This window comes from Podarcis tiliguerta (genome assembly GCF_965153285.1).
Source record: "Podarcis tiliguerta genome assembly, chromosome: 14".
NCBI lineage: Eukaryota > Metazoa > Chordata > Lepidosauria > Squamata > Lacertidae > Podarcis > Podarcis tiliguerta.
This window is the reverse complement of record NC_139547.1, coordinates 44,194,273-44,338,451: the sequence shown is the minus strand read 5'-3', so window position 1 is coordinate 44,338,451 and position 144,179 is coordinate 44,194,273. Positions and strand designations below refer to the sequence as shown.

At 46.2% G+C, this 144,179-nt stretch overlaps 2 protein-coding genes across 3 annotated transcripts in view; both read right to left on the bottom strand.

Annotated features, from left to right (window-relative positions):
• ATP5MF (ATP synthase membrane subunit f) overlaps positions 1 to 1,104 on the bottom strand; it is a 3,652-nt gene extending 2,548 nt beyond the window's left edge. The window contains exon 1 of the mRNA XM_083413822.1: positions 950 to 1,104. Within this exon, the coding sequence (XP_083269948.1) occupies positions 950 to 965 (16 nt within the window). The 5' untranslated portion in view covers positions 966 to 1,104. The remainder of the gene's footprint in view (positions 1 to 949) is intronic.
• A 53,627-nt stretch (positions 1,105 to 54,731) lies between these two features.
• KCNJ12 (potassium inwardly rectifying channel subfamily J member 12) lies at positions 54,732 to 113,919 on the bottom strand. 2 transcript variants are annotated; one of them, XM_083413645.1, is made up of 2 exons: positions 113,214 to 113,919; positions 54,732 to 63,593 (listed from the first exon to the last, which is right to left on the bottom strand). In XM_083413645.1, the coding sequence occupies exon 2, from the start codon at positions 63,441 to 63,443 to the stop codon at positions 62,139 to 62,141; it is 1,305 nt and encodes a 434-aa protein (XP_083269771.1). In that variant the 5' UTR covers positions 63,444 to 63,593; positions 113,214 to 113,919; the 3' UTR covers positions 54,732 to 62,138. The 2 variants fall into 2 exon arrangements, with proteins under 2 accessions (XP_083269771.1, XP_083269770.1); XM_083413644.1 differs by having other exon boundaries at positions 54,732 to 63,526; positions 113,214 to 113,906.
• Positions 113,920 to 144,179: the final 30,260 nt, after the last annotated feature.

Sequence of the window (144,179 nt, the reverse complement as noted above, 5' to 3'; positions counted from 1 at the left end):
GGAGGCGACCACCGACTTCCGACATCTTCAAAAGATGAATAGGCAAATTCATGGAGAAAAAAACTATTGGTGGCTTTTAGCCATCACAGCTATGGCACAGCCTCTTCGGTTGGAGGCTATAAATACTTCTCAATACCAGTTACTGGAAACTGCAGGAAGGGAGAGTTGTTCCTGTGCCCAATAGAGGCATCTGGTTGGCCACTGTGAGAACAGGATGCTGGCATAGGTGGGCCATGATCCGTTAAATCAGATATGTCCAACCGGTCGACCGTGATCTACAGGACCTATTTCTGTTGACATTTATTTTCTCCCCGCCGGTGGGGTGGGGGAAGAAGGTGGGCGGCCGATAGGTGGCTTTATTGCTGTGTGTGATTGTCAACGATTTCTTGTAACCCTCCTTTAAAAAAAAGCTCAACTCCACCCCCACCCCCCAAATCGACATCTCTGGGCAACCCTCCCCCTAAAAAGCTCAGCAACTCTTTCCACCCACCCCACGCATGCTCCCCCTCCCTCCAATGGGTTGTATACTCCCAGTATTAAAAAAACTGCCCTTTTTTTAATACTGGGAGTAGATCGCAGTCTCTTGGGAGTTGAACGTGCCTGCACTAGGTTATTCTTATGGGGTGGGGGGCAGGGGCGTTCGAAGCTTTGTCTGCCGAACGTCTGCCTGACACTGACACACAAATGCAAAGGAGAGCTGTTGGGGGGGCAACAAAGAGAAACGGTGGTCTCAAGGGCGAACCCCGGCAATGAAGAGCAGCGGCCTGGCGCTTGTACCCAGGGCTACATTGAGAAGGGCGTCTCTTTCTCAGAAGGCGCTTCTTTCTCCTTCCACAGAACAGCGGGGCGCTTCTTCTCCGGGAAATGGGAGTAAGTTAATCCCAGCACCGCCCTAGCTCTGACAGGAGCCGGGTCACCTTGGCGTCTCCCTCCCTCAAAACGCGCTTACCGGGTCGGTCCGCCATCTTGAAGCTGCCGCAACGCCTACGGGCTCCTCCCCTCGCAAGGGATGCCGGGAGAAGGTTGCGCGCGCGCAGAGGCTCGTGGGAAAAGGAGGTCGCCCTCTCCTTGGGCGGGCCTGGCGAGATGAAGGGAGGTGAGGGGCTGGGCGGAGCTAGTTTGGGCGGGAAAGAGAAGCCAAGGGATTGGATAAGAGCGGGACGTTCTCCTCGCAGGTGACTTTGGCTACCATCCTTGGTGAGATCCACTGAGGGCGAGATCCACTGAAGGCAGTGGGATTTGCTTCCTGAGTAAACAGGCATAGGGCTTTATATTCCGCTTTTTCCTTTCCTGAAGGGGAGCCGGAACGGCTTTTCAGCTGAAAAATACCCCGGTCAAAGAAAACACACACAAAAGCAAAACAAGCCCAGAAACAATAAGCTCTCGCATAGAAAATACTCTCTTAATAAATGACTTAGACGAAATGTTTGTCCAAGCCACAATGAATTAATGAGATTTGCTTTTGAAACTGACACCACACACAAATCCTTTTTTTTAAAAAAAGGTTTTAACAACTATTTTTCGATACTGGTTGCTTAATTTCTACTGGCTTTTGTTGTGTTTTAACCTTTCAGAAGCCACCCTTATTGCTGCAAATTACAGCAAAGGATGGAGGAATATATTAAAATAATATTGCTGTTCTATAGTTCTTTTAATATAAATTGCTCAAGTTGTGTAGCATAAAACTGCAAACATCGTATCATGATGCATTCTGAAACAATCACTAATCCAAAATATAAAAGCTGTAAAAAGGCACCTCACCTCCAAAAAAAGAGTAAGAGAATACAAAGGCATACCTTTTAAAGAGAAATGATTTTGAAACATAATCTTCTAATGATTAGACAATTCCGTTATTTTATTGCTGATTGATTTGTTCTGTATAAACGCTGGCTTCTGCATTTATTTTTATTGCTTTTATTAGTCTTGGATGTTGGGGTTTGTTTGTTCAACCCTGATGAACAGATTGAAAGGCAGGATGTTAACATTTAAAAATCGATCTTACTAGGAAAGGTTACAATATTCAGGGCTTTTCGGTTTAGAGAAAAGGTGAGTAAGAGGATAATAGAATATGCAAAAATATGCATGGCATAGAGAAAGAGGCTACAGCATGTTTTTCTCCTCTCATAGCACTAGAACTCGTGGGCATCCTGAATGTTGGATTTGAGACTGATAAAGCACTACTTCATACAGCACACAGTTAAACTATGGAACTCACTGCCACAGGAGGCATTGAGGAGGTGGCCACCAACTTGAATGGCTTTCAAAGAGGACTAGACAAATTCAAGGAGGTGATAAGAAAATAAATGCTCCTTCAATTACATAAAGGTATATTGAAATAATAGGGATGTGGGTGGTGCTGTGGGTTAAACCACAGAGCCTAGGACTTGCTGATCAGAAGGTTGGTGGTTTGAATCCCCGCGGCTTAGTCCTGCTGGCCACATGACCTGGAAGCTGTACGCCGGCTCCCTTGGCCAATAAAGCGAGATGAGCACCGCAATCCCAGAGTCGACCATGACTGGACCTAATGGTCAGGCGTCTTTTTACCTTTACCTATATTGAACTAATAAAGGGAACAGCCATGTTTCTTTCCTCTCGACTGTGAGGCCTTGAAATAAAATGCATCTTGATATAAAACGTATCCCCATGAGTCAGACCCCTTGCGACTATAAAGACATGTAACAATTTGTTTTGCAACATTTTTAAATTAAGTGCTTTGTAACAACTGATCGTCTTGAAGCTTGCAAAACAGTTTGCAGTTTACACTTGAAATCTATGCAACCATCTTTTGTTTGTTATTATTTTTATATATAATTTTTATTTATGATTTCCAATTGTATACCTTTCAATAATTTTACAATCATTTTAACATTTTGAAACTCAACTTCCTTCCCCCTCTTTCTGCGGTTCCTTAAATTTGTTTTTTTTAATATCTGCACATTCCAAATTAACTTAATCATTTATTCATCTACTTTAAATGCGTACTATTATAAAACTGCAGGTTATTACAACAATCCTGCCAATGTTCTTATCCATTTACAGTTTGTTTGTAAATATTCAACAAACCGTTTCCATCTTTTGTTTGTTAAATCCTTTCGCTCTTGCTAATGTCTTTATGAATCCTGTAAAAATTAGTCTGTGAGTTTGTGATTGTATTTTGTAAATCACCCCATCAGGCATTGTCTCCAGCTATCAGTTTCCAGTCTCATCCTCTCACGACACCTAGGGGGATGTAAAAGCCAAAGATGAGCAAAAGATCTTGTTGCCTCATGTCATCACTGAATCAGGTATGACTCACCTGTCTCACATGTACCTAATCTATGTTTGGCATGAGGGAGTGGGGAGCGTGAAAGGTAGGGCAGTTCATAAAAAACTTTTTTTTGAAAATGCCTGCTCCAAAGGTCTTATCTTACTACACTAGGGATTATATAGCTATACGTACCTGAAATTTCATGCGTATCAGTTAATATCTTGACCCTGCTCCACTGAATTGAAATTTCAGCCTTCACGACATAGGAAAACGGCCAAGTAAACATCTATTTTCGTGGAGGAGGGTCAAGATATTAACTGATATGCATGAAATTTCAGATACAGTAGTACCTCGGGTTACATACGCTTCAGGTTACAGACGCTTCAGGTTACAGACTCCGCTAACCCAGAAATAGTACCTCGGGTTAAGAACTTTGCTACAGGTTGAGAACAGAAATCGTACTTCAGCGGCACGGCAGCAGCAGGAGGCCTCATTAGCTAAAGCGGTGCTTCAGGTTAAGAATAGTTTCAGGTCAAGAACGGACCTCCAGAACGAATTAAGTACTTAACCCAAGGTACCAATGTATAGCTATATAATCCCTAGTGTAGTAAGATAAGACCTTTGGAGCAGGCATTTTTTTAAAAAAAGTTTTTAATGAACTGCCCTGCTGAAAGGGGATTTGAGCTCAGGACTTATTCAGGGTTTTCTCTCTTTTGCCTGCCTGTGGATACAGAGAGGACCCTGTTGCAACAGTGTCCGTACAGTGGGTTCCCCAGCTGCTGATGCCTTTCCAGAAGCAGGAACGAGTCACATGCTCCCTGGCTCTTTTGGCCAAGTGTCACAAAAACCTTGATGACTTCTTCGCCAGACTAGTTACTCAGGAAGAGACATGGGTCCATCTAAACAATGGACGCATTCTGCCTTACCACCTCCAAAGTAGGCACGTGTCCAACCATCAGTGGGCAAGGTCCTGCTCACGGTCTTCTGGGACCAGCACGGATTAGTGATGATGGATTTCCTGGCAATGGGTACCGCAGTTTCCGGGACATACTACACTCCACTGCTGCGGAAGGCCATCAGAATCGAGAGGTGTGGTGTGCTGAACAAAGGTGTCTGCCTCCTGCAGGATAATGCCCCGGTTCACAACTCACATGTTGCACAGACGGAAGCATGGTCCTGTGGCTATGAAATCCTTCCTCACCACCCTTATTGTCCCAACCTCGCACCATCGAACTTCCACCTCTTTCCAACCATAAAGTTCTTTCTGAAGGGCAAGCTTTTTCCAGACGATGAAATGCTGATTTCTGGGGTCAAGCCGTGGCTTCTGATGCAACCTACAGACAGGTCTCCGCATCTGCATAAAGCAATGGGAGAAGTCTCAGTCCACAGGAAGTACGTCAGGGGAAATCTTTAATGAGCGCACCTCGTAACTTGGCCTCGCTGGAGGTCTATGCGGGATTGTGGGGAGGGTTCTATTGACTGCAGCTTTCCTGAGTTTCCTTTCCTCCAGGGCTATTGATGACTACTTGTTGTGGTTGTTGTTTAGTCGTTTAGTCGTGTCCGACTCTTTGTGACCCCCCTGGACCAGAGCACGCCAGGCACTCCTGTCTTCTACTGCCTCCCGTAGTTTGGTCCATCTCATGCTGGTAGCTTCGAGAACACTGTCCAACCATCTCGTCCTCTGTCGTCCCCTTCTCCTTGTGCCCTCCATCTTTCCCAACATCAGCTTCAGGATCTGTCCTTCCAGTGAGCACTCAGGGCTGATTTCCTTCAGAATGGATCTCTTTGCAGTCCATGGGACTCTCAAGAGTCTCCTCCAACACCATAATTCAAAGCATCAATTCTTCTGCAATCAGCCTTCTTTATGGCTACTAGCCATGGTGATTATGGTCTGCCTCCACAGTTGGTGGCAGCAATGCTCTTAAACACCAGTTGCTGGAAACCACAGGTGAGGAGAGCGCTCATATGCTCAGATCCCATTGTGGCTTCTCATTGAGGCATCTAGTTGGCCCTTGTGAGAAACGGATGCTGGACTAAATGGACCATTGGCTTAATCCAGAAGGCTCCCTTTACGTTCTGATGCAACCATCCTGAATGCATGATCTTGTTCTCTTGGCACACGTATATCCTCCTCAGGGCCAAGATCTGGCCATTCTGAGCGCAGAGCCATGCTTGATAATTCACACATAGAGAAATTTAGGGTCATACAGGGACCTAATAGTGAGTGAATCTGCACTATTTGACAAATAGCCATTTCAGAGCAGCCCAGCAGGTGTCAGCCTTGCTTAGAAAAAAACAGCCTGTTCAGAAAAAGCTGTTCAGTTTCTCCAGCTGCTAAGAGGCTCTGGAAAGGCTTGCGAAATATGGATCTTTTTACTATTTACTTATTTCTTAAAATTGAGCTAGAGGTTGCTGCAAAGGGATAGGCCACTAAATAAATTTACATCCGAAGGAGGCTGTGCTACGTGGCGGAGGAAGGCTAGTATTTCAATATTTCCTGCAATTAGAAACAATAAACCAACCAGTTAAAGATTCTGGGTCTTGCTGATAGTTTAGGTGTTATAACTAACTGGTTCTTTAATTATAATGGCTGTATCACAATTTTCATGTTGTGTACTACCCTGTAATCTGTTTAAGAAAGGGTGGTGTGTTAATAAGACAATAATAGGAGTAGTAGGAACAACAACATAAACAACAAGAACTAGCACTGTTACAGGTGCCATATAATGCTTGTTCCACATTTGTAAGAAATCAGTCATTTAGTGTGGTCGCACTTTGGAACTCCCTGCCTATTGACACCAGGCAGGTACCTTTACTGCACTGTTTTGAGTGCCTGCTAAAAACATTTTTGTTTAGAGAAGCCTATCCAAATATGTAGAGTGCGGATGTGTGTTCTCATCTGTGTTTAGTTTATCACTAATTTTATTTTATTTTTGAAATGTTTTCAATAGTTGTCTTTAACTGTTTTACATGTAATGTTATTTTTTATTCTTTTGAGGGGTTCCCCCCATAAACAAACAAACAAACAAACAAACAGACAGACAGACAGACAACACCACCTCTCAGTTGGCTTAATGTACATTCACATCACACAATTGTTTCCAAACAAGCAATAGTGGTCAAAATTCCATGAAGGAAAAATTTCCTGCTATTTTAAAATTTCCCCCCTGCAGTATGAAACTTCCAGAAAACACTGGGGGCACTCTAAGCCTAAGCTTCCATTCAAGCAGGCCAATGGTGAAATCCAAAGGGCTGGACCCCACGGGAGATCTTGTGCTCCCTAGAATAGGGATTTCTTCATTAAGAAGGCCTGTGGCATGTCTGTGAAAAGACAATTAAAAATCATACAGTGCCTAACACAGTGAATTACAGTTGCTGCAAGAGGCAGGAAAAAAATGTGGTTTGCCAAGAACCTCAGCAATTTTCTAGTAGCCCATGGCAGGTCAGATTTTGGGAACCACTGCCTTAGAACATCATATCCCCCAGTAAAGACCTGCAGATGGAGGTTTCTTAGTAGACAAGTTGATACTCAGTAGAACAGGGTTTCTCTGAAGGCAGAAAAGCTTGAAATCTACTGGCTTAGCCATCACCAATTTGTTGTGGGCTGTCAGACGTCACAGGGTATGCGTGAGAATTCTGGTCCTCTGTTGCTTAAGATGCAGGAAATGCTTCCTGATGAAACTAGGATTTATTTAATGGCTACCATGAACAAGTCATCTCTAGAGAGGTTACTGGACAGCTTGACAACTGAGAGGTGTCGATATTTGAACATGGCTTTTCGTGGAATTTAGTGTACACAGCAAGTTTACCCCCCACCTCTGTTTTTTTCTTCAGAAGATGGCCTGAGGGACAGTTCTACATTAATAGCAACTCCTTTCAGAAGAAGCAATCTCTGCTCCCTGAGAAAACAGCTATTTTCAGGCAGGCCTGTTCTCGAGGAGCTGCTATTTTTAGCAAATTCTGTTTGGTGAAAGGGGGGGGGGGGCGTCTTTGTTTCTAAAAACCCACAGCCTTCCCCTCACTCCAGCACTGGTAGCTGCTCCTTGTCTGACAATGAGCTATCCCTTGTGGCGCATATTAGTAGCCTGAGGGAAGTGTACAAAAAGCAGCAAGCCAAGCAAAGGCTAATGATGGAGGCGGAAGCCTTACGGAGCGCTCCTTTCTCAGCAGGTTCCATTAGTAAATGAAGTTTTCCTGAAGGGACCCATATTTGCTTTCAGTGTATTCCAAAACACGGCACTTAATCCTGCCATTCAACTTTCTTTAAAATATTCCCCTCCTAGCCATACGACTCAGATGTCACGAGCCACAGTGGCATACCCTCCAACATTTCTCCAATGAAAAGAAGGATGTCCTGTTCCATAATACAGTTTTACCTTGGATCCCGAAAGCCTTGCGAGTCAAAAGGCTTTGTCTCCCGAATGCCGCAAACCCGGAAGCGAGTGTTCCGGTTTGCAAACGTTCTTTGGAACCAGAATGTCTTATGGGGCTTCCACGGCTTCCGACTGGCTGCAGGAGCTTTCTACTGCCAATGGGAAGCCGCGCCTTGGTTGCCAAACGTTTTGAAAGTCGAACGAACTTCCGGAACGGATTCCGTTCGACTTCCAAGGTCCGACTGTAATAATAATTTTGTTATTTATATCCCGTCCATCTGACTGGGTTGCCCTAGCGGCTTCCAACATATTAAAAAATCTTATAAAACATTAAACATTAAAAAACTTCCCTATACAGGACTCCCTTCAGATGTGTTCTAAAGGCTGTATGGTTACTTATCTCCTTGGCTCAGGGGTCAAATAACTCCATACCCTCCAACATTTCTCTGATAAAAATAGGGGCGTCCTAAGGAAAAGCGGGACATTCCAGGATCAAATTAGAGACTAGGATGGCTTCTGTAAATATGGGACTGTCCCTGGAAAATAGGGGCACTTAGATGGTTTGTTAACCCACCATAAAACTTCTTGAATTATCTCAGCAGGCATGTGGGTTGTGAGGAAGGGGTGTGGCTCAGTAATGAAGCATCTATTACTACTATTACTACTGCAAAGGTGGGAGAGAGGTACCCGAATGGTTTTTCTGGCTCAGGTTCCAGAATAGCTTGACTGGCCTTGAGTTCTATTCTCCTTGACCTGGAAGGAGGAAGATACATTTGCTGCTGCGCCTTAGGGAAGAAAATGTTGTGGGCTGTCTGTTCATACATAAGAACCACTGCATGCGTTGATTAGAAACTGCTAGGATTGCAGCGAAATTTGTACGGCAGCGAGGGTGGTCAGCCTTTGGAAGCCAGGACAGAGCTAGCCTTGTCTCTGCCAAATCTGCTTCTCGCTCCTGGGTTGCCCTTTCCCATCTAGCATCTTGGACACGCCCCATCCAGGCTAGCCTTTCCCCAGCGGACAGCCTCTCTAGGGATGCAATCCGAAACCCTGTTTCATATCAGGCCTCTTGGATGGAGCATCGCATCCAGATGTTTTGCTGGGAAGCTACCTTTGAGAAAGCCCAAGCTCAGCGCCACCGCCAAGGAAACGTTTCCATTAGTCAAGAGGTTGCTAAAGAAAAAAAGAGAGAAATCTTTTCTAAACTAGGCTGTGCTACATCTGACCACATCTGTGACACTTTGGTATCTTGCAAACACAGAGTTGTATCCAGTGCTAGTCCTTCTCATTGAAATGGGTGGATCATAACTCAAGTACATTAATTTTAGTGGGTGTACTATGAGTAGGATTTAGTTGGATACAATCCACAATTTCCACTCGTCTCGCGGGGCAGGGTATAACTAGTTCTTCTGATCTTTATTTCAGTTATTAGCTTAGGGCCACAGCAGACATGGGAGCTCCAGAATGAGATCTCCCAGTTTTCAGTTTTTAAACTTGGTCATTCTGGCTGTTAGTCCTATAAAATATGGCCCACTTCCCCTAGCATAGGAAAGACCACACATTTGGTAAGTTTAAAAAGGTTTACTTACAAACTTTCCAAAGGTCAGGTTCATGTGCTTTTCCATACATCAGTCAGAAATCACAAGCAGTAAAACTTGATTTAGTTACAGTGGTGAAAGTTCCTAAATAATTGGTATAGGAATGCAAGAATGGCTTGTAAGAAACGATAAGGTCTGAGCTGCAGCAACCAGTTCAGAACCTCTTCACACGCAGAGCTTCTCTGGTAGACTGAGAGGGGAACAAAGGCCTGACTACCTTCCTCCCAAGGTAAGGGGGAGTGGCCTAGCTATGCCTGGCATGGTGTTAACCCCTTCATGCATTAATTAGACTTAAACATGTTGGTTATATGAGGCAGATTATAACACAGGGAAGAGGAATGGACTATCCTGAAAGAAAGAATGGGACCCTGAATGTGAGAATTCTGCTCTGTAAAACCTTCCTGCAAGACCCTCTTGCCACATTTTGAAACGAGTCCAAACGATGCTGCAGAAAAATGCACTTTTCAATTCAGTTTATTATGAAGTTAAGCAGGTGCTGAAATCTCATCTCCTGCTGCAATCAGCAGGGCTTAAAATTGCTTCACTTTGGCTGGGTCGTGCACCCGTCATGAGTAATATATACATATTCTTAACGTTTTTCATGGATGCCTCACTCTCGAGCATCTGAAAGGGCTTCACAGCGTGAGCTGTTCCCAGTCATCTACCCCTTGAAGTTAATTCTCATCCTCCGATAAACACTTTCTTCCCGTTTTCTTAGGAGAGAGGGCAGGGCAATCATTGCTGGGGATCAGCAGCATGCTCTGGCCCACTTCAACTGTTACGAATGACCCACACAAAAAGAGAGCAGCATGAACAAGATAATCCCTGTGCATTATCACATCTGAAGCCCTTACCAACAGGCTTTTCAGATTCTGTTTTCAGTTTCATGTACATGCCTCCAATTTCCACAATGGCTGATGTTTCTACACACAGGGGTGTTTTTTTAATAAAAAAAGTTTATAAATGTAATAGTGACAATCTACATCTGGGATGGGGAAGCTCAGGTCTGGGGGGCCAGATGTAGCCTTGCCCATGTGTCCTTGACTCGGGAATATGGGCTTGCTACTGAGGCTGTACTGCTTTTGGCCTGAATAAAGATCTCTTCCTTACTCTGAAATAAGTGTTGCCATTGTTGTTTTCTGGAATGGGAGCCTGACAGTTAAGAAGGCAGTGATTTCCTTTCCAATATCATCCAATTCATCAATATCAGCGCTGCTTGCATTCCCTTGCAGTTTGGTTTCTGCCAAATACTATGCTATTTGTTTGGCCGCTGTGCAAGTTATGCAACTATTTACACACTTTGCCTTCCTCTCAATGTAAAGGAAATCCCATAGTAACGATTAAAAAGTCATCAACTGCATATTATTCCCAAGCTTAAAACGCACACGCACACCAATGGGAATGTATATGGATTGTGCTGGGTGGCTGATTTCAATTCCTGACCACAGAGAAGCACACAGATTGCAGCAATTTCCAATGCCTTCCCTGTTTTCATCACCGTTCTCCAACATCCTGACCCCGCGAGCTTTGCTCTCCTCAACTTGGGGCGTTCGCAAGTGCCGTCCTCATCGCTCCGTGAGCCGGGCAAAAGGAACAGTCTGATTAGAGAGGAGGGAAGACTTTGATAACACTGTGTTCCACCCTCCATGCAGACTGTGACATTTCAATCTGTTTTAAACATCTGCTGTAGCATTCCAGGAGCTTCATATTCAATGGCAGCCAAGGCGAGAGCTATTTTAATCCCTAATCATTCATCATTGGGCCCTTTCCCATCCTCCCATTGCACTCACTTTCTCTCTTCCCTCCCCTCTGTTTTGCCCCCTTCCCATCTGCTGCCCTGCAGGCACATGTCGGCAAGAAATTCCCAACTTCAGAAGCCACTGGGAAGCAAAACGGAGAGACTTCACCAACAGCAGGTCCCCAGTTAACATTATTTCAACGGCGATGAACATCGGGGAAGAAGGAAATGCTTGACCAGCCCCAAAATATTTTGCTGCCTGAGATGAAAAGGACAAGATGGTGACCCCCACTTTCCTTGTACAGAAGATGACTGGCCTGGCCAGTTTGCAAGCTTATGACAACCCCAGTATTTCCCCTCACTGCGAGAAGTGAAGTTGCAGGGTTATTAAAGGTAAAGGGAGCCCTGACCATTAGGTCCAGTCATGGCCGACTCTGGGGTTGTGGCGCTCATCTCGCTTTATTGGCCGAGGAAGCCAGCGTACAGCTTCCGAGTCATGTGGCCAGCATGACTAAGCCGCTTCTGGCGAACCAGAGCAGCGCAAGGAAACACCGTTTACCTTCCCGCCAGAGCAGTACCTATTTATTTACTTGCACTTTGACGTGCTTTCGAACTGCTAGGTTGGCAGGAGCAGGGACTGAGCAACGGGAGCTCACCCCGTCATGGGGATTCAGCAAGCCCTAGGCTCTGTGGTTTAACCCACAGTGCCACCTGCGTCCTGCAGGGTAATTAGAAGGTTATTGATGGATGTTCTTCAGGAGGAAATTGAGAATAGAGGACAAGCTTTTGTGAAAGGCAGCTAATCCCCACACTGTTCCCCTTCTGCGGCAGTGTGGCACCACATTGAGCATGATGGGTGCAGCTGAGGTCGCACCCTCCGTTCAGACAGGGCAATGGCGGAGCGCAACCAGTGGGCTTTGAATTATCCGTTGGTGCAATGAGGAAAGCATTCGCCGCTTTGAGATTCCAAAATGCCCAGAGTATATTTAGAGGAGCGCTACAGCAGAATTCCTGTAAATTGTCACTTGGGGGCCTAGAGAGAAGCGAAAGATATTGTCCACAATGTGTTGTTTCCTATATAATTCCCCTGGCAGACAGGTTTTTGGAGGAGGGCCTTCAGACAGTTTCCTTTTCGTACAGGAGGGAGAGAATCTGTTACGTGCTGGGATAGGGATAAATTTGTTACATATACGGTTTCTATGTTTGCTCTACCAGCCGGATGGATCAGGTTTTTAAAAATCATTGAGCATAATGAGGTCCAATATGCTCAGGACCAGCAATGTAACCCTAAACTTGATGGTTTGTGGTTGACCAACAGCCTTTAGCAAATCCATCTGACTGACTGACAATGGTCTTCATAAACAACGGACGAGAGTGGTGGTTCTCAAAGGGTGTGGCATGCCACAGTGGTGCATACTTTCCAAGATGTCCCAGAAAAAATGGGACATCCTGTTTTTTCTCGCGAGAACTTGGCGGCCATTTTGGGTGCTGCGATCTTATGTGTTCTTCAGCTGCGCTCTAGCCCTGAAAAAGTGCTTTTCTCAGGGCTGCATGACTTCTCTCCCTGCCTAAGTGCTTTTTTTGGGGATGAGAGCGAGGGGTGTGTCACGTGACTAACCAAGGAGTGTGTCGTGGGAAGATGCGCACCTCAATTTTGCATTGGAAATGTTGGAAAGTATGCTGGCAGATGAGGATGGCAAGTGTGCCAGGAAGGTTCAAGGACAATAAAAGAAACATTTAAACATTTCAGTGTAGTATAGTACAGTATCAGAATATTTTTTATTGCAGAATATGGATAAATATCTTTTCAAAATGCTAGCAAGAGCATCAAGTGGTACGGAGGACAATCCTATTTGAACAGAGTGCGGCGCTGAATTTGTTCGATTCAACACCAGTAGCAAGTTTCTTTGTGTTGATGAGGAGTTGAGAGCTTGTTTGTCTCAAAATAGGTCTAATATAAATGAGATTACCTGCCAAAAGCAAGCTCACATCTTTCATTGAGTTTGTATAGCCACTTAAGGTACATGTGTCAGAGGCTCGTTTGGAATTATGGGATATTTGGGGATGATTCACATTCTTATGTAGCTGCATTGTTTTAGACTTTGTCCCACAATCATATTATAAAGTAGTTGTGTTCTATGTTATAAATCAAGCACTGTTAGGAGTTGTTCCTTTTTGTTTTCGAATGTATTTTTTAAAAAATTGGAGTGAGCAAATTTTCATTTTGAGTGTAGTCCAGAGAAAGAAGTTTGAAGACCACTGGATCAGAACTAACATAATACAGACTACAGGTAAAGTGTGTATAGTATTGTAATAGAGCAATCCTCCCCTAGGGCACTCTCCTTTCTGTCCACCTAACAAGGGGACAGAGGTATCCCAAAATGGGACATTCCAGGGGAAAGGAGGGGCTGGCCCGGCCCTGCAACACTACTGCTGTCATGTGACAGCCTTGGGCACAATCCATCCATGTCATGGAATGTAAATAAGCATTCTAACTTCTCTGGGTTAAGTGCTATGAGCCCAGTTTCTGTGAGGATTTCAGATGTGTGTGTGTGTGTTGTGTCCTTGTTTCTCAATTTGATCCTTATACATGTTTTTTGTATGTTCTGCAATATTTTACACATTGTGGCTTGACGTTACTTTTTTTGATTGTACAGTCATACCTTGGGTTACAGCCACTTCAAGTTGCGTTTTTTTGGGTTACGGACCACCGAAACCCAGAAGTTCCGGAATGTGGTACTTCTGGGTTTTGGCGGTTGCGCATGCACAGAAGCACTAAATCGTGCTTTGCGCATGTGCAGAAGCGCCGAAACACAACCTGCACGTGCACAGACACGGGTTGCGAACACTGTGGGTTGCGAACATGCATCCCGCACGGATCACATTCACGACCCGAGCGTCCACTGTAGTTTAGTAATTCTTTATAAGTGTAACCTGTTTAATTACTATTTCTTGATATTTAATTTTACTGTTTACTATTAGATTCTAATGCATGATTGAATATTGCTTTATTTGATGTAAGTTGTTTATTTTAAAGTTATTGTGACTTTTCTTTGCATTGGTTCAGACTGTTATTATTAATGTTCAACATTTTATTGTGTGTGTTTTTTTTACATTCTGTTGGAAACCGCCCAGAGTGGCTGGGGCAACCAAGCTGGATGGGCAGAATATAATCATCATCGTCATCATCATCATCATCATCATTATCATCATCATCATCATATTAAGAAATTTAGTGCTTGGTACACTTATCTGCCCCCCTCCCACTTTGATTTTCGGGCACCTTATTTGTCTACCTTAACCATTCCAAAACTCAGACGGGCCTTTACACTGGCCAGACTAAATATGTTACCCTCAGCTGTTCTCGAAGGTAGATATCAAAAAATTCCATTCGAGAACCGGCTCTGCCCCTGTGGAGCTGGCTATGTAGAGACGGTGTCACACGTTCTCTTGTCTTGCTCCCTATATAAAGATCTCAGGGACGAGACCATTACGCCGCTCCTATCTGCCATCCCGGGCCGCTCTTGTGAAGCCAAATTGTTCTCACTCCTAGCCAACCAGAACAGCTCGACAACAGAGAAGGTTGCCAAATTTATCGAGAGAGCAATGAGACTGAGAGCTGTTATCTGAATGATACCAGTGTCGTCACCCGGATTCCTCGCCTAGGATCTTATGATTATTATCATGATGTTTTATTATTATTATTTTATTACCTCTGTCAAGTTTTAAGAACTGAGATTATTAATTTACCTAGGGTTTTAATAGGTCACAAGATTTTATGGTAACCATATTTGTAATGTAGTTTTGTTGGTGTTTGTCCTTTGATGCTATGGCCTATCGGCTACGCAAATAAAGTCTACCACTACTACTCATCATCATCATCATCATCATCATCACCATTACCATCACCATCCAGAGGCTGACAGGCTCCCCACCCTGCCCTAGAGAGTCTGCTGTCTGTTTCCATAAAGGAAGGAGACATTGGCGATAATGTTCCCTCTCACTACTCTCACCCTGCACTGAATATTTATTTTCTATTTTGTGCATTTATTAAATTTGCATACTGCCCTTCATCACAAGATCTCAGGGAGGTTTATAGACTAAAGCACAAGGTAAAATAACAAGTAAATAGTTAACACAAAAACAACAAAACAATAACACCCCCAAGCAGGATGCCTGCCGCGTTTTTCACCCAAATGTCACACACCGCAATCCAGGCATTGTGGCATTATCTGAAAGCGATACCACACAGGCATGGCATCCACAAAGCTGACAACGAGAGCTGCAGCTTGTATTTTTATCTCGTAACAGTGGAAACAATCCTAAGGTTTCTCCCTTCAGGATATAGGAGGGATGGATGAGAGTTTTAACTCACTGCTGTGACTCACCTATGAGAAGTGGGCTAAGAGAGAGTCGTGTTCTTGCAAGAGGGAAGGTAGAGTTGTGTGCCCTAAAGGAATTGGGCTGAGTATAGAATCACAGAATCGTACAGTTGGAAGGTACCCCAAGAGTCATCTAGTCCAACCCCCTTGCAGTGCAGGAACCTCAACTGAAGCATCCTTGATAGATGGCCATCCAGCCTCCGAACAAAAACCTACAAGGAAGGGGAGTCCGCCATGTATATTTTGCCCTAGGAGGCTTAGTTTGGTCAGAATCGAGTAGGCACTTCCAGAGTTATTGCTAAATACATGACTTCTGGTAAATGAGCTACCACAGCTGCCAGAGGGTCATGAAAATTGGTATCCCAGGCTTTTTAGATGGGTCTACCTACGCATGTACTAAAGGGACGCAGGTGGCACTGTGGGTTAAACCACAGAGCCTAGGACTTGCTGATCAGAAGGTCGGCAGTTCGAATCCCCACGACGGGGTGAGCTCCCGTTGCTCAGTCCCTGCTCCTGCCAACCTAGCAGTTTGAAAGCACCTCAAAGTGCAAGTAGATAAATAGGTACCGCTCCGTCGGGAAGGTAAATGGCATTTCCGTGCGCTGCTCAGTGTGGTGTCACACTGCCACAGAAGGGGAACAGTGTGGGGATTAGCTGCCTTTCACAAAAGCTTGTCCTCTATTCTCAATTTCCTCCTGAAGAACATCCATTAATAACCTTCTAATTACCCTGCAGGATGCGGGTGGCGCTGTGGGTTAAACCACAGAGCCTAGGACTTGCTGAATCCCCACGATGGGGTGAGCTCCCGTCACTCAGTCCCTGCTCCTGCCAACCTAGCAGTTCGAAAGCACGTCAAAGTGCAAGTAGATAAATAGGTACCGCTCTGGCGGGAAGGTAAACGGTCTTTCTGTGCGCTGCTCTGGTTCGCCAGAAGCGACTTAGTCATGCTGGCCACATGACCCGGAAGCTGTAGGCCGGCTCCCTCGGCCAGTAAAGCAAGATGAACGCCACAACCCCAGAGTCGGCCACGACTGGACCTAATGGTCAGGGGTCCCTTTACCTTTACCTATGTACTATCTGAAACCAAAGGGGGTGCATTGGTTGCCAGATGTGAAATATATTGGCATTTTTTCCAGCTCTCCTATTCCACTACTAAACCAGGATGGGGGTATAACTGGGTTGTGAGTCCCAGACGACATGCTTCCCTTCCTTGCAGGTCTCTCCCCCCCCCCCTTCCCGGCCTCGGAGTCAGTGCCCTGACTAACTCCAGCCCCAAAAGCTGAGGCTGCCAAGGAGGCCAGAGACCGTTTTTGCTGTTATTTACCGCAGACCCAGGTCATCAAGCCTGAGATTCCACAGCCTCTTCCTGCCCCGAATTGGCAGGAATGGCGGCAACAGCAGCATATATGTTCCATGTTTATGGTAATATTTTATTCTCTTGTTAATTATGCTGTTTCAATGCATTTTATATTCGGCTTCCTTTAGGAATGTTTTCTTTGAGGAAGTTTCAGTTTATTTTCTTGGTTCACTTTGCTGCGTTAAATCATGTGCATTCTATTGTAGTTGAGCTCTTTTATTAATGTTTCATTTTGAAAACTCTGAGGTAATATTTCAGCTTCCTGTTAATGATGCTGCTTTGGATGTATCCTTTATACTTTCTTCAGTAATGCTTTATTCTGGAATTTATTTATTCATTTTTGGATGTTTTAAGGCAGGCATCCCCAACCTTCGGCCCTCCAGATGTTTTGAGACTACAATTCCCATCATCCCTGACCACTGGTCCTGTTAGCTAGGGATCATGGGAGTTGTAGGCCAAAACATCTGGAGGGCCGAAGGTTGGGGATGCTTGTTTTAAGGCGTTGCAAACCACTCTGAGATTTTTTCCCTTAAAAAATATAAAGCGATATAGAAATGAAATTAACAACAACAACAACACCACAGCAGAAGTACGTCCTTCTCTCTGAACACACTGAAGCAGTAACAGCGCATGGTGAATGCTTTGTACTGTATAAGATTGAGAGTGGGAGTTTAATAACAGGCTGCAGCCCTTCATTTCCCTATAATACTTGGCTACAGCCTCACGCACCCGAGGGCAGAGGAGCAACCGCTCTGAAGGCCACAGCACATAATTACCCACTCCAAGAGTTCAATTGCACCCTGTACAGTAGAGTAAGCAGTACAACATTAATAACACTCTTTCAAAGAAAGACCCGGTCGCCTCCTTTGCTCTTTGAACGGTAGACAACCTCTGGCAGGTGTGAGAGACCATTTTCAGCCCAGGGGCCACATTCTCCTGTGGGCAAACTTCCAGGGGCTGCAGGCCAGGGGAGGGGGGGTGTGCAAATGCAAAAGTGTGTGGGGCAATTGGTGTGGTTTGTACAATTGGGCACACTCCAGCTACACAGAAACCAAGCCTCTCTCTTTCTTTACACACCCCCACCCCCACCCACCCTTTCCATCAAGCAAAAGTCATTATGGTGTTCAGGGTCGCATTATAACTAGGCAAAACCATCTGAAAATGGCACAGAGCAGTGCTGGTGGGGATTGCAGCGAGGGGAGAGGGTGCACCCTGAGGAGAACCATGAAGCCCAGATAAAGAGGTCTCGAGGGCCACGTTTGGCCCCTGGGATTGAGGTTTCCAGCCCCTGGTGATTAGAAAATATAAACCGAATTTGCTGTTGGGATCTATCAGTCTATTTCTTGATTAATACATAGGGCTCATCCATACTTACCTTTTCCCCTGCTCTTTCCAGGCAGTGGTCCATTTTAACGCTCTGTTTTAAAGCTTTTTTCTTTTCTTTTTCCTCTGAGCTTTCCCCACGAAAACGATAATGATGATGATGATGATGATGATGTTATTATTTATCCCCTGCCCATCTGGCTGGGTTGCCCCAGCCACCCGCTCTTCAAATCTGAATTGGAGCAAACGTCAATTTGGGTTTCCTGCAGGTTGATGTTTCCTCCGATTGAGCTGTAAAGAATGGGGTTTTTGGCGGGAAGCTCAGGGCGAAAGAACGGGTGCCCAGACACAGAGCTTTAAACCATGGACCATGCTTTGAAAGAGCGGAAGAAAGGTAAGTGAGGATAAGCCCATAGAGCATGATGTTATGGCGGCTGGATGATTGTCCTCAGGTGACATTGCATCAATAGGCGTTTCCATGGAGGCTACTAGCCAAAATGGCTACTAGCCAAAATACGTTCTCCCTCCACTATCAGAGGCAGTAGGATGCTGAAGCCTCCAGCCTGACCCAGCCAGTTGTTCTTCTTATGTTGCTTTTAAATGGCTTGTGTGGTTATTCTGACTGTTCTAAATAATTTTCGCAGCTAGCCACTCTGGGTTCTGTTGCAGAAAAAGCAGGGCAGACCTTTAAATAAGCTAATAAGGATGCCAGGAAACCAGGAATTATATTCACATGTGGTGGGGGTGTAAATTTGTACACTTTTTTTTCTGGCAAAGCATGTTTAAAGAGATAACAGAAATCACTGAGTTAAAGCTGACCCAAAGTCCAGAGGTAGCATTATTATCAATTTACGACGGGGTGGAAAGTTCACAGACTATGAAGGACTGGCTCACAAATTTATTGACAGCTGCACGAATTATGATAGCTAGGAAGTGGATGGGGAAAGCAGAATACAGAATGGAAGAATGGTATAAAGGGGTGTGTGGGATATAGCTATTAACGATAAATTAACATGTGCCATCAAGGTAAGATGGAGAATATGCAGGAGAAATGATTTTGAGGAGATATGGAGGGCATTTGTAGAATTTGTACTGTTAAAATGGAAAGGGGTCTAACCATCGCAAGAGGTATTGAAATTTTGGGAGGTTGGATAGTTACAATGGAATGGTCTCAATGGTGGGGTGCACGTTTTTATTCTTATTTATGTATGATTATTACTTTGTCAAAATAAAATAATTTGAAAAAAGAAAAAGAAATAAGCTAATAAATAGCCTGAAAATTGCAATGATTTGAGGGCCCAGCGTGGCAAATTCATGGCTCGCCAAATGGTGTAAAAGTATATCACCATGCCAGCTGGGGCTGTTGGGATTTGGAGTCCAAACCACATCTGGAGGGCTACAGATCCCCCCCACCCTTACTGAACTCATTCCGGCACGCTTCTCTCATTCTGCTTCCAGCTCCTATCGTTCTCATTATGCAACTCCTCAGGTTGTAGGAGGTGAAGCTCTGAGATTGACTTAATTATCATTAGCTGTTGCTGGTAACGATAGCAATGCGAGAAGCACTCCGAAGCCTTGCGGGCTCCTGTTCTTTGTTCTACGATCCTGAGCGATTTGTCTGTAGGCAGCTCCGAGTCATTTGCAACAATGGAGATCAGTAACGTCGGGTGACTCAGAGTCACACATGTGGGACCTGCCAATCCTTCTCTGCCCTGCCAGGAGAGCTGAGAGAAGCTTGGCACATTCGCCAGGAGGCAAAGCAAAGGGAACAACAGAAGTCAGCAGCACTGGCATGCAAACGTCTCCAACTAGCCTAAAGGGCTTCGAAAATGGCAGGAACCCCCTCTGGGACATCTATGTCAGAGGTGGGGAACCTGCGGCCCTCCAGATGTTGTTAGACACATCCAGTCACCATGGCCAGCAGTGAGGGATGATGGCAGTTGTAGTTGGGCAACATCTGGCTTGAACCTGAAAGGTTCCAGTTCAATGGCAGATCATAGACCTTGCATGTAATAGTGCCACTGTATTCTGCTCTGGTCAGACCTCACCTGGAGTACTGTGTCCAGTTCTGGGCACCACAGTTCAAGAAGGACACTGACAAACTGGAACGTGTCCAGAGGAGGGCAACCAAAATGGTCAAAGGCCTGGAAACAATGCCTTATGAGGAACGGCTAAGGGAGCTGGGCATGTTTAGCCTGGAGAAGAGGAGGTTAAGGGGTGATATGATATGATATGATATGATAGCCATGTTCAAATATATAAAAGGATGTCACATAGAGGAGGGAGAAAGGTTGTTTTCTGCTGCTCCAGAGAAGCGGACACGGAGCAATGGATCCAAACTACAAGAAAGAAGATTCCACCTAAACATTAGGAAGAACTTCCTGACAGTAAGAGCTGTTTGACAGTGGAATTTGCTGCCAAGGAGTGTGGTGGAGTCTCCTTCTTTGGAGGTCTTTAAGCAGAGGCTTGACAACCATATGTCAGGAGTGCTCTGATGGTGTTTCCTGCTTGGCAGGGGGTTGGACTCGATGGCCCTTGTGGTCTCTTCCAACTCTATGATTCTATGAAGAATATCCCAAGTCCAGCTCCTGGTATCCCTTGAGAGTTACTGCAGGTCAGCACAGAGCAGTGTTTCCCAAAGTGGGTGATACTGGCTTCACCCAGGTCCAAGAAGTGCCTCACAGCTTGCCTGCCTATTTGGCCAATGGCAGGCGGACTGTGGCACCTGCCCTGCCCTTTCACTTAAAGAAGGGAGATTTCCAGAAGGCACTGAGTCATTTTTTTCCCCTGAAAAGGGGGCAGTAGGCCCAATAAGTTTGGGAACCTATGGCATAGACAATACAGAACTAGGGTGGACCTATGACCCACATGTACCGGTAATTCCATTCGTGTATACAGTGGTACCTCGGGTTACAGATGCTTCAGGTTACAGATGCTTCAGGTTACAGACTCCGCTAACCCAGAAATAGTACCTCGGGGTAAGAACTTTGCTTCAGGGTGAGAACAGAAATTGCACAGCGGCAGCTGTGGGAGGCCGCATTAGCTAAAGTGGTGCTTCAGGTTAAGAACAGTTTCAGGTTAAGAACGGACCTCCAGAATGAATTAAGTTCTTAACCCGAGGTTCCACTGTATATCCTTGTTTCTTCTCTCCCCCATTTCTGCTCCCCACTGTCGATTTAATTGTAAGTTCCTCATTTTTCCAAGCTCATGTTCAGCTCTTTCTATTTTTGCTTCAGTTGTTTGCGATTTTTTTTAAAGTCCTCCTGAAAATTCACCATCATTTTAGTGCAAATTTCTCTTCTACACATTTTTGTGTGCCATTTTGCCTCATATGCATGGTGCCCCCAAAAGGATGTCAACGAAGGGCCGTGTGTCTCTATGCATTGATGGAGGCACCTGATGAGTGGCACTGCATTCACTGAGTTGATGCCACAGTGAAGGCTGTTGTTATGTACTGAGTTGAATAGGATCCAAAATGCAGCAGTCTGATTGGTCCTAGAACAATAGGATCCAAAATGCAGCAGTCTGATTGGTCCTAGAACAATAAGATTCAGAATGCAGCAGTCTGCTTGGTCCTAGAACAATGCAGCAGTATGATTGGTCCGCAGGAGCCACCCAATTCAGCTCCAGGTGGAAGTGAATCCACAACCTGATTGGCCTACAGGAGAATCTCGGAATTAGCCAATCACGTACAGCCCATTGTGTAAATAAGGTATATAAAGCAGATATTGTGGGGAAACTTCCATTCCTCCTCACCACTATGAGCTGAATAAAGAGCATGAAATCCACTCTCGACTCCGAGTATATTTCAGCTGTAGACACCCTTGTCAATTCCTTTACACCGACAAGACGCTCAGCGATCATTGTTTTTGCGGCATTTCCGTGCTCTTCTGGAGTGGCTGTCGTGTGCTGAGTTGCCTCGGTTCTTTGGAACCCACTTTCTGCCAGCTTCATGATTGATGCTTTTGACTCGGAGTGTCAATAAAAACAGCAGCTGAGCTTGTCAGGGCCTCATCTGCATGTGTGTACCTCTGGGGAAAGGGCGGTGGGTTCTGAGTGACTCATCCTGACTTGACACCTCTGGAGAAAGGCACTAGGCAGAACAGTTTGCCTTTCACTGCTCAGGAGCTCTGAAAGAAAAAAAATAAGATCGCTCTGAAGAAGTGCTCCAAGCTGCAGCTGTGCAGAACTCTGAGGCGGAATGAGGCAGCCAGTTGCCTTGGGAGGAAGATGCTTGAGGGGTAAGGAGCAGAGGTATTATGTTGGAGGCATGTGTCACGAAGCTGTACTGCAGCCCATTGGGCTCCCGTGAGCAGTAGCACATCAAAACGCCCCACAGCCGCTGGCTCTTCTCTTCCTTTGCACCAGTAGCAGCAACCACTGGATCGTTCAATTCACAGCTGCTTTTTAGGGACAAAGCTGTTACATCTTAGGGTGTCAGAGAAATCAGACGAAAGCAGAAATGGATATTGCTGATCTGTCCCGAGTCTGGAAGGGATGCAAGACATGGGATTCGCCCCAAGTCTTGATGCAAAGGAAACACAGTGCAGATTGGGGTGGAGAGGGGGAGACGATGTGCGAAATTAGGGTAGTTTGTCGCCACCCTCGCTCTGCCCCAATTTGCTCTGTTTCCTTTGCATCAAAATGAATAGGGTGGAGTAATGTAATAGCAACGCAACTTATGTAGTTTACACAGTCAATTAAGTAGCTTACGTAATTTTGCCATAGTAGATGGTGCAACAAATAATGTAGGTTTTGGCAGGAGATGAACTGCAGCAGAACAGAAGCAGGGCTGCACACGATACGTACAGCTCGATTAGTCATAAGCAGTGTACCAGTTAGGATAATTTGTTTTCATTCTGTTTCATGTTTGCTGAAGCTTCTTGTTCAATCAGATACAAGCTGTATTACGGTTGGAGATGCAATATGCATAATGACAAATATAAAATAAATTAAACAGAATACAATTTGAAAGAAGAATAAGAAGTAAGCACTGGAAAACTGGTCTAGGATTAGCATTGTCCAGGTAGTACACAAACATTTGGCAAATTGTTTTAGCTGAAAAGTTAACAGAAAGGTCGAAGGCTATGAAAGGTTAAAAAGATGGCTATGGCATGGTTAACAGATCCAGTTGCACTTTAAGTTCTCTGTCAACCCATGGAGATCTGTGAAGAGACTCTAGGTTAATCTACTGAATATCAAAGTGAACATTATTACAACAGATATACTGTGATTCTTTTTGAGGTTGATGCTCAGGAAACCATTAAATAAATACTCTCTCTCTCTCTCTCTGTATGTGTGTGTGTGTTTTGCTTTAATACTTTGAACTTTCTGGACTGTGCTGAAATGGAATGTGCTGAAATGGTGAAATTGAAAGGGAAAATCAGAAACCAGGAAGAGAAGAACTTTAAGAAGGAATGGGGGGAAATTACAATGTATTGAAGAGAACCCCATAAACAACTAAAAACTTTGGCAGGATTTGAGTCATGCTTGTAATGTACTAAAAATTATGGTAAAAATGGATTATTTAAGAAAAATAGAGAAAATACTGTAAGAGAAGCAGTTGAAAAAAGATTGATAGTGGTAACCATGGAAGGGCAGAGAGGAGTTGAAGGATTCAGGGAATTCTAAATGATGATGTTGATGTTTAATGTTTGAATGTAAATTGGCAGTGTAAAACGTAATAAAAAAAGATTTGACAGAAAAAAGAAAAATGATTTTAAAAAAAGAAACACAAAAGTTTGTGTGGGGAGGTGTGTTTCTCCTTCCAAGAACCCCAACGGCACTTGCTGTTGTTCCATCAGGAAACCCAGAAAGCATCACCGGAATGTTGCAGCTGTTTGCTACCTCACACATGTTGTTTACGCTTTTTCATTAAGGGAGCCCTGCCAGCTGATACCAGCTGGGACTGACCTGGCCCTCGTAATGGAAAGAAAGGTCATATTTGCCCTCCATCTTCACCTGCCCACCCCCACTTGCACAAGAAAAACCCTTTCTGACAAAGAGACTCCGCTCGCTACCAGCCTGGCTTTTCAGTTTGAGGAATGAGGGCATGCATGGTCTACCAGCTGCCAGGTACATGACGGAGTCAAGTTCCCCTACTCTGAAATGTAATCAGGTTTGCAAATATCACCGTCTCAGCTGCCTCCGCTAAGTGGGATGAGTGAGGAAGGAGAATCTGGCACGTGTCAAAAGAAATTTTTGACATCTGCTAAAAACATGTTTGTTTAGGCCAGCCTCCCCAGATATGTAGAATGATGACATATGTTTTAGCCTGTTTTAGCTTGTTTTTGATTTTAATTATTCTTTGAGTGTTTTAAATAGCTCTGTTTAACTCCTTTTACTGACAGTGTTATTGTGTTGTTCTTTTTCTAAACTGCTTTGAAGGTTGGTTTGTTTTTTTACAATCAAACAGCATGCAAATGTAATGAAATAATAACACAATAAATAAATTGTGCCTTTTTGCACGGGATAAATGTTTTCTGTCTTGCCAATGCCACACACACAACAACTTAACTTTTGCATCGTGCTGTGCGTAGTGATGCATTGCTAAATTCTGCACATCTCCTGACCATTAGATCCTAATGTGGACACAACAGTTCCCCATCTAAAGCCATTGGCCTGCAATTTCCCCAACAAAGGATATGGCTGGCACAGCTTGGCAGGCGCTCTGGACAATACCTTACCCACAGAGAAGGTTACACAAGCACTTTATATTGTGTGGATCTCCATTAGCAACCAGATGCAAATGCATCTTTCCTTGTAGAATGCAGCTGTGGGTGCTTCCAGACTATTTTGCAGGAGGGATTCAAGCGCATGCATTAGGTGTCTGCAATTAAAGTGGACAAAAGGGGTCTGTCGCCCCATTGCAACAATTCCATTTTTAAAAATGGACTTCTTGTGGTTTTGAAAGTGTTGCAGAAATACATTGCAATGTGTGGGACAGGGATACCAGAAGGCATAGTTTTCCCCTGTAAGTGTCACACTCAGCAGTGTTTCTCTTCTGCTGCAGTTCGCCTTCCACTGAAAATGACATCATCTCCCCCACTGTCCATGGTGCTGAACTTACGCAATTCATAATGTAAATGACGTTGTCATTATGTTATTCCACCCTGCTCATTGCAGAGCAAAGGAAACACAATGCAAAGGCAGAGGGAGTAATAACTATGCATTGTTTGCCAACTGAAAGTAACAACAGCAACTCATGGATCCTCTTCCTCTGACAGATCTGCCTGCCAGCCCCAGCTGGTCCCATGGGACCTATGGAAGCCACAGTAGGAAGGTATGTGACCAGGTGAGCCGTTTGCCTGCTCAGTCTACTGTCCAGGTGTTGATGGGTGGCTTCAAGTCCTCTGCTGCACACCCAGGTTAAGGTCCTTTATTTTTACCCTGTACTCAGCTTCACGATCTGTCCTTCCAGTGAGCACTTAAGGACAGATCATGAAGCTGAGGCTCTAATACTTTGGCCACCTCATGAGAAGAGAAGACTCCCTGGAAAAGACCCTGATGTTGGGAAAGATGGAGGGCACAAGGAGAAGGGGACGAGGTGGTTGGACAGTGTTCTCGAAGCTACCAACATGAGTTTGACCAAACTGCGGGAGGCAGTGGAAGACAGGAGTGCCTGGCATGCTCTGGTCCATGGGGTCACAGAGAGCTGGACACGACTAAACGACTAAACAACAACAACAACCTGTACCAGGGAGCTCTTTGAATAGAGTACACCTTCAAATACAAGTCTGTCCTCTGTAAAGTAGGACACACACCACCGTGCAAAGACGGGATATATTCATTGTCTGCCACTGCCAAGGAAAAGAGATGTTTTGTCAGAGTTCCTATTGGCTGTGACAGGCTGAAACCATCCAGAGGATGTGACATGCCTTCGGAAATTGAAGCAGACTCTCGACTCGAAAGGCACCCTTTCTTCCGCTTCTGCCTCCAGGCGTTGCTGGTCTCAGCAAAGCCTTCGGAAACCTGCCAGAGGCCAGGAGGAATCCAAAGTGAGCATTTGATGGCAAAGTGGCCAGGGGGCTCGTCTCAACGTGGGGGATAACTGTCAGAAGCACAAAGGCAGGAAACATTCACGGAAGGTTTCACAGGCAAGAGAGGATGGAGCACATATTATGACGTCACCAATTTCTCTTCCGCCCTTTCCATGCCTCTTCTGGTACAGTGGTACCTCTGGTTAAGAACTTAATTCGTTCTGGAGGTCAGTTCTTAACCTGAAACTGTTCTTAACCTGAAGCACCACTTTAGCTAATGGGGCCTCTCACCGCCACCGCACAATTTCTGTTCTCATCCTGAAGCAAAGTTCTTAACCTGAGGTACTATTTCTGGGTTAGCGGAGTCTGTAACCTGAAGTGTCTGTAACCTGAAGTGTCTGTAACCTGAAGTGTCTGTAAACCAAGGTACCACTGTACTGGGAAACCGGAGGGAAGGGAAACTTGCTGCAGCAGGAGGGGTGAGGCACTGATGCCTCTTCCCCTGCTAGACTCATCTCGGCCTCTTGGCCTCCCTCACCTCACTCTCCTGCTTCAGCTTCTGCCTCTGATTCTGGACTGCTCTCTGCCACAGACTCCTCCATCTCACTAAGCCCTGCTACCTCTTCAGCTTCTGACACACACACCCCAGTCTTCTCCCTCTGACCACTCATCATTGTCCCATCACTCCTTGGCCTCTGAGCCTTCTTCCCTTGGCGGTTCCCCAGCTGCTTCCTCTCCCTGTTCCTTTGCATCCAACCAGTCGATGAGTGTTTTAGGAAGTGTGAATTAGTTTTTAACATAAGGATGTAAGAGGAGCCTGCTGAATCAGACCAATGGCCCATCTAGCCCAGTTCTCACAGCTGCCTACCAGATGCCTGAGAGAAGCCTGCAAGCTGGACATGAGCTCAACAGCTCCTCTGCCCACCTGGGTATGCCAGCCACCAGTATTCAGAGGCATGACGCCTCTGTCGGTGCAGTTCCGAGGATTCTTTAGGAAGTGTCGTGTGCTTTAAACATACAGTCGTACCTTGGAACCCAAACGGCTTGCGAGTTGAGTGTATTACTTATGGTCTGTGTGTGTGGTTTGGGAGCTGCACAGTCTGGGAAAAAACAATGCTGTCCAGGGTTGTAAAGACTACGGAGAGAATAATTGGGTGCACTCGTCCCACCTTGGATCAAATCTATGCTTCCAGGTGCCATAAGAAAGATGCAGAGATAGTGCAGGATAGTGCGCACCCCGGCAATGATCTCTTTCAGCTTTTGCCTTCTGGAAGAAGGTACAGGGTTATAAAGACTAGGACTAGCCGCCTGAGAAACAGTTTCTATTCAAATGTGATTTTGGTTTTAAACGCAATGTAAGGTAGTCTCTATGGAAGTATAGTATATTTAATTATGGGGTATCAGAGTTTTTAGGGGGCTAACCAGGCTGGGATAGATGGGATAGCAGGCCTGTTGGTTTTTGAATGTCTGATGTAGATTTTCAATTTCATTGTTCTGTATGGGACAATGACAATAAAGATTATCGTATTGTATCGTATCGTATCATATCGTATCATTTTGGCTCCCGAATGCCGTAAACCCGGAAGTGAGTGTTCCAGACGTTCTTTGGAACCCGAATGTCCAACGTGGCTTCTGCAGCTTCCGATTGGCTGCAGGAGCTTCCTGCAGCCAATCGGAAGCCATGCCTTTGTTTCCGAACATTTTGGAATTTCAACGGACTGCTGGAACGGATTCCATTCGACTTCTGAGGTACAACTATATGGAGTATATGCAATCTATACCTTGGAGCCCTGACAACAGCCCTGAACTGAACCTTCCTCAATCGAAAGCCAAGCGGACAGCAGTTGAGTGTCCGTGCCCCCACTTTATTAATTGACATGGCTGAATAACGGACATTTTTCTGCTCATTAACTTGTGATCTGTAATTGAATTTCGGAGCTACATTTCCCCCACCTCTCCTCTCAGAGCCTTCATCAATTACAGGCAGATATTTTTAAAGGCATTGGAGTTTCCATTTGATCTTATTATTTCTTAATAGATCCTGCCAAGAGAATGAATAATTAAAAGTCCATTTCCTTCATGTAATTTGGACTTCAAGTGATGGGGGAAGAAAAGTATTTTTGAGGCCTGAGAAACTTGTATATTTCTTTCCACCCCCTGAATCCTCAAGATGAGCTATCAAAACATTTAAATAAAAAAACTTGTGGAATATCTAAGTCTTTAACCAGGTGCTCTCCAGATATTCTGAACGGCAGCTCCAATAAGCCTTCATTTTTAACTATTTCTGACTGTTTCTGGATTTTGTGGTACTATTATTACTTTTTAAAGTCACAATTTGTGTGCATAAATACTGTGGTTTCCCCCCTCCCTGCTGTGTTTGTCTTGATAACCCTATACGGTAGACCAAACAAACTTAACTGACGAACCCCATTGTGTGTCTGTCTCCCACAAAGTGGGAAGCAGAGAGTAGAGGAAAAATAATGGGTGTGTTCAGCCCTTTCAGTTGAAGCCTGACTTCTAGGACAGCAGGGCTGTTTATGCTCTTTGTACTCTCCTTCATAGCTATGGCTACATTTGGGTTTGGTCCATCAGCAGGGCCTCTCTCCAAGAGAAAACTGGATTCCAGCTACTTGGCCTCTGTGACCCCACATTCAGGCCCACGCATACTACAAAACAATGATCGCTTCCTAACTTTTCTTGCAACCAGTTTGGCAGGGAATGAAGCCCACCCAGAATGACTGCTCTCTCACACACCGAGGCTGTGTCCCAGATGCCGCTGTTACCGGTGGAAAAGGTTGAGGGGGCTGTAATAATAATAATAATAATAATAATAATAATAATAATAATAATATATTATTTATACCCTGCCCATCTGTCTGTGCTTCCCCAGCAACTCTGGGCGGCTTCCAACAAAATACAGTGGTACCTCAGGTTAAGTATTTAATTCGTTCTGGAGGTCTGTTCTTAACCTGAAACTGTTCTTAACCTGAAGCACCACTTTAGCTAATGGGACCTCTTGCTGCTGCCGTGCCGCCAGAGCACGCTTTCTGTTCTTATCCTGAAGCAAAGTTCTTAACCTGAAGCACTATTTCTGGGTTAGTGGAGTCTGTAACCTGAAGCGTAGGTAACCTGAAGCATATGTAACCTGAGGTACCACTGCATTAAAATACAGTAATGCATCAAACATTAAAAACTTCCCTAAGGGCTGCCCTCAGATGTCTTCTAAAAGTTAGATAGTTGTTTATTTCCTTGACATCTGATGGGAGGGCACCACCACTGAGAAGGCCCTCTGCCTGGTTCCCTGTAACCTCACTTCTCGCAGTGAGGGAACCGCCAGAAGGCCCTCTGGGCTGGATCTCAGTGTCCGGGTAGAACGATGGGGGTTGAGACTCTCCTTCAGATACAAGGTCCCTCCCGTAAAGTATGAACAGCAGCGGCTGGAGTGCTTCATTATGAGCTGGCTTGAGAGAAAGAGGAAATTTTGTACGGGAGTGTAATGGAAAAGTGCTGGTTGCAATGGAGATTGCTCTCTAGTTCACTCCAGAATTTGTGGCTGCCTTGGAAGCAGGTATGATGAGATCCAGTATCTGTCTTCTTTCCATGCCAGTCTCTCAGTACCGTTGCTGTCCTGTTTATAACTTGCTTGTGTTTATTTTGTGGTTTATTATGATGTCTTTTAAAAAGTTGCATCCTGCCTTGAATCCCAATTTAGAAGCAAATTTTAGAGTTGGAAGGGACCCTGAGGGTCATCTAGTCCAACCCCCTGCAATGCAGGAATCCATTGCCCAACATGGGGCTTGAACCCATGACCCTAAGATCAAGAGTCTCGTTCTCTACTGACTGAGCTATCCTTTGGGAGAAAGGTGGGAGATAAATTCTTTAAATAATTTAAAATAAACAAATATTCGATGAAAACCAAAATAACAGCAAACACCTTCATACATTTGAACAGCTTAAAGCAAGGTTGACTTCCTGTGCAACGATGAAGAAAGGAAGGCTGGAAGAAAAATGAATGAGTGAGTGAATGATTTGGGGAGCCCTAAACCCTAGAAATTAATAAATGGTAGGATTTTGATTATTTGGAGTATTGAAGGGAAGATTGGGGGCCAGTGGAAAAGCACAGGTTAAGCGTCCTTTCCAAGCTAGTGCCTCACCTGGAATAGAGATGTTAACATGACAAAAGCGTTTGATAGCCCATCTAAGAGAAATCTTTGGCCTGGGCAGACAGAGGTTGCCATAGTGAGAGGGGTGGGTTCAAAGTGACAGGAAAAGAGAGTCCTTAGAGCAGGGTGTGCTGGGAAGAAGAAGAAGGGGGAGGGAAAAAATGGCTAGGATCCATCTTGGGCAGGTTGGCTGCAGGCTGGCTGGCTGGGAGAGATGCCTTGGACTCCAGTGTGGAGGACGAGCCCCTCTTGAAATGACCATGCTGTAAGATATGCACTCAGGTGTAGCTATGTGACTAAATCCTATTTCTTAAAGCTGTGGCTGTCTCCATGGTGTCTCAGTTCTCCAAAGGAACACGGACCTGGAGTAAGTGCCTGAAACACCTTAAATCTTGCTACCCATTGACAGAGAGAGGGGGGAAGCACCCAGAATTTTGTAACAGAATCATGTATTTTCCAGTGCTTGACTGGCCTTTATACGACAACACGAGCTTTCCCTGCAGACTTGGGAGTTAATGGTCACAGGCATTCTGTAAGTAAAGCAAGGTTTTCTCACCACATTGAAATGTTCATCAGATACATACTTATTTGGCAAGATGAGCAGGCAGCAGTTAAATTGAGGGCTCTTTCTCTGTTCAGACAGGTGACACCCCTGCTCTCTCCATATGGGCTCTGGAAGTCAGGTTGTTGTCCATGTGATGCAAAGCCCCTCCCTCATCACACCTCCTTCCAGACCTTATTGGAACCAGCTTCAAGGCAGGGTAATGTAGCATGAAAGGCGCTTTGGAAAGAGGCTCTGAGAGTGAGGCCTTCCGTAGACTCAGCATTTTTCGATAGTCCCTAAAGCAAAGACATGGCTAGAAACAGATGCTCTGAGAACGCGCCAGTTTCCTGTGGGTGTGGAAGGGAATCGGAAAGAGGCCAAGGAGCGATGGAGCATTCTGAGTTCACTGAAAGCTGCCTTGCATTACATCAGGCTTTCTGCCCATCCCGTCCTGCTTAGCCTATTCTCCCGACTGCCCTCTGTACCTTTAAGGTAAAGGGACCCCTGACCATTAGGTCCAGTTGTGGCCGTCTCTGGGGTTGCGGCACTCATCTTGCTCTATAGGCCAAGGGAGCCAGCGTACAGCTTCCGGGTCATGTGGCCAGCATGACTAAGCCGCTTCTGGCGAACCAGAGCAGCGCACGGAAATGCCGTTTACCTTCCCACTGGAGTGGCACCTATTTATCTACTTGCACCTTGACATGCTTTCAAACTGCTAGGTTGGCAGGAGCAGGGACCGAGCAATGGGAGCTGACCCCATCGCGGGGATTCAAACCGCCGACCTTCTGATCAGCAAGTCCTAGGCTCTGTGGTTTAACCCACAGCACCACCCGTGTCTGTGCCTTTAGCAGCCCCCAGTGCCAAAATCTCCATGCCAGGAAATGTTCACCTGCTCCAGTTTTGCATATCCAAGGGTCGTTGGATACTTCAACAGGTACCTGGCAAAGCTGACATTTCCTCCTGACGCTGCTCTCCCCCTCCCCCCACTCTGCTAGAGATTGAGGATGCATTGGGTTGGTTCAGCTTTCAATGAGAATCTACCTTGCCTGCACTTTCTCAAATGATATGCACACCAAAATGCAGCCACCTTTCAAAATTTGCAGTTGTGCAAATTTTGTGATGGGGACATACAAAGCTTGCTTTATGCTGAATCAGACCATCAGTGCATGGATAGCTCAGTTGGTTACGGCATGGTGCGGATAATGCCAAGGTTGCATATTCCTGCATTTTAGGGGGTTGGACTAGATGATCTTCATGGTCCCTTCCAACTATGATTCTACGATTAGCTCACTGTTTCTCCAGGGTTTTGCACATGAATCTCTCCCACTCCTACCTGGAGATGCGAGGGAATGAACCTGGGAGACAGATGTTCTACCACTGAGCTATGGACCATTTGAAAAATATTTAGCACACACGGATGCAGAAATGTGGAGGCCTGAGGTTAAGCCTGGAAAAATGAGAAATGGGGAGAGAATGAAAATAAAATAATAACAACAGCAACAACAACAACAACAACAAAAACAACAACAACAACAAAAACAACAACAACAACAACAATAATAATAATAATAATTTATACCCCGCCCATCTGGCTGGGTTTCCCCAGCCACACTGGGTGGCTTCCAACACAATATTAAAAACAATACACCATCAGACATTAAAAACTTCCCTAAACAGGGCCACTTTCAGTTGCCTTTTAAAAGAAAAATAGTTGTTTATTGTCTTGACATCTGCTGGGAGGGCGTTCCACAGGGCAGGCGCCACTGTCAAGAAGGTCCTCTGCCTGGTTCCCTGTAATCTCACTTCTCGCAGCGAGGGAACCACCAGAAGGCCCTTGGTGCTGGACCTCAGTGTCTGGGCTGGATGAATTGCACATCGTGGTATGAAACCCCTGGAAAGCAATCAGTGAAGACTATGCTGAGCTAAACAGAGCAACAGTTTGATTTAGATAAGGCATCTTCCTATGCAATCCTGCACACCAGCCATTGCTAACTTGCTGTCCTCTAGAAGTTTTGGACAACAACTCCCTTCAGCCAGGGGCTGATGGGAATTGTAGTCCAAAACATCTGAAAGGCAGTAGGTTGGTGAAAGCTTCTTATGCACACACTTATGGAATCTGATGCTCTTACATTGCTGCTGGCGTTGTGATCGAAGTGCAAACCTGCATCTAAAGAAGCACCGTTTAAATGCCTAAAGAACTGCCCACTCTTTGTTAGAAGGCCTGGGCTTGCTGTCTGGACTCTGGCGCCCTGCCAAGGGCACAGGAAGGGCTTGGGATTCCTGGCAGGGACAAGCCTTGTTGATACGCCTGTAGATTCTTAGGACTTTATCGGCTCCAAAATTATCTCTCATCACCGCAATCCTACTGGGAAATTAAAACCGGATTGCTTCCTGCTGATAGACAAGAGGAATCTCTGATGGGTGGAGGGAAAACTAGAGGTTGCCATCCAGCCCAGAAATCAACGGGCTTCATCAAAACTACCCCTGCACTGCAGTCAATAAAGCTGGTGACCAATGACAGCCAGTGTGGCGTAGTTATTCTAATTCTGGGCTGGGAGTGGAGAGATTTGGGGATCCCTGCTTGGCCGCTGAGCTCACTGGTTGACCTTGAACACATTGCCATCTCTTCCCCCAGGGGTTCCCAACATGGTGCCCACAGGTGCCAAAAGACCACCAGCGCTTCCTTTGGCAGCCACGAAAAGTCTCAGTACATAACTGCTCAGAAAATAATTTTATTATTTATACCCCGCCCATCTGGCTGGGATGCCTCTCCTACACATAGAACATGCCCCTTGAATGTGTTAGCAAACCCGGTTTAAATAATTCAGGCAGAGTCCAATGAGAAAAATCCTGATGGAGTTTTGGATGAGGAGTTTGGATTTGATATCTTGCTTTATCACTACTCGAAGGAGTCTCAAAGCGGCTAACATTCTCCTTTCCCTTCCTCCCCTTCCTCCCCCACAACAAACACTCTGTGAGGTGAGTGGGGCTGAGAGACTTCAAAGAAGTGTGACTGGCCCAAGGTCACCCAGCAGCTGCATGTGGAGGAGCGGAGACGCGAACCCAGTTCACCAGATTACGAGTCTACCGCTCTTAACCACTACACCACACTGGCTTATAACACATTACTGAGCAAAACCGAACAAAAACTATATAATTTGAGGAGAAAGGCTTTGTCTTTCTTCCTTTTGGCCTTGTACATAGCAGAGAGACATTTAACGCATCATAGAGCTACAAAACACCCTCAGAACTACACAGCCCATGCTACCTCAGCAAATATCATGCCACTTTGGCAGGTTGCTAAGCAACACCTCGACACACAAGGCTTGGGTAATAGACTAACACTGAGAACAGATTTAACCCCTTAGGTTACAAACTGAATGATCCCTGCTGTTGCACTTCCAACAAGAGGCAGGTGAAGACAACACTAGGCACCTGCAGGCCTGTCTCCTGCACAGAGTCTCTAACACCCACTGCCCTGAGGGCTGGCTGGATTTTGTGTTAAGCATGTGCTTCTGGGAGCATCTTCATGTGTTTATATGCTACACCCACCCATCGTTTGAAACTGCATAGCTTCCCCCAAAGAATTCTGGGAACTGTAATTTACCTGTCATGGAGCTACGATTTCCAGCACCCTTAACAAACTACAATTCCCAGGATTCTTGGAGTGTGTGTGTGTGTTTGTGTGTGTGCTTTCAATGTGGTTTAAAAGTATAGGATGGGCTGTGCCGTTGTCTAAAAGGTCCTTTGAGCAGCTGGTCAATTCAATGATTATTCTGTATCATTTTGGAGGGGTTTTTTTGTATGTTGCTGCACAGTGCCCTAATATTTTGTGGGCACTCATAAATGTTATTATAATAAAATAAATAATGGTGGCATTGAACTGACCTAATTCGCGCAAGTCATTCTTTGCTGTCCAGTATTGTAAAAGCCGATCTGTTCTGATCCGAAAAACACAACACTTCATGTCCGCCCACTGCCCCTGAAAACGCACATACGCAAAATATAAAATGGCTTATTTCATAATTCAGCAGTTTCGGCTCTGTATAATGCGTAAATCAACATCTAGCCAGCCGGAACAGGATATGCAGGCCTCCTACATCAAAATTTCCCAGCCTAAAGGTTTCGTCTTGTTAAAAAAAGCTGCTTACCAGCTTATGGGAACAATGAAAGTGGCATTATCTGTCTGGACCAAACAGATGGTTTGCATGATTGGTTTGTCTCTGAGCTGGATTTCCGGTGCAGATATTCTGATTTTTAAAAATAAATAAAAAAATTGGAGGCTGGTCAGTCTGGAGTACTATAATCCCCAGAGTCAAATTGACTATCGTTCCCTCTATGTCTGATGCTCGGAAGTGAGCATGGTCGGGGCCAGCCCAAGACATTTTGCGGCCTGAGGCAAAGGACGAGATGTTGCTCTCACCATAACTGAATCTAACTTTAGTCCCCATCTGCACTGTACATTTGAAGCGGTATCATACCACTTTAAAACACCTTTCTCCCGGGAACTGTTGTTTGCAAAGGGTGTTGAGAGTCGTGTGTGATTTCTTTTCTTTTTTTAATATTTATACTTTTCTAACAATACAGTTGTTCACATATTAATAATAAACAGTATGTTAACCATTGACTTCCCTTCCACCCTTCCATGGTTTCCTCTAAATATCAATTGCTGCTGCGTATTATACGCAATCCAAGGGTGTTGAGAGTTGTTATTCCCCTCACAGAACTGCAATTCCCAGAGTTCCCTGGGAAGAGGGATTTATTGTTAAACGACTCTGAGAATTGTAGCCCGGGGAAGGGAAATGGGGCCTCCTAACAGCTCTCAGTTCCCTTCACAAACTACAATTCTCAGGATTCTTTGTGGAAAGCCATGACTGTTTAAAGTGGTATGATAGTGCTTTAAATGTGTCGTGCAGACGGGGTCTCTACAAACCTCAGACACAGCCCAACGGAGACAGAGCATGCTCACTGATCATGGAAAGCTGAATGACTCTTGGATTGGGGAAAACAAGAAGGAGGGTGAAATATACTCAGACTCAAGAGTGGATTTCATGCTCTTTATTCAGCTCATAGTGGTGAGGAGAAATGAAAGTTCCCCAAGAATGTCTGCTTTATATACATTACTTACACAATGGGCCCCACATGATTGGCTAATTCCTGGATTCACCTGTAGGCAAATCAGGTTGCAGATTCATTTCCACCTGGAGCTAGATTGGGTGGCTCCTGTGGACCAATCAGACTGCTGCATTCTGGACCCTAATGTTCTAAGACCAATCAGACTGCTGCATTCTGAATCCTATTATTCTAGGACCAATCAGACTGCTGCCCTTTGGATCCTATTCAACTCAGTACATAACACCAAATGGAATGGAGTGTCCTAAGAGAGGGCATGTGCAGATCCCACTTGCAAATATTGTGGTCCCCCCCCCCCCGTGACTTTGAATATTTATTAGGGGTTCCCTAATAAATATGATTTAAATATATTTATAGTTACAAAACGGAATGTTATATGTCAAAAGCACAATAGACTTAGAAACAAGAGCTGTTCAGAAAATAAAGATTCGAAATATATCTATCTATCAAGGAAAAATATGAGACCCAGGGAACTACTGACTGGTCAGTTTGACGTCGATACCAGGAAAGGTCCTAGAAAAGATGATTAGACAGTCACTCTGTGAGCACTTAGAAAAGGATGTTGTGATTACTAAGAGGCAGCCTGGGTTTCTCAAAAACAAGTCATGCCAGACAAATCTCTCTCTCTTTCTCTCTCTGATAGAGTTACAAGCTTGCTGTATCAGGGGAATGCTATGGACATAGTGTATATCGATTTCAGTAAGGCTTTTGACAAAGTCCCCCATCATATTCTTGCAGAGAAGTTGATAAAATGTGGGCTGGATGAGGAAACCGCTAGGTGGATTTGTAGCTGGCTGGCTGACCGAAACCAAAGAATGCTCACTAATGGTTTCTTGTTATCTTGGAAAAAAGGAACAAACCACAGGGTTCTGTCCTGGGCCTGTTGTTATTCAACATCTTTATGAGTGACTTGGACAAAGAAATTGAGGGGATGCTCATCAAATTTACTCACTAAACTGGGAAGGGCAGCCAATTCCACTGAAGACAGAATCGGGATTCAATATGACCTTTTCAGGTTGAAGAACAGGGGCCAAACTAACAGAATGAATTTCAATAGGGGCACATGTAAGATTCTACCCTCAGGCAGGAAGAACCAGCTGCACAAATATAAGATGGGAGACACCTGGCTTGCCAGTGGTACATGTGAATAGGATCTAGAGCAGCACAACCAGGCCACTGAATTCTGCACCAGCTGAAATTTCTGAACCTTCTTCAGAGGCAGCCCCGCATATAACATGTTGCAGTAATCTAACCTAAATGCTACCAGAGCATAGACAACAGAAGTTGGGCTATACTTGTCCAAATAGGGGTGTAACTGGGCCACCAGCCAAAGCTGACGGAAGGCACTCTGTGCCACCGAAGTCACCTGAGCCTCAAGCGTCCAGAAGGACACCCAAGTGATTAAAGTGCTCTATCATCATGGTGCAACACATCCATTTTTTTAAATTAAAAAAGCAGGTTATTTGCAATTATGAAAGCAACAGGGATATATGCTGAAAAGCATGGGGTGAACGAATGATTAATGGGAAAACATGTAAACAAATCAGAATGAGTGATTATTGCCATGTAACCTCCCTGCAAACAAATCAGAACAAATGCCCAGTGAAGAACAGAGAATGTTCATCCTCCACATAACCTTTGTGACCGGAAATCAGGATGACTCCTCACTAAGCAAGTCATCTGGAGAAGCCCCCTGTGCTTCTCCCGTTGCATATTTGCTTGAGTGATATTTCCATCATCAGCTGGCTCTGAAGCCAGGACCATGGACAGAGAACTCTGCTTCTTGGAACAACCAGATGCCCTCCATAGCCAGCTGCTGAAATCAGTCCAGTTCCTTTCGGCTTCCTGGCTTGGTACATGCTGGGCCGAGAGTTGTCCGCAGAGAACTTTCAGCCTCATTGGGGGGAAAGTTTGGGGGCGGGCAGGCAGGGGAGTGGGTCTGGCTGGACACTGAGGAGCTGTGACTGCAGACTGATGATGATATAATTTATTACTTGTACCCCGCCCATCTGACTAGGTTTCCCCAGCCACTCTGGGCAGCATCCAACAGAATATAAAGAGACATAAGACATAAAAAACTTCCCTATACAGGGCTGCCTTCAGATGTCTTCTGAAAGTCATATAGTTGTTTATTTCTTTGACATCTGATGGCAGGGCATTCCACAGGGTGGGCGCCACCACCGAGAAGGCCCTCTGCCTGGTTCCCTGTAACCTCACTTCTCGCAGTGAGAGAACTGCCAGAAGGCCCTCAGAGCTGGACTTCAGTGTCCAGGCTGAACGATGGGGGTGGAGACGCTGTATTGTGTTTCTAATATTCGGTTGGGAGCCGCCCAGAGTGGCTGGGGAATTATTATTATTATTATTATTATTATTATTATTATTATTATTACTACTACTACTACTACTACAATGAACTCTTAACCATGTCTACTCAAAAGGAAGCCCCACTCAATCCCATGTAGCTCATTACCAGGGAAGTGGGTTTAGGATGGCAGCCTAAATTGCGAATATGTCCTTGCTGTGGTGGAACAGGTACATAAATGGAAAAATAAAGAAGGACCTCAAGTTTCTGGAGATCAGAGCTTGGGTATCAGTTAGGGATGGGAAGAGGAATTTGATTCAGTTCACCTTTAAAGGTGATCCTACTTAATTCACACATCCAGAAAAGATACAAAGACCAACATACAGCCATCCTTCAGAATTTGCATTGCTATGAATTTTGCAATGCATTTCTCCAGATAATATGTGCCACATAATGCATATACTGGAATAAAAGGTGCCTTAAAATGCACGCTTTAATGGGGGAAATGGGAAAAATGTATAAAAAACACAATCTATGAAGGAGACATTGCTTTGCAAAAATGTATAGTATATGTTAGGCAAAATTAGATACGAACATGTGTATATTAGAAGAAATACAGTGGTACCTCAGGTTACGAACTATCCTACTTATGAACGCTTCGGGTTACAAACTCCGCAAACCTGGAAGTAGGTGCTCCGGGTTGCGAACTTTGCCTTGGGATACGAACAGAATCCGCTTCCGGGGCCGCGGGAGGACTATGTAGGGAATGTGCGCCTCGGGTTAAGAATGCTTCAGGTTAAGAATGGACTTCCGGAACGAATTAAGTTCATAACCTGAGGTACCACTTTATGTTGATAAACTTTTATGCTGCCTTTTTTTTTAAAAAAATGCAAACTGATGTAGAAATGTGGCGAACTGACTATAAGAATGGAAAAATGAGAAACTGCGATTGACAGACCCACCCACCCCTAGTCTTTGTAAGTGGCCAACTGGATCAGTCCCCGAGCTATTTAAAAACAACAGTGACAAAGTGGATTCCTGGTCACCCAGAACAGCCCAGAAGTCGTTTCCACTTGCTCACAAGCCATGTAAAAGAAGTTAATGGAGCTTTCGGTATAATTTCTGAAAACGCCCCGATCTGCCTCAGCTTGCTCCGTGCAGCCTTCTTATCGATTACTTAGTTAACCGCTGAAAAATGCATTGGCAAAGGATGTGGTTCCATACAGAAGTGCTCAACAGGCATTTGCAAATACAAATGCACCCATTAATAAAAGATTTGGGCCAAAGAGCCAGGCAGTTCGTGTGCCGACATGCATTTGCCAACATAAATAACTCCTCCATTGACATTCTGGTCTTTCCCCGATAGGAAATGGAATAACTTAAAGGGTCTGCTACATGACCTAAGAGATGGAGACATGTTCTCTCCAGAGTCGCTGCAGCAAAGTCCCGGCACGTCACGTACGGAAAGCAAGAGAAGGAAACAGTTCCATTTATCTTCCTGCAGGGAAACTGTCTCAAGCTGGATTCTTTTAGTACTAACATTTCTAATGGGGAGATGCTATACATTTATTGCCAGAGGGTCCAAGTCCCCAAATTGCCATGACCCTGAGATTGGATCTCCCTTCTTCAGGGGATGAGATTGAGGACACTGAACTGGAAGGCCATGCAGAAACACTTCCATGAATTGATACTGTAATTCTGAAAGCCCTACCAACTCAAGGTTGCCACATTTCCATTCTCTGACTCAGAGGACTCTATCACAGAAGCCCAAATACAGTTGTACCAAATACAGTTGGAAGCCGAATGCTTAGGCACTCGTATGTTTTGGCTCCCAAATGCCGCAAACCTGGAAGTGAGTGTTCCGGTTTGCGAATGTCCTTTGGAAGCTGAACGCTGGCGGAGCTAATAATAATAATAATAATAATAATAATAATAATAATTTATTTATACCCCTCCTGTCTGGCTGGGCGGCTTCCAACACAATATTAAAATACAGTAATGCATCAAACATTAAAAGCTTCCCTAAACAGGGCTGCCTTCAGATGTCATCTAAAAGTCTGGTAGTTGTTGTCCTCTTTGACATCTGCTGGGTGGGTGTTCCACAGGGCGGGTGCCACTACTGAGAAGGCCCTCTGCCTGCTTCCCTGTAGCTTCACTTCTTACAGTGAGGGAACCACCAGAAGGCTCTCGGCGCTGGACCTCAGTGTCCAGGTAGAACGATGGGGGTGGAAACGCTCCTTCAGGTATACTGGATTGAGGCTGTTTAGGGCTTTAAAGGTCAGTACCAACACTTTGAATTGTGCTCGGAAACGTACTGGGAGGCTCCTGCAGCCAATTGGAAGCCACGCCTCAGTTGTCAAATGTTTTGGAAGTCAAATGGACTTCCAGAACGGCTTCCAAGGTACGACTGTACAACCAGAGTCTCTACTAGGCTGCAGGTAGCTATAGGTAAGCAGGTAGCCCCTCGTTTTTCCAGCGTGAGGATAGTAATGTTTGGCCTACCTAACAGATTGCTGAGAGAAATGTACGAAAAGCTCTGCGCACTCTGTTGTTGGTTGGCATCTGTCTGTCTCAGGAGACAGCAGTGGAGAAGTGTGCCTTTGGGGGTGAAGTCAAACCATTGCAGAGTTACAGCGCCTGCTGTGGCTGTAAAGACCGAAACAGGAGAGAGATGTTTTGTTGCAGCTGGGGCAGATGAAGGCGGCCAGTTGTGCTGCTGCAGATGCAAAATGGCATTTTTTCTTTGTGGTCATTCCTCCTCTGGCCCCTGCTAGGGATACACAACCTGACTATCTGTCTCCAGGCACTGCGGTTGCTTGCAAGGGATTCCCACACAGCGGGGTTGATGATGTCAGCCTTCATGTCATGTTGCAGACATCTTTGTAATGTAGTCTTGGTCTGCTAATGGGTCTGGTGCCAGAAGCCTGTTCCCCATAGAGGACGTCCTTGGGGATTCTGCGTTCTTCCATTCTGTGGGCATAACCATGCCAGCGTTGACGTTGCTGAGACAGGAGTGCTAACCTGCTGAGAATGTGGGCTTGGGAGAACACATCTCTGTTTGAGACTGTCCTGCCATGTGATGCCCCAAATCTTCCTGACACAGTGCAGGTGGAAGGTGTTGAGGCATCGCTCCTGACGGTTGTAAGTTGCCCATGACTCACTTCCATAAACCAGCGTGCTCCACATGGAAGCCTCAGTAAGACATAAAATGTCAAGAACGGTTAATACAAAAAAAGATGAGCCATTGTGCAAGAGTAGAGGATCTCCCTTGCATGCAGAAGATCCCAGGTTCATTTTTGGCATCTCCAGGTATGGCTGGAAGAGACCCTTTCCTAAAATTTGGAAGAGCCACTGCCAGTCAGTGTCGGCAGTATTGAGCTAATGTCAATAATCCTGAGCTCGGTGGACTAATGACCTGATCTGATGCAGTATAAGGCAACTTCCTGTAGGGACACGGGTGGCGCTGTGGTTGAAACCACTGAGCCTCTTGGGCTTGCTGATCAGAAGGTCAGTGGTTCAAATCCCCCATGACTCTTTGCTCTGTCCCAGTTCCTGCCAACCTATCAGTTCGAAAGCATGCCAGTGCAAGTAGATAAATAGGTACCGCTGCAGCGGGAAGGTAAATGGTGTTTCCGTGCACTCTGGTTTCCGTCATGGTGTTCTGTTGCAGCAGAAGTGGTTTAGTCCTGCTGGCCACATGACCCAGAAAGCTGTCTGCGAACAAACAGGCCTGAAAGCAAGATGAGCACCGCAACCCCATAGTCACCTTTGACTGGACTTAACCGTCCAGGGGTCCTTTACCTTTACCTTTCCTCAGTGCTTTTTTCTAAAAAAATAAATAAACATGTTTAGGGGTACTCTCATTTTGACTTTTATTTTCAAATCGGGGAAAATAAAAACAGTAAATGGACAAAAGTGCAAAGATTCACAAAACATTTAGGGGTACCCCTGCGTGCCCCCCCCTCTGAAAAAAGCACTGCCTTTACCTAAGGCAACTTCCTGTGTCTCTGTGCTTTTAAGAGGTTTTAAACAGAAAATGTCATTTGGGGTTTTTAACCTCACAGAATCTCTTTACTACCAAACCTAAAGGAAATTCTGAGTTTCATTCCTCTGCCACAAATTAAGGCGGAACAAGAGAATTAAAACTGACATTCCCTCGGTTTAAGATGCCAACAGTTGGTCTCTTGTTAAGTACCCCAGCGTATTAGCAAAATAATTTTTACCTCAGAGGAGATTAAGAGGAAGAAAGCAAGACTACTTCGCAGACCCATAAAAATATGCCTGTATTCAATGCTGTTGAAGGGGGGGGCAGGGGGAAGTGTAGAAAAGGAAAGAAAGATGTTCTCCCTTAATGCTGGCAGAAAAACAAAATTGGCATTAGAAATCTTTGGAGAAGCTGATGATGTGTTACTATGGTTACCTCGCGTGAGCAACCCATTCACTTCCCAGTGGTATCGCACCCTAGGGTAGAAGCAGACAACCTCAAAGAGCGAGGCCTTCCCAGAAGGCATTGCAAACAGAGCAGCGAAAAGCAGGTCTAGGAAAGGAAGGGAGGGAGGAGCGTAAGAAGTAGAGAATGGCTGCAAGAAAGAAGGAAGGTGGGAGACAGGGGTGGATGCACCTGCCAGTTTCTCCCAGTTTCTTGTTTCTTCCAGCCATGCATTCAGTTCTTCATGTTTCCACATCAGTATGCAAGTCCTGATGAAAACTCATCAGCATCCGAGTGCTATTTTCTTCTAATTTTGTGGGTAATTTTGCCTAATATACACACCTCTACAAGCAACGTTCCCTTATATATTACACCCTTTTGTATTGTTAAAAGAATTCTAAGGTCCCAAATATACAATAAACGTTCATAAATGTACAAGGCAAACACACACATAAGTATATAAACCACATGACCGAAATAATACGGGAGAGCAATCCTGAAACCGTTATGACCCCCCAAATTGACCTCAATATATTTCTCTGTAAGGAGGGATGAAATGGGGAAAGGCTACCCTTTGTCTTTTTGCTTACAAATCCTGTCTTAAGGGCATTTTTTTGTGTATGAATAGGGTGAGCCTGTGACCTGTATTCAGGAATTAAAAGTTTTAACCATCACAAAAGAATGGCCAGGCTGCCCAGGTAAAGCAATCAGTGACTATTAACAGATATTCTAGCAATCAGGATTTCTGCTGGAGAGCGCCTCCTTGTGTGATGTATGTATGATGTTTTTTGGGGGTGGTCTTGGGCTACAGGGTGGGCAATTTCAAAAGTCTATATAAGGGCTTGCACACCATTGTTCTGGGTTCCTCCTCTTTCCTGCTTGTGGTGAGTGAGGACCCTGTTGCAACAGTTTAATAAAGATCAGGCTTACTAGCTGCTTTGCTTCTCGGTATTCTCTGGTTGGCCTCTGTTATTTCTCCTACCAATAGGGAACCCACTTAAGGACTCTATACAGGCTCTTGGATACTCTATAAGGGAAAGGGAGCAATTTGTTATTTACCACACACACACACACACACAACATTTTTATGTGTACTTTGTCCTGCTACAGTGGTACCTCAGATTACATATGCTTCAGGTTATATACACTTCAGGTTACATACTTCGCTAACCCAGAAATAGTGCTTCAGGTTAAGAACTTTGCTTCAGGATGAGAACAGAAATCGGGCTCCGGCGGCGTGGTGGCAGCGGAGGCCCCATTAGCTAAAGTGGTGCTTCAGGTTAAGAACAGTTTCAGGTTAAGTACAGACCTCCAGAACGAATTAAGTACTTAACCTGAGGTACCACTGTACTTTGTCCTGCTACATGCATTTCTGTACACATGACTGGCAAACTGCACTGCAAAATTGGGGAAAGTGTGAATTTCAAAGGGCAGCTGTGTTTCATACCATTTGGGGAACTACAAATTAGGTAGGTTTGCCTTTAAACGCAAACTGCACTGAATTTCTCCTTCAGCCTGTCCCTTGCCCTTGCTGAACCGACCCTTCATCCTACTATGGGCCAAATCTCAGGAGGGCCATTTTACACTGGTTATTTAATGCGATGATTGCACAACTGGTTCTGAAAAAATGCACGAGCCTTTCCAACAACCGCTTTCCCAACCTGGCTCAGATTGTCTCTTCCTGAAGTCCTAGGAAAATAAGGGGGGAAATAAATCTTGTTTGGTCTTTCAGCTTGGGGAGAGAACTGGGGTGGGGGGTTAATCTTGTTACAGATTTGGAGCCTCCCCCCCCCCCCCAAAAAGACCCTAGAAATTAATAAATGATAGAATTTTGATTATTTGGGATATGAAGGGGGAAAACAAGCTGCCGAGGAATTCCTGGGCTAGCCTATGCAAAACATAGCTAGGGCCAATAAGAAACAATTGAGGGCCACTGAGGGCCATTGGCAATGCAAGAGAACTGTCTTTCCTCCTGTCTTGAGGTGTGAACAGAGACAGGAGTTTGGAAGGATGTCAGGGTAACTGGACATGAGGAGACTGGAAAATAGAGTCTTGAGCAAGGGTTGCTGGGAAGAAAGGAGAGAAAAGAGTGGGATCCATCTTGGGCAGGCTGGCCGAAGGCTGGCTGCACTGCTGTGAGGGACAGGCTCCTCTTGAAATGACCATGCTGTAAGATCTGGACTCCTTCCATGCAGATTGAAGGTGTAAATAGGTGAATAAACCATATTTCTTAAAGCCACGACGGTGTCCGCCGTGTCTTAATTCTCCAAAGGAACACAGACCCTGGAGTGAGTGCCTGGAACCCTCTGGGCTCCTGCCACCGCTCGGCAGAGAGAGGGGGAGGCACCCGACTTTTGTAACAATATGTACAAAGGAGTTTTTTCTGCCTTATTAAAGAGCAAGAAGGCGGCTTTGAATTAAATGCCTACGAAAGGCTTGAAGGTCAAGGCAGGCAGGGACTCTGGAAAGGTTAAGGGGGCATGAAGAGGTTCTGAAAGCAAACATTCTGTAATAAGGGGGGGAGGAGGCAGTTTGTCTCTACAGCAGGGCCGTCTTTAGCAGATGCGGCGCCGGGGTGCAAACATTCCCTTGATCTGGACTTTATGCTTCTGAAACACTGGTCCTGAAAGATCTACATTGGCTCTCAGTACGTTTCTGAGCACAATTCAATTTAAAAGTGCTAACCTTTAAAGCCCTAAATGGCCTCAGCCCAGTATACCTGGATGGAGCGTCTCCACCCCTATCATTCAGCCCGGACACTGAGGTCCAACACCGAGAGCCTTCTGGCAGTTCCCTCCCTGCGAGAAGTGAAGCTACAGGGAACCAGGCAGAGGGCCTTCTTGGTAGTGGCACCCGCCCTGTGGAACACCCTCCCATCAGATGTCAAGGAAATAAACAACTATCTGACTTTTAGAAGACATCTGAAAGCAGCCCTGTTTAGGGAAGAGTGGGGCTGAGAGACTTCAAAGAAGTGTGACTGGCCCAAGGTCACCCAGCAGCCGCATGTGAAGGAGCGGAGATGCGAACCCGGTTCCCCAGATTACGAATCTACTGCTCTTAACCACTACACCACACTGGCCCAGGATTCTCCTCCTTAGTTTTAACATTTCCCTTGTAGAAGTCAGCTGGGAGGAGGGTGGGGACAAAGTACAAAAGACAATTGCTGTCATTGGCTCTGACTTAGGGACGCTGGAAAATTTCGAAGAAAAAGGAAACGGAACAGAAATCGCCAGTGTTGGCTTATTTGTCCCATGTCTGGAAAAGAACTCAATCCAGTGAGCACTATTGGCATTTGCTGTTGTTGTTGTTGCTTTCCATCCAATGAGCCATATGCAATTTATTTCTCCTCCCTGCCGTTTGCATTGTATTACCTTTGTGCTGAAATGAATGGGGTGGAATGATGTAACGGCCAAACGTACAAAACATCAGTTACCTGGTTTCGCCGCAGCAGATTGCAATAGGAATTATGTTGTTTTTGGCAGAAGACGGACTGCAGTAGAACAGAAACGCTGTGCAACGTGGCAAATACAGGGCGGAATAGAAGACGTTGCCTTCTCACAACCTTGTTGTGACTACGTGTTCTTGGCTGTGACTCCACCTCCCGTTGTCTTCTCGTCTTTTGGCCCACCAGTCCCAACGGGCACAAGCCACCACTGCCCCTGACCATTGGGCTAATGGAAACTGTTATGGGCCCCTCAGTTGTCAGGCTCTGGCATGGGCTGGGTGTTCCCAGAAAGGAGGAAAGAGGAGGAGCTGGTACCCAGTCAGATGGAGGGCCTGAACAGGAGGAGCTGGCATTGGAGCTGGAGGCAGAGGGGAAAGATGGTCTTGTCACCAGGTACCAGGTAGGGCCTTCATCAGTGGGACACACCTGCTCAAATGGAGTGCCTGCGTGGCAGACCTATAGGGCAAGAAAATCCCATGAATGAGCTTGCCCCCTTTAAAAGTGTGGCAGTCGTCCGGATTTTAGTGCGCCTTTCTCCTAAAATACATGTTTTATGATGTAATTTTGGCTTACCTGTTTTGACAAGCAATTTCTCCTTAAGCAATATATATTATTACAGTGGTAACTTGGTTCTCAAACTTAATCCGTTCCGGAATTCCGTTCCAAAACCAAAGCGTTCCAAAACCAAGGCGCGCTTTCTCATAGAATGTAATGCAAAACGGATTAATCCGTTCCAGACTTTTAAAGACAACCCCTAAAGCAGCAATTTAACATGAATTTTACTATCTAAAGAGACCATTGATCCATAAAATGAAAGTGATAAACAATGTACTGCAGTCACACAATCAGTCAGTCAATCAATCAATCAATCAGCAGCTGAAATGGGTTCCACACAGTCACAAAAACAAAACAAAAAAGCCGCAAAAACAAAAAAAACTGCAAAAACAGATGCGTAACACTCAAAACAAAAGTGTGGCACTCAAATCAGAAGCGTAACACTCAAAACGGAGCACGTTCGGCTTCTGAAAAAAGTTCGCAAACGGGAACACTTACTTCCAGGTTTGCAGTGTTTGGGTTCCAAGCTGTTTGAGTACCAAGGCGTTTGAGAACCAGGTTAGCACTGTAGTTAAATTTTCACAAATAGATCAGTTCTTATCATAGCTGTCAACTTTTCCCTTTTCTTGCAAGGAATCCTGTCAGGGAACTGCCATCGGCAGGACAGGAGGTGCAAAGGCTCTCTGAGGTAGAGAGAGACGTAACAGCTGAAGAGGGAACCAGTAGGGGGCGAACAGGAACGTCAAGGGAAGGAGAGTCGGAGGAATGGCTCAGAGACGCTTCCAGCGAAAACAGTGGGGAGGTCTCAGGACCTCCTATAGGGACACCCGTTCCTCGCCGGAAACTGTCACGCAGAGAGTCCAGAAGACGTGTTTCCGTTAAGGAGCTTTTATGTTGGAAACGTTTCCGAAAGCAACCACTTTCGGATTCTGCTAGCGATTGACGCAGCCATGCTGGAGGGGCTCCGTCACAGGCAGAGGTTTGAGAACTTGTTCAAACTCTGAGGGACTTGCAGTTTACGCACAAGCAGCTCTTCATCCCATCACAGCAATCCGAAAGTCACCGAAAGCTAGCTTGTGCCAGGGAGAGGCATCATGAGCGAACCAGCCGGAACCGGAGGAGCAGGAGCAGCTGGAGGAGGTCCAAGCCTGGAGGAAAGGTACAGGACGTTGGAGATCCAGCTTGCCTTGCAGACGGCGAGGCTGGAGGAGAGGAGGGCTCAGGATGCAGAAAGGGGGAAGGAGAAAGCCACCCCGCTCACCAGAAAGATGCCAGGATTGGTGCAGAAATTTGGGGGGGACCCCAGAAACTATCATGCTTTTAGGACAGAGATGCAATACGCTCTCAATCTGCAATTTGATGACTTCCCTGATGAGGAATCGCGAGTGGCTTTTGTAATTAGCCATCTCGAATCAGGGGCGAAGGACTGGGTTAGACCCTTGATGGCAGCAAATAATGAGATCCTAAAGGACACGATGAAGTTTTTTCGTGCCATGGACCTGATGTTTTCCAGCGACATTGAGCAGGGAGGGGTGCGAAGGCAGTTAATGGCTTGCAAACAGGGGAACCGGACTGTCCGTGAGTACTGGACTGAGTTCACTATGTTGATTCATAGATTGGGGTGGGACCTGTCTGCGGAGCCCATTCAGATGCTTTTCGAAGAAGGGCTCTCTTCGTCCTTAAAAGATGAACTTTCCCGGGCCCCCAGAGCGGAGTCTATGGACCAGCTGACTAAATCCGCGCTGGCCATAGGAGCGCGCCAGGAAGTGAGGGCTTTGGAGAAGAGGGAGGGGAAAGGAGAACGTTGGAGGGAGCTCCGCATTCCAGACATTCCAGAGCAGCCTTTCCCGCCGGCAGAGCCGATGGAAGTTGGAACAGCGCGGGCGCGCGCAGTTTCAAACCTCGGTGAAGGGAGGAAGAAGGAGGGAAAGAGCGCCAAGAAATGTTATCTCTGCCAACAGCCAGGACACTTTGCCAGAGTCTGTCCACGAAGAAAGGAATGGCAAGGCATGGCAGGAGCTGTTGGGGGAGAGGAGGAGGAAAGCAAGGAGCAAGTAAAAGCCAACGCCTGGCTGCCACCGTCGGGGCACAGCAGCCAGGCCCAAAAGCAGTGAAAGTGCCCTCACCAGAACCTCCCAGACCTGCTCTAGTGATAGAGGTGTTGCTAGAGCTGCCAAACGGACACCCCCTACAGATCAAGGCCCTTCTGGATTCAGGCAGCTCCTGTAATTTCATGAGTAAGGAGTTCGCAGCTGAGCACCAGATACAAACCCTCCCCTTAAGTAAACCCCTGCAGGTGACCACGATTGACGGCAGAGAGCTGTTGGGAGGAGAAGTGAACCAACAGACAGTCCCCATGATAATGAGGGTGGCAAGGCACACCGAGAGGATAGCGTTTAATGTGGCCACCTTGGGAGGAGCTCCCATCATTTTGGGGATGAGCTGGCTGGCACTACACGATCCTCTAGTGGGCTGGCATCAGAGGGTGGTCTCCTTTGGGTCAGTGCATTGCCTAGAACACTGCAAGCAGGGGAAGGATCCAGGGGGAGCCAGGCTCACCCTAGCTGGGATGGAGGTAATGAATAAAGGGGAGGTGCCTCCGCAATATGCAGATCTGAGCAACGTATTTAGCGAGAGGGAAGCGGACAAACTGCCGCCGCATAGACCCTTTGACTGTCAAATCAACCTACTCCCTGGGGCTCAACTCCCAGTGGGCAAGCTGTACGCCATGTCAGACAGGGAGATGCAGGAGCTGAGGGAGTTCATTGACAAAAACCTGAAGCGAGGTTTCATCAGAGAATCCCGAGCGGTGGGGGGCAGCCCAGTGTTTTTTGTGGACAAAAAAAAACACAGATAAGCCGAGACTTGTAGTGGACTTCAGGGCCCTAAATGCCGTGTCGGAACCCCTGGCTTTTCCTATGCCCCGAATTGATGACATTCTGACCAGGGTGAGGAAGGGGAAGATTTTTACAAAACTGGACCTGCGGGGGGCGTACAATCTGATACGCATAAGGAAGGGGGATGAATGGAAGACCACCATGTTCACCCCTTTGGGAGCATTTGAATACCTCGTAATGCCCTTCGGTCTCCAAGCCGGCTCCGCATGTTTTCAAAGTTTTATCAACCACGTCTTGGGACCTTTGCTCTACAAGAATTGTGTGGCCTTTTTAGATGACGTGTTGGTGTATTCGGAAGATGAAGAGCAGCATGTGAGGGACGTGAGAGAAGTGTTGGGCCGGCTGCAAGCCAATCAGCTGTGGGTGAAACTGGAGAAGTGCCAGTTTCATGCCAAGGAGGTGGAATTCCTGGGGTACCGCTTGTCAGACAAAGGATTGGCCATGGATCCAGGCAAGGTCCAGGCGGTGCTGGAATGGAAGACACCGAAGACCAAGAAGGATGTGCAAAGATTCCTGGGGTTTGGGAACTTTTATCGGAAGTTCATCAAGAACTTTGCACACTTGACGGCGCCCATCACCGACTGCCTCAGTAGCAAGAAGAAATTTGTTTGGACGGCGGAGGCGGAGCGAGCTTTTGAAGAACTGAAAAGGGCTTTCACCTCGGAAGAACAACTTCTGCATGTGGACCTACAGAAGCCCATGAGAGTGGAGACAGACGCGTCAGACAGAGCGGTGGGGGCTGTGCTTCTTCAGCCGGGAAGAAATACGTCGGAGTGGAGACCGTGTGCCTTCTTCTCGAGGAAGCTGAATAAGTCCGAGCGGAACTACACGGTGTATGACAGGGAACTACTCGCCATTCACGAAGCGTTCCGGAGGTGGAGACATTTATTGATTGGGGCACAACACAAGGTGCAAGTGTGCACCGACCACAAGAATTTGGAGTATTGGAGAACAGCTCGAGTACTCAACCAACGACAAGTGAGATGGGCACAGGAATTTTCCAAATTCCACTTCGAGATTTGTTATGTACCAGGCCCAGAGAACGTCAGGGCGGACGCTCTCTCACGCAAACCAGAGTATTTGGAGGGGGAGGGGGCAATCGAAGAAAGACATGTCATTCCTGAGGACCGCTGGGTGTGTGGGGCGGCGCTGGTGGGGAGACGAGAACTGGTAGAGGAAACGGAAAATGACGAATATGCCCAAAATAAGCTCAGAGGTCTCAGGGGAGAGGGTGAGAGCCCGGAGGGTTTTGAGGAAAGAAACGGGGCATTGTATTACAAAGGGGCACTGTATATACCAGAAGGTGAATTGAGAGGGAGGGTACTCAAACAGTTGCATGATAGTCCCACGGCGGGACATTTTGGACAACACAAGACCATGTGGATGGTCACCAGGGAATTTTGGTGGCCCAAGGTGAGGGAAGATGTAAAGGAGTATGTAAGAGGGTGTGACCAATGTCAGAGGGCCAAGGGGGAAAGAAGGGCGCCGGCAGGGTTATTAGAACCATTACCCACGCCAGAACGGCCTTGGGAGGCGGTATCAATAGATTTTATGACGGATCTGCCCAAATCCAAGGGGAAAACGGCCATTATGGTAGTAGTGGACCTGTTAACTAAGATGTGCCACTTTGTAGCATGTTCACATGCAGTCACAGCGGAAGAAACAGCGAAGTTGTTTGTAGAACACATCTTCGGGCTGCACGGCGCCCCCTTGAGGGTGATCTCAGACCGCGGCAAACAATTTACTTCCAGGTTCTGGAGGAAGCTCATGAGCTTGCTGCACGTGGAAGTCAATTTTTCGACTGCCCGGCACCCTGAAACCAATGGGCAGGCGGAAAGAGCAAATGGCATCCTCCAACAATATCTGAGGTGTTATGTCAATGACAGAGAGAATGATTGGGTCGAAAAGCTGGCGCTGGCAGAATTTGCCTACAACAATGCAGAGAATGTGTCCACAGGGATGAGCCCCTTTTTGGCCAATTACGGGTGTCACCCCAGGGCATTCCCAGGGGAGGGAGGCGAGAGATGGAGCGTCCCAGCGGCCGAACATTTTGTAGAAGAGATGGAAGCGATCCATCGTCAGCTTCAGCTCAACTTAGAAAGGGCCAAGGCACAATATAAGAAGCAGGCAGACAAGAACAGAAGGGAAGGTGAAACAATAAGGGTGGGGGATCAGGTGTGGCTGTCCACCCAAGGGTTGCCGTTCAAAGGGGGTTGTAAAAAATTAAGACCCAAGAGATTGGGACCCTTTGAGGTCATTCAGCAGGTCAACCCAGTGGCTTTCAAACTCCGGTTACCCAGCCACATGAAATTGCACCCAGTGTTCCACAGGTCGTTACTGTCACCGTACAAGGGGGGAGGTGAAGGGGAGTACACCAGGGGACCAGTCTTGGAAGAGAGGGAAAGCAGTAACCATGTAGCGGAAATCCTCGATTCCAGGTGGAAGGGCAATCAGGTGGAGTATTTGGTGGCGTAGGAAGGGGAACCGGAGTCAGAAAACACCTGGGTGACTGCAGAGGAGGTCAATGACGAGGTTTTAACAGAAACGTTCCACCAAAGATTCCCGAGGAAACCACAGCCGGTAGCAAGGTTTAGGAGGGAGTATTTCGGCACCACAGACGAGGAAGAGGAACTGGAAGGATTCGCGGAGTCGGAGTTGGAAGAAGGAACGGACTCAGATGACGAGGAGTACCGAGAGACTAGGAACAACAACAAGTGGAGAAAGGTGTTCGAAACTTCGGACGATGAGGAAGGTTCTTTCCGGGGTTTTACCTCCTCCCAACCCGTAGGGGAGGAGACGGGAGGGGGTGAAGGGGACCCTGGAGGGGAGGTGGATGTCAGGGAACTGCCATCGGCAGGACAGGAGGTGCAAAGGCTCTCTGAGGTAGAGAGAGACGTAACAGCTGAAGAGGGAACCAGTAGGGGGCGAACAGGAACGTCAAGGGAAGGAGAGTCGGAGGAATGGCTCAGAGACGCTTCCAGCGAAAACAGTGGGGAGGTCTCAGGACCTCCTATAGGGACACCCGTTCCTCGCCGGAAACTGTCACGCAGAGAGTCCAGAAGACGTGTTTCCGTTAAGGAGCTTTTATGTTGGAAACGTTTCCGAAAGCAACCACTTTCGGATTCTGCTAGTGATTGACGCAGCCATGCTGGAGGGGCTCCGTCACAGGCAGAGGTTTGAGAACTTGTTCAAACTCTGAGGGACTTGCAGTTTACGCACAAGCAGCTCTTCATCCCATCACAAATCCTATTGAGAATAAGGGAATTTCCCTTAAAAAAAGGAAAATGTTGACAGCTATGGTAGCTCAGTTGGTTAGAGCTTGGTGCTGATAATGGCAAGGTTGCAGGTTTGATCCCCGTATGGGACAACTGCATATTCCTGCATTGCAGGGGGTTGGACTAGATGATCCTCAGGGTCCCTTCCAACTCTACAGTTCTATGATTCTATGATTCTATGGTTCTTATGCATATGTTCTCCAAGGACGTGCATTTTTTGTGCCTATCAGATTCTATCCAGCGAGGGTCCACTCAAAAGGAGAAGTATTAATCAACCTAAGTTGTTGATAGAATCATAGAACTGTAGAGTTGGAAGGGACCCCGTGGGTCAATGAGTCAACCCTCTCAATGCAGGAATCCTGACCCAAACTTTCCCTGGGTGAACTCAAACCACCAGCCTTCTGGTTAACAGCCAGATGCACTGACCCGTTGCACCACCTGGAGAGTAAGCAGACCATTAACTTCAGCAGGTCTACTCCAAGTAGACCACACCATGATCAACTCCCACCTGGAAACCAATGTCCCCACTGTAGAAGAAGAAGAGTCGATTTGATATCCCGCTTTATCACTACCCTAAGGAGCCTCAAAGCGGCTAACAATCTCCTCTCCCTTCCACCCCCACAACAAACACTCTGTGAAGTGAGTAAGGCTGGGAGACTTCTGAGAAGTATGACTGGCCCAAGGTCACCCAGCAGCTGCATGTGGAAGAGCGGGGAATCGAACCCGGTTCACCAGATTACGAGTCCACCGCTCTTAACCACTACACCACACTGGCTCTAGAAGGACATGTGGATCCAGAATTGGCCTCCACAGGTCACTTACGGACTCATTGTTAAAACCATGTTCATGGTTACGAGGGATCGCCAAAAAAGACTCTGAGTAGGATCAGCATTGGATAAATTTGTTAGAGAAGTGTGGGTTTCAAGGATAGCTGTGCTTCAATTCCCATATTCTTTCAGAAAGTGCAAATTAGGTGAAAGCTGAACCACACCGAATTTTTCCCTGATTGTGAAGTTTGGCAGCTCCCTGGCAGTGCCAGTCTCCACTCCTGGTCTTGCTCTTCTCCTGCCTTCAACAACACTTCAGTAATGCAGAAATTGAACAGGTAAACATTTCCTGGTGTGGAGAATTTAAAACATGGGCAGGCAAACTAAGGCCCGAGGGAATCAGTCTGGGAATCAGCGTGTTTTTACTTGAGTAGAATGTGTGCTTTTATTTAAAATGCATCTCTGGGTTATTTGTGGGGCACAGGAATTCGTTCTTTCCCCCCCTTCAAAATATAGCCTGCCCCCCCCCCCCCAGGTCTGAGGGACAGTGGACTGTCTCCCTGCTGAAAAAAGTTTGCTGACCCCTGATTTAAAATGTTATGCTCATAAAGGCACAGGAGCAGAGTGGGCAGCGGAAAGGTGGCAACTGTAACTTACTCAAAGGCTTTTTCTCAACTTCTTAAACAGAAACTGTTGGGTTAATTCTTAGCTTGCATCCTGGCGGCATCCAGAAAATGATCCACTGTCACACTCGGAAGTAGGCAAAAAATATATATTATTATTGTTATTATTGTACATTATATAACAGCACATTCAGTTTCTAGAGCTATACATTTTATATAACATTATTCTCCAGAGCTAGGTATTTACCAAGGGAGGAGAATATGGAGCAGGACTGAGAGAGAACGGAAAAATAATCTTGCTATTTGCTAGCTCTGCATGGCTTTAACTACAAATCATTTCAGGTTGATCTATGCAGCAGTGTCGTTTTTTAAAAAATACATATGTATATATTATTCTAGTCTCTGAGACCGGACTGTACAATTATATAACATATAGTTTAAAAAGCAATAATTTACTTAAAGATTCTTTTCTTCTTCTTTACAAATATTTACTGTGATATACATTTAGAAATTAATTCCCAGAGGAACAACCCCTTCCCTTCCGCCTGGCACCCACCCAAGCAGCAGCTAACATTTCACCCTTTCTTATTTTCTTTTTTTAAAAAAAAAACACAACAACAACCAAAAACACAACCAATCATACAAGCTGTTTTTTTTAAAAAATAAATAATACACTCAATAAATAGGTTTTGATTCTATCTCCTTTTCACCCTGTCCTCACCTGCCTATTTTTTTGTTCAACAAGCAGTGTTTCAGAGTGGTCTGCTGGGTCAAGGGGAGGGCAGTGAAACAAATCTCAATTTCGAAAGGAATCAGAGGAGACACAAAATGGCGCCTTATACTGAGCCAGGCCATTGGTCCATATAGCTCAGTATTGTCTAGACCGACTGATAGCACCTTTCTGGGATTTCAGGTCTCTCCCAGACCTACCTGGACATGTCAGGGAACAGATTCTCTGTCACTGAGCTATTGCCCTTTCTAGCATATACAAACGGAGGCTGGTTAGACATGGGACTCAGCTACACAGCTGCGAATAAAACGTTTTAAGTGCGTTGTAAAGTGCATTATACAAATGGGACACTAGATGGCGATGGTGAGCTATGGTAAATTCAATATATTTTTAAAAACGTTTTTCAAAAAAAGCATTTTTCATAAATGTTTTTTATATGTGTCTAGATTCCACCATGGACTCACCACTTCCTACTGCATGAACACTTAACAGCACTAAGGCCTGCACTAATTGGGAATACAGCCATTTCTATTGATTTCAAAGTAAGTTCCAGTTCTTCAGCTAGTTAGTGCGGTTGTCACTAGTGAACATACATAGGCGCCTTAAATGGCTTTAATGGTCGTGCCCTCAAGGAATTCTGGGAACTGTAGTCCTATGTGTGCAGACATGGCTGTAATCTTAACCCTTTCAGACTCAGGGCCAGCCTGTAGCCTAGATGTGGGGAACCGTTGGCCCTGAACTATTACTCCCATCATCCCTGGCCACTGGCCATGCTTGCTCGGGCTGATGGGAGTTGTAGTTCAGCAGCATATAGACAACCAAAGGTTTTTCACACCTGCTTCAGCTGAAAAATGCATTTCCCAATCATGATTATTTTTTTTTTACTGCATGGCAGTCAGGCTGTTGTGACTCACCTTTGATCATTAATTCAAGGATGGCCAACGTGGTGCCCTCCTGGTGTTATGGGGCTACAATTCCCACCGTCCCTCTCCATTGACTACGCTGGCTGGGGCAGAGGGGAGCTGGAGACCAATAGCCTAAGCAGGGCATCCCATCAGTTTCCCCTCCAGTAGCCCATCCTCGCTGACTAGTTCAGGACCAACGCGTCAAAGATTTTTTAAATGGAGAATGCATTATCTCCCCACAAAACGATGATTCCAGGAAGTGGGAGACCAGGGAGCTTTGACTAGGGATGGGCCAATCTACTGATTTTGGTTTCTCTCGGTTTCTCATTTCTTCCAAATCTTAAATTAAGCTCTTCACATTTCCACACCAGTTTGCGATTTGTTGGGAGTGGGGCATGTTTTCTAATACAAACATTTTTGGGTACACATTTTTGCTTAATTTACACATTTTTGCAATGCAGTCCCCCCCCCAAAATTGTGTGTTATTTTCACCAATATATGCATTTTTAGGTATAGTTTACTCCCAGGTTTGTTTGTTTGTTTGTTTGTTTGTTGGATGTACACATTACTTAGCTGAAAAACTGCATTGCAAAATTCCTAGAAGCGCAAATTTCAAGGGACAACCATGTTTTGGTTTGTCTGTTGTTTTGGGAAGTGAAAATTTGGTTGGTTTGCCTTTAAATGCAAACTGAATTGAGTTTCTCCCCCCCCCCCAAAAAAGAAAACAGCTATTGCAATCAAACTGGTGCAAAACTGGTGAAAGTTTACATTGTATGTATCCCTGGTGCATAAATTTAAGCCTCAGGGGAGACACCGCACCATTTCTCTGCCAATTCGTTTGAACTTTTAATACGTTTTGCTGTTCAATTGTTCTTTTTGAATGTTGTATTGTAAGTCTCCTAGAAAATTTATTTATCTATTTATTTAGTTTCAGTTCCGGAAGACCGCTTTCCACCATAAACAGAGAAGACAGAGTATCCCAGGATGGCTGCATTTCCATTTGTGTATTGTTTCAGATAGTGCAAATTAGCTTGATTTGCTTTTAGACGTGAACAGAGTCGAATTTTGCACCCCACACCATCCATAGCTATGACAAGCAAACTGGTGCAAAATTGGTATAAGTTAGGTATAAGAATAGTTATGCTGAGAATGTATATCTACACATTAGTCAGTTCACATTCTGTGTGGTTGGTGCCTTTCCCTAGCCTCGATTAGGCATGCCACCTTGAACTCAAACTTTTGAGGTGTCTTCACTCATTCCTCCTCCACACGTAACATGAATCTGCCAATGTTCAGGGAGTCGATGTGCTCTGGGCTCCCCATGGTTGCTAATCACATGGAAAACTTATGCCTGTGTGAATGCAACCTGCCTTTTCAGATGCTCTTCTGAACACAAGGGATGGTGACTGGGAGCGGCCGCTGAGACCACATAACACCGGTCTTGAAAGACCTACATTGGCTCACAGTACCTTTCCGAGCACAAGTCAAAGTGTTGGTGCTGGCCTTGAAAGCCCTAAATGGCCTCGGCCCAGTATACCTGAAGGAGCGTCTCCACCCCCGTCGTTCAGCCTGGACACTGAGGTCCAGCTCTGAGGGCCTTCTGGCAGTTCCCTCACTGTGAGAAGTGAGGTTACAGGGAACCAGGCAGAGGGCCTTCTCAGTAGTGGCACCCTCCTATCAGATGTCAAGGAAATACACAACTATCTGACTTTTAGAAGACATCTGAAGGCAGCCCTGTTTTGGGAAGTTTTTAATGACTGATGTTTTAAGGTATTTTTAATCCTTTGTTGAAAGCTGTCCAGAGTGGCTGGGGAAACCCATCCAGATGGGCGGGGTATAAGTAATAAATTATTATTATTATTATTATTAGGCCAGTGGTGATGGGTGAAGGTGGTCCTTCTTACCTTTGTGTGTTTGCTACACATGTGGAGGGGGAATGAGTGAGGAAATATTTTATTATATGAACAGGGTTTCTAAGGCTACAATCCGACAACATACCTACGTAGAAGATCCATTGAACTCACTGGCATTTACTTCTGCGTAGGCACGCATATCATCACACTCTTAAATGAGTTGTGATTATGCGTATTTTTATGTTAGGAACAAACCTTAAAAAGTGTAAGCTGAGCTAGGCATGGGGCACCTGTGTGTCTCTTCTTGGACCCTAACTCCCATCATCTGCAGCCAGCATGGCTGATGGTTATGGATAATGGGAGTTGGAGTCCAGCAACATCTGGAAGGTCCCAACATGACCCCAAGTCCCATCAATGAATGTGCCAGCTGTTGAACCAAGTGAAAGGAAATTCTGGATTAGTGACTCTGGAACGCTAATGCTTACTGATGGTTTTTAGGGATTGCCAGGGAGTGGGTTGCATTATACCAGCACTCTGAAGGAACCCACATGTTTCTGGAACAGCCAAGCACAGGCAACGGCGGACTTGGGGGTCTCAAATTTCAGCGGCACCCTGTGCGACGCCAGAATGTGGTCCACCTCTCTCGCTCCTAGCTAAATCATAGTTGCAGTCCCCTGAGGTTCTTGGGCAGGAGCCTAAGGCTTTCGGGAGCCATTGCAACAACATGATACAGTGCATGCAACGTTTAGGCTTGCCAATTTTTATTTTTACTTTCACCAGTCCTTCCTCCTTCTGCGCTTCCAAATGTTGTTTGGTGTGCGGGCTTTCGCAGGCAATGAAGCTACTCTCATCTCTGAGAAAAACCTTTCCACCTGCTGATCTCTGCAGATTGAGCTGTTGTAGCCCAGGGTCCAAGGAGCAGGCCCAGGCTGGCTTGTTCTCTCTGATCAGTTGGCAGCCTAAACTCACCCAGGGCCTTAGTGACCAAATTCTAATTTTAGACAGGTTTCCCTGCCCTACCCCCAACTCTGCCAACCTCCTCCTCCTCTCTGCAAGCTGTCAGGGAACATATTATGTCCTTCAACTCCTGCCAGCCTTTGCTCCCAGGCAAATTCAGCCAGGGTGAGACTCTCTCTCTCTCTCTCTCTCTCTCTCTCTCTCTCTCTCTCTCTCATGCTTTGCAATAACAGATAACGTTGGGGATTTGGGAGATCGATATTCGCTTGGAATGTGTGCCGTGCGAATTGCATTTATTGCTTATGATCCGCTCTGTGGGTCGGTCACACGCCTTCCTCCAGATGGCTGGACAAGGGACACCCACCGCGACTGGGCGAGAAGAACAGAGTGTTACTCGGAAGTAGCAAGAAGATACGGCAGAGGGGGAGAAGAAAGGAAGAGATTTACGCAGTATGGCTTTTGGTGCAAGGCCCAAGAAGCATGCTTTGGGAACAGAAAACAATCGCATCTCTTTCTCTCTTTTAAGGCACAGCCCCTTTGGAGCCCAGGAAGTTGGGGGAGTCAGGAGAATTAATCTGGTTCCATTTCGTCATCCTCTGCTGTGGTTAAAAAACAAATAAATCAGAGCATCTTTCTGTGGCAGAGGATGTTCTAATGGAGGGCATTGCAGGGGGGGTCCAGCAGGACATTGTGTGGTACCTGAAAGCAGAAAACCCAAATTGCACCATATGCACTCACACTCCCATGTCCCAAGATAAATGTAAGGAGAAACAAAAAATTGCTGAATTTGCTAAATGAGTGTTCATTTCCTTCACTTTTATGCAGAGGCAGGGAATCTATGGGATTCCAAATTTTGTTGGACTACAGCTCCTATCAGCCTCAAGAAAATGGACAATGGTCAAGGACAAAGGATGGGCAAGTCATTAGTTTTGGTTCTTCTTGGTTTCTCCTTTTTCCATTCTTAAGTTCAGTTCTCCACATTTCCACATTATTTTCCTTTTTAAAATAAATAAATAAATAAATAAAGGTCCTCATGAAGGTTCACCAGCATTTTATGGTGACTTTCTCCTAATATATCAGTATATATAATATACCGTATATTTTCCTAATACATATTCCCCTAATATATATGTATAGACACTTTTACAAAGCAATTTCCCCAAATGTAATGTATTTTTTTCATAATGGCTTAATATTTTAAAAAACTGTTTCCCCTTCCCTTCATGCTCACTGTGAGCTTGAGAAGAAGATTTCTTTTTCTGTGAGCTTGAGAAGATTTGATATCCCGCTTTATCACTACCCGAAGGAGTCTCAAAGCGGCTAACATTCTCCTTTTCCCTTCCTCCCCCGCAACAAACACTCTGTGAGGTGAGTGGGGCTGAGAGACTTCAGAGAAGTGTGACTAGCCAAAGGTCACCCAGCAGCTGCATGTGGAGGAGCGGAGACGCGAACCAGGTTCACCAGAATACGAGTCCACCACTCTTAACTCCTTGATCTGGAAGGCAGCATAACACCCCCAAATAAATACAGACATAAACTACATCTGCACACAATTCAAGCACTCTTATGCCGCCTTAACCCAGCCATGGTTCCCCCCAAAGAATCCAGGGAGCAGTGGGTTGCTAAGGGTGCTTAGAGTTGTCCGGAGGCCCCTTGCTGAGCTACAATTCCCAGCAGCCATAACAAACTACAGTTCCCAGGTTTCTTTGGGGGGAAGCCGGAATTGTTCAAAGTGGCCTAAGAGTGCTTGAGATGTATGTTGTGGATGTGACCTTAGTCTGTGTGGCACCACGTTTTAACTCTGCACATCCACATTTCCTATGATAATGTGAATGGGGGAGTTGGACTGCAGCCCCCCTCAGCCCCAGCCAGTATGGCCAATGGTCAAGGGATGTTGTGAGTGCTGTTGATGCTTTATTGTGTTTTTAATATTCTATTGGGAGCTGCCCAGAGTGGCTGGGGAGGCCCAGCCTGATGGGCGAGGTATAAAGAATACATTATTATTATTATTCCGGCAACATCTCTGGAGGGCCACAGTTTCCCAATGCCTTCCATAGGAGGAAACTGGTATGTGAGGGGACAGTATCTAATCTTTCCTGTGCCCCTGTGATCTTTCCAAAGGACCCTCTGAGAGTGGTTGTCCTACGCCTGGCCCTACTTTCAGTTTCAGGGCCTGTCTGAGGAGGGGGGACGGGACGGAGAGGGTTGGGTCATTTGAGATGAGCGGCTGGAGGAAGGGTTAAGTGCTTCTCCTCTTGATTCCTCCCTGCACCTATCTCCTCTTGCCCTGCATTACCAACACAGGATAAATAAACCACAGGGTTGAGGCTCCCATGTCGAATCTGTAACGTCTAGTACTTCTCTACAATTTTTTGAGCGTGGATTTTCTCCCTCCACTTTTGAGGACACCAGGCAAGAAAACTGAAAGCTTTTCCTAAATGAAAATTTGTTTTGTTTTTAAGAGAGAGAGAGAGACAAAAGAGCTTTGTTGCTTTTGTCGACTTTGGACTTCATTCCCTTCTAAAAAGCAATCGCTTTTATTGTTTGAAAAATAATGTTTCTTGGTAAATAGTTTTGCATGTGGGAAGTCAAACAAAAAGATTAAAAATAACCTCCCTTGCTTTCCCCTCAACAATAAAAGTGTACTATGAGCTGTAGGACTTCAAGTGCTGATCTAGTGCAGCAGAATTACATCTCCAGACAGTACATGTATATATTACATATATTAAATATAATATAATCTGTTCATTCATATTTTGAAAAACAACATGATTTTGCTACCTGATATTTTCTCCTTTTGAAATTGTATAGTGCTTAGCTTTTTAAAACAAAACAAAACAAATACCCTCATTTTCAACAGGGAACATAGAGACAAGGGGCTTGCCCAGCAGGGAACATAGAGACAAGGAGCGTGCCCACATTTCCACTTGTCCTGTGCTTAGAAAGCACGGGGCCAAGCAGTTTTCTGCTTGACCCACGCTTCCCAGGCATGGGTCTGTGCAGTTTCACCCTTGCCCCAAACCTTTCCCAGGGAAAGTGCACTCTTTAACTTTAAACCACAGCAAACAGCAATTGTGAGAAAACCTGAATTGCCGTCTGCTCCAACTGATTGCTAAAGAGCTGTTGTCCCTGGGATAGCGTTGTAGGACAAGAGGGATGAGCCTTAGATCATATCACTCTGGATGCAATGATACTCCTCCCGCACAGAGCCTCAAACTCACAATGGTTGGGTTTCTAAGCTTGTGGTGCCGCCATATTGAATCTGCCCTTCAATATGTTCTCTTAACAGCTTTGTTAACACTGGATGTTCACAACACTTGGAGGCTGGCTAGGGTTTCTCAGACCATGCCATTCAGTGGTTATTGCGATTAAACCTTGGGATTTTTTTTTGGTTTTTTTTAAAAAAAACGCACAACAAAAACAACACCCTAAAAACCATTCTAGCTCTCAGGCATTCCTATGGCACTTGCATTGTTCTGCATAATTTGAATTGGGTTTCGTTGAGGAGGGAAAGAGACCGGGGCAGGGGGAGAGACACCATCGAAAGCAGTTACAGGGGCCCTGGGTCATATTTCCGACTCCCTTCTGTAGGATCTTTGATCCAGAGCTACGGTGGCCTGCAGCGTCTCAAATTCAGGCTGGTTGTCTGAGCCTGGGTCGTCCAAACCTCTGCTGTCGTCATCCTCCTCCTCCTCCTCCTCTTCCTCCTCATCGCGGCTCATGAAGGCAAGCTCGTTCTCGTAGCAGAAAGAGTTGGTGCTGGGGAGGAGGAATTTGTTTTCCATCAGGTCCTTGGCACTGCAGCATGGGGTCGACGGGACCTCATACGTCTTGTGGAAGTGAGAGTAGTCAACTTTGTACTGACATTTCTCCTCAAACAAGACGGGCTCAAAGCGGTGGCCCCACAATATCTCGCTGGACAGGTAGGAGCTCCGGGCTTGTGTCGTCATGGCGGTAGCTTCCACCATGCCCTCAAGGATAACCACGATTTCAAAGTCGTCCGTTTCCAGGTCCTGCCGGCTAATCCCAAACAGAGGGCTCTCTTCGTTGATCTCGTGGAGGATGGTAAGCGGAGACACTAAGAAAATACGGTCCAAGCCTTTGTCGAACCCAACGTCGATATCTATTTGGTCAAGTGGGATGTATTCCCCCTCTTCGGTGATCCTGGACTTTATTAGCTGAGCTCTGACATGAGCCTCAACAATGTGACTTTTCCGCAGGTTCCCCACTCTCCACATCAGGCAAAGCTTGCCGTCCCTCATGGCTATGACCGCGTGATGGCTGAAGAGTAAGGTTTCGGCCCTCTTCTTGGGCCTAGCCATTTTTGCCATGATGGCGCCAATCATGAAAGAGTCTATGATACACCCCACGATGGACTGGAGGACCACCATGAAAACAGCAAGCGGGCACTCCTCCGTGACGCACCGGAACCCGTAGCCTATCGTGGTCTGTGTCTCAATGGAGAACAGAAAAGCGGCCACGAAGCCATTCACTTGGAGGAGGCAAGGGGTGAAGGTTTCGTCCTTGACTGGCTTCTCAATATCTCCGTGGACAAGCGCTATGAGCCAAAAAATAAGACCAAACAACAACCAGGACACCAGAAAGGCAAGGGAGAAGAGCAGCAGCATATATCTCCAGCGGATGTCCACACACGTAGTGAACATGTCCGCAATGTACCTCTGAGGTTTGTCATCCATGTTGGTAAACTCAACATTGCATTGTCCGTTCTTCTTAACAAACCGGTTCCGGCATTTCCTCCTTGTGTGGATCTTACCGTTGCCAAAGCCATTCACTCCCGGCATGGTGGTTAAAGTCAACCCGTCTTCCTCAGAAGATACGATGCTGTAAGGGTTAACTCTACCTGCACTCATCCCTGAGTCGAGCAGCAGTGGGGCAGAAGGGTCTCTGGACTCTTTTGGGGGGTGTTGCCCTCGGCTCCCTCCCAGTCTTGACCCTATGGAAGAGAGGAAGGAGCCCTTAGATTTTGAAGTGCTGCAGACAGATAGATCTAAGTGGAGGTTCTGCAATGAGAAAACAAAGACACATGGGTTATCTCTCAGAAACGAGAAGTTGTGATAGCCGCTCCAGGAATTTGCTTAAAAGGTAAGGTAGATAAAATAAAATCATATTTCAAACTTAACAAGGTTCAAGTTTCTCTCTGGTTTTGTCCATGGGCAGGAAAAGCAGGTAGGGTTGTCTCCAGCTAAGGTCTACATCATGGGTAGGCAAACTAAGGCCTGGGGGCCGGATCTGGCCCAATCGCCTTCTAAATCCTGCCTGTGGATGCCCCAGGAATCAGCGTGTTTTTACATGAATAGAATGTGTCCTTTTATTTAAAATTCATCCCTGGGTTATTTGCAGGGCATAGGAATTCATTCATATTTTTTTTCAAAATATAGTCCAGCTCCCCACAAGTGGGGACAGTGGACCGGCCCCCTGCTGAAAACGTTTGCTGACCCCTGGTCTACCTAGACATGAATTGACCTAAGGTAGCCACGCCTGTTATCTTCAGGAGGCCTACTCTGAGTAGGACTAGCACTGTTTACAGCTCAACATTTTGAAACCGAGCGCAGAATTATGCATCCCCAGAATCTCAGCTTGCATCAATTAGAAAAGATATAATTATTATTAATAATAATAATTTTATTATTTATACACTGCCCATGTGGCTGGGTTTCCTCAGCCACTCTGGGCTGCGGAATCAAGATACTAGCCCTCATGGGGATTCCTTCAAATAACAATTGTTGGTACTTAGCTTCAACAGTGCTACAGCATCAGACACTCTCAAAGCATTCAGATAGATGAAATGGATGGTGAAACATTAGAAGTAGTATACACTGTGTAAAGTGACTACTATTTCAGGAAGACTGACCACTTTTTAAAAACTTTAGAAGCACTGAGTGTGCATTTGTTCCATTGAAGGTGCATTTCATCCCCTTTAATAATAATAAAAAAATAAGGATTGTTTCTGAAGTGTTGAAGAATCTGTGGCCTTTTAAATGTGTTTGTGGGAGGTGGGGTTATTGGTTTCTTTGCTTTTTTTCATTATGAAATTTGTGTTCTCATTTTGCATCTAGCTGGGAGTGTCAAGGAAGCATAATGGAGAGTGGAGGGGCGATATACATGGAATTTGCAAGAGCACAACAGAGCAGAGAACAGAATAAGTGGTCCTTTTCGTGACAAGGCGAGGCCCATCGAGCAACCGCATTTGCAAAATGCACCTTGGAGCCACGATGTTGACGACATGCCTCCGAGCTTCCTGATCTGGGTGTGTTGTTGCTTTGAATCTCACAGCTAGACTGGTCAATAGAGTCGATTGCTGTAATCACTGCCATGGCCAGGGGGGAGAGATGTAACGAAAACACTCTTGTGGTCACGTTGAGGGGCTCTATGTCAGCTGGCGAGACCGGCCTCATACCACTCGCTGAGCAGTGCAGAAACCGGAAGGCCAAATCAGTTCACAGAGCAAACAAAGGATCTCGGGAACAGAAGGACGTGTCAGATATCGAGTCTGAGCATGAGTCCATCTAGCCGAGTATTGTCTGCTTAAGAGGGTAGCCAATGTGATATCCTCCAGACATTGTTAGACTACAGCTCCCATCAGCCCCAGCCAGCATGGCTGATGGTCAGGGATGATGGGAAGTGCAGCCTCCAGGGTCATCTGGAGGTTGCCATGTTGGTTAACCCTAGTCTTCAGGGGCATCTTGCCCATAGAGGCAAGTGGCGCTGGGTGCCAGGGCGCCAAGTTCTGGAGGGCGCCAGGGAAGAGGCGGAGGGTGGACGCGGCGCCTCCTAGCACCAGCTTGCTGCCCTCGCCCACCTCTGCCATGCCACGCTGAAGCAGCGTCATGCCCAGAGCCTCCGCCTGCCATGGCCATCGTGGCACAGGTGCCAGGGAACAGGCAGACACTGGGCGCAGCACCTCCCGGCATCAGCTCGCCGCCCTCGCTGAAGCAGCACCATGCCCGGAGCCTCTGCCTCTTCCCCACTGGAGGAGCTGCCCTCCAGCTGCTACCCCCCTCCTCCAGCCCCGCGAAGCTGACACGAGTGCCGTAAAAAGGGCGGCAACTCTGCAAAACGGGGGGGGGGGGTGGCGCCGGAGGGATCATTGCACCATGGCCCTGCTGGCAGTGACTCTTCCGGGTTTTGAACAGCCCTACCTGGGAATATCAGGGGCTGAACCTGGGCTCTTGGGCATGCAAAACACATGCTTTACCAGTGATCTGCATGATCTCCTTGCCCGATCCCATGCTCTCCACCCCCAGCTCATCCGATGAAGCACCAAACGTCTTCGCAGCTAAACTGCCAACTCTTCAATCCCCGACATTTCCAGAATGAGATAGCAAAGTCCGCTATGTGACAACAAGCTGAGGCCCTTCTGGCGGTTCCCTCATTGCAAGAAGCAAAGCTACAGCGCACCAGGCAGAGGGCCTTCTCAGTAGTGGCGCCCACCCTGTGGGACACCCTCCCAGCAGATGTCAAAGAGATAAACAACTACCTGACTTTCAGAAGACATCTGAAGGCAGTCCTGCTCAGGGAAGTTTTTAATGTGTGACAATTTAGTGTATTTCTTGTCTTTGTTGGAAGCTGCCCAGAGTGGCTGGGGAAACCCAGCCAGATGGGCGGGGTACAAATAATAAATTATAATAATAATAATAATAACCTGAAGCACTGCTGTTAATCAGTGTAGACAGTACTGACCTAGATGGACTGAAGTGCTAGCTGCTTCCTTTGCTCCCATATTTGTATGTTGTTGCAATCACTTTTTCTCCAAACAGCTCAGAGCAGCTTCTGTCTGGTTCCCATTCAGCCTCCAATCAAGGCAGCTAACTAAGCTAGAACCTGCTTAACTTCAGCTGAAGAGCAGTGTTCTGTACCTGCAGACCGCCCTCTGAACCATTAACACACCTGGAAACTTCCTGAATTATCTCAGCAGGCATGTGGGACCTGAGGAAGGGGTGTGGCTCAGTGATTAAAAGTTTGCTTTGCATGCAGAAGGTCCTGTCCTCAATCCTCAGCAGGCAGGGCTGGGAATGTCCCCCAAATGAAACCTTGGAGGGGCTCTGGTAGTCAGTGCCAACATGACTGTGCTAGATAGAGGAATGTTCTGACTCGGTTTCAGTCAGCTTCCTGTGTTCCTCCCAACCCAGAACGAAACACATAATCTTGCACTCCTGTCGGATTTGCTACGAACTACGTAGGCATTAGAAGACAGGCCCCTGTTGTGTTAGAACAATCCTGCGTGGCTTACATGAATTTCCTACAGAATTTGCCGATCGGCACTTTAAGAATGGGACCAGAACGCACCTGGAAGATGCTTAAAGGTCTCCTTGATTCTTGGATTTGGTTCCCTGCAGCTGGTTTGGCCAGGAAAAAGAGAGAGCGCAAGAGGAGCTTTAATTGAATTTCTAGCTTATCCCTAGAAGACCCCGTAATCTCTTTAAATACAGCCTCTTGTCAATTTCCTTTCATCTGCTGTCGGTGGTTCTGTCGGTGTTATGAAATTCATAACAAGGGAAGGGTCTGGATAGAGACTTAGAAGGCTGTGTTAAGGCCATTGGCCTATTTAGCTCCGTATTGTCCCACACTGACAAACAGCAGTCCCCCCTCCCTGGGGTTTCAGACAGGTAACATTACCAGCTATACCTGGAGGTGCCAAGAATAGAACTTGAGGTCATCAGCATGCAAAGAAGATGATCTCCCACTGAGCTGACAGGCCTTTCCCATAAAGCCTTTCATTGGGTGGACAACTCAAAACTGGGCAAGGAATTTATCCTCCCTTCTCTCACCTGTTACCAGAACAAGCATAAATAACCAATTACCTGCCCAGTGTTGATTTCAATTAGTTCCCAGCATGGGTCCAAGGGCTTTAGAATACCTGTTTTGTGGTTTTGGCTGACCCGTTTAATTTTTAAAAAATTGTTTCTGCAAATCAAAGCACATATATCTGGGGTCACCAAACTTTTTGGGCCAGTGAGTTCCTTTGGGATTTTGAGGGAAATGCAATGGGAGCTAATCAGGAGTGCCCTTTAGCAGCCTTGCCTGAGAAACCAGCAACAGCTGTATTTAGATCAGATTAAACCAGCCACTGCATTGATAACCTTGAGACTGGACTACCGCAATGAACTCTATGTGGGGCTGGCCTAGAAACTCCATCTAGAGCAGAATGTGTCAAAAAAAGAACTGCAGGTGTGGACCCTCAAAGTGTCCCTATTTTCCAGGGATGTCCTTGATTTACAGAAGCTGTCCCGGTTTCTGATTTGATCCCAGAACACCCCACTTTTCCTTAGGACGTCCCTATTTTCACTGGAGAAATGTTGGAGGGTACGGAGTTATCCGACCCCCGAGCCGTCTGAAGACAATCCTGTATAGGGAAGTGGGTTTTTTTATTGTTTATTGTTTTATTATGTTTTTTAAATATGTTGGAAGCTGCCAAGTGGCTGGGGCAACTTAGTAAGATGTGTGGGGTATCAATAGTAAAATTATCATTATGGAATGGGACGTCCCTAGTTTCACCAGAGAAATGTTGGGGGGCATGTTATGTGATATCTCTGGCAAAACAGCTGCACTGCTGCCCGTATGCTACAGGGCCTAGTCGGAGGTTCTTGTACTAATATACAAAGCCCTAAAGAACTTGGGTCCAGTGGCGTAGTGTGGGTTGTCAGCACCCGGGCCAAGGCAAGTAATTTGCGCCCCCTAACCCGTGGATTTGCGCCCCCTAACCCATGGATTTGCGCCCCCTAACCCTAACCCTTGCTCCCCACCATCTCGCACCCCAACAGTGGAGAAAAACAGCATCTACAACAGGCTCCTGTGAGCTGTTATTAAAAATAACAAGAGAGTATATATTTGTACTTTTCCTCTGTTCAGAATGGAAGAGTGAATGTGGGGTCCAATGCTAGAATCAATTCAATGTGGGCATGTCTGAATGTGTTGGAGGTAGGAGAGGCCGAGGAAGTACAAGGAACTAAGCAGGGACAGCAAACAGCCTCTCGTTCAGTGACGATTTTTGAGGTGGTGTTTATCTTTATTTATTTCACATCATTTGCATACCACTCGACTGTAATGAAACCACTTAGGTGGTTAAAATGTCGCTGGATGAGCTTTTGATGTCTTTTGTAATGTTCATTGTTCCGTTCCCCGCCCCCCGCCCCGCAATTTTTAATTACATTTGTGTTTTGTGTTTTACCCTGTCAAGTCACTTTGAGGCTTTTTATATTGCATAAAGCGACTGATTAACGATGGATAATGATAATGATTAGGGCTTTTCCCCCCCCAGGTGGGTGCCGTTGTTGCCATTATAAGAGAACAAGGGAGACCTTCGTGGTCAGTTCCGACGCCTCTTTTTCTAGAAAAATAACACTGAGGATGATGATGGTGATGATTTACCTATTTGTAGAGAATCCAGCTTGAGGCTGGATTTGATACTTTGAATTCTGATGTGAACCAACCTAATCACATTTCCCTCCCTGCGCTATTGTGCTGATTGGAAAATATCCACCGGCTTTCTCACCTCCCAAATATCCTGAGGTGTTTTTTGGTGCAAATAACAAAAGTGCCAAGATCCCTTTATAAAAACCCACCTATCTCGAGGAAGAAATACATTTAGGAAGGGGCTACGGTCTGCTTCCCTTTGATGTGCATCAAGGCAACACTCTTCCCAAAGAGTTTGGGCAAAGCACCAGTTGCAAAGGGAAAGGGAGGGAGGAATTAGTGACCTCCAACAAACTAGAGCTGCTTTATCTGATGAGTTTATTACTTAAAGCAGGGAGGTGGGGAGGGGGAGAGATTACGTAACTATGTGGCTGTTCTTCCCTCCTGGAGGGATCATCAGCCTACCCGTTCAATTAATCCTTCCTAATTCACTGCCCTTGGGGACCTTCGGCAGAAAACAACAGAAATCGCTTTCTGCTTTAGGCCAGTGCTTGCTTGGGAGCTGGGCAAGCTGCAGGTTCAGTGGCCTCCTGGCAAAGACCCCCCAGCTCTTTTGGGCAAACAGTGTCCAGCGGCTCTGGGAGCTTTCTGAGGGGCCGGGGCAGCAGGAGGCTGAAATCACATGCGCAAAAGGCGTAATGATTGCAGCGGAAACTTGCAATTGCAGATGCCACAAAGGGATACAGAGGGGGAAATTACTGAACACTCAACACAGGGACAGGAAACCCTTTTCGGCCTGAAGTCCGTGATCCTTTCTGGATTACCCTCTAAGGGCCATGTCCCAGTTGTGGGCGTGGTCAGGTGTGAAGATGGGCGGAGCGACGAGTTCGAATTTTACCATTGTGCAGAAGGCTGGTTTCTGCACATGCTCACTAACCCCTCTCTTAGACCCTCCAACATGTCAAAGGGAAAAACTGGGAGGCCATCTTCTGGGACACCATCGTCCCTTTTTTCCTCATAAGAGGAAAGCGGCCATTTTGGGTGATGCAATCTCGCACGATTTTGTGACAGAAACTTGCTTTTCTTAGGCACAAAAAGTGAGATCGCGGGCCCAGAAAAAAAGCTCTTTCTCTGGGGGGAAATTGCATCGCAAAATCAACCTGCAAACACATTTTAGAAACCACAAATCATCAATTTTGACAAAAAAGAAAAGAAAAGCAGAGCATCCTTATGCTAAACGTTTTAATTCTGAGAACTGCAGCCTGTCAGGTATTGATAAATGCCGACAGATCCAACAATGTTAGAAGAAAGGAAGAACTTCTGGATGTAAACTCTGAGCATATCAACACCTTATGGCTTCAAGCTAGAGTACCAGCATCTCTTAGCTTCAGTGGCTTCAAAGGCCTTTTGAGCAGTCCATTCTCAAAGCTCTGTAACAGCCTCCTTGGAAACGGCATAATTTTTATCAGAGCAACTGATGAAAGCAGAAGCCAAAATATTTTGCTTTAAGAATTTAACATTTCTGTTTTGTTAGTCACTGCAAAATGCATAACTACACACGTACACCACCACCAAAGAGCAGGTACATATTTCAACACACAGTATACTAGGGTTTTAATAAGCCGAGGCATAGTTTACTGGACGTAAGCTCCTTTGAACTCTGTGGGGTTTACTCCTAGTCACACAGAGGCGACTTGGAGAACACACTTGGCTTTAACAAAAGCTCTTCAGCCAGCTGGAATATAACTTTTAGCTTCCACTTAGACGTGCAAATCATCTTGCACTGAAGTGTCACCATTTAAACCGCTAGTGTGAAGAAAGGACCCCATCAAAGAAAAGGGAAGGAGTACCCAGCTTCTGCTTATTTTTGTTTCCTTTCCCAACCCGCTCTATGCTAAACCATCACTAACAAAGCCTTCTTGTTGCCTCATTCACCTTTGTGACCCCGCCCACTTTTGCCTCTTGCCCCACCCACCGCCAGCATGCGGCCTCTTTAAGGTTGCTAAGATGGAAATGTAGCCCACGATCCAAGAAAGCTTCCCCCGGTTTAAGAGAGTAACTTTACACCAGGGATAATGAACATTGTGCCCTCCAGATATGATGGACTAAAACTTCTAGCCAGCATGGGTAATGGTCAGGCATGATGGGACTTGTAATCCAAAACAAAAGGAGATAAAATTACATACTATTTTGCACATAGCTCGGGGTGGAAGACCTGTGGCTATCCAAATAAATAAATAATAATAATAATAATAATAATAATAATAATAATAATAATAATTTATTATTTGTACTCCACCCATCTGGCTAAACTTCCCCAGCCACTCTGAGCGGCTTCCAACTAAATATTAAAATACAGTAATGCACTAGACATTAAAAGCTTGCAAAACTACAGCTCCATATATTCTTGACCCTTGGCTATGCTGGCCGGGGCTGTTCAGAATTGGGAGTCCATCAACATCTGGAAGGCCATTGACATGGTAGTGAACAACCCTATCATAATAAACTTGCCCCCAGATAAAGAACAAAACCCTTTTTTTGTTCAGCAAAACAGCTCATATAAGGTTCTTATTTTGATTTAGCATATTTTTTGCTCTATAAGACGCACCAGACCACAAGACTCACCTAGTTTTTGGAGGAGGAAAACAAGAAAAAAAATATTCTGAATCTCAGAAGCCAGAACAGCAAGAGGGATCGCTGCACAGTGAAAGCAGCAATCCCTCTTGCTGTTCTGGCTTCTGGGATAGCTGCGCAGCCTGCATTCGCTCCACAAGACGCACACACATTTCCCCTTACTTTTTAGGAGGGAAAAAGTGAGTCTTATAGATCAAAAAATACGGTAACTCTTTCCCTCAGTACCTTACATTATGAGTAGTAATAATTACGGCAGCATATTCAGTGTTGGAAACACTTCGTTGTTTGAGTTCCCCTTAAAAACAGCTGAAGGTAAGGATTGCAGCTGAGAGAATACGACTCTGCCTAGGGCCCCCCTTTTTGATGTTATCGTTCCTCTTGCAATAACCAGGAGTATTTCTTCCCTACTCCTCCACAGTGGTATCACATGACATCGAAAACCTGCGTCGGATCCCTAAAGATCTCTCTTGCTGTGCACATAGCCAGGAGCTAAATCCAGCCTTATTAGGAACAGAGAGGAAGCGGTCTTTTACTGAGTCAGGCCACGGGTCCAGCTAGCTCAGTATTTTCTGCACAGATTGACAGCAGCTCTCTAGAACAGCCTTTCTCAACCTTGGGCCCCAAATGTTGTTGAACTACAACTCCCATCATCCCTGGTCCCTGCTCCTGCCAGCTAGGGATGATGGGAGTTGTAGTCCAGCAGCTGGCAACCCAAGGTTGAGAAAGGCTGCTTTAGGATTTTGCACAGGGGTCTCCCCTGGTTCTACCTGGAGGTGTCAGGTATTGAATCTGGGGCCACCTGCATAAAAAGAAGAGGTCACTGCACTATCTCTTTCCCCCTTGGTGAGTGGATGTGGCTTTTGTAAAACAGGATCCACCCAATTCCTCTTTAGGATTGGGCAGGATGGGCAAAGCACTGTGGGGTGGGCAACTTGTGGTCCCTGGGATGCTTTGGCCAATAGTCAGGGATTATGGGACTTGTAGTCCAACAACTTCTGGAGGGCCACAGGCTTCCCATCCCCATGTATACACAAAGGAGCGCCTCCACCCCCATCGTTCTGCCCAGACACTGAGGTCCAGTTCCGAGGGCCTTCTGGTGGTTCCCTCACTGAGCGAAGTGAAGCTACAGGGAACCAGGCAGAGGGCCTCCTCGGTAGTGGCACCTTCCCTGTGGAATGCCCTTCCGTCAGATGTCAAGGAAATAAACAACTATCTGACTTTTAGAAGACATCTGAACAATGGTACCTTGGGTTACATATACTTCAGGTTACATACGCTTCAGGTTACAGACTCCGCTAACTCAGAAATAGTACCTTGGGTTAAGAACTTTGCTTCAGGATGAGAACAGAAATTGGGCTCTGGCGGTGTGGCGGCAGCAGGAGGCCCCATTAGCTAAAGTGGTGCTTCAGGTTAAGAACAGTTTCAGGTTAAGAATGGACCTTCGGAACAAATTAAGTACTTAACCCGAGGTACCACTGTACACAACTTTCCAAATACATCTGAAGGCAGGCAAGTTTTTAATGTTTAGCGTTTGCTGTGTTTTCATTCTGAGCTGTCCAGAGTGGCTAGGGTAACACAGTCAGGTGGACAGGGTATAAGTAATAAAACTGTTGTTGCTGTTAAGGAACCTCAACTCCCTCTCATTGGGAAGCCTCCTTTGATTTTGTAGGGCAAAGCTACCTCTCTATCTGCCTTATCCCTTGTACACCCTGTAGATCGCTGCGGTCTGTGCAAGAGTTTCCCCTGCCACTTCCAAAGATCTTGGAAGTCTCTTTCTGCAGTAACTCAGAGCAGGGCTTGTAGCGTGGCTGCCCCTGTTCTGTGGAACAGCATTCCTGTTGAAATGCGAGAGAAAACCTTTGCACCCAGCCGGAACACCCAGAACACAAGAACACAGGTGCCTTCCTTCTATCTGCAGGATTTAACTTCCTTCCGCAGGGCCTGTAAGACAGAGCTATTCCGCCTGGTGTTCAACTTGAACTTAGCCTGATCTTTTATTTCCCTTCCTTCCCTCCCCTTCCCTTTTCTATGAAGATTACCCGCTCTGGGATCCCACAGCTAATTCTCCCCTGGTCTCCACACTGGCCCAAATAGGACTAATTTAGCCAGCTAGCCCTAGTGACCATCTAATGTTTATTGGATGGGTTTCTCCCCTGAATTGATTTTTGAATTCTGAATTTATTGTTATTCACGTCTTAAACTGTATTTTATGCTGTTTTTTGTTGCATTAATTGTTTTAAATTTGTTGTTAGCCGCCCTGAGCCCGGTTTTTGAACCGGGAAGGGCGGGGTATAAATAAAAATTTATTATTATTGTTATCAGATCAGACCATCAGTCCAGGGGTTCAGGCAGGGAGATGTTGAGGAATGAAAACAAGACCTTCTAGACACAAAGCAGATGTTCTGACACTGAGCTACGGCGCTTTCCCTGTGGAGCAGGGTAGGGAGATGGAAACGAGAATCCCATCATATCCATCTCTCTGCTCTCTAGCTGCTTTCGATTCCTTGCTATAATGCCAAATGTTCCCAACCGCTGCCGTTGCATAATTCTTTTGCAAACATCATGTGTAGCTCTGCATGGAGGCATGTGACCCCACTGCTATCAATGCAGCCCTCCCCGGCCCATGTCCCCAGAGGCTAATAACTTTGAAAGAGGGGCAAGTGTGAGGGTATTCAGTGAGGTCCCTTATTTATTTACCGAGGCCGCTGACTGCTTCACCTGAAACACATTTGAAAGGGGGAAATGGTGAAGAAATTCTGATTGTTCCAAATTGCTTGGGAAACAAGCAATCAAATGTACTAGTCTCCTCCTCGCTCAATTCCCTTTCAACGCTCCCCGTTCTGGATGTTTTGGAGGGAGAGAAAGGTGATGAGCAAAAGCAATTAGTCATCAAGTATGAGCCTTTAAGAGGAAAATTTCACCAGCAAACTTGGAATATGTTAGAAATGAACAAGTTAGAATGTGAAGGGTGCAATTTGTCTAGTTTATATCAATCCCATCATATCAACTCCCTCTTCCTAACCTCTGTCAGACTCAGCTGAAGGTAAGATCATAGATTCATTCTGCACTATACATTTAAAGTCACATCGTTCCACTATAAGCAGCCATGGCTTCCTGCAAAAAATATTCTGGGAACTGTAGTTTGTTCAGGGAGTTGAGAGTTCTTAGGAAACCCCTATTCCCCTCCCTGGGAGAAGGAATTGATTGCTGAATCACTCTGGGATGAACCTCAGACCAAAAAAGGTCCCTCACCCCGGGCTTAAAGAGTCAAGCACAAAGATTGCCTCTTCAAAGGATCCAGCTGTTCAAAGTGCAATGACAGGGATATTTCCATTTGTAACTTAGGTGTTGTTTCTGTTCTTGTTCAGGTTAACTAGGCAAAAGGGAGATGGGAACCAGGTAGCGTTGCAGAATCCTCACTGAACCAGCACCTTCTCTGATTGAGCGCGTAGCTTTGAATGAGTTTTCCTCTGTATGTTTGGTTGAATGTCTCCCTGCTACGTACAAGGCCCGACCAGAGAGTGACAAAAACCTCTCTGTTCCTTTCTCCTCAAGTTTCTTCAGTTAAGTGGTATCAGGAGTTTTCTTTCTGGACACCATCTGTGTTATTTAAGTGACTTTGCTAGCACCCACTTAGACTGCGGGGGGGGGGGGACATTAAGTTGGAAATGCAACCAGCTTAGGTACAGTGGTACCTCGGGTTAAGTACTTAATTCGTTCTTAACCTGAAACTGTACTTAACCTGAAGCACCGCTTTAGCTAATGGGGCCTCCTGCTGCGCCGTCAGAGCACGATTTCTGTTCTCATCCTGAAGCAAAGTTCTTAACCTGAAGCACTATTTCTGGGTTAGCGGAGTCTGTAACCTGAAGTGTATGTAACCTGAGGTGCCGCTGTAACAAAAAAGCTATATGGGGACATTAATCCCTACCTCCCACTACTTCACATATATATATGCCATTCTCTCTGCAACAGCACCATCAAGCAAGAGCTTCTCCATGTGAAACGGCTATCGGAGACTAAAAATGAACTGATTGGTTGAGTTTGCCCATGAGGAATAGTTCAGTTGGTAGAGCATGAGACTCTTAATCTCAGGGTTGTGGGTTCGAGCCCCATATTGGGCAAAAAAACAACAACCCTGCATTGCAGAGGGTTGGGGCATGGCCAAACTTGGCCCTCCAGCTGTTTTGGGACTACAATTCCCATCATCCCTGACCACTGGTCCTGTTAGCTAGGGATGATGGGAGTTGTAGTCCCAAAACAGCTGTAGGGCCAAGTTTGGCCATGCCTGGACTAGAAGAAGAGAAGAAGAAGAGTTTGGATTTGATATCCCGCCTTTCACTCCCTTTAAGGAGTCTCAAAGTGGCTAACATTCTCCTTTTCCCTTCCTCCCCCACAACAAACACTCTGTGAGGGGAGTGGGGCTGAGAGACTTCAGAGAAGTGTGACTGGCCCAAGGTCACCCAGCAGCTGCATGTGGAGGAGCGGAGACGCGAACCCGGTTCCCCAGATTACGAATCCACCGCTCTTAACCACTACACCACACTGGCTAGATGATCCTCGTGGTCCCCTCTAACTCTACAATTGAATGATTCATTCTTCCCTTCTTAATTCCAGATTGCACCATTTCTGCATCAGTTTGTGAATGGCTTTTTAAGAGCTTGCATGAAAATTTGTACTTGCTCTTGTGCCCATTTCTCTTAACATCAACGTTGCTGGACACAATTTTGCTCGAGAGACATTTTTGCAAGCAGCATCCCCTAATACAATGCATTTCTGTGTACTTTTCACTAATTAATTCCACTCATTTTGTAAACCACTGTGAGGTTTTATTTTTTATTTTTACATTCGAGTGGTTATACAAACTGTATGTAATAAATAATAAAAAATAAATAAATACACATTGTGTGCGTTTTCCTTGTATATTTGCACTTTCATGCACATTTTATGGTTGGAGAACCCTGCCTTCATATGCATCCTGGGAGCTGTAGTTTACCCTTCACAGAACTATAGTTCCCAGGACCCTTAACAAACTGCAGTTCATGGGGTTTTATGGGGAAAGTGATGTGCTTTAAATATATGATGTGTAAAGAGCCTGCATTGCAAAATTCAGAAAAGTGTGAAGGATAGTTGCATTTTGGTTCATATTTTGTTGTTGTTATCATCAACAACATTTCCATACCACCCTTTATCTGAGGAACACAGGGCAGTTTTACAATATAAAAATGCAAAAATACATAAATTTAAAAGGTCATAGATTGCCAAAGGCCTGGGAGATGAGGAATGTTTTCACCTGGTGCATATAAATGGTTTGGGAAGTGCAGATGACATGAGATTGTATTGAAATGGGAATCAAAGGGATACAAAATCTCTTTCCCTATCGTAGAGGAAAAGCAATAAGCACAACTTCCATAGCACCCCCAAATCAGCTCCAACATCTATTTTCAACTGAAAGAAGTGTCTCATTTGCTTGCAGCATCAAGTGATGACCGCAACATTAAATGGTGTCTCACATCATTGAGTTGACTGTAGGATAGACTCAGATGCTTCCATCTCCAAAGGTGAGACGGGTGTCTTCAGAGGTCAGGGCCTTCTCGGCACCGGCCCCCAGACTATCAACAGAACAGGCTCCCCAGTCCCAACCATCATGCTTCTACATTGCAATCTTTTCCATGACGGTTAAAAACATCTCATTGGATATGCCCAAGCTTTTGACAACATCTATTTAGCAGTTCATCTGTGAAATCCATCCTTTATTTGCTCTTTAATTGGCTCCGGTTTCTATTTTGTTGTTGTTTTTATTGCAACGCAATGTGTTCTTAAACTATTTACTGCCATCTGCCCCCGGGGTGCCGGGTGGAAAACTCACAGAAAAGTGGGAGATAACTGCTTTAAAACTAAGTAAATAAATGTGTGGATCAGCTCTCGCATACATCACAAAAGCCTCTGGGGAAAAAAGGGTGTTGGTGCACTGCAAATTGCAGGCGTACACACACACATACACCACACACAGAGAGTTAAATGTAATCCAGCCTCTGGAAATGGCTTACTGCTTCCACAAACTGACAGAGCCCCTCCATATGCATAAGCAAAGGAGGCACAGGAACCTGGCAGAGCCTCAGATCAGCTGCCTTTTGTCAAGATGGTTGCTGTCAGCAGGTAGCAGCGAACCTGCCGATTCCAATTTGAAATCACTCGCTGCTCAATTGCAAATGTAATTTGCAGTTTCCACATTGGCCAGAGGCCCGTCCTCACCGCAGGAGCTTGGAGGAAGCTGAGCTTGGAGGAAACAGTCTGCAAAAGCGCATGGAACGGAACGCATTGCCAGGATGCAGCCCAGCAGGACGGACCCTGAACATCAGAGGCGTAGCACGGAGGGCCGTGGTCCCAGGTGCAAATTTATGAGGGGGCGTAACCAGGCGCCCCACTACAGGCTCCCTCATCGAGGCTGGAGCCGCAGGAAGGCAAGCCAGGCCTTCAGGGCTGGGCTGGCTGTTAAGTTGTGGGTGAACATATCAGACGACACAGCGATTCTTCAAACAGCTCTTGTTTATTCACAGGTCAGAACAGAACTGAACTGAAGGGTTCAGCCAGCCTGCTTATATAGAGCTCCAGTACAACGTAACTGTAACAACTTTCTGTAACTATCCAATCACTGAACGTCACTTTCGATCCCTTATTTGCATATGTGGACCTGAACTATCTACAGTATCCCCCTGCTGGTCCAGGGTGAGAACTTCAGTACATAACACTGGCAATGGCACCTCCTTCTCCTTGTGGCTGGAGAAGGGATGCCCACCACGTGTGCCCCATCCCTGGGCTGGCCTAGAGAGAGGGAGAAGAAGGGGAGGGCATCACCACCCTGCCTGCCAAACCCACCATAGGGGGTGCAACACTTGCCTCACCCCGGCCTGCCAAGGAAATTGAAAAACATCTTTATGTATGCGACAACAGCGGCAAGAGTCTTAATAGCACAAGGATGGAAGAACGAAGAAATCCAAAGCAAAGAATTGTGGCAAGAGAAACTGATGGACTATGCGGAATTGGCGAAGTTGACACATAAACTACGTGATAAGGACAACTGTGACTTTAAAAAAAATATGGGAACCTTTTACAAAGAAACAACAAAATGAATTGGACTCCTTGGCAGGTTTTGAATAAACACTCACAAACTTTTTATTGGTAACATATAGATAGATAAATTAAGGATCTTTACAATTTTATAATATGCAGAGAATAACATGTGTTGAAAAACCACAGAGAGGAGCTGAGGGAAGTCCGGGGGGTGGTGGGAGGGTGGGGCTTTATTTCTTGGGGAGGGGAAAACGGGGAGGAAAAATGAGGATGACGTGTTTTAGATGAATTGTTATGTTGAAATTCCTAATAAAAAATATTTTAAAAACACACACACAAAACCACTTGCCTCACCCCTTGGTCCGGCAGCCTACCCAGGTGGAGGGGACCTCTTCACCCGCCAGACTTGTCTCTGCCTCTGGGCCTCCCTCCTCTCCTGCTTCTGCTTCTGGACTGCTCTCTGCCACGGACTCTCCCAGCTCACTAAACCCTGTGACCTCTTCAGCTTCGGACACCTCCCCCCCCCAGTCTACTCATTCTTCTCCCTCTAACGACTTATCATTGCCCCACCACCAACCCCCAGGCTCTTTCTTCCCTTGGGGGTTCCCCAGCTGGTGCCTCCCACCACTCCTCTGTGTCCAACCAGCCCATGACACCCAGCCTGAAACCCCAGAGAGTCGCTGCCAGTCAGTGTTGACAATATTAAGTTAGATCAGTTGTTGACCTTTTTTTTAGGATTGAAGTTGTTGACCTTTTTTTAGAGTTGGACTTATTGAGGTTTTTCTAGGATTTTACCCCCGAAACGGACCTTGGGCATGCCTGAGTTAGATGGTCCGGTGCTCTAATTCAGCATTAGACAGTTTCCTACATCCCTAAGTAGGAGTGGGAGGTCTACTCTTTGCACCAGAGCTGGGGAGTCTCAGGCTTAAGGGGCTAAGCGAAGTTGAACTGGGCTTGGACTGGGGTAGCCTTCCGAGCAGAGGACTCTTTCAAACAGAGGTCTGTTCTCTATAAAGCAGGACATGTGGCTGCAGAACTTTCTCCCTCCGGATAGCTCAGTTGGTTGGAGTGTAGTGCTGATAACGCCAAGGTCACAGGTTCAATTCCCCATACGGGACAGATGCAAATTCCTGCGTTGCAGGGGGGTTGGACGAGATGATCCTCAGGGCCCTTCCCAACTCTACAATTCTATGATTTTGGCTAACTTTCAGGACCACGCCACATCTCCAAAAAAACATACGGAGAGATGCAAATGAGCCCAGCTTGGCAGCGGCTAATAGACACAAAGGAAGTCCTTGAGAAGAGCTATCCATCTTCCCTCATTAAAAGGCATCCCGAGAGGAGAGTTAGATTAGCAGACGTGCTCAGGTATGCTGAGGAGAGATGATTTTATTGCTCACAATGAGGAGACTCTAGGTAATGAGTTGCATCGCAACCACCAAGCAGCTTTCATTGTGAGTTATGTCTGGAGTGCCCATTGAATGAGCACAGTTGCAATGGGGATGCCTTTGCAACATCTCAGTGAATGACAAATGGGGCCATCCTCTCCGTGGTTCCCATAACCATGTTATGGAGGAAGGAGAGGAGAACCAGACAAACAGCTGTTGTGTCCACTGGCGTGTTGTGTTCAGAGTAAGGATGGATGAGTCTGTCAATTTGGGGCCACGTCCACACTACATTTCATTATAATATTTTAATTCTGAGGTGGACAAGGATCCCCTAAACTCCTGGGTGCCAGAACCTCCCCATAATTCCTGGATTTAGTAAATGTTAGAATTAATCGTTTTGAATTATGGTGCTGGAGGAGACTCTTGAGAGTCCCATGGACTGCAAGAAGATCAAACCTATCCATTCTGAAGGAAATCAGCCCTGAGTGCTCACTGGAAGGACAGATCCTGAAGCTGAGCCTCCAATACTTTGGCCACCTCATGAGAAGAGAAGACTCCCTGGAAAAGACCCTGATGTTGGGAAAGATTGAGGGCACAAGGAGAAGGGGATGACAGAGGACGAGATGGTTGGACAGTGTTCTCAAAGCTACCAACATGAGTTTGACCAAAGTGCGGGAGGCAGTGGAAGACAGGAGTGCCTGGCGTGCTCTAGTCCATGGGGTCACGAAGAGTCGGACACGACTAAATGACTAAACAACAACAGAATTAATCGAGGCTTGAATAAAATTTGCCAAACATGGAATTCAGTTTATGCAAATGAACCAGCTTGGCAGTGCTAGCTGAGCAGGGGTCACTGGAGGGACAAAGGCTGGTGGTGACCAATCATTAACCCCTCAAGGAAGCCATTAAGAGGGTCAAGAGGTACTGGGCAAGGAGGGGTGGGGTTTCCTCCTCCAGCTGTGTCTTAGTGGGCAAAGGCTTTATTATTTCAGGTTCGGATGAGGTAGGCTGGAGGGAAATCGTTTCACTACGTTAACAGCGAGAAGGAAGAGGAGGGGGAAGAACACAATGTCTGAAACAGGCTGCACAAGATATCATACGTTGGCAAAGTATGGCAGTGATCGATGTAGAATGTTTGCCTCTAATTTGATCAATGATTTTTTTAAAAAACAAACAAACCACGCTCTGTGTGTGTGACCTTTGTAGACCTGACCTCAGCTTTTGATCGTGTGGGGACAGGAAGTTAACTCTTGATACAACCTATAAATACAGACCCTTGAGTGCTCTGCTGGCTGAGATCTTTCTATTCTTTGAAATAAATACCTTTCAGGGAAGAAATATTGATCAGTTGGTGGCAGCGAGGGTGGAGGGAGAGAGTGTGCTCCTAGTCTCCTAACATCTTGTAGCATTAGCTTCCTGTTCTAATAAGTCCTGCCCAATTAGGCTACATAACACGAGTACGATCAGTTCCAATCTGCTGACTGTTTAATGTTTTGCTAGGTCCTCCGCCCCCCAAATCAGAGAAATGGAGAACTGGCTTTCTTTGAATCTTTTAAAAGGAGGATTACATACCCTCCAAGTGCACTGATTCTCCAGGGACAGATTCTCCACCCTGGCTTCTGATTTGATCCCAGAATGCCCCTATTTCCCCTGCCAATGCTACTTCTGCTCATCTCGGGGACCAAAAGGAGCCGGTGTTTGCCCCAAGAAGCAGCTGCGGCTGCGAGGGAGAATCCTGTTGCCTCTCCATCGCCTCTCCCTGGCCAACGCTGACAACGTCCTTTCTCGGGCAGCTCATAGCGGCTGTTGGAGAATAGGAGAGGAGAAGGAGAGGCTGCCACAGCCGAGGCCTAGCCTTACATGATGCGCTGGCTCTGAGGGGTAGGCAGAGGGCAGAGCCACCCTCGGCTGGAAGAAAGGGGGAACAGAACGAAGCACTTGGGGTCTTGATTTTCTTTTCTTTTTAAAAAAGTCTTGTGTGTCTGAGTCTAACCTTGCCCCTTTCTAAAATGTATTTATAGGTGTTGTTTTTCATTCTGTAAATTTATCCAAGAATAAAATTAAATAAAACTGGGCTTAAGAGGCCTTCTCAGAATGTTAGAGGGTGCATGTGTTGTGTCCTGTTGGTTAAGTGGCAGTGGCATTTGCACTTCTCATGAGAAATGCTCTATTATTATTATTATTATTATTATTATTATTATTAATGCTTTGTGGCTGGGTTGGGTGAGGGACACAAAAAATGAGGGGGCGGGGTCAAGGACGGTCAGTTGAGAGGCATGAGAAATGCCCATATTTTCATCTGAGGAACGTTGGAGGGTATGCCATCAGCCTAATCTACCTCACAGGGTGGTTGTGAGGATAAAATGGAAAGGGGGAGAAAATCTGCCACCTTCAGCTCTTTTGGAGAAAAGCTGGGATATAACTGCAGCAACTAATAAACAAATCAGCCTCCAAATCCAAAACTGTATTTGAGGCGACACAATGTCAGAACAGACAATTAAGGTTCCGATTTTCTGCTTCTCATTTAAACAGGAGAATTAGTAAAATGAATGTTTTGTAAAATGGAACAAATGTTATGTATCGCGCGCGCACACACACACGACTAGATTCACCTTCAACCATATATCATATCATCACAATTACTTTCGGCAAAAGATTTGTGCGTTGCAGGGCATTGGGCTAGATGACTCTCGTGATCCCTTCCAACTCTGCCCTTCAAAAATTCTATGGTTCTCTTGTTTCCTTTCTTTTGCACTCCTTCCCCCATTGCAGGCCTTTCCCTTTCGTCAGGGAACAAAGCCACACAGGCCGGCCTGAGCATCTGCCACTGACAGGTTGCGGTTGGTTTCCTTGGCGACTGGTGGTCCCTTCAGCTGTGCAAGGCCTCCTCCGCTGGAACCACACTGACCTTCCAACTCCAGCTTCTCCAGGGTCGCTGCAAATATCCCGGGCATTTGTTTCCTCGTTAGCTAAAAGGTTGAAGGGAGGAGAAGAAAAAGAGCAACTCTCCACGGTGCTCAGAGGGTTGTGAGCCCTGGAGTCGCACAAGCTTGGATGGCGCTGTGAGGACAGCTTGCACGCACAGCCGTATCAAAGCCGGCAAAGTGGTTTTGCCTCACAGGAGAGGATAGCACAAAAGGTTGGCCTCCGAAGGGACAACTGGACTTTTCTCCTTGTGGATAAGTCACTTCGACCATACAGGCAACTCTAAATTTACGCACGTTCAGTATGTATGTTCCCTGAATTGTAATGCGCTCCTGCAATATTGCTTGGACGGATGCATGCATTTTTATGTACTCTATGGCACACATTTACAGCATGTGTTACTTGGCTGGAGAAGGTAAAGGTAAAGGACCCCTGACAGTTAAGTCCAGTCATGAACGACTCTAGGGTTGTGGCGCTCATCTCTCTTTACTGGCCGAGGGAGCCGGCGTTTGTCCACAGACAGTTTTTCTGGGTCATGTGGCCAGCATGTAAGACGCTTCTGGCAAAACCAGAGCAGCACACGGAAACGCCGTTTACCTTCCTGCCTGAGCGGTACCTACTTGCACCCAGGGGTGCTTTCGAACTGCTAGGTTGGCAGGAGCTGGGACCGAACAACGGGAGCTCACCCCGTCACAGGGATTCAAACCGCCGACCTTCCGATCGGCAAGCCCTAGTAGGCTCAGTGGTTTAGACCATAAAATTTGGAGAACTGCAAATTTTGAAGGCTGGCTTTGCATCAGTTTGCGTAACGTTACAGAAAGTGTACCTTTAACTGCAAACTGAATTGAATTCCTTTCTGTATTTCCCCCCAACTCCATTAGTAAGACTGGTCTCATCCAGACTTCCCTTTGTGCTGTGTTTCTAGGCACAGGTCAGCACTTCAAAGCCTTGTTTCTAGCATTTAGTTTTTCACCCCAGCACTTTCTCTGTGAAAACCCACTCTTTACTGCTGAATCGGTTACGAACGGCAATCTGCAGAAAACCCGTTTATTCCAAATCAGCATTAACGAACGGGGCGGAGCATTTGAACACAGCACTTTAAAGTGCAGACCTGTATCCCAACAATATTTGGGATAGAGCTAGTTCAGAACGACTAACTGGGCTTAGAAGAGTTGCAAATGGGGGACTGAGCTATACAGCTGCAAATATAACATTTTAAGTGTGTTTTAAGTGCATTATACAAATGTGACACTAGATAGCGATGGCGAGCTTACGGCAAATTCAGTACATATTTTAAAACTTTTTTTAAAAAGCATTTTCATAGCGTTTTTTTATGAGTGTAGATTCCACTGGGGTTATAAAGGAAAATACCTTTGATGAAACCTGGCCTCCCTTTTTTCACACCTAAGGGGAAACAAAGCTCTCCCACCAGCCTCACAAACCTGTCTGTGGAGAACCCCTGTAGATGACCCCACTGTGACCCAATGCTGACTTTCTGGCTATAACAGCAAGCCTGTTTCACTGTTTATCTCCCCTACTCTAGCGCCCAGCAGCCTGATGAGGAGCTCTGGAGGACTTGAAAGCTCGCTATTTTGCGACGTTTCAAGCTGTCCTAAATAAAAGTTGTGGCTTGCGGGTTTTTCTCCTCTGTCATGGGAAGCTGCCTGCAATTTCTCTTACAAAAAAAGATGCTTTCTGATGGGTTTTCTCTTTCCTAGGTAGGAGCATTCCTTGGGCCCTGAGGCTCAGACGCCCACCCCCACTACAAGAGAAAGGTTTTCAGCCTAGTCTGTTTGTTTTTTAAATGGAGCAAGCCGGTTCATCGGCCACATGCCCTAAAGACGGAACAAAAGGCGATACTTAGAACCCCGCAGAGAAGCGACAGGGAGGGTGCATTCTGAAGGATGGTTCTTCCAAATGACTGAGCTCTGAGTTCCATTAGTCGCTGCTGGAAGCCTCAGTGAGCATCTCATACATAGTGGGGTGCAGCTACACCTCCAGCTACACAATGACACTCCTTTTTAGCAGACGCTGCCTGTAACAAGACATTGCTTCCACAAGCCCTTTCTTTGCACTTCGCCCCGCTCCAGACTCTCAGACCTGGTTCAGCAAATCACTTGCAGAAGAAGAGATGGGAAGGAGGAAAAACCAACCAGCCGCTCCTGTAAGGATTTAATTTTAGGAGGATTTTTTTAACAAGGTGGCAGAAGGTTGATTTGGCCCCATCAGTTACTCCATTAGCAAGCAGAGCCATAAATTATCCTTCACTCCGCAGCCCACAAGCTCCCACAAATATACACACGAGAGAAAGATAATATGCACACACAAAGCCACAGAACGTTCTCAGGTGCCTCTCCAAAATGCATTAAAAGGCTCCCCAGTTAGAGGTGGGTGTTTGACAAGGTGCTTCTTTTTTTTGTATGGGGGGAAGACGGGGGATGACACAATAATTACAGGATTTTTGAGGCATTCAGTTGCACAGATATTCTTTCCCACCATCTAGATTGGGGCGGGGAAGAAATATTGTAGCTGAAACAGCTGCGTTGACTAAGGGGCAGGGACTCAGCAAACCTGTCAATATCGGTTTTCTCTTTCAGCTTCTGCCTTCTGGAAGAAGGTACAGGGTTATAAAGACTAGGACTAGCCGCCTGAGAAACAGTTTCTACCCAAATGCGATTTTGGTTTCAAACGCATTGTAAGGAGTCTGTATGGGAGTATGTTGTATTTTAAAATGGGGTATCAGAGTTTTTAGGGGGCTAACCAGGTTGGGATACCTGGGTGTCAGGGAACTGCCATTGGAAGGACAGGAGGTGCAAAGGCTCACTGAGGTTGAGAGAGACGTAGCAGCAGAAGAGGGAACCAGTAGGGGGAGAGCAGGAACTTCGAGGGAAGGTGAGTCGGAGGGATGGCTCAGAGACGCTTCCAGCGAAAACAGCGGGGAGGTCTCAGGACCTCCTATAGGGACACCCATTCCTCGCCGGAAACTGTCATGCCGAGAGTCCAGAAGACGTGTTTCCGTTAAGGAGCTTTTATGTTGGAAACGATTCCGAAAGCAGCCACTTTCGGATTCTGCTAGCGATTGACGCAGCCATGCTGGAGGGGCTCCGTCACAGGGAGAGGTTTGAAAACCTGATCAAACTCTGAGGGACTGGCCTTTTACGCACAAGCAGCTCATCATCCCATCACAGCAATCCGAAAGTCTCTGAAAGCCAGCTTGTGCAGGGAGAGGCATCATGAGCGACCCAGCCGGAACCGGAGGAGCAGGAGCAGCTGGAGGGGGTCCAAGCCTGGAAGAAAGGTACAGGGCGTTGGAGATCCAGCTTGCCATGCAAACGGCGAGGCTTGAGGAGAGGAGGGCTCAGGATGCAGAAAAGGGGAAGGAGAAAACCACCCCGCTCGCCAGAAAGGTGCCAGGATTGGTGCAGAAATTCGGGGGGGATCCCAGAAACTATCATGCCTTTAGAACAGAGATGCAATACGCTCTCAACCTGCAGTTTGATGACTTCCCCGATGAGGAATCGCGAGTGGCTTTTGTAATTGGCCATCTCGAATCGGGGGCGAAGGACTGGGTTAGACCCCTGATGGCAGTGAATAATGAGATCCTAAAGGACACGATGAAGTTTTTTCGTGCCATGGACCTGATGTTTTCCAGCGACATTGAGCAGGGAGTGGTGCGAAGGCAGTTAATGGCTTGCAAACAGGGGAGCCGGTCTGTCCGTGAGTACTGGACTGAGTTTACTATGTTGATTCACAAATTGGGGTGGGACCTATCGGCGGAACCCATCCAGATGCTTTTCGAAGAGGGGCTTTCTTCGGCCCTTAAAGATGAACTTTCCCGGGGGCCCAGGGCGGAGTCTATGGACCAGCTGACCAAATCCGCGCTGGCCATAGGAGCGCGCCAGGAAGCGAGGGCTTTGGAAAGGCGGGAAGGGAAAGGAGAACGTTGGAGGGAGCTCCGCATTCCAGACATTCCAGAGCCACCTTTCCCGCCGGGAGAGCCGATGGAAGTTGGAACAGCGCGGGCGCGCGCAGCTTCAAATCCCAGTGAAGGGCGGAAGAAGGAGGGAAAGAGCGCCAAGAAATGTTATCTCTGCCAACAGCCAGGGCACTTTGCCAGAGTCTGTCCACAAAGAAAGGAATGGCAAGGGATGGCAGGAGCTGTTGGGGAAAAGGAGGAGGAAAGCAAGGAGCAAGTAAAAGCCAACGCCTGGCTGCCACCGTCGGGGCACAGCAGCCAGGCCAAAGAGCAGTGAAAGTGCCCACGCCAGAACCTCCCAGACCTGCCTTAGTGATAGAGGTGTTGTTAGAGCTGCCAAACGGACACCCACTACAAGTCAAGGCGCTTTTGGATTCAGGCAGCTCCTGTAATTTCATGAGTAAGGAGTTTGCAGCTGAGCATCAGATACAGACCATCCCTTTAACTAGCCCCTTGCAGGTGACCACGATTGACGGCAGAGAGCTGTTGGGAGGAGAAGTTAGCCAACAGACAGTCCCGATGATAATGAGGGTGGCAAGGCACACCGAACGGATAGCGTTTAATGTGGCCACCTTGGGAGGAGCTCCCATCATTTTGGGGATGAGCTGGCTGGCGCTACACGATCCGCTAGTGGGCTGGCATCAGAGGGTGGTCTCCTTTGGGTCAGCGCATTGCCTAGAACACTGCAAGCAGGGGAAGGTTCCTGGAGGAGCCAGAGTCACCCTAGCCGGGATGGAAGTCATGGATAAAGGGAAGGTGCCCCCGCAATACGCAGATCTGAGCAACGTATTCAGCGAAAGGGAAGCAGACAAACTGCCGCCGCATAGACCCTTTGACTGTCAAATCAAGCTACTCCCTGGGGCCCAACTCCCGGTGGGCAAGCTGTACGCCATGTTCGACAGGGAGATGCAGGAGTTGAGGGAGTTCATTGACAAAAACCTGAAGCGAGGTTTCATCAGAGAGTCCCGAGCGGTGGGGGGCAGCCCAGTGTTTTTTGTGGACAAAAAAAACACGGATAAGCCGAGACTTGTAGTAGACTTCAGGGCCCTGAATGCAGTGTCGGAACCCCTGGCTTTTCCTATGCCCCGAATTGATGACATTTTGACCAGGGTGAGGAAGGGAAAGATTTTTACAAAACTGGACCTGCGGGGGGCGTACAATCTGATACGCATAAGGAAGGGGGATGAATGGAAGACCACCATGTTCACCCCTTTGGGAGCATTTGAATACCTCGTTATGCCCTTCGGTCTACAAGCAGGCTCGGCGTGCTTTCAAAGTTTTATGAATCACGTCCTGGGACCTTTGCTCTACAAGAATTGTGTGGCCTTTCTAGATGACGTGTTGGTGTATTCGGAAGATGAGGAGCAGCATGTGAGGGATGTGCGAGAAGTGTTGGGCAGGCTGCAAGCCAACCAGCTGTGGGTGAAACTGGAGAAGTGCCAGTTTCATACCAAGGAGGTGGAATTCCTGGGGTATCGCTTGTCAGACAAGGGATTGGCCATGGATCCAGGCAAGGTCCAAGCGGTACTGGAATGGAAGACACCGAAAACCAAGAAGGATGTGCAAAGATTCCCGGGGTTTGGCAACTTTTATCGGAAGTTCATCAAGAACTTTGCGCACTTGACGGCGCCCATCACCAACTGCCTCAGCAGCAAGAAGAAGTTTGTTTGGACGGCGGAGGCGGAGCGAGCATTTGAAGAACTGAAAAGGGCTTTCGCCTCGGAAGAACAACTTCTGCATGTGGACTTACGAAAACCCATGAGAGTGGAAACAGATGCGTCCGACCGGGCGATCGGGGCGGTACTTCTTCAACCGGGAAGGAATACGTCGGAGTGGAGACCGTGTGCCTTCTTTTCGAGGAAGCTGAATAAATCTGAGAGGAACTACACGGTGTATGACAGGGAACTACTCGCCATTCACGAAGCGTTCCGGAGATGGAGACATTTATTAATTGGGGCACAACACAAGGTGCAAGTGTGCACAGACCACAAGAATTTAGAGTATTGGAGAACAGCACGAGTGCTCAACCAACGACAAGTGAGATGGGCACAGGAATTCTCCAAATTCCACTTTGAAATTTGTTATGTGCCAGGTCCAGAAAACATCAGGGCGGATGCTCTCTCACGCAAACCAGAGTATTTGGAGGGGGAGGGGGCAATCGAAGAGAGACATGTCATCCCTGAGGACCGCTGGGTGTGTGGGGCGGCGCTAGTGGGGCGACGAGAACTGGTAGAGGAAACGGAAAGGGATGAATACGCCCAGGATAAGATCAGAGGTGTCAGGGGGGAGGGCGAGAGTCCCGGAGGTTTTGAGGAAAGAAATGGGGCATTGTATTACAAAGGGGCACTGTATATACCAGAAGGTGAATTGAGGGGAAGAGTACTCAAGCAGTTGCACGATAGCCCCACGGCGGGACATTTTGGGCAACACAAGACCATGTGGATGGTTACCAGGGAATTTTGGTGGCCCAAGGTGAGGGAGGATGTAAAGGAGTATGTAAGAGGGTGTAACCAATGTCAGAGAGCCAAAGGGGAAAGAAGGGCGCCGGCAGGGTTATTAGAACCATTACCCACACCAGAACGGCCTTGGGAAGCGGTATCAATAGATTTTATGACGGATCTGCCAAAGTCCAAGGGGAAAACAGCCATCATGGTAGTAGTAGACCTGTTAACTAAGATGTGCCACTTTGTAGCATGCTCACATGCAGTCACAGCGGAAGAAACAGCGAAGTTGTTTGTAGAACACATCTTTAGGTTGCACGGGGCCCCCTTGAGGGTGATCTCAGACCGCGGCAAACAATTTACTTCCAGGTTCTGGAGGAAGCTCATGAGCTTGCTGCACGTGGAAGTCAATTTCTCGACGGCCCGGCACCCCGAAACCAATGGGCAGGCGGAAAGAGCAAATGGCATCCTCCAACAATATCTGAGGTGTTATGTCAATGAGAGAGAGAACGATTGGGTCGAAAAGTTGGCGCTGGCAGAATTTGCCTACAATAATGCGGAGAATGTGTCCACAGGGATGAGCCCCTTTTTGGCTAATTACGGGTGTCACCCCAGGGCATTTCCAGGGGATGGAGGGGAGAGATGGAGCGTCCCAGCGGCAGAACATTTTGTAGAAGAGATGGAAGCGATCCATCATCAGCTCCAGCTCAACTTAGAAAGAGCCAAGGCACAATATAAGAAGCAGGCAGACAACAACAGAAGGGAAGGTGAAATCATAAGGGTGGGAGATCAGGTGTGGCTGTCAACCCAAGGGTTGCCGTTCAAAGGGGGTTGTAAAAAATTAAGACCCAAAAGATTGGGACCCTTTGAGGTCATTCAGCAGGTCAACCCAGTGGCTTTCAAACTCCGGTTACCCAACCACATGAAATTGCACCCAGTGTTCCACAGGTCGTTACTGTCACCATACAGGGGGGGACGTGAAGGGGAGCAAGCCAGGGGACCAGCCTTGGAAGAAAAGGAAAGCAGCAACAATGTAGCGGAAATCCTCGATTCCAGGTGGAAGGGTAATCAGGTGGAGTATTTGGTGGCGTGGGAAGGGGAACCGGAGTCAGAAAACACCTGGGTGACTGCAGGGGAGGTCAATGTCGAGGTTTTAACAGAAACGTTCCACCAAAGATTCCCGAGGAAACCACAGCTGGTAGCAAGGTTTAGGAGGGAGTATTTCAGCACCACCGACGAGGAAGAGGAACTGGAAGGATTCGCGGAGTCGGAGTTGGAAGAGGAAATGGACTCCGATGACGAGGAGCACCGAGAGACCAGGGACAGCAACAAGTGGAGGGAAGTGTTCGAAACTTCGGACGATGAGGAAGGTTCTTTCAGGGGTTTTACCTCCTCACCGCCCGTAGGGGAGGAGACGGGAGGGGGTGAAGGGGGCCCTGGAGGGGAGGTGGATGTCAGGGAACTGCCATCGGAAGGACAGGAGGTGCAAAGGCTCAGTGAGGTTGAGAGAGACGTAGCAGCAGAAGAGGGAACCAGTAGGGGGAGAGCAGGAACTTCGAGGGAAGGTGAGTCGGAGGGATGGCTCAGAGTTTCCAGCGAAAACAGTGGGGAGGTCTCAGGACCTCCTATAGGGACACCCATTCCTCGCCGGAAACTGTCACGCCGAGAGTCCAGAAGACGTGTTTCCGTTAAGGAGCTTTTATGTTGGAAACGATTCCGAAAGCAGCCACTTTCGGATTCTGCTAGCGATTGACGCAGCCATGCTGGAGGGGCTCCGTCACAGGGAGAGGTTTGAAAACCTGATCAAACTCTGAGGGACTGGCCTTTTACGCACAAGCAGCTCATCATCCCATCACACTGGGATAGCAGGCTTGTTGGTTTTTGAATGTAGATTTTTCAATTTAGTTGTTCTGTATGGGACAATGACAATAAAGATTATCGTATCGTTTCTGATATCCCCAATCTGTCACTGGTGTCAAAGGAGCGTGCTGGTCAGTAATCACGCAGTTCAAAGTTGGAGTTTGAACAGTTTCTTATCAAAACCATGAAAACCAGTTGCTGAGACTGAAAGACCCCACCTCCTCACAGCCAAGGAATCGGAGACTGTGCTTGCATGCATCCAACCTCTCATTGGTCTGTTTTATGTCTCTTCTGGTTCTGGGAGATAAGGGAGGAGGGGAGCTTGTTGCAGCAGGAGGGGGAGACACTGATGCCTCTTCCCCTGCCAGACTCATCTCGGCCTCTCGGCCTCCCTCCCCTCCTGCCTCTGATTCTGGCCTTCTGCCACAGACTCTCCCTGCTCACTAAGCCCTGTTACCTCTTCAAACTGTTAGGATATTTCCGTTCCACCTTAAAAGGGAGCAGGCTTTGAGTCACAGAGTCTGCGTATTTCCTGTTTTCACAGGATGTTTATGTTGTGTCTTTGCTTTCGTTTCTCTCTCTCTCTCTGCCGGAACTCTCAAGCAGGCAGTCACGTTTTTCTTTGTTCTGATCAACGCTGAATAAACTTGGAAATAATGCTCTCCTGGGTGCATCTTTCGCTGTGCGAACTCTACTGATAGAGTGTGCAAGAGCTCTGGAATGTGGCAAGCTATTTCTGGAGCTCATGTCGCTAATTGCTGATACTGCATGTCTACGGGAGATCAATGGATGTCCGGAGACGACGTGGAGTTACGATGGACTTTGTCTCCCTGGCAGTACCCCAACACAAACACCTCCCCCTCCCAGTCTTCTCCTAGGGACCCCAAGGGCCATCTACTCCAACAGCCTGCAATGCAAGTAACTTATTACTTAGTTCCAAGCATTACACACAAAGGTTAAACTCTTAAAACATTTTCAATAGCTTCTTGTCTGTTTGGAGACAAAGATTTTGAAAGAAGCATTGACAAAAATACACAGCACAAAGTCCTATCTCACTTCTTTAAAAAATAGAGTTATGGGAAATATCTCCCACCCCATCAACTTCCTCCATTTGGATTTATACAGGATAATTCTGATTTATATATTTAACCCAAGGTTTATGAAACAGCTGTACAGGTTTTAACAAACTCTTCCCCATTCTATTGATTCTGGGGTTTTAATTGGAGATTCCAGGGCTAGAACCTGCACCCTTCTAGCATGCAAAGCAGCAACTCTGACACTGAGTTATGACCCCCTTACCCCTCTTTTCCAGCATGCTATATGGGCACTATATAATATATATGTGGGACGCGGGTGGCGCTGTGGGTAAAAGCCTCAGCGCCTAGGGCTTGCCGATCGAAAGGTCGGCGGTTCGAATCCCCGTGGCGGGGTGCGCTCCCGTTGCTCGGTCCCAGCGCCTGCCAACCTAGCAGTTCGAAAGCACCTCCGGGTGCAAGTAGATAAATAGGGACCGCTTACTAGCGGGAAGGTAAACGGCGTTCCGTGTGCTGCGCTGGCTCGCCAGATGCGGCTTTGTCACGCTGGCCACGTGACCCAGAAGTGTCTCTGGACAGCGCTGGCCCCCGGCCTCTTAAGTGAGATGGGCGCACAACCCTAGAGTCTGTCAAGACTGGCCCGTACGGGCAGGGGTACCTTTACCTTTACCTTTTATAATATATATGTATGCCTCTCCTTCTAAAAACAATGTCAAGTTGAACCCGACGTTGCTTGCAACAGTCAAGCAGCCCTTTCGGTTTTGCAGAACGCCTACAAGCCACAAGTGCTGGCAGAGGGGAGGGGAAGGCAGGATCCACTGGCAACCATTTGGGCTCTAGTTCAGGGAGCCAGGAATAGGTCAGAGGCCAATCTGTGCATGTGTGCATACATGGAACCAGTGTGGTGTAGTGGTTATGAGCGGTGGACTCATAATCTGGTGAACCGGGTTTGCATCTCCGCTCCTCCACATGCAGCTGCTGGGTGACCTTGGGCTAGTCACACTTCTCTGAAGTCTCTCAGCCCCACTCACCTCACAGAGTGTTTGTTGTGGGGGAGGAAGGGAAAGGAGACTGTTAGCCGTTTTGAGACTCCTTCGGGTAGTGATAAAGCGGGATATCAAATCCAAACTCTTCTTCTTCTTCTTCCTTCCTGCCACATTGGAAATGGACACATTGTCTACTGGACAAAAGCAGCATAGGACACAGTCCTGGCCCATGACTATCCCACTTTGGACTACACGTGGGGAGATTCTGAGGGGGAATGACCATGGGTCATTGGTTGATCATCTGCTTTGAGTACAGAAGGTCCTGGGTTCAATTCTAGCCTCTCTGGATGGAGCTGGGGAAAACCTTTTCTGAAACCCTGAGAACTGCTGCCAGTCAATGTAGACCAGGCATTTCCAACAGGTAGATCGCGATTTACCTGTAGATCGCAGGGTGTTCCTGGTAGATCCTGGTTGATCTCTGGCCCTTCAGCGATTTCCTTACAAAAAAGCAAAACAAACAAACAAACAAAAACCCAACTCAACAACTTTGGCTTCCTAAAAAAAAAGCTCCACAACTTTGGGTAGAGCACTGCCAGTCTTTTTACAACAAAATGGAGATCACTGCCAGTAGACCACAGTCTATTGGGAATTGGACGTCCCTGGTGTAGACAATACTGAGCTAGATGGACCAATGGGCTGACTCTGCATAAGGCAGTTTCCTATGTTTCTATGTGTGGGACATGGGTGGCACTGTGGGTTAAACCACAGAGCCTAGGACTTGCTGATCGGAAGGTCGGCGGTTCAAATCCCCACAACAGGGTGAGCTCCCGTTGCTCGGTCCCTGCTCCTGCCAACCTAACAGTTCAAAAGCACGTCAAAGTGCAAGTAGATAAATAGATACCACTCCGGCGGGAAGGTAAATGGCGTTTCCATGCGCTGCTCTGGTTCGCCAGAAGTGGCTTAGTCATGCTGGCCACATGACCCGGAAGCTGTACTTCGGCTCCCTCGGCCAATAAAGCGAGATGAGCACCGCAACCCCAGAGTCGGCCACAACTGGACCTAATGGTCAGGGGTCCCTTTACCTTTATGTTTCTATGACATATGCTTCCCCCCCCCCGCAAACCCTTCAGACACAGAAAGCTAGCATGCCAGGGGAAAGTACTGTAGCTTAAACTTCTCTCTGAGGCGATAGTTTTCTATATACAAGGAGCGAGCTGTACAGAAATGTCATCCATTCATCTGCTGAAACAAACAGCAGAATCATAGAATTGTTGGAAGGGACCCTGAGAATCATCTAGTCCAGCCCCCTGCAATGCAGGAATATTCAGCTCTCCCATATGGGGATCGAACCTGCAACCTTAGCGTCATCGGCAACATGCTCTAACCAACTGAGCTAAAAGCAGACTAGTCTGATTTGTACTTTCTGAAGCAATACACAAGCCAAAACACAGCCATCCTTCGATATGCTGACTTCTCCATTTATGGTGAAAAGCAGCCTACCTAGATTGAAAACAATAGATGAATACATTCTAAAGGCTCAAGGCGTCCCACGTTATCAAACATGAAAAGAACAACTGAAGAGCAAAACAGATTAAAAGTTCATCCAATTCAAGCAAATTTAAAGAGAAAAGGTGCAGCACCTAGAACTTCCTATAAATACCAGGGAGCATAGAAACCACAACACAACAGCAGCTCACCAGGTCAAACCTCTGTCAGGGGGGGAAAAAGCTCTTCATCAGATTGCACTTACTATTCTTTTCGAGGAAATTTGATTTCTGCTCATTGCAATTTATACTGACGTCATCTGCAGCTCCCAGAATAATATCCATAACTATCCTTTGGATTCCAAACTTAGTTGCAGCAGTTCTTCACTCAAAAGGCATACCAAAAAAACACACTACAAATGTGTGTTTTCTCTCTGTGCTATTTTTTGCTAGTCTGCTGTCACACTGGTGATGGGCTTTGCAGGCTCCAGGGTGAGAGGAACAAAGGAGGCAGGCAGGGGATGCGGTGGACAGGGAAGTCAAGGCAAGAAAGCAAGGCTTGCAGTGGGGCAGGGGAGCCGAGTGGGCAAGCAAGGGGGGCAGCAGGCAAGCAAGCTGAATTTCTGGTGCACGAGTAAACTGGGCTCACAACTAGGGCTGAGTGATGTCTGGTTTTCAACATCGTGATATATCACCAGCTAAACGTCTAGATATACCGATATATCACAAGGTCTGGAATAAGGATGGAACTATATAGAGACAAAGGGTGGCACTGTGGGTTAAACCACAGAGCCTAGGACTTGCCGATCAGAAGGTCGGCGGTTCGAATCCCCGCGACGGGGTGAGCTCCTGTTGCTCAGTCCCTGCTTCTGCCAACCTAGCAGTTCGAAAGCACGTCAAAGTGCAAGTAGATAAATAGGTACAGCTCTGGCAGGAAGGTAATCGGCATTTCCGTGTGCTGCTCTGGTTCGCCAGAAGCGGCTTAGTCATGCTGGCCACATGACCCGGAAGCTGTACGCCGGCTCCCTCAGCCAGGAAAGCAAGATGAGCACCGCAACCCCAGAGTCATCTGGGACTGGACCTAATGGTCAGGGGTCCCAAACAGTAGGGCTGGGCGATATCTGGTTTTCAGCTTTGCGATATGTCATCAGCTAAACATCACAATATACTGATATACTGTATCACCATGTCTGAAATGAGGATGTAACTACTGTATATACAGTGGTGCCTTGGTTCTCAAACGCCTTGGTCCCCAAACACCGAAAACCCGGAAGTAAGTGTTCCAGTTTTCAAACATTTTTCGGAAGCCAAACGTCCGATGCGGCTATTGTTTCCAGGGCGCCTGCACTAATCAGAAGCTGCGCCTTGGTTTTCGAACATTTCAGAAGTCAAATGGACTTCTGGAATGGATTAAGTTTGAGAACCAAGGTACCACTGTATTTGGCGCTATTTTTGCTATTTATTTTGCGTTTTTGTTTTTGAGGCTTTTTTCGTTAATTTGTTATTGTGGCTATGTGGAACCCAGTTCAGCTACTGATTGATTGATTGTGTGACTGTGGAAATGGATAAAAGCCCCCCATCCAAACAATGACTATCATCAGTGCAGATAAGAAAAAACATTAATTTTTATTTTTATCATCTACAATATGGTCTTATTTATTTTATAGTACAGTGCATTGATTATTGCTTTCATTTTATGGATCAATGGTCTCGTTAGATAGTAAAATTCATGTTAAATTGCTGTTTAAGGGGTTGTTTTTAAAAATCTGGAACGGATTGATCTGTTTTGCATAACCTTCTATGGAATTGCACACCTTGGTTTTGGAACGCTTTGGTTTTGGAACAGACTTCCAGAAACGGAATAAGTTTGAGAACCAAGGTACCACTGTGGAGGCAAACAGCATAATGTTGTGGCAACTACTACTACTATTTCGGAGTCTAAAACTGGGACGTTTTTACTTACTTTTAACATAGGGTTACAACTGTTATTTTATAGTACAGAGCAACAGCGGCAGCAGAAATCACAAGGGAAGCGATAACCGGCTTCCCGGTTTCCCCCCCATCACAGTTTTTTATATAGCACACACACACATTGTGATTTGCGATGTATTGCCATGTCAGATATTATGAAACCATTATCACGATGTGGATTTCAAACCGATTTTGGCTATAACAGCAACTGGTTCGAGTTCCTACCCTCCGGACCAGGAGAAAACAAGCTTGCTCCCTCTTCCATGTGACAGCCCTTGAGATATTTGAAGATGGCTATCATATCCCCTCTCAGTCTCATCTTTCCAAGGCTAAACATACCCAGAAAACTTGTCTGCTTGGGGGCTTTCCATAGACATCTGGTCGGCCACAGTGAGAACCGGATGGTGGACAGGATTGCCTAATCCAGCAGAGCCCTTCCTATGTTCTTACGAATGAGCAGATGTGAAACTGACTCAGACCAGAAATAGACTGGTCCCAAATGTCAACACATGAAAAGCATTCTTCCCAACCTCACCCTGATCGTGAACCCACTGCAGTCAGAACATTAGTTTTATGAGCTGGGTATACCAGTCAGTGTGGGGCATCTCCCATACATCACATTTTGCCTGGTGCAGACAAGCTGTGTGGTTCTGAGGTGGCCGGGGACCGCATCCTGCCTCTTCCAAGTGGATGACTCCCAATATTCTCCTTTCAGCAAGTCGGAAGCAGTGAATAATAATAATAATAATAATAATAATAATAATAATAATAATACAGTGGTACCTCGAGTTACATACGCTTCCCAGAAATATTACCTCAGGTTAAGAACTTTGCTTCAGGATAAGAACAGAAATCGTGCTCCGGCGGTGCGGCAGCAGCGGGAGGCCCCATTAGCTAAAGTGGTGTTTCAGCTTAAGAACAGTTTCAGGTTAAGTACGGACCTCTGGAACAAATTAAGTACTTAACCTGAGGTACCACTGTAATAATTTATTATTTATACCCCGCCCATCTGGCTGGGCTTTCCCGGCCACTCTGGGCGGCTTTCAACAAAATATTAAAATACAGTAATACATCAAACATTAAAAGCTTCCCTAAAGAAGAAGAAGAAGAAGAGTTTGGATTTGATATCCCGCCTTTCACTCCCTTTAAGGAGTCTCAAAGCGGCTAACATTCTCCTTTCCCTTCCTCCCCCACAACAAACACTCTGTGAGGTGAGTGGGGCTGAGAGACTGTGACTGGCCCAAGGTCACCCAGCAGCTGCATGTGGAGGAGCAGAGACGCGAACCCGGTTACCCAGATTACGTGACTACCGCTCTTAACCACTACACCACACTGGCTCTCACAAACAGGGCTGCCTTCAGATGTCTTCTGAAAGTCTGACCTTTGGCAACTTTTTTCTCCCTGTAAGGCTGACATCTCAACCAAATGCCCCTTCAGTCCAATGACCCCCCCCCACCCTTTCCATAAAGCCACTTGCTCCCCCTGCCTTTCTAAAACCAAGCACAGGTACATAAAAAAGTCTTCCTTTGCCCTTTCCTGCCTTCTTTTCCTGCCCCCTTCCTCTGCTCTCTCCTTATGAAAAAGCTTACATTGTAAGCTCACTGGGGCAGGGACCTCTCCTCTTATTTATGTCATTTCACAACATTTATATACCGCTAGATTGTAATAAAACCTACAAGCTGTTTACAAGAAAACAACAACCCCAAAACATTTAAATTATCAACAGGACGGTTGAAAACAGACATTTAAAAACACTCATTATTATTTTTTGAATGAACAGTAAGCAAAAAGAGAGAGAGGTTAAATGCATGTCTGCATGTTACATATCTGCATGAGGCTTGCCTAAACAAAAACGTTTTAAGCAGGTGCTGAAAAGTTCACAGCGAAGCCACCTGCCTGGTGTCAATCGGCAGGGAGTTCCGAAGTGTATTTGGTCACCATGTTTAAAGATCAGTTTCTTACCAGTGCAGGAGAGCTATTATGGGGCACCTGTATTCCGTTATGAAAATATTTCTAAATGACTTTTCAGGGAACATTGCCATCACAAGACTCTTAAGCTCAGGGCTGTGAGTTCAAGTTCCAAGTTGGGCAAAATATTCCTGCATTGGACTTAGATGGCCCTTGTGGTCCCTTCCAACTCTACAAGCCTATGAATCTAAGGATGTTAATAAGAAGCAAATTGAAATAAAAATGCCTAAAGAGGTATTATAAAGAGCCAACAAGGACAGGCGCACATACTGCTTTTGTTTTTGTATGCAGCAGGGTCATAGAATCATAGAATCATAGAGTTGGAAGAGACCACAAGGGCCATAGAGTCCAACCCCCTGCCAAGCAGGAACCACCATCAGAGCACTCCTGACATATGGTTGTCAAGCCTCTGCTTAAAGACCTCCAAAGAAGGAGACTCCACCACACTCCTTGGCAGCAAATTCCACTGTCGAATAGCTCTTACTGTCAGGAAGTTCTTCCTACTGTTTAGGTGGAATCTTCTTTCTTGTAGTTTGGATCCATTGCTCCGTGTCCGCTTCTCTGGAGCAGCAGAAAACAACCTTTCTCCCTCCTCTATGTGACATCCTTTTATATATTTGAACATGGCTATCATATCACCCCTTAACCTCCTCTTCTCCAGGCTAAACATGACCAGCTCCCTTAGCCGTTCCTCATAAGGCATCGTTTCCAGGCCTTTGACCATTTTGGTTGCCCTCCTCTGGACACGTTCCAGTTTGTCAGTGTCCTTCTTGAACTGTGGTGCCCAGAACTGGGTCGTTGTTCCCCTTTGCTGACTTAAAAGACTTGCAGGAGTAGGGTTCTAATTGAATAAGGACCCCACATAGGAGGCAACCAACATATTGCCTCTGATTGTGGTTCCTCGAGGGTCATCGTTCAGTGTCGAGCAACCAGGCCAAGAGGTAAATCACAAAATATATGACCAAACAATATCTGAGGCGCTCTGCGATAATCTTTTTAATGGAAGGAAAGGAGGTGTGCCTATGGTCAAATAGGATAGATAGAAATGGATACAATTTATATTTTAATCAAAAGATTATTTCTATTACAATCTATGATAAAGATTGTGGATCAAAATATTTTTTAAAAACCCTGATTTCCTAAATTGCTTTCTGTGAACCTAGCGTGGGTGAGCATTTAAAAAATAGCAACATAACAGGTTGAAGCATGGGTAGACAAACTAAGGCCCGGGGGCCGGATCCGGCCCCATCGCCTTCTAAATAATAATAATAATAATAATAATAATAATAAATTTTATTTATATCCCGCCCTCCCCAGCCAAAGCCGGGCTCAGGGCGGCTAACAACACTAAAATAGTGCAACATTATAAAACATTATAAAATTCAGCCCACGGACAGTCCGGGAATCAGCATGTTTTTACATGAGTAGAATGTGTCCTTTTATTTAAAATGCATCTCGAGGTTATTTGTGGGGCATAAGAATTCATTCATTTTTTTCCTTCAAAATATAGTCCAGCCCCCCACAAAGGCTGAGGGACAGTGGACCGGTCCCCTGCTGAAAAAGTTTGCTGACCCCCTGGGCTAAAGGTTAGGTACTGAGACGCTGAGATAATAATAGCCTGGTTGGCAGACATACACAAACACAGCATCACCTGAATTCCACCTGCGGTTGCCCACCAAAACCCAACCAACCAAGGCCTCTCTCATGGACACAGAGGCGTATATACCATATTTTTTGCTCTATAAGACTCACTTTTTCCCTCCTAAAAAGTAAGGGGAAATGTGTGTGTGTCTTATGGAGCGAATGCAGGCTGCGCAGCTATCACAGAAGCCAAAACAGCAAGAGGGATTGCTGCTTTCACTGCGCAGCGATCCCTCCTGCTGTTCTGGCTTCTGAGATTCAGAATATTTTTTTTTCTTGTTTTCCTCCTCCAAAAACTAGGTGCGTCTTGTGTTCTGGTGCGTCTTATAGAGTGAAAAATACGGTATTTCCAAACAGCTGGACTTGAAATACACACTTCCATGTCCTTGTCTCCCTCCTTAAATTCACACATGTGCTCTTCACTTATGCCAACTGTTGGGGCAGGATCAGATAGCAGAGGGGGGCAGTCACAGGGTGACCCGTGAACTCTGTGCCACTACGCAGTGAATGCCGTGGCTGAATCTGACCTACCTTCCCCACCTCCCATCCCAAGGAAGGAAGGGGGGAATATGATAAAGACTTCGGGGAGGTCAGGGAAGAAAACACAAAACTTCCCCTCAGGAAGGCTGCATTTAGCAGCCTTTGAGGATCTCCCAGTCTCGCCGTGGCAGACTTTCAAAGGTTACCGTGTACCACACGGAGATATTGAGTTACTCCAGTTTCTCAAGGCGGGTGGCACCTGACAGGACAGACTCTAGCTAGGAGAACTGAGAGCCAGCTAGCTGGCTCTCAGCCCACCCTCAAGCCACATTCAGGCAACGGCTACACAATTTTCTGCCTTGTCATTTTGTGAAGCTGCTGGAGACCTTCTTATTTCAGCCAGCCTGCCCAGTTGCCTAGAAAGCTTTGTTATCAGAATTCTAAGGTCCCAAATATAGAGGAAACGTCCGTAAATGAACAAGGCAAACGCATATATAAAGTATATAAACCACGTGTCTGAAATAGTACGGGAGAGCAATCCTGAAGCCATTTTGACTCTCCCAAATTGACCTCAAATATTTCTCTGCAATTAGGAATAAAACGGGAAAGCCTCCCCATTGTCTTTTGCTTACAAATCCTGTCTTAAGGGCGTTTTTGTGTATGAATAGGGTGAGCCTGTGACCTGGATTCAGGAACTAAAGTATTAACCATCATAAAAGAATGGCCAGGCTGCCCAGGTAATGCAGTCAGTGACCATTAACAGATATTCTGGCAATCAGGATTTCTGCTGGAGAGCGCCTCCTTGTGTGATGTATGTGTGATGTTTTTCGGGGATGGTCTTGGGCTAAAGGTAAAGGGACCCCTGACCATTAGATCCAGTCGTGGCCAACTCTGGGGTTGCGGCGCTCATCTTGCTTTATTGGCCGAGGGAGCTGCCGTACAGCTTCAGGGTCATGTGGCCAGCATGACTAAGCTGCTTCTGGCAAACCAGAGCAGTGCACAGAAATGCTGTTTACCTTCCCGCCAGAGCAGTACCTATTTATCTACTTGCACTTTGACGTGCTTTCGAACTGCTAAGTTGGCAGGAGCCGGGACTGAGGAACGGGAGCACACCCCGTCGCGAGGATTCGAACCGCCGGCCTTCTGATCGACAAGTCCTAGGCTCTGTGGTTTAACCCACAGCACCACCCGCGTCCCAGTCTTGGGCTACAGGGGGGCAATTTCAAAAGTCTATATAAGGGGTTGTGCACCATTGTTCCGGGTTGTCTCCTCCTTCCTGCGTGTGGTGAGTGAGGACCTTTAATAAAGATCAGGCTTACTAGCCACTTTGCTTCTCAATATACTCTGGTTAGCCTCTTTTTTCTCTCCCACTGATAGGGATTCCACTTAAGGACTCTATACAGGCTCTTGGATAAGGGAAAAGGAGCAGTTTTTTCTTATAACAGTTTGCATGAGTTTTAATTTGTTTTAGTCTCTCCTATTGCAGTTTTTACTTTTTGTATGTCTTGGATTTTGACTGTAGATTTTTTTTTTTTAGTGATTATATTACCATTTTGTCTTTTTTTGCAAACAACTCCACCCCCCACCCCCCAATATCAATGAGAGGAGTGAGCCAGATGTAAATTGCACTGTGTAAGTTTGTGTTAACTCTTTATTAGCAAAAACAGGAGTGCCAGGCCTAAAGAGCACAGCAACTCATTTTCAGCAGGTCTGGCCCTCATGAAGCGGTTGCAGAAACAGGAGGTCTCCACTTTCCCTAAGTGCCTTCCTCTCCAGGGTTTCCCCCAAGATTGCGCCTGCTTGGAGCTAACTTATTTTCATGCCTCTTCTGTTTTGGGCAGACCTGGGAGAAGGGAGCTTGTCACAGCAGGAGAGGGAGACACCTGCGACTCTTCACAAGCCTAACCCATCTCTGCCTCCTGGCCTCCCTCCTCTCCTGCTTCAGCGTCTGCCTCTGAGTCCGGACTTCTCTCTGCCACAGACTCTCCCAGCTCACTGAGGTGGAATCTACACACATATTTTAAAAAATGCTGTGAAAATGCTTTTTTAAAAAAAAAAAAAGTTTTGAAAAATACATTGAATTTGCCATAGCTCACTGTCGCCATCTTGTGTCACATTTGTATATTGCACTTAAACATTTTATTTTCAGCTGTATAGCTGAGACCTAAGCCTTGTTATCTCTTCAGCTTCCAACACCTCCTCATCCCAGTCTGTTCCGTCTTCTGCCTCTGACCACTCATGGTCATCCCACCACAACCCACCCCCCAGGCACTGGGCCTTCTTCATCCCACTGTTCCTCTGCAGCCAACCAGTCAGTGGCATTAAATTTCATGAAGTAAATAAGTAAGTGTGGAGGCAGAGGGGCAGCTGTGAGTCCATAAATGGTGGCTGAAGAGAACTCTGTGGGGAAACTGACACACAGAGAGACCCTCCTTTCAACTGCCAGGCTTTCCCTTAACCCTCCTGCCTCCAAGTTATTTACTATAGACATGTTCCCTCCTTTACCTTCCTGTTCCTTCCCTCACCCCTACCTTTAGACCATGGGTAGGCAAACTAAGGCCTGGGGGCTGGATCCGGCCCAATCGCCTTCTAAATCCGGCCCACGGACGGTCTGGGAATCAGCATGTTTTTACATGAGTAGAATGTGTCCTTTTATTTAAAATGCACCTCTTGGTTATTTGTGGGACATAGGAATTTGTTCATTATTTTTTCCAAAATATAGTCCAGCCCCCCACAAGGTGTGGGGGACAGTGGACCGGCCCCTGCTGAAAAAGTTTGCTGATCCCTGCTTTAGACTTTGGGAAGCAGGTAATGAATACAGTGTGATGATGACTGACTGGTGCAAATATAGTATAGAGAGATAAGCAATGAGGCTCACACCTGAGTTTCAGTAATAGAAATAGAACACCAGAACGAATGAAGATAATAAAAACAGACCTCAATAAAAAAGCTCAGGCTGCAATTCACTTCAGATTTCATCAACTCCAAACTGCTAGCAAAATTAAACTTTATTATCTTCTTATTCACATACAGTGATTCCAGAACCAGGCAAAGCAGACATATACATAAACAGATGTCTGCCAGCCTGCAAAACGCTTACCCAGGAATAAACTGCATTGACCTCAGTAGGGTCTACTATTGAGTAGAGATTTAAGAGGAATCAATTGTAAATGGATTTATACACATATTCCATCTCAGCCAAGCCTTGCCTGCATCAAACCATCTTTTGCATCATCTGCCTGCTTATATCCAAGCAGCTCGTGAATAGGACACACATAATACACATGAAAGAGTCACACCCATGATGTATTTCTACATCATGATTTTATAAGTAATAAAATACCGAACTGTATTTTTATACAGTTATGTGCATTGTTGTAAGTACCTGTTCATCTACTAATTACTTTAGGAAACCTGGAATCTATATTAATATGTGTATAATATCACAGATAATAATGCATATCATATGCAATAGTTCACATTTTTTTACCAGAACCGGGGGTTGGGGGAATAACTTGCTTGTCAGCGAGATCAAGGAGTGAAATGAGAATTTTAAGAAAATCTGTGCAGTGAATCTCAGCATCAAGATGTTCAAACAAAATGCATCCCTACTTCTGAGCAGACATGGGTGGCAAGGCACTGCAAAGCAGCTTCCGTTCTCCCCAAAGCCCTTTCAACTTTCCTCCCTGTCTCTCTCTCCAATTGAGCCTGCTTCTCCTAAGTGTTCTCCAATTCACTATTCCAGCAGCCTTAACAACAACCCTGTAAGGTAGACTGGCTCTATTAGCCCACATATTCCAGACTACAAGTGGAATTTACAGCAAGAGGCAGCGGCTTGCTTTAGCTGAGATTAGAACCTGTGGCTACAGGTGCAAAACTCTCGAACAGGGTGATAAACCCAGGCTTAGCCAGGAGGTCATCCCAAGGGAAGCCAAATTTGAGCCCCTTCCCAATTGCCCTGGGTCCTTGTGCCCCAAATGTTCAAGGGAACATGGTGATTATTTGATCCTCCTAGACTAGGGTGCTGTCAGGGCAGGACTTGGGGCACACAACCAGAGTTCAACTCGGCTGAATGAAGAGGAGGCTCCACAGATACAACAGGGCTGGTTTTCTCACCACATCTTGAAGCCCCACAGAGAAGCAGAGAACGGTCACCACCCACCAGGCCAAGTTTAAGAGAAGACCATTGCCTTCCTTCCAAAGTTAGAGAAGCGGCCTCATCGCATCCAGCACAGCCCACCTGCTAGCCAAACAAGAATAACTCATTCAAGTTCCCACCCCTGTTTGTCGGCTGAGCTTCCTGTGCCCCCAACAGCTGCGGGGCACTATTTAAAACAAAAACAAAAACAAAACAGCAGAGGAACCGTCCCCAAGCATGACATCTTCTGAGCGAAAAAAGCAAGCCCTCTGCAGGATCTCCCTGCTTGTTGTTATGCAACCATTCCTAGCCCAAGTTGGGGAGGGAGAAGTTGGCAACCCGGAACTCCCTTCAAAAGCTAGAAAGAGATGTAAACAAATGAGAGCTGCAACAAAATGTTGTAGTATAGGATGCCCTGCACAGGTTTCCAGCCAGCCATGCCATTTTGCAGGTTACTCCATTCCTCCTCCACCCCTATGGGTTTCTCTCCAACAGTCCATGCCTACTGAGCCTGCTCAGTTCCCAGTGGGCTGTTCAGTGCCCCCTCCCCAATTAGGACTTCTTCCCCCTTAAAACAAGATTTTTGTACGGTAATTCCGCAAAACCTGAGCCTGCTGCCCTAATTCTGAGTGGGTGGTGCTGTTTTTACATTTAAAAAAGGATCCATACTCCTGAGAATAAGTCCATTGCCTGTATATAGATGATTAGAAATCACCCCATGGGGGCTGTGTGATGACAACATTACGTTTTTATGTATATATGGAGATACATGGAAATGTAGGGCAAAGGTGTTGTGCAGAGCAAGGCTTCAGAGCCCCAGATCTGCTTTATTTCATCTCTTTTACCGCAGAGTCTTTTAAGTAGATGGGGCAGCGGACCTGGGGTTGAGTTGGTGTCTTCCTAAAGCTGTAGAGTGAAGCTCTTAGCAGAGGTGAGATTCGAACTCAAGTCCTAATTTAGTTTGCAAACCAGGGGGCTCACAAAACTCAGCTATCAAATACATGCAACAATATATATATATTTAAGAATGTGCAGGGTCCCACCTTTCCCTTGTTGACAGACTTGCCAACTTTTTTTTTTTTTAACCAACCTCTGCGCTTGTGCAGCTTGATCTGCAAACATTGGCAGTTGATTGACATTTGCCTCTGTGCTGTGAACAGCTTTGCCTGCTGGTTTCTGGAGAAGGAGAGGCTGCTAAAAGCGCAACAACGATTTGCCGCTGAGTAATCGCAACTATCTCCCAAACCGAGCAGCTGCTATCCTACTGGATTTCATTTTAGGGAATCTCAAGTTTAAATCTCTGCCAGTCCCGACATGTGATGGGTGAATTCAGGCTGCCTACTCTGAGCTTAACCTGCCTGACAAGGGTACTGTAAAATTAAAGTTCCAGGGCCTTTGCAAGACAGTTATTTTCAGGTGAGATCCAATACCAGCTTATTTACACTGCACAATTCTAGTCTTGTGTGACCAGCCTCCTTCCCCAAAAGTTCAGACCTTTTGCAGTAAGATGAGTGATGAGAAAAGGCAGCGGAACATGGTGGGGGGGGTAATTTAATTTCCCCCTCCCCAATATAATTTTTTTATTGAATTTCCATTTTTTCTACTAATTAACCTCAGATTAAATAGTTACATTGTTTCATGTCTTGACTTCCCACCCACACTTCCACAGTCTTTTCATTCAAACTCTTTTCTACTGCGTTATAGATCAAATTCTCGTGTGTTACCAAAATCCCTCTAATACTTTATCATTTTTGTTTCGCTGCTCCTATCTCGAATCCTGCCTGCGATTTTGTTTCATGCTTTTCCAAATAGTCCAAAAAAGGCCTCCAATGTTCTATAAAAAGTTCATTGTTCTGATCTCTTAATATTGCCGTCAGCTTTGCCATTTCTGCATAGTCCATAGCTTTCAAAAAACATCCCTTCTTTCAGGTGGAGTAATTTAACACCTGCTTGGTTCAACACTGCATACCGTTCCCGCAAACAAATCATAATGAAGGTTCAATAAATTAATCAGTGCCATTTAATCTCCCTGCAAACAAATCAGAATGAATATTGAGCAAACGGGCCATGTAAACACACCCTTGGAATGATATTTAAACCCCTGCATCTTAATAACATTGCTAGAAAAGCAAACGTTCAGTTTTAAAAGGCAATGGGCTTTAGGACTGGTCTAAGGCATTTTGCTGGCATCTTTCCTATTAGAAGAAGCTGTCCATCTGTCTCAGTGTTATCTACAGCAGTGTTCTTTGATCTAGGGTCCTGAGATGCTGTTGGACTACAGCTCCCAGCATCCATCACCATCGGCTAAGATGACTGGGGGTGATGGGAGTTGTAGTCCAAGAACACGTGGAGACCCAAGGCTGAAGAGCACTGGTCTACACCAAGGGTAGACAACACAGTAGCTTCCAGATATTGTGGACTCCCACCAGCCAACCACAGTCAGCATGGCCAGTGGTCAAGGATGATGGGAGCTGTAGTCCAATAGCATCTGGAGGGCCACAGCTTTCCCATCCCTGGTGTAGACGATACTGAGCCAGAAAGACCAATGGTTTGATGTGCTAACTTCTTCTGCTCGCTCCTCCAGAGGACAGCAGTGCCTTGTATAAGGGAGAAGATCTTTCAGAGTTCACAGTAAAGTAGCCATGGGCTTTGAAAGGTAGTGTGGCTTGTTTTGCAGCTGGAGTGGTGAGCCTTGGGTTCAAATCCCCATGCAGCTCTGAAGAAGACTGGGTGATCTTGGACCAATCCCTTGGGCAGCCTCTTCCCTCCATCGCTCAGGTGTGGTATATTAACAGTTCAGGCTGGAACCTGGGTGAACATGAGGATAACTTTACCTGTAGCGATGCCCTGAGTTTCTCAGTGGATGGGCAAAACATGCAAGCACAATTATTAATAATTAGAGAGAGGGATTCCAACTTCCTGGGAGAGGCAAATTTTAGTTCAGCATCCAGGCTGCAGATTTGCTAAAGTACCAGTGGGGTTGTGGGAGCTATTTTTATAGGATTTGACAATACAGTTTTCCATGGACAATTCAAATCTGTGGGCTTTGGATCTATGAAGGTATGAGCAATGTTTCTGTGCCCAGATTTCCAGTCCAAGGAGGCTATTAGCTGCCCAACCCCCTGTGCACTCAGACTTTGGTTGTAAGAACTCCAACCCCCAACCTCTCGATATGGACCATTTCCCTAAAAATTGTCATGTCTCAATATACACAGCATCTTAGAAAAAATAAAATAGACAGCATCTTAAAAAGTAGGGACATCACCTTGCCAACAAAGGTCCATATAGTAAAAGCTATGGTTTTCCCAGTAGTGATGTATGGAAGTGAAAGCTGGACCATAAAGAAGGCTGATCGCCGAAGAATGGATGCTTTTGAATTATGGTGCTGGAGGAGACTCTTGAGAGTCCCATGGACTGCAAGAAGATCAAACCTCTCCATTCTGAAGGAAATCGGCCCTGAGTGCTCACTGGAAGGACAGATCCTGAAGCTGAGGCTCCAAGACTTTGGCCACCTCATGAGAAGAGAAGACTCCCTGGAAAAGACCCTGATGTTGGGAAAGATGGAGGGCACAAGGAGAAGGGGACAACAGAGGACGAGATGGTTGGACAGTGTTCTCGAAGCTACCAGCATGAATTTGACCAAACTGCGGGCGACAGTGGAAGACAGAAGTGCCTGGCGTGCTCTGATCCAGGGGGTCACGAAGAGTCAGACACGACTAAATGACTAAACAACAACAACAATATGCGCTGGTAAATAAGCTGCCACAGATCTTTCTAAGAACAGGAGGCAAAAATAGATTCTTCGCTTGCGCTGTTCTTACAGAGCAGGCGGCTGCCATCAGAACAAAGGTTTCTAAAACACACACAGCCTTGCAGCTTTGCTGTGATCACACTCCTGCTGCTTTTAACAGGTCTGAAATCGACACGCTTAGGTGCTACTCTGCCAGTACATTTCCCTCTAGGATTCTTGCTCCTCAAAGATGCCTGCTATTCTAGTCCGCCACACCAAGCCAGCCAGCGAGACATTAAGGTGGTAATTGAAGGCACTTTCCAAATATAATACTCGGAGGGGAAATTATCATTGCCAGCTCTTGTAGAGAGATGTTGCTATTCCTGTAGCACAATGTCTTTTTAGATGTGTGATTTTGCTTTTCCTGATTAGCACTATAGTTTTCAGCTTGCCCAGTGGGGACAGGAATATATTGTCAGCTCATTGCTATCTGAGATTGACAGGAAGGTGGATAAGCAAGGAGGTAACCGATGGAGTGTGACACACAGAGGAAGATTTTGGGTTGTATTGCGCGCTAGTCGTATCCATTGAAATTCATAGGCATAGCTAACTTAGGATCTGCTCTGTATAGAACCAGTCTATATCTATCTATCATCTCTCTCTCTCTCTCTCTCTCTATCTATCTATCTATCTATCTATATCTATCTATCATCTATCAATCTATCAATCTATCTATCTATATCTATCTATCATCTATCAATCTATCTATCTATATCTATCTATCATCTATCTATCTATCTATCTATCTATATCTATCATCTATCTACAGTATCTATCTATCTATCTATATCTAGCTATCTATCATCTATCTATCTATCTATCTATCTATCTATCTATCTAACATCTATCTATCTATCTATCTATCTATCTATCTATCTATCTATCTATCTATCATCTATCTATCTATATCTATCTATATCTATCTATATCTATCTATCTATCATCTATCATCTCTCTATCTATCTATCTATCTATCATCTATCTATCTATCTATCTATCTATCTATCTATCTATCTATCTATCTATCATCTATCATCTATCATCTATCATCTATCATCTATCTATCTATTTGGGTTTAGAGTACCAGTTGAAAAAGTTATTTCTCTTATTCTGGATGAATGATTCATGTATATTATGTAGGAAACTTCCTAGTTGTGTCATTGGAATTAGTAACTCTTTTTTTTTTTTGAGTTATAGGGAATTTTATTTTAATTTTTTATAAATTTCTTATTAGCTTTTCACATTTTTATACACTTTAACTCTAACCAATTCAAACATTAAATTACAAGGTCCTCTGAACCTTCAGACTCCCTCCCCTCCCAACCGTAGGTTCTTATATTTAAAGTTTAAGTTTTCTTCATCTTATGCTTTATCCAACTATTGTATATCCCTAATCATCACAATCCATTTCACATTACAAATGCCATTACAATTAGTACTATTAGTAACGCGGGGTCAGCCGCTGGTGGCTGCTGAATTAAATCTGGCCCAGTTGGTAGACCGAGAGACATTTAATCTCAGGGTCGTGGGTTTGAGTCATATGTCGGTGGGTTGGACTAGATGACCTTTGTGGTCCCTTTCAACTCTACATTTCTAAGACTCTTTCCTTGCTTTTAAAGACATAAGACAAGGCAATTCATTACTCCAGAAGAAACGGGGTAGAGAGGGAGAAACATCTCTAGAAATGGAGTCTTAAAACAGGTAATTTGGTGAGAGGAAATCTAGCCTGATAGCCTCCTTCTCTTCTCAAAGAGTACTGTCCCCCCAAAAAAAACCCTAGCTGAATTCTAACATGTTCTCACTGGGCTGTAACCAACTAAGTTCTATGTTGAGCAGAATCATTGAAATTAATGGACCTGAAGGAGTCACACCCATTAATTTCAATAGGGCTCCTCTGGGTAGGGATAGCATCGAATAAAACCCATAATCATTTAACGTAGATGTCTTTGTTGCCTCTTCAACACCATTAATAAATGCATGTATGTATTTGCAGACTTAAAATGCATTCAGTATAATAATGAAAAATCAAATTACTTTCAAGGGATGCTTATAAAAACAGGGTGGTGTTTTTTTTAAAACAAACCTCTCATTTAGGAGGAGGACTGATCCCCTTCCTCCCGAATACAGCATGGTTTTATTCAGTATATTATTGAGTTTGTTCTGAAACTCAATAAAAAATATTTTTTAAAAGAAAACCCTCACATTTAGCACAATCTTATACATGTTTTAGCAAATGTAAGTCCCAATGTATTCAATGTTCAATGTTCATTCCTCAGAAGTAAGGTGCAACCCAGTCAGAGGGGTGGGGTACAAATTATTATTATTATTATTATTATTATTATTATTATTATTATTATTATCACAGTTCTAATGGGGGATGGGGGGTTGGTGCCAGCCAGTACAATCATAATCTTTGCCCTTTAAACACTTTTTTCCCCGTCATTCTCCAAATCTGTAAAAGTGGTTCAAGTGAGTTCAGAGAGAGGTGAACATTCAGGATGGTGAACAGAGGCTAACAGCACAATCCTGTGTACATATTATTATGTACACATTGGCGTAGCGTGGGGGGTGCAGGGGGGGCCGGCCACACCGGGTGCAACATCTGGGGGTTAGGGGCGCAAATCCACGGGTTAGGGGGCGCAAATTACTTGCCATGCCCCGGGTGCTGACAACCCACGCTACGCCACTGTATGTACACTATGTTCTATGGGGCTTACTCCCTAATAAGTGTGTCTATTTAGCACTGTCACTTTTGCGATCTTGTGTGCGCAAAACACACACACACACACAAGCACACGAGCTTTGGGAACATTTCAAAGCAGATCCAGAAACGCAGAGGTCACGATCACAGACATCGCAAAGGAGTTTGGAACAAAAAAAACAAACCCTGGTTTTGTTTTGTTTTTAAAGCAGTGCAGAGACTATAAAGGATTTACAGTGCAATCTTATACATGCCTACTGATTCAGCTTGCTGGGACTTACTCAAAGATAAATGTCTATAGGGTTGCAATGTTTAACATGGTGTAAACTTTAGACAGTTAGAAACAGCAAGTGTTTTAAAAGGCTATTTAAGTCCCCCAATTATTTTAGTGCAGAGCATATATCACCAATGTAAATGATCTCTCAGGCCAGAGGACCAGAGGAGGATGGCTATGGAAAAACCTCTGCTGCTTTTTTATTTTTATTTTTCTACTTTCCCTTATTTTCCTGCCCTCTTTTCATCTAGATCCTGCCTTACTCCAGATCTTCCCTCTTTCGGAATATTGAACTCTGCACTGTTTGGAGCACCCTCCAAAATATTTACCTGTCTGTAAATTTAGAGCACCACGCCCTCTTAAAGCAGTTGCCTAGAGGTCTGTCTTTATTGCCACCTTTACCCTTGCATTTCACAGGTAAGGTATTTTGTTTTGTGGGAAACACTTCTTTTGTTGAATCCATACTGTCCCATTTTGCTTGGATTGGAATGGCTCATTTTGGCTATGTTTGCAACATCCATTGAAAGCAAATTGCCTCCCACCCAAGAAATCTAGGAACAAGGGTCTGGTAATTGTACCTCTTAGGGGTAAACTACAGTTCCCAAGATTTGGGGGGGGGGTATGTTTTCCATGTATGTAACACTGCCCTTAGCACTGTTTACTTGTTTTTATAACTGCATGATGATATTATCAGAATGCACCCTGGAACACGATGGGGAAGGGCATTCAATAAATCCTACAAATAAAAATAATAATTGCTCTTCTTATTCCTATTAGTTTAGTAGCTCAGTTCTTTGCAGGTTTACTCAGAAGCCCCCCTGTGCCTAAGGTGGGCTTTACCCCCTAGATAAGTGCCTGTTTCATGTGGCAATGGATCTGGCCTCAGCACAGGGGGCAAAAAGGTCAACCGCAGTTCATCGACGGACCACTGGCTGGTGGCCTCTACTGGATCACATGCCTAATATCTACAGGTTACTGGGATCCTGGCAAAGGACAGCGAACTGGTTAGGTCTCGGCCGGTTCCAGCAAGCCATTGACTTTTGCTACTTGAGCAAAGAGTATACACTCTGAGGATCATTCAACAGAGATTAGTTCTGCTTTCTCTCGCAAGGGAGGCTGAGTCTGCCCTATTTAAAACACATCTGTAGCCTGTGTGTGTGTGTGTGTGTGTAGTTAAAAAGGCTGAACTGTGCTAGATTATCTCCAAAGGTCTCTTCTATCTCTCATGATTCTCTGACTCAAAGCCAGCCCACGCCGGTGCTATTTCACCTTTGAGGATTCCTCGGGTTCCCGGAAGCTGCTCTTTCCATCCCATTCCTCGATTCTCTGCCTTCATTTCATAGCTACAGATTGTGGCATGACTGAGTAATTCACTATGAGATGGCTCTTTTCAGTTCCTTCCGAAAAACTTGCTAGACCATACAGCCCCCTGCAGCTCTGTACATATATTATACATTGGTATGCATCGATTTTGTAACTGCCTCATCGCCCCGTTCATCACTTACCTCTCACTGCATGGATCCCACCAAATCCCAAAACCTTCCTGTAAGTCCCGAGAACGTAGGGATCCTCCTTAGATCTTCCTTCTTTTCCCACAAGACTTGGGCTGTGCTGGCCCTGGGGTCGAGAATCCACCGCTCCATTTTAACCACAAGGGCAGAAATCTTTGGAAACAAGCAGGGGGAAGAGAAAAAAAAAAGAAGAATATCCAACTTTCCCCTCTACTCCTCTGGAGGAAAATATATATATATAGTTCCTCTTTTTCTAAAAGAAAACAAAAAAACTAATGCCCAGGAATATCCAATACAAGTGAATTTAATGTCAAACCCTTCTATCCCATGGGAGCTGGCGACAGGCTCAAGTGGGGTTGGGGAAGGGACAGAGGATCCATCTTCCCCTCCCCACAGGAAAAAATAACAAGAATAATAAGTCTTCTTTGAGTTGTTCTGTTTAATCCCGGCTCAAATCTTGGCTGGCTTGCGCTTGGCGTGGTAGGAAGGTGCTGTCCTGATTCGCACTGTGAAGTTGTGGTCACTTTCTCCTCTTTTGCTGTGTGCTATTGGTGGCTTGGGCTGTTTGATCTGGAGGGGGGGGGGGCGATGCTGCTGCAGTTCAGTGCAGTTGGCTTCCCAGCGAAGGCTCTCTCTCTCTCTTTCAGCAGAGCATGTAACACAGGCAACCAGCAGAAGAGAAAGAGAGAGGAGCTTTCCTTCCCACACTGCTCCACTCCCTCCTACTGCTTCGCTCAAGAACAGCAGCTACTGAATCTCTCTCTCTTATTAGCCACAAGTTCGGCTTCTGCATTGCCTCTTTGGCTACTTGGGCGGGAGCTTTTCCAGAGCCTATTCCCTCCCCCCACCCCCAGATCATTTCACCCACAGCCACCATCGCCTTTGTTTTCCCCTCCCCACCTTCATCGCTGCATTCTCTCAGCAAGAAACCGCTATCGGCAGCGGTCCTTTTGTGGGGGGGGGGGGATGTTTCAAAATGTCCAATTATTCCTGCCCCTCATGGCGAGAGAGAAGCTATGTACTCCTTAAGCAGCTTCAAACACAACGAGATTGTTTTCCCATGCTGTGATTCAAGTGGCTTTTTTCTTACGCCGCTGTACGCACCGGAGAGGCTGCAAGGATGCCTTCACGCGATGTGCGTTACCTGATTAGTTTTCCCACGCCAAACTCCTATTCAGCAAAGTTGTCCTCTGCACATGTGCAAAGGCTGTCTCAGATGTACACACCTCAGCTTAACCACACGGCTTACCTTTGCAAATCAAATGGAAGCTGGTTTGAAATGCACCAAACAGCGATATTTCCCAAGAAATGACAGGACGCATATGGATCGTGGCTGGAACTGAGTGTATGCAACTGCCAAAACCAGCCGTGGGAGATCGTTGGAACTTGTTCAAGAGTTGCTGTGCTCACTAGGCCTGGCTTCCTGAGTTGTCATTTTCGCTGAATAAATTCATTGGCACCGTGTGAGTTATTACTGACCTGGTCCTGACACCCGCTCCTGATAAAAGAGATGACAAAAAAGGACATGGATCTACATACATTCTGCACATGGTGACTTATATACGTGTAGATGCAAATGTAGAAGCAATTGCTCAACTTCCATTGAAATGAAACCCATCCTGTCTTAGTGGGGAAGAAGGTGAGCCTTGCTCCTGCTCAGCCTAACTTTTCATGTCCTAACTGCTCGTAGGCAACTTCCCTTTCCCCAGTGCTCTCCTTCCTTCTCAGGCATCCCTTTTATTGCAGATATATGACGATTTGTGTCCGTGATGGCACTGGAGCAGTTAAACACCATCTCACGGCAAATACGCTTTGCGTCTGCAAAAGCTTCGTGGCAGGCACACTGCTTCATTTCCGTTCAGCGCCAGCTCCGTATCTTCCTGTTGAAATCCCAAAACCTTTATACGACAAATATTCTGAGGGTCCAGCTTTTGTTCCACTTACTGAAAGAGCGCCTCTCCAGGCAGCAAGGGTGCATTGGGGAAGCAGAAAGTGATATTTTGTCCACAAGGCAGTCCAGTATAAATCTGCCAAGGATTCAGTGGACAGTGGATGCTCAGGTTGTGAACGTGATCCGTGCGGGATGCACGTTTGAAACCCACAGCGTTCGCAACCCGCGTCTGCACACACGTGGGTTGCGATTCGGTGCTTCTGTACATGCGCAAAGCACGATTTAGTGCTTCTGCGCATGCGTGACTGCCGAAACCCGGAAGTAACCCGTTCTGGTACTTCTGGGTTTCAGCAGTCCGCAACCCGAAAAAATGCAACCTGAAGCAGACGCAGTGGCGTAGCGTGGGTTGTCAGCACCCGGGGCAAGGCAAGTAATTTGCGCCCCCCCCCCCAGATGTTGCGCCCGGTGCAACCGGCCCCCCCTGCACCCCCACGCTACGCCACTGAGCAGTCGCAACATGAGGTATGACTGTAATTAAATAAAACACACACACACAACCCCTCCAATCTGGAGGGGACCTTATCTTTAAGCCAGAGTTGGACCAAAGAGCCCTGCAAATAGAGGGCTGCCCTCTGTGAAATAAGAGACTTGGTCATTCTACAGGAGATCTAAGAAAGTCCAACTCCCTTGAGGAAGTATAGAAAAGAAGCCCTTTATATATATCACCTGGGTGTGCTCTCTTATGTTGTTTACCCATTTTAGGAATGCTTTTGAAGTTTCAACTTAAGTTTTTCAAAATCCTCATCAGGGGTAGACTGTATAGTGTAAATGAAAAATACGCACTGACCAGTTTTATCCTTTGAGGAAAATCTGTAGTCTTTCTTGAAGGCACTTAAAAAAGATATAGACAAGTTTCCCACCCACCCCTTCCACAATATCTCAATTGATCCTTGTTTAATTTTTAGCCTTTCCCCAGATATAAAATAGAAGTTACGCCTGGCTGTTCCACACCCTCCTTTTAATAATAATAATAATAATAATAATAATAATAATAAAAATAAAAAATTTTATTTATATCCTGCCCTCCCCAGCCGAAGCCGGGCTCAGGGCGGCTAACAGCAATAAAGCAGTACAAAAGTACAGCACAAACAACACTCTAAAGCCATTCATTATAAAATTAATTTTAAAAAGCAACCATTGCTGTTATGTGGCAAGGAATGGGAAACTCTGTCAGTCTCTGCTACCTTCGCTTTCTTATTTTTCCTAAACTTAAGTTCAGTAGCTCTCCACGTTTACACATTTTTTTCAAGTCCTCATGAAAATTCATCAGCGTTTTAGTACAAATTCCTCCTAATACATGAGTTTGTATGCCATTTCCTCCAATAAACACATTTCCGCAAAGCAGTTTCCCCTAATATAATGTCATTTGCACCAATACATGTTTTTTTAAGGGACAAGTCACTCCTGCTATATGGATTTTTGTAAACGTTTCGTGGCTTGAGAACTGCATTGCAAAATTCAGAGTAGTGCGAATTTCAAAGAACGGCTCTTTTATCGTTTCCCAAAGTGAGAATTAGGTAGATCTGGGGCTTCCCCCGCCCCCAGCCGTAACTCACCAGAGCTCACCTCTCAGGTGGGCACCATTGCCATACTAAGAGAACAAGGGAGGTATTCACGATGAGTTCCGGCACCTCTTTTTCTAGGAAAATAACACTTTAAATGCAAACTGAATTGAAATTCCCCCTCATAACATGGCTTAACAGCAGAGGACTTGGGAATGACTGGGAGAGAGAGTTCTGGCTGTGTCCCAAAACCTAGCCGGAAAGGATGGGAGGGAGATTTGAGACAACAAATAAGTCAGTGTATTGAGGGAAATGTATCTTTATTACCAAAACCTTTTAATGACTTGTTTCCCCTCCCCTCCCCCATCATTCTGTCCTCTCCATCATGTCCCCTATCACTGCCTTCCCACCCCACTCACCACCCAAGAGCACTTTAGCATTAATGTAATGTCACAAGCCAGGGCATTTATCCGGCCAAACGACGATCGATAGATTTCCTCTGTCTTTTTTTCTCTTACATAATGACGAGAGACACTCGTTCGGTGTACGATAAGGGACCAAGCAAATTCGTGGCAAAGGAGAGGGCTGTGTCACTGGCAATGATAGCAGAAAGGGCACATCAGATGGTGGCAGAGATACACAGGGTACACCTAAGGGTGGCTTTGCATGCACCACTGAATTGAATAGGGCTGACTTCTAGGTAGACTTAGTCTCCATCTCAACCTGAGCCACCTGCGTTCATTCCTGTGGGTTGCATTGTTGTTGTATATTATTATATTATATTATATTATATTATATTATATTATATTATATTATATTATTATTATTATATTAGTAGTAGTAGTATACCACCCTTCACCTGAAGATCTCAGAAAGGTATTATTATTATTATTATTATTATTATTATTTATTGAGTTTATATACCGGTACTCGCCCTATACTCGGAAGGACCTTAGCTCAGTAGTGGAGCACCTGTGTTGCATGCACAATCTCTGGTGTCCTGCCAAAACCCTGAGAGCCACTGCCAGTCAGAGCAGACAGTACTGAGCTACATGAACCAGTGGTCTGACTCAGCATAAGGTAGCTTCCTAGCTCAGTTGGTTAGAGCCTGGTGCTGATGATGCCAAGGTTGCAGGTTCGATCCCCAGATGGAACAGTTACATATTCCTGCATTGCAGGGGGTTGGACTAGATGATCCTCAGGATCCCTTCTATGATTCTATGTTCCCCATAGGTTACAATAAACATAAGAAACTGCCTTATGCCAAATCAGACCATCCAGCTCAGTGTTGTCTACTCTGACTGGCAGTGACTCTTCAGGGTTTCAGCAGGAGTCTCTCTTTTGCACTTCCTGTGTCTCCCTTCCAATGCCCCGATTTCTGATGCAGAAGCACAGCTGCCTGCTCCACCAATGGTTTAAGTAAATGCCATGAGAGTAATGAGTGGAGCTTCCTTTGTTGCTGTATCCACCTTCCCTGCCCGTTGCCACCATCGCCGTGTTAGCTACACCTTGCATGAGCAATGCGGGAAATCATGGAACTAACTGCAGAGTTAGAAGGGACCATGAGAGTCATCTAGTCCAACCCCCTGCAATGCAGAAATCTCTTGCCCAATGTGGGGCTCAAACTCCCGACACTGAGATTAAGAGTTCCATGTGCTGGCAACTGAGCTGCTAGGATTCCTTGCCTTTCCAGCTGGGCAGCTGTCCAATCCTGAGCTGGAATTAGCAGGCCTTGAGGAGTAGAGCCTGAGGTGCTGCAACAGCATCCATGAAAGAAGAGAAGGGTGGTGGAAAGAGGGTCATCAAGAGAGGATTCTTTGTGTGGAAGGGCTGTGAGGCTGGGTGTTGGTCCTCCAAGGATACCTGCCAGTTGGGCAAAAACGCTAGAGCTGATCTGCTGATAGATGTGGCCTGAGGAGAGGGGTGTGGCCTGAGGAGAGCCCAAAGGGCCAGGCAGCAAGGGCCAGAGGGCCACATCCAGCCCCTGGGCCTGAGGTTCCCCACTCTTCCTATGGGGAGTTGGCTTGAAGCCTTCAAGATCTCAGCAGCTGTGCCATGCTGTGCTAAGAGTCTACTGTGTAGTGGCACAAATATATCTGAAGGAGCACCTTGCTCTGGCAAAGGCTGGAAGTACCCTGTGGCCTTTGTGCCTAAGTGCCACCCACTTGCCCCAAGGATGGAGATAGATACTCCTGCTGTGCTCTGTGGTCTCCTGCCCAGAAAGCCACTTCCGCCTGCGCAACTGGGTGACTCCCGGCTGCGTCACACCCCTAGCCAGCCAATCAGGTTGGTCCGAGGGTGTGGAGTGCCCCATAAAGGCAGAATGCAGCCAGGGATCTCCCTCTTTGCCGCCTTCCAGCTGCCCTGGTTTTCTCACCCTCCCGCCCCCTTTAAGGTTTCCGTTCCTTGACCTTGCTAGGGACCTTGGTTGGTCGCCGTTGAGGGGCCTGGTAGGAATTTTTCCACTTGGCAAATTGGCTCCAGCCACTTGGTTTTCGCCTACCTCGTAGCAAATCGTCACAACTTTCTGGGTATTGGCGGTTAGGCATTGGTATTGTTCTGTAGATGGAATGAGGGGAGGTAGTGTCATCACCTGCCCTGCATTTTGAAGGGTAGTCCGATAAAGGATTCCGGGGGGCGTGACCCTGTCCGAAGCCTAGGGAGGTGAGGGCCTAAGGCACGCCCCCTATCGGTGACCCCGGGGGAGCTCCTAGTTGATGTGCATCAGCAGGACTCCCCCTACTGGTGGTTAACTCTTCCCGGACTTCCAGCAGACGGGCTAGAGTCAGATAAAGTTGGTTAGGTCCAATGCCTAAGCCAATACCACTCATCACCTGTAACCAATAAAGTTGAGCCTGTTTTAGCCCATTAACCTTAATAATTGTGTCGTGTGTCATTTTTTCTACCGGGGGGGGGGGGGCGGGACTCGCCATGCAACACACCCTGGACCAAAGAGCAGGTGTGCTGGTTCAGGAGGCATTTGGCTCTTTAGGCTCAAGCAAAGGTTGGCCAACTCTGCTTCTGCAGACTCTGGTTTAGCGGGCTCAGAGTGAAGATCTCTTTGGCCAACAGCAGACTTGACCAGCTCATGTTCCTCCTCAGACTCCAAGCTCAAGGCCCAGACTGTGACAGAAGGGAAGGTTGTCCCTCCGAACTGAAGGCAGGAAGGTTGAAAGTTGGCCGAGGTCATGTTTCTCACATCCACGCACAAACCAACTCCACCGCGTAAAACTCCTGCCAGGAGCTTACATAAAATACCTCGGGCCACCGGAGCGGGCAGCAGATGTTCTCAAGTGAAATCCTTCCCAGGCCGAGCAAACGTCACCTAATCATCCCATTGGCTTCTTGTCAAGATGGTCGCAGGCAATACAGTAAATACTTTATGTAACTCGCTCTGGTTCATAGTAACGGGCAATTTTACAACCTACTGAAACCGCCATATGAGGGAGAAGGCCATCTTAATGCAGCTCAGGAACGGGGAACCTGTGCTTACATGTTCCAACTACAGTGCAACTTGCGCTTTTAAAAAGCCTCATGCACAATGGCAGGTCCAATCAAATGCTATTAAGTGCAGCATACAAGGTAAAGTCAAATAGTAAATCTCAGTCTGAGTCCAAGTTTCCGCTTTCAGTTCAGTTCAGTAAAAAAACACAACAACAACCACCCAGTTAAATGCTAGTTTTGGTTTCAAGAAAAATCTTGCACAGTGTTAATCCTCAAATAATCACCACCCATTGTCTACTCCCCACTCCCAGGGGGTTAAACTGAGCCAAAACTAACCCCTCTTTCAAATTCCTACTCACTGGAATTTGGTTTAGCCCAGAAATTGACCCACACTTCCTTGTGTTTTTTCAAATGAGGACCTTCTAGTTGCATTAGGAGCTGGAGGAAGCTAGCCAAATTTGGAACAACCTAGCAAGGGAAGCCGCTCCACCGGCAAGAGGGGAGTCCCGGATGAAGCCGTGGCTCAACCCCAGCGACAAAGTGTCATGGTAACAAGTGAGTTCTGCAACTGAGCAAGTTCAGCAGCAGGGCAACCAGGCCAGAGCAAACTGCTCTGCCTGTCTCCCCTTAGTGACCAAATAAATACCAAGCTCAGAGGTAAATTAATGCAATGTAGGGACTGCCCATTGTATTGTATAGAATATCACATGTGCGGCTATCTGTCTGCTAGGCAAAAGGTGTGGGTGGGAACAATTTCATTCTCTTGAGACCGAGGTGGCTGATCTTGAGAAGCCAAGAAACAGAGAGGGGTGTAATAGTGACATCTCACTCCCAGTGTGACGGCTCCCCTGCTGTCATGGAGAAAAGACTGTTCTTACCTGTAAAAGGGATTTCTGGGCACATGAACAGGTGACCCACAGGACCTCACCCTACTCTTTTGTGGGAATGGTAAGGATTGTAGGAAAGGATATATTGAATAAGTATTATCCCTCCTTCACTCATGCTAGTAAGTGATGTAGCAGAGCAGATTTCCCTCAATATAGCTGGAAGCTAGTTTGCAGATTCATTGGAATCTCTTAAGATTATTTCCTGGTGTCCCCTTTAATCCCGCTTAAAAGAAGAAAGACACAAGAGTCTTTCTGAGTAAAGTAACAAAAAGTTTACTCACATTTCAGTTCACGATATGATTCCTGAAAGGCAGACTTTGCTTAGTGGTTACAACAAACTGTGAGTTCATCTCATAGGGAGACTGAACTCATGTGCTGCTGACGGAGACCCAGCAGACAGCAAAATTACATTAAGAAAACAAAATGGCTGCAGGAGAGCAGCATGGCAGCAAAAGAGAAAACTAGACAAAAACTAGACTGAGAAAATGGCTGCATGACTCAGCTATTTTATGGAGTTAGCCAGGGCCTTGCCCATCTCCCAGGTCACATGCAGGAGGAGGAAGCTCCAGACCAGTGGAACAGGAAGTTGCCTGTGCTCACTCTAGGAAAATAAGGAATGTTGCATTTGACTGCTCCAATGGATTACATTCCACATCTTTTTCAAGTACTGTGGTACCTCGGGTTACAGACACTTCAGGTTACACACGCTTCAGGTTACAGACTCCGCTAACCCAGAAATAGTACCTCGGGTTAAGAACTTTGCTTCAGGATAAGAACAGAAATTGCGCAGCGGCGGTGCAGCAGCAGTGGGAGGCCCCATTAGCTAAAGTGGTACCTCAGGTTAGGAACAGTTTCAGGTTAAGAACAGAAGAAAAAGAATCACCTAGCTGCATTTTGAGACGGCAACGCTTTCAGAGCCCAAAAGTGATCACAGCATTTCCTTGGAATTCTCTACTCTGCCCTCTCTGAGCCCACGAGTGATCCCAAGCCTATCCGTGTGTCTGAGGGGAAGACCAGCCCATCACCCACCTGCCTTCCCTGAAGCTGTGTGTCTGTGTCTGGCTGCCTCAGGTGAATGTCACGCAGCTCATTATAAGAGTCATCCTGCTGGTCAGAAGGAAAATGTCACCTGGAGACGGAGGATTCTTTTTTCTTGTTGCATTGGGATCTGGTGGGTGGCAGCAAAAGAGGTTACAATCGAACCATCTCCAGCCATAGTTGGCTGCAATCCTTGATGCACTTACCCTACAGTGGTGCCTCAAGCACCACTCGATCACAGGTCAAATCTGTATCCAGGGCAGCTGTTTACCAGTTCCATCTGGTACGTAGGCTGAGACCCTATCTGCCTGCAGACTGTCTCGCCAGAGTGGTGCATGCTCTGGTTATCTCCCGCTTGGACTACTGCAATGCGCTCTACGTGGGGCTACCTTTGAAGGTGACCCGGAAATTACAACTAATCCAGAATGCGGCAGCTAGACTGGTGACTGGAAGCGGCCGCCGGTCTTGAAAGACCTACATTGGCTCCCAGTACGTTTCCGAGCACAATTCAAAGTGTTGGTGCTGACCTTTAAAGCCCTAAACGGCCTCGGTCCAGTATATCTGAAGGAGCGTCTCCACCCCCATCGTTCTGCCCGGACACTGAGGTCCAGCTCCGAGGGCCTTCTGGCGGTTCCCTCACTGCGAGAAGCCAAGTTACAGGGAACCAGGCAGAGGGCCTTCTCAGTAGTGGCGCCCACCCTGTGGAACGCCCTCCCAGCAGATGTCAAGGAAATAAACAACTATCTGACTTTTAGAAGACATCTGAAGTCAGCCCTGTTTTAAGGAAGTTTTTGATGTTTAATGCTGTATTGTGTTTTGAACATTCGGTTGGGAGCCGCCCAGAGTAGCTGGGGAAACGCAGCCAGATGGGTGGGGTATAAATAATACATCATTATTATTATTATTATTATTATTACCCATGTACTATCCGAAACCAAAGGGGCACACTGGTTGCCAGAGGTGATTCCCCCCTCCCCTCAGCTCTCCTACCCCGCTATGAACAATCCTCTGCATGAGAAGAAAGGAGAGCATTGCCTGTGCCTTTAAAGCAAATCCAGAGCATATTTCCCCCCTCAAAGAATGCTGGGCACTGTAGTTTATCCCTCAGAGTGTTACATTTGCCAGCAATCTACAGGCCCCAGAATTCTTTGAGAGGGGAGATGCTCCTTGAATGTGCTTCAGGTGCTTAGTGGTGTGTGTACAGCTGACTTCCAACCTCCATGCAAACTTTGGGGCATCAAATCAGGATGAATATGCTGTTGGAGAGAGAAGGTTTGGGAAGAGGTTCTTGCACTCTCCTAGCAGAGTAGCACCACTGATGGCACCAGGCTGGTTAGACCTGGTTAGATTTTACATATGCCCCCCAAACAAACGTCAAGTGAGAGTCAATAACCATATATTGCCACAATTTAAGCGGATCGTCTGCAAGCAGCCACATTCCCTAAAAACTAACACGTTCAAATTAAGAAACTGACACGATCCAACCGGTGCTATCCAAAAAATAATATAAGACAGACAGCATGAACGGAGCCCCATATCTTAGGACTGTTTTTATGCAGGCTGACAGGAGACCAGAGGTTCTTGTCCCAGGATAACTGATTATGTAAACAGGCGCTGAGGATTGACTGGGACAGGAGCCAAACTCCTCGTCCAGTCCTGTCGGAGGCTCCGCTGTCAGGGAGCGGTAGACGCAGAGGAGCATATGTGCCCCTGTTTCCTGGGTGTGAACTTCTTTTCTCCTCAGATTCCCCCCTCCAGGCGAAATGCGATGCCTTAAAAGCCACTTGCGTGGGTGATCTCACGGCTGTGGCAGGAGAGGGACGGAGGGGCTTGTTAGTAGGAACATCGCGGTCTCCATGGCTTCTGCTTCTGTGCAGGAAGGCTGAGCAGCTGGCAAGCGGCCCGGCTCTTCAGGCTTCCTGCCACCTTAGAATCATCACAAATGGGGTTGTGGTTCCTAATCCTGGGAACAGGACCGTGATGACCAGCCTTGCAAATCAACTGTGGTGACTCAGAAGCAAAGGCCGTGTCTGCACTACGCAGTTAAAACAGTTTCATGCCACTTTCAAGAGTCATGGCTTCCTCTGAAGAATCCTGGTAACTGTACTTTGTAAAGTGTGCTGAGCAATGCTTTTTTTCCCCTTTAAAAAATGTTTAGGGGTTGAAATATACTCTGAGTCCTGTAGTGATTTCATGCTCTTTATTGCAGCTTGTAAAACAGTGACTGAATTGCCCCCCAAACCTCAGGCTTTTATATACATTATTTACACAACGAGCCCCGTCTGATTGGCTGATTCTGCTTCCCTCCTGGAGCATGATTGGTCTTTTCCTGCAGGCCAATCAGTTGTTGCATTCTACGATCCTACCAGCCTAATAGGCTGATTAACTTCTTCCTGGAGCCTGATTGGTCTTCTCCTGCAAGCCAATCAGTTGTTGCATTCTACTTGCCTATTGTTCTAGGATCCAAGGTTAGTACATAACAGGGGTACTCTCGTTTTGATTCAAGAAAATCACCATTTTATACTTCAAATCGGGGAAAATAAATACAGTAAATGGACAAAAGTAAAAAGAACATGCATTACATCATAATACACAGCTGACAGCTCACAGTAACTTCCACATTGGCATGAGGTTGTATATACTAACATTTTCCTGACTTTCATCAGTAAAACACCACACATCCACATTCCACACTACTTCACACATTAAACGCTCGCTTCCGTCTGAGACTCAGGAAACACCGGGAAAGGAAATGAGGCCGCCATCGGGGTAGCAACGGAACTGATGATTCACCATGCTCCCTACTAGATGGAATTTTAAAATTTTGTTTAGACCATGCTCCCATTAGATTCACAAAATGTTTAGGGGTATGTGTACCCCTGCGTCCCCCCCCCCCCCCAGGAAAGAAGCACTGGTGCTGAGAGGTGTTAGGAGACGCCCATATTCCTCTCACACTGCCACAATTCCTAGAGTGGTTTTAACAATGAATCCCTCTTCCCAAGAAACACTGGGAACTGCAGCTCTGAAAGGAGAATTGCGGTCTCCTAACAACTCTCAGGGACGCGAGTGGTGCTGGGGGTTAAACCACAGAGCCTAGGGCTTGCCGATCAGAAGGTCGGCAGTTCGAATCCCGGCGACAGAGTGAGCTCCCGTTGCTCGGTCTCTGCTGCTGCCAACCTAGAATTTCAAATGTGCAAGTAGATAAATAGGTACCACTCCAACGGGAAGGTAAACGGCGTTTTCGTGCACTACGAAAGTGCCAGAAGTGGCTTTGTCATGCTGGCCACATGACCCATAAGCTGTACGCCGGCTCCCTTGGCCAGTAAAGCGAGATGAGCGCCACAACCCCAGAGTTGTCCACGACTGGACCTAATGGTCAGGGGTCCATTTACCTTTAACAACTCTCATCTCCCTTATAATAAACCAGCAACATTTAGAAATCACAGGATCCCCATTCCTCCGCTAGGGACAAAGAGCAAGGCGGGACCATCTCTTACATCAGAGATGTGGCTCTCCAGATGTTTTTGGATTCTTGACGCCCATCAACACCAGCCAGCATGGTGAATAGTCAGGGAAGATGGGAGATTGAGTCCATCAACTTATGAAGGATCACAGGTTAGCCTCCTCTGCTTTGCAGAAACGTGGTAGGAATAAAGTCTTGTGTGTTGTTGTCTTTCAAAGGACAGAACTACCCTCCCGCATCTCTTCAGATCTACCGATCCAGCAATCCCACAGCCTGGACCCCAAGGAACCAGCATGTCCACCAGCCAATGGAATGTAAGGCAACAGAGGTTATCCTGCTAAGAAGATGACCTCGGCTGAAGGGGAAAGCAATACCCAGGGGCGGAGGACGGCTGCTTTCTTGTGGTTGTTTGAGGTTCAGTGAAAAACACGTGCTTCCCTTTTGTATCCTGGCTGTAAAGTGGGTGAGGTTATCAAACACGAGGAGAGGTCCTAGTTGAATTGTAAATGAAGCTGGCAGTACCCAACCAAAGCCCTTTGTAAGAAGAACAGAGGATGTCAGAAAGAGCCAGCTCTCTCACCAGTGCTGTGTGCGGATGCATATGGGTCTTAAGAGAATGCATGCAAGTTTACCTCAGACCTACGGAGAATCTGACTGTCACAAGGATAGCTTTGATGTGGCAATTGTGAATGAGTTGGTCAACAGTGCATGGATTATTATTATTATTTTTAATACTTTTTATTGAGTTTTCAGTTTTTTACATTTCAAAATAAACATTTTGCAAACTTTCAAATACCCAGTGACTTCCCTTACTCTTTTTCCATTGTTCACATGACATATCATACATTCCTGTATATTTCACTATAACCATTCAAATCAATTTTCAACTTTTACATCAATCAAATATTGTTTACTCTGTTGAATTTATCTTAATGCCGCCAGCGTTTTCAGCTGTGTACAATTCTTTTCCATGTATTCAATAAATATTTTCCACTCTTCTTTAAATGTACGTTCTTCTTGCTCTCTTATTCTCTGTGTTAAGCCTGCAAGTTCTGCATATTCTAATATCTTAAGTTGCCAGTCCTCTTTACATGGGACCTCGCTCACTTTCCATTTTGGGGCTAAGAGAACGTGGGCTGCTGTTGTTGCATACATATATAAACTTTCTCTGGCACCTGAGGATTTCTGTCTGGGTTATTCCCAACAAAAATGTCTCTGGTTTTTTAGGGAAGGTAAATTTAAACTTTTTTTTATTCATTCCCCAATATTCTTTTACCTTTCTGCATGTTCACCACATATGAAAAAAGTTCCTCCCATTTCTTTACATTTCCAACACGTATCTGATTCTGCTTTATACATCTTAGCCAACCTACTCGGAGTTAAATACCATCCATGAATCATTTTCAAATAGTTCTCTTTCAGAGAATAACACACAGTAAATTTCAAATCACTTTTCCAAAGTTTCCTCCAGAGGTATAGTTCTATACTGTGTCTTATATCTATTGCCCAGTGTGTCATTGATGCTTTAACTAGTTCGTCTTTTGTTTCCCATTCTAATAAAAAAGTATACATTTTGGATAGGTGTTCATCCTTATTTTGTATCAGTCTAATGCCCTTTCAGAGCTATCTGTTGCTCCATCATGTGGCAGTGAATTCCACAGTTTTAGCTGTGCACCATTGCAAAGAAGCAACCTGGATGTCATGGACTGGTCAGAGGCAGAGGAATGGTGGCAGGAACCAATTGGGAAACCCCTAACGGGAGAAGGCTCAGAGACTGGGGATTGGTGGTGGGATGTTAATGAGTAGTTAGAGGGAGAAGACTGGGAAGAAGAGGTGTCGGAAGCTGAAGTGATAACAGGGCTTAGTGAGTGGGGAGAGTTTGTGGCAGAAAGAAGTCCAGAATCAGAGGCAGAAGCTGAAGCAGGAGAGGAAGGAGGCCAAGAGGCTGGTGCAGAGTCAAAGGTGTTTCCCCCTCCTGCTGCCACAAGCTCCTTTCCCCTCTGGCCTCCCAGAACCAGTAGAGGCATGAAGTAGGAGGAGCAAAGACAGATATGCAGCCTTAGTCTTCAATTGCTTGTGGGGGGGGGGGTAACCCTGGAGAGGAAATAACATAGCCAGCTGTGGAGAGGCAGGGGCCTTTAGTCTCAGCAACTGACCCATGAGGCAAGACCTATCAGGGATGAGTTCCTGTGCTCACTAGGCCTGACACTCTTCCAAGTCTGCGCATATCCTGTCCTTGATAGTAAGGTGTTAACTTCAATGTGCACAGTGTGATTTACTGCTGGCTTGCTCCTGTCACTGAATCTTCCCACAAAATCTGCTTCATTGGTTGACATACACCCACCCACCCACCCTTGTCTTCTACTGTTATGAAAGAGGGAGACGCCGCTGCCTTGTTCTGGGTCATGGATTAACTCCACGCCCCTCCTCGTCCTTCCCCAAAGATGCCAAGCGACAAACAATGGGCAAAATTGTCTTTCCGATTTGCCAGGGGTTGACAAAGAGCCACTCGACCTGCCGCTGAGCCATTAGTTGCAAAACAGTCAGAGGACTCTCTTGCTCTTTTGCTCAGACATATTATCTAAGCCCTTTAGGGGACGCCTGGGGAGCTAGAGCAAGTATCTATTCTCTGAGAGTCGCTTTTTTGTTCTGGTTTTGCTTTAGGTTTCTTTTCTTTTCTTCTCTTCCCTCTCCCCACCCTCCCCTTCCCAAACCTCCAAGTCGAGTTCATCTTTATTCATAAAGCATGTCATGTCGCTTTAAGAAACAGCTACCTTAAGCAGTGGACGCGGGTGGCACTGTGGGTAAAACCTCAGTGCCTAGGACTTGCTGATCACATGGTCGGCAGTTCGAATCCCCGTGGCGGGGTGCGCTCCCGTCGTTTGGTCCCAGCGCCTGCCAACCTAGTAGTTTGAAAGCACCCCCGGGTGCAAGTAGATAAATAGGGACCGCTTACCAGCGGGAAGGTAAACGGCGTTCCGTGTGCTGCGCTGGCTCGCCAGATGCAGCTTGTCACGCTGGCCACGTGACCCGGAAGTGTCTGCGGACAGCGCTGGCTCCCGGCCTATAGAGTGAGATGAGCGCACAACCCTAGAGTCTGGCAAGACTGGCCCGTATGGGCAGGGGTACCTTTACCTTTACCTTTACCTTAAGCGGCAGGTCCTAAGGAACAGGAGACCAGGGAGCAATCAAGTAAGGACTTGCACAGATAATATTTGCTATATTTGCATCCTGTCTCCTTCCCTATCCCTAAAAGATCAGGGTGCTTCCTCCCCTGCCTCCTCATCATCACAAGGACCCTGTGAAGTATATTAGGCTGAGAAATAGGGACCCAGTGAGCTTGGCTTATTACAATTATACCCCACTTTTACTACAATGAGCCCAAGAGTTAGGGATAATAATAATAATAATAATAATAATAATAATAATAATAATAATTTAACTCTGGGCGGCTTCCACAAAATATTAAAATACAATAATTCATCAAATATTAAAAGCTTCCCTAAACAGGACTGCCTTCAGATGTCTTCTAAAAGTCAAATAGTTGTTTATTTCCTCGACATCCAATGGGAGGGTGTTCCACAGGGCAGGTGCCACTACTGAGAAGGCCCTCTGCCTAGTTCCCTGTAACTTCGCTTCTCGCAGTGAGGGAACCGTCAGAAGGCCCTCTGCGCTGGACCTCAGTGTCCGGGCAGAACGATGGGGGTGGAGACGCTCCTTCAGGTATACTGGGCCGAGGCCGTTTTAAAGGTCAGCACCAACACTTTGAATTGTGCTCGGAAACGTACTGGGAACCAATGTAGGCCTTTCAGGACCGTCAGTTATGTGGTCTCGGCAGCCACTCCCAGTCACCAGTCTAGCTGCCACATTCTGGATTAGTTGCAGTTTCTGGGTTACCTTCAAAGGTAGCCCCATGTAGAGAGCATTGCAGTAGTCCAAGTGGGAGATAACCAGAGCAAGCACCACTCTGGCGAGACGGTCTGCAAGCAGGTAGGGACTCAGCCTGCGTACCAGATGGAGCTGGTAGATAGCTGCCCTGGACACAGAATTGACCTGTGTCTCCATGGACAGCTGTGAGTCCAGAATGACTCCCAGGCTGCACACCTGGTCCTTCACATGGATTCCTTCCCAGAATTTCATTTTCACAACAACCTTATGAGATAAGTTAGGCTGAGAAATAGTGATCACCCAGAAAGCTTCACAGCTGGGAAAGACTTGAACTCTGCACTTTCCTCTCCTAGTCCAATTTTCTCACCTTCACACTATATTGGCCCTCTGTGTGATGATGAACTGGCCAGGTGAATCGTCTCCAGGTCCCACAATCTCCCTGGATCTTTCACTGTCCCAGGTGTTGGACTTTAACGAAGAAGGGCAGGTGTGGGGGACGGCCACATTTTCTAAATCAGCCAAATATAAGGACTCAAGTATTTGTTGTTTAGTCATTTAATTGTGTCTGACTCTTCGTGACCCCATGGACCAGAGCATGCCAGGCACTCCTGTCTTCCACTGCCTCCTGCAGTTTGGTCAAACTCATGCTGGTAGCTTCGAGAACACTGTCCAACCATCTCGTCCTCTGTCGTCCCCTTCTCCTTGTGCCCTCAGTCTTTCCCAACATCAGGGTCTTTTCCAGGGAGTCTTCTCTTCTCATGAGGTGGCCAAAGTATTGGAGCATCAGCTTCAGTATCTGTCCTTCCAGTGAACACTCAGAGCTGATTTCCTTAAGAATGGATAGGTTTGATCTTCTTGCAGTCCATGGGACTCTCAAGAGTCTCCTCCAGCACCAGAATTCAAAAGCATCCATTCTTCGGTGATCAGCCTTCTTTATGGTCCAGCTCTCACTTCCATACATCACTACTGGGAAAACCATAGCTTTAACTATACGGACCTTTGTTGGTAGGGTGATGTCTCTACTTTTAAAGATGCTGTCTAGGTTTGTCATTGCTTTTCTCCCAAGAAGCAGACGCCTTTTAATTTTGTGGCTGCTGTTACCATTACACAGCTCAAATAGTTGCAGTGGCAAGGGATCAGTACCAAGGGCAGCTCACAGAGAGGTTCATAGCCTGGCTAAAAGAGCCTGAGATGTTGCTTCAGCACTTGTCAGTTGCCAAATGAGGAGTGAAATTGTACTGTGGGGAAGAGAGTGGTTTTAACTGGACGTTCCTGGATAAGACATGTTCACAGGTAAAATGATACTGTTCTGAGTAATGTCAGGAAGCCCATGCGCAGAGTAGACTCTCTGAAATTGCAATAGACCTAAATAAATTGGGTCTAATGATTTTGATGGGTCTGCTCTGCACATGACTAACATCATAGCTGTCATAATGCATAGGGTTTTTTAAAAAATAGAAAAAGAAAATTACTTGGCTTGTTTGTTTTAGATTGAGTGCATCTCGGTTGCTGCTTGATGCAATATTAATTGCCTTCCTTGTTTTCTCTTTGCTGGAGACAACCGCCGCATTCCACAGAACAAGCCATTAGAGTATCCGAGGAACAGAAGTCATTCAGTTTATTGTAATGGTATATTTCTCACTTCCTTTTCCAACAACGATCCAAAAACAGCAACGAGATCATAATTCCCTTAATGAGCTTGAGTATTGCTCTGGTACCATGGTGAGTTTGCAAGCACTTGTGGCTGGCAAATGCCTAACATTTTCCAGCTCTTTGTAGGGTGATTAGAGCCCATAAGAAGGAGATATGGAAATGGTAGGCTAAAGCTGCGAAGGACTCTCTTACTTAAAAGAGAGAAAGAGAGACAAGACAACAGGACTTGGTCTCAGCATAGAATTAAACTGCAGAACCTACTGTATTCTTGTGAAACATGGACCACTTATAAACGCCATCTCCAACTCCTCGAAAGAGTCCATCAACAGTGTCTCCCAAAAAATTTACACATCACTTCGGAAGACAGGCAAACTAATACCAGTGTACTGGAAGAAGCAAAGATCACCAGTGTCGAAGCAATGATTCTTCAACGTCAACTTTGTTGGACTGGTCATGTTGTGCGGATGCCTGATGATCGTCTTCCAAAGCAACTACTCTATTCCAAACTTGAAAGTCAAGACCCAAACCAGTGGATTCAAGTTAGAAGAAAGGAGATTTTGACTCAACATCAGGAAGAACTTTCTGACAGTAAGAGCTGTTTGGCAGTGGAACGGTCTCCCTCGGAAGGTGATGGACTCTCCTTCCTTGGAGGTTTTTAAGCAGAGTTTGGATGGCCATCTGCCATAGATGCTTTAGCTGAGACTTTTGCATTGCAGGGGGTTGGACTAGAGAACCCCTGAGGTCCCTTCCAACTCTACAATTCTGTGATTCTATTGTGGAGCGTCAGCCACAGATGCATTTGAGCAGAGATGGTGGGGCAGAGGCGCTTACCTGACCTCCCAGCAGGTGAGTCCTTGCTGCTTCCTAGAAGGGAGAAGGATGAGGCAGCATCAAGATCGGTGCACTGCAGATGTGCTGCTGCTGCTGCTGTGTTTGTGCCACCCTCCCTGCCACCTCACCCCTCCCGATAACTAGCAGCAACTCACCTGACCGGAGGTCAGACCAGAGCCTTCCACCAGTAACTCATCTCAGGCCTCAGGACTTACCAAAAGCTTTAAATGAAGCCATTTAAAGATATGATGATTGATTGGTTGGTTTTATTTTTTTGCAAACAGCAGCCTGAAGAGTTTGAAATGGCATCTGGCATCAAAACTGATTCTACGGCTAAATGCAAGATGGATTGATGTATAATTGCTGTCAATAAGCATTTGTATTTCAATTTACAAGAGGGACCTGCAGTACAATAGCTCAATGTGGGGCTCCCCTGTTGAGGTTTCCAGCAAGGCAGCCAAACCATCCCAAAAACAGATGGTCAGTGTTCTGCTACGTCCTTGTTGGGTTTTCTAAAAGTTTGTTCACTTCTATAAATCCTGGACTTTCCCAAGCATGCTGGTACCTGGGACCGTTTGGGCTATGCAGTAGTTGTTACTCTGCGTATGAGTTCATCATTAGAAGGGTAAAGGTAAAGGTAAAGGGACCCCTGACCATTAGGTCCAGTCGTGACCAACTCTGGGGTTGCGGTGCTCATCTCGCTTTACTGGCCAAGGGAGCCGGCATACAGCTTCCAGGTCCTGTGGCCAGCATGACTAAGCCACTTCTGGCGAACCAGAGCAGCACATGGAAACGCTGTTTACCTTCCCTCCGGAGCGGGACCTATTTATCTACTTGCACTTTGACATGCTTTCGAACTGCTAGGTAGGCAGGAGCAGGGACCAAGCAACGGGAGCTCACCCTGTCACAGGGATTTGAACCGCCAACCTTCTGATTGGCAAGTCCTAGGCTCTGTGGTTTAACCCACAGTGCCACCCTCATCCCTTCATTAGAAGGGTACTTTGTCTTAATATTGCTGCACACCAGCCCAATCTGAGCGGTGTAACATTCCCAAGGTTCCAGGCACTTTTTCAGGGTCTGGGTTAGCTTGTTCCAGCAAGGCAGTTCCTATGAATGGCATGCACAAGACGTGTCCTTCTTGAAGCCTATCAGTGACCTCAATAACTGCTTTTATTTTAATTTGAATAGCATTTCTGGGGTCTATCGGGTCCCAATATCATCATATTGCAAAATTACCCAGCTCCTCTTGAGGGTCACTTTGATCCACACAAGAGTCTGCAGATACTTTCTTGTGATACTAAGGTCTTCCCTTGGGAAGCAAGATGAATGCTTTGGGAGTCTGACTGACCCAAATTGGTCTCTTTATGCTACTTATGGATATAGCAAAGCTATGTATGGGGTAGCAAAGCCTTGAATTGACTGCATCTCCTTCAAGGAGACATAAGAAATGGAGCAAGCTTAGTCAGCGGAATGGTGAGCGTCTTTGGAACTCGGGTCTCAGGTGGCTTCTACATCATTGGAACGATAGCGGATGGAAATAAACAACAACAAAATCATTTTTCCTCAATGGGCAAAGGACACAACTGAACGTCTTGACTTTATTTTTGAGAAGAAGGAAGCCCAAGGCTATGTGCTTGTCAGGAATAAGCCAGCTCGAAGCGAAGGTTTGCAGCCAACTGCAGAATGCAACCAGGAACAGAAAGGCTTAGATGTTAGTCAGGCAGGGGAGAGCCGGCAGCAGCAGACTTCGGCTCTTCCTGACGTTGACGGGCAAGCTGATAAGGCAGTAGCTGAGAGCAGGCTAGAACACAGCCAGAGCTGACCGGAAGCACAAATAGGCGTGAATAGATTCAGAGACAGCCTCTAAGATCAGGAAGGGGTTGGAGCTGATCCACTAAGTCCAAAGAGTGGGCAAATGGGAGGGCTGCAAGATAGGAAGCAAAACAAGTAAAGGTCGTAAATTCAATATCTTCTGTCAATGCCGGAAGAAGTCTTCAGAAGGGTCATCTTGAGTAATGATGCCGGAGGCTTGTCAGAGCCGTCCGAAACTATCTGTTTTTGCAATAAATCCTCCTTTTTCATTACCTATGCTTACAGTATTATCAAGCTGAGAATCTGAACTCCTGACAGTGCTAAAGCATCTTTCCACAGCTTAGTGCCCTCAAGATGTTTTGGGCTATAACTGACATCAATATCAGCCAGTAGAGCCAATGGTCAAGGATGATGGAAGTTGCACCGGGTTGAGGAAGTCTGGGCAAAAGACCTCGCTGAATCTAAGCAGGGCTGGGTGTGGCCAATGCTTGGAGAGGAGTCTGTCTCAAACCCTGCCTGTGCAGGGAGTTCCATGGGAGAAAGTGTGGATATAAATGTAACAATTAGGAGGCGGCGGAAAATATCTGACGCACAATCCTAAAATGATGGTAGTTGTTTTTCTCTTTGACATCTGGTGGGAGGGCGTTCCACAGGGTGCCACTACCGAGAAGGCCCTCTGCCTGGTTCCCTGTAACTTGGCTTCTCGTAGTGAGGAAACTGACAGAAGGCCCTCAGCGCTGGACCTCAGTGTCCGGGCAGACACCTCACCCAGCCTACATTTTACCAGCTCCTCCACAATAATATCATGGGGGACATTCTCAAAAGCTTTACTGAAATCAAGATACACTACATCCGTAGCATTCTCCTGATCCACCAGCTGGTGACTTTATCAAAGAAAAAGAAACTTTATCAAAAAAAAAAAAAGTTCACCACACAGTATCTGACTCTGCTAGCTTTCTGTGCCTTATAGTTTTGGTGTGTGTGTGTGTGTGTGTGTGTGTCCCCATTGCCCAGGTGTGTGCTCCACTTTCTGGGTCTATTTTTCTGCCTTTCATTTTAAGAATAGAAGCGTCTCCAGATGGACGGGGTATCAATAATAAATTATTATTATTATTATACTCAGGGCCTGAGTCTCCCCCTCCCTGCATTAAAGTCTCCCCATTCCTCTCCCCACCTGAATGCTTTATTCGCTGCTCCAGCATGCAGAAGACTCAGAGATACCAGTGTTCTTTGAAAGCAATATTTTACACATGATTTGAAATTGTAAGGGTCTGTGTCAGGGATGGGGGCCCTATGACGCCCAAGACATGGGCGTAACCAGGATTTATGTTGGAGGGGCAAGACACTCATCTGTCATCGTCCTCTGACTCCATCACTCAGCCAGGTTGCCAGTTGTGTTGCTAGAATGCACTGCAACATCATGCAAGCAACCTAAGCAAGCATTTCAATTTAAAATATTCTGATTATTTCTACTCTTAGTTAAGTATTTTTATTTGCTTATTTGATTTAGGGGGGAGCAGCTGCCCCCTGGCTATGTCCCAGATAATAATTATAATAATAATAATTTTTTTATGCCCCGCCCATCTGGCTGTGTTTCCCCACCCACTCTGGGTGGCTTCCAACAGAATATTAAAACCATGATAAAACATCAAACAGTAAAAACTTTCCTAAACAGGGCTGCCTTCAGATGTCTTCTAAAAGTCAGATAGTTATTTATTTCCTCATCTGATGGGAGGGTGTTCCACAGGGCAGGCGCCACTACTGAGAAGGCCCTCTGCCTGGTTCCCTGTAACCTCACTTCTCGCAGGGAGGGAACCACCAGAAGGCCCTCAGCGCTGGACCTCAGTGTCTGGGCTGAAAGATGGGGATGGAAACGCTCCTTCAGGTATACTGGGCTGAGGCTGTTTAGGGCTTTAAAGGTCAGCAACAAGACTTTGAATTGGTATTGTTGGACTACAGATTCCAACATCCCTGGCTGATGACCACACTGGCTTGCAGTTGGAGTCAGAAGCAGGGATAGCCAACGTGGTGACGTCCAGATGTTGGTCCCATCAGCCCTGACTAGCATGGCCAAAGGCTAGTGGAGCTGGGAGCTGGAGCCAGAAACATCTGGATAACGTCAGGTTCCCCTTCCCCATCCAATGCTGAAGAAAAGAGGAGTTGGGGAAATGAAGAGGTTTCTGTGTAATAAGCACACATATGCGCTCCAGGAAAGTCTAATTCCATCCTTCGTCACGGAGGAAGTAAGTGTTATGAGTCTCCTATCAAATTGCCAAAGGCCTTGGTGGATGAAGTGACTCATTCTGAACAAAGCATGGCACTTACGAGTTGTACTTGCCCTCCGAGAAAATAAATATACATGCCAGAATGTAGAAAAAGGCACAGGGACCAAAACAGCCGTCAACCAGCCTTTATTTCCAGTCAAGTGGTTAGAGTGCTGGACTAGGAAACAGGATGACCAGGGTTCAAAACACTACTCTGTCATGGAGCTAACTGGGTAACTTTGGGCCAGTCACTGTTTCTTAGACTGAGCTACCTCACAGGGTTGTTGTGACGATAACATGGGGAGGGGAACCCAAGGCTGCCACCTTGAGTTCCTTAGAGGAAAGGCGGAAACCTAATAAATAAACAGATCAGTCCAAAATGATTTTATTAGTTGAGTTTGCACCATATATATATATATATATATATATACACATACATACACAGTGGTACCTCGGGTTACATACACTTCAGGTTACATACACTTCAGGTTACAGACTCCGCTAACCCAGAAATATTACCTCAGGTTAAGAACTTTGCTTCAGGATGAGAACAGAAATCGTGCTCCGGCAGTGCGGCAGCAGCGGGAGGCCCCATTAGCTAAAGTGGTGCTTCAGGTTAAGAACAGTTTCAGGTTAAGAACGGACCTCCAGAATGAATTAAGTTCTTAACCCGAGGTACCACTGTGTGTGTGTGTGTGTGTGTGTGTGTATAATTAAGCCACCATTCCTTCAGTCTTGAAAAGCCCCATGGGGGGGGGGAGAGGGCAAATAGTCTGCAAATGGGCAGACTCTGCATTGCGATCCGCCGCCTGCCCGAAATAAACTCTGGGTGTCAGGATGATAAAACCATTGTGGGCTCTCAGAAGGGAGGTTGTCACAGCAAGAAGGCGCCCATAATTAATAGAGCTGCCACACAGCTCCCAGGAAGGCTAAGAATAAAACACTCCCTCCGAGGGACCCAAAAAGTTTTGAAAAATCTCCTCTTTGGCTTAATTATATTACAAGGGACGACACACATTGGGAGGGGGGCAAGGATGGAAACGGGTAATGTGTGTGCAAGGGAGAGTTGCAAAAGGCAAGGCGGAAAAGTGGGAGGGAGGAAAAAACGAGACGAAGGTGAAAATGGGGGTACAAAGGGGGTTGCATAAAGTATAATTAAAGCTATGGTTTTCCCAGTAGTGATGTATGAAAGTGAGAGCTGGACCATAAAGAAGGCTGATCGCCGAAGAATTGATGCTTTTGAATTATGGTGCTGGAGGAGACTCTTGAGAGTCCCTTGGACTGCAAGAAGATCCAACCTATCCATTCTGAAGGAAATCAGCCCTGAGTGCTCACAAGAAGGACAGATTGTGAAGCTGAGGCTCCAATACTTTGGCCACCTCATGAGAAGAGAAGACTCCCTGGAAAAGACCCTGATGTTGGGAAAGATTGATAGCACAGGGAGAAGGGGACGGCAGAGGACGAGATGGTTGGACAGTGTTCTCAAAGCTACCAGCATGAGTTTGACCAAACTGCGGGTGGCAGTGGGAGACAGGAGTGCCTGGCGTGCTCTGGTCCATGGGGTCACGAAGAGTCGGACACGACTAAACAACAACATGGGTCATTAAAGGAACAAAGGAAGTGGCTCAATGGCAGAGGTGAAATGGGTGGGGGTGCCCTCCCTCAACTCACTGGTAGTTAAAAAGATAAAGGCCAGAGTTGGAAAGTTGAGTTAGGTGAGGTAGAAGCTAGAAGTTGCAAAGCTGGGCAGCTGGGAAGTTTCATTAATGTGTGACCCTGAAATTCTGGGTCCCCCTCCAAACTGATGCCAAAGTTTAGTGATAGTTTAGTGCTGTTTTGTGCCGTGAACCCCACATTTCGTGCCACCACGAAACTGACACAGCAGATCAAGGTCACAATACCCCCCCAAAAACCCAACCTTGTTTGATTGTCCCCGAACAGGAGTCAAAGTTTTGAGCTAGTTTTGTGCTATGGACCCCACGTATTGTGCCACCAACCCCCAAACTGAGTAACTGTCACTCAAACTGGGGTCACAAGTAAATGACCTAACACCCAACCTTGTCAATCAGTTTGTCAACCCCTCCCTATAACCCTGGCCAGAGTGAGGACCACCCCTCTTTATGCAGATGTGGCCTTTCATTATTTGGCTTTGCACCCCCCAAAGTGCCTCCCCCAAAGAGACTTTCGAGAGCTGCCACAGCACACCTAGTTGGGGCAGCAGGCTTTTTCAATGCTGCCTGCCTGCCCAGGGTCCTGGTCCCTGCTCTGCTTTCACCGCTACTGGTGTTCAGTCCCTTCAGAGCCCAGCAAATGGGATGAGCAGGATAAGCAGGATAGCTAGACATCTGGACCAGCTAGATTATAGAATCATAGAACTGTAGAGTTGGAAGGGACCCTGAGGATTATCTAGTCCAACCCCCTGCAATGCAGGAATATGCAGCTGGTCCATACAGGGATCGAACCTGCAACCTTGACGTTATCAGCACCATGGTCTAACCAACTGAGCTATCCAGGCTCCTGAGATGTGGGCTCAGGAGGAGATGATGGGGAACAAGCTATCCTTACAGAGTCTCAAGAATAGATCCACATAGTGTATTCACCAATATTTTAAACTCGCTTCCTGAGGGGACTTCCTGAAAGCAAAACATTATAAATAGGACTGAGGCAAAACAACTTACTAGCTTTCGTTTCCATTTGAGTGAGGGTCTAAAACAGGGCGGTCCAACTTTTCATACCAGGTGGGCTTCAAGAGTTCTTCAACATGGAACCGGTGGGCCACACACGGCCTTGTCTCACTTGGGGGTTGAGGGAAGCGGGGCCAAAATTTGGTGCCCCTCTCAGACGTTTTTATCTGTTTATAATTTATCTGTAAATATTCAATAAACCATTTCCATTCTTTTATAAAAAGTTTGTTATCTTGATTTCTTATTCTTCCAGTAAGTTTCGCCATTTCTGCATATTCCATAAGTTTTTGTATCCATTCTTCCTTTACTGGGATTTCTGCTTCTTTCCATTTTGCGGCAAGTAATATTCTTGCTGCTGTAGTCACAGACATGAATAAATTTCTATACAATTTAGGTAGTAATATCCCTATAATTCCCAAGAGAAAGGCTTCTGGTGTTTTTTGTTTTGTTTTGTTTTTACAAATGTTATTTTAAACATCCTTTAAAACTCCAGTGAAAACTTTTGGCCAAATTTGGAGGCAAAACAGAATGAGCCAGAGGGGTATGATGGATGTGGCCAGGGCTGAACGGGGCCGTTTGTCCTACCCACCTGCTAAAATTGGCCTGGGAATGTAGGGACAGATAACTATCTGCCCTCCTGGGCTAAAAAAATTGTCCCACCCCTGGGCTACAGAACCAATGTTTGTGACCTTAAAAATTACTTTCGAAACTGGGAGCTGCTTGGGCCTGAGTGTGTCTGGAAGTTTCACTCTTGGATTTATGATGCCTTTTTCTCCTCAACCCAGATCCGTGTGGTGTTGTTGCAGCTATTCTGCCGGAAAGCTCTCTGCACATGCTTGAAGGTGCTTTAGTCATTACTTGTCTTGTATCAGAGGTCCACCACTGCAGACAGGTGATGCCACTGCTAAACCCACGGCTTGCTTCCAGCCATTAATTTCTGCTACTGAAAGAGGTCTGTGGGGAGAGATGCGAGAGAGAGAGAAAACTCATTTGCTTCACCAAATGAATATCAGATTTGAATGGTGCTGGTTGTCTGCTGTGTGGCAGCTGGGAGACCTGAGTGCATATTGGACTTCATACCTCAGTGCTCTTTCTGAAAGACATCCACTTCCTTGTACTCAAAGGGAGTTGAAATGTCTCCATTTCCTTGCATACTTCATGCCACAAATGGCCATTAGGCTGCTGTTGCAAGTCCAGTTTAAAGGTACAGAACCATCAGAAGGGAGAGTCTTGAAGTTGCAGACTGAGCAGACAGAAAAACAGGCTAGCTTGTCACTGTTTTCCCCACTAGGGTGTGATGTGTGCACTTCTCTTTAAATTATCATAATTATTCCCATGTTTGCATCTATGCACACAAGTTCCTATATGCAAATTTTATTTTGCAGAAGGAGGTGATGTATTTCCTCCTTTAAAAAAAAGTGACCGCTTATTTGCAGAAAAAGCAGCATTAAATGCTGCAGTCACACTTTCCTGGGAATAAGGTCCCGCTGGATATTGTGGGACCAGATCCTGAGTCAATATACCGTATTATTTGCTCTATAAGACTCACTTTTCCCCTCCTAAAAAGTAAGAGGAAATGTGTGTGCGTCTTATGCAGCGAGTGCAGGCTGCGCAGCTATCCCAGAAGCCAGAGCAGCAAGAGGGATTGCTGCTTTCGCTGCGCAGTGATCCCTCTTGCTGTTCTGGCTTCTGAGATTCAGAATATTTTTTTTCTTGTTTTCCTCCTCCAAAAACTAGGTGCGTTTTGTGGTCTGGTGCGTCTTATAGAGCAAAAAATGCGGTACATACACAGAGTGGGACTGCCAAGGCCTAAGACAGATGGTCTGAGGACCCAATGACCTGTGGAAAAAGCCAAGCCCAGCATAACCCACCCAGCTGCTTACGGAAGTCTCCTGGGTGCTTCCTTCCGAATCTCCCTGGAAATGAATACCCAATACCCTGAGTTTAATTGCTCCTAACAATATCTCAGCTGACACGGTTGTGCCAGTTCCGGCTGTAAAAGTCCCGAGCCGGAACGTTATGAGTCAGGGGTTCTCGACCCCTCAAGAGGCCTGCGGGCAGAGTATCTCCTTTCACTGCTACTATATGAAGCATCTTGGCTTTTCAGCACTTCCCTTGTTGTCATATATCAAGAAGAGGGCCCCGGGGAAACTGAGGAAGGATGAAATCTCAGCAGGATGCCACTCTGTCAGAATAAGCAGAAAATCAGAGTTACTTCATCACCTTTGCTGAGAGATTGCTTGTCTTTGGCCTTCCCTCAACTGTCACCTAGTCCTACCATCAGGCTGTCTGGACTGCTTATACCTCAGCCGGTCATTATTGTGGGAATATTCAGGGATGCAGAAGAGGATATATTGTTTAATTATAGCCTTTCCAACTTGTGTTAACAAGTTCACAATTTAGCAGAGTAACATCCCCCTTTTTAAACTCACAGCGGATGCATTTGCTAAAGCCTCTATAACTGTTCTGGTATTTCCCCCTTATTCCCTCATAAAAGATAAGACACAACACAGTCTTCTATAAAAGTATAAAAAGAGTTTACTCACATTCTGTTCACAGTCGGATCCCAGAAGGCAGACTTAGCTTAGAAAAGTAACATCCACCTGGAAACTATCTCATAAGGAGACAGTCCCTTTGTCCTCTCTTGGCTGGAGGCCAAGAAAACATTCTTGGCAAAGCAGATGTTGCTTCTTTAATGCATGTAGTCAAAGAGAGAGAGATGGTTGCCCTGCCCTGTGCTTCTGTCATTACCTGCACAGGTGAGGCCACACCCACCTCTAGTTATATGCAGAGGAAGTCTGTCCCAGCCCAGAAGGAAACAGGAAGTTTACCTGCTGGCTGGACAAACATTCTTCCCCATGTGTAAACATGTTCACTCTAGGAATGTTGTACTTGACTGCTCTTGTGTTTCACATCCCACAATTATTTCCACTGCAATGTCAAGAGCCGATGCCTGTGTTTGCCATTATTATTATTATTATTATTATTAGTGGGCAGGGCCAGAGACAAAATGAGGACCCAATGACCTGTGGAAAAAGCCAAACCCAGCATAACCCAAAATGCCTTATGAGGAACGGCTAAGGGAGCTGGGCATGTTTAGCCTGGAGAAGAGGAGGTTAAGGGGTGATATGATAGCCATGTTCAAATATATAAAAGGATGTCACATAGAGGAGGGAGAAAGGTTGTTTTCTGCTGCTCCAGAGAAGCGGACACGGAGCAATGGATCCAAACTACAAGAAAGAAGATTCCACCTAAACATTAGGAAGAACTTCCTGACAGTAAGAGCTGTTCGACAGTGGAATTTGCTGCCAAGGAGTGTGGTGGAGTCTCCTTCTTTGGAGGTCTTTAAGCAGAGGCTTGACAGCCATATGTCAGGAGTGCTCTGATGGTGTTTCCTGCTTGGCAGGGGGTTCGACTCGATGGCCCTTGTGGTCTCTTCCAACTCTATGATTCTATGATTCAAAAGTGGGTTGAGCAACAGAGGTAAATGGTGTCTTTGGAAAGTAGGATATAGTTTCTCCACACACAGCTCACTATCCTGCACCTCAGAAGCAGTGGCGTAGCGTACTGGGGGCCATGGGGTGGTTTCCCCAAGCGCAAAATTGCTAGGGGGCTCAAAATGTCAACCCCCGTTGCTTCCTCAATATGGCTGCCAGCTTCCGTCACTGGGCTCCATTGAAAATAGCTTCCCCACGCGAATCAGGACGTGACATCTCCAGACAATGAAACAACTCTTCTTTTCTTATCTCTGTGGCTGTGATCTCCTGGCAGTTTGGCTGGAATGTGAGCTGAGAGATGTGAGAAAACACAACAAGCTGGAGCAGAGGGTCAGAGAGCCATGGCTGATTTCTGCTGGCATCCAAGATGGTGGCCATGGCAGAAGCAAGAACCTCTTGGAGCTGAAATAAAAAAAATTAAGGTCTTATATATATAAGAAATGTTCATAAATGTACCAAGCAAACTCATACATAAATATATATATAAACCACATATCTGAAGCATCGCAGGAAAACAGCCATGAAGCCATTTTGGCTCCCAAACTGACCAAATGTTTTCTCTGCAAAGTCAAAGGAAAATGGAAAAGCCTCCCCATTGTCTTTTCCTTCACAAATCCTGTCTTAAAGGTATGTCTGGCTATGACTAGGGTGAGCCTGTGACCTGGCTCAGGAACTAAGTATTTGTCACTACAAAAGACTGGCCAGGCTCCCCAGGGTATCCAATCAAGTAAGCATTAATAGCTAACCTGCCAGACAGGAGATAAACAACAACAGGAGATAAATAACGCACTCAGATTTCTGCTGTAGACCGCCCTTTCTGTGATGTATGTATGATGTTTCTGGGGGTGGTCTTGGACTCCAGGGCAGGCAATTTAATATGTCTATATAAGGGGGGGCACACCTAGGTTCTGGGTCCTCCTCCTTCTCCTGCGCATGAAGGGGACACCCTGTTGCAACAGTTCAATAAAGATCAGGCTTCCTAGCTGCTTTGCTTCTCAATATTCTCTGGTTGCCCTCTGTTCTTTTCTCCGACCGATGGAGAACCTACAAAGGACTCTATAAGGGAATAAGGGCAGATTTCCGTTTATTACAGAGTGTAATGCTGGGAGCCTCTCCATCATAGGCTCAGGTTGTATATAAGTATAAACCATATATCCTAAAGACACCACAGTCTCCGCTGTGCCTCATTTCCAAACGGAAACAGGAACCCTGTGTCAGCTCCCGGAATCCCTGGAATCTCACACTGCTCAGAGATTGGGATGGCAAGCAACAGTATCGTACTTTTGATTTGACACTGAATGGCTAGAGCCAGTATGGCATAATGGTTAGAGTGTCGGACTAGGACATGTGAGATCAGGGTTCTAAATCCCCACTCAGCCATGAAGCTCATTGGGCACCCTTAGGCCAACCACTGTCTCTGAGCCTAGCCTACCTCTCAGGGTTCTTGTGAGGATAAAATGGGGGGGCAGGGAACCATGTACGCCACCTCGAGGTCCTTGGAAGAAAAGATGGGATGAAAATGCAATAAATAAGGTAACGAATTAGTTCTCTCTGCTTTGAATCTTCCTTCTTTTTTCTCCTTTTGTGCCCAGGACAAGATTTGCTCAAGGGCCGCTCACTTGTTTTCAGGAACGCTAATATTGCCGAACAAATTTAACATGTCTGCAAACTGTGGTTTCGGCTTTCTCTGACACGGACGGAATTGACGTGCCAAATTACGCCACTTGAACGCAGCCCCCAATGTGCAAATCCTCTGCCGCGCTTGCAAATGAAGCATTGTCTACTGAAGACAACAGCTCATTAATTTCCGAGATAGGTTGAAATGCAAAGTGGAGAATTTCACAGCAGGGCTGTCAGTTATAAGAAAGCAACACACACACTCTCTCTTTCCACCTCGCCCTGAGAAAATGTGCCATTCCTGGACCGCATTGGAAAGGTTGTACAGTGGTACCTCGGGTTAAGTACTTAATTCGTTCCAGAGGTCTGTACTTAACCTGAAACTGTTCTTAACCTGAAGCACCACTTTAGCTAATGGGGCCTCCTGCT

What these genes read in the sequence shown, in the direction of transcription:
- KCNJ12 (XM_083413645.1), bottom strand. Translation starts at nt 63,443, where the DNA reads ATGAGTGCAGGTAGAGTTAACCCTTACAGCATCGTATCTTCTGAGGAA.